Source organism: Myodes glareolus, chromosome 5, assembly GCF_982192425.1.
Source record: "Myodes glareolus chromosome 5, mMyoGla1.1, whole genome shotgun sequence".
NCBI classification, from domain to species: Eukaryota; Metazoa; Chordata; class Mammalia; order Rodentia; family Cricetidae; genus Myodes; species Myodes glareolus.
Genome location: NC_142030.1, coordinates 78,560,265 through 78,704,443, shown reverse-complemented (window position 1 = coordinate 78,704,443; position 144,179 = coordinate 78,560,265). Strand labels below are relative to the sequence as shown.

Genomic DNA, 144,179 nt, shown 5'->3' with positions numbered 1-144,179 from the left:
CGTTGGTGGTTGGTCTCTTTTTTTTATTAATTTATAAAAGTTTCCACTTCCACCCCTCTACCCAATACCCTCCCACTCCCCCCACTCCCTCTCCTCCTCCCTCTCCATCCCTAAGAGCAGTAAGGGTTTCCTGCCCTGTGGGAAGTTCAAGTTCCTATCCCCTCACTCCAGGTCTAGGAAGGTGAGCATCCAAACAGACTAAAATCCCAAAAAGTCAGTACATGCATAGGAAACAAGTCCCAGTGCCATTATCAATGGCTTCTCAGACAGTCCCTGTGCCAGCCACATTCAGAGAATCTGGTTTGATCACGTGCTCGTTCAGTCCCAGTCTAGCTGGCCTTGGTGAGCTTTAATTAGATCAGTCCCTTTGTATCAGTGGGTGAACGCACCCCTCACAGTCCTGCCTTCCTTGTTCATGTTCTCCCTCCTTCTGCTCCTCATTTGGATCTTGGGGGCTCAGTCCAGTGTTCCAATGTGGGTCTCTGTCTCAATCTCCATCCATCGTCGGATGGAGGTTCGCTCTGATCCTGCCTTCCTTGCTCATGTTCTCCCTCCTTCTGCTTCTCATTTGGACCTAGGGAGTTCAATAATCAACTTTATGGAAAAACAAAAAAAAACAGGATAGCCAAAACAATCTTATATAATAAAGGAACTTCTGGAGGTATAACCATCCCTGACTTCAAACTCTATTACAGAGCTACAGTATTGAAAACAGCTTGGTATTGGCATAAGAACAGAGTTGTCGACCTATGGAATAGAATAGAAGACCCAGATATTAACCCACAAACCTATGAGCACTTGATTTTTGACAAGGGAGCTAAAGTTATGCAATGGAAGAAGGAAAGCATCCTTAACAAATGGTGCTAGCGTAACTGGATGTCAATCTGTAGAAGAAAGTAGATCCATATCTATCACCATGCACAAAAATCAAGTCCAAATGGATTAAACCTCAACATTAATCTGACCACTTTGAACCAGATAGAAGAGAAAGTGGGAAGTAGTCTACAAGAAATAGGCACAGGAGACCACTTCTTAGGTAGAACCCCCGTAGCACAGACAATAAGAGAATCAATGAATAAATGGGACCTCCTGAAACTGAGAAGCTTCTGTAAAGCAAAGGACACTGTCAGTAAGACAAAAAGGCTACCTTCTGACTGGGAGAAGATCTTCACCAATCAAACAAAAGATCTTCCCCTCATCAGACAAAGGTCTGATCTCCAAAATATACAAAGAACTCAAGAAACTAGACACTAAAACTCTAATTAACCCAATTAAAAATGGGTACTGATCTGAACAGAGAATTGTCAATAGAAGAAGTTCGAATGTCCAAAAGACACTTAAGGTCATGCTCAATATCCTTAGCGATCAGGGAAATGCAAATCAAAACAACTATGAGATACCATTTTAAACCGGTCAGATTAGCTAAACTCAAAAGCACCAATGATAGCCTATGCTGGAGAGAATGTGGAGTGAGGGGAATACTCATCCATTGTTGGTGGGAATGCAAACTTGTGCAGCCACTGTGGAAATCAGTGTGGCAGTTTCTCAGGAAACTGGGAGTCAACCTCCCTCAGGACCCAGCAATTCTGCTCTTTGGAATATACCCAAGAGATGACCTATCATAGTACAAAAGAATTTGTTCAACTATGTTCATAGCAGCACTATTTGTAATAGCCAGAACCTGGAAACAACCTAGGTGCTCCTCAATAGAAGAATGGTTAAAGAAGGTGTGGAACATATATACATTAGAGTATTACTCGGCGGTAAAAAACAATAACATCTTGAATTTTGCATGCAAATGGATGGAAATAGAAAATGCTTTACTGAGTGAGGTAACCCAGACCCAAAAAGAGGAATATGGTATGTACTCACTCATAAGTGGATTCTATCCATAATGAAAGGTCTTTGAGCTGATTAGTCATGATCCTAGAGAAGCTAAATAAGAAGATAAACCTGAAAAAAATCATGTAGTTATCCTCCTGGATATTGGAAGTATACAAGAGTGCCAGGCAACCTTGGGTGCACCGGGGGAGGGGGCTTAGAAGGGGAGAGGGTTAGAGAGGGGAGTAGGGGAGGATTGGGGAAAGCTTGGGGATTGGGATGGGAGGGAGGGAGGAAGGATGGATATGGGAGCAGGGAAGTATATATCTCAACTAAGGGAGCCATTTTGGTGTTTACAAGAGACTTTACTCTAGAGGGGTTCCCAGGTCCAAGGAGAGATTCCCCAGATTGTTCCCTGGTGGTCGGTCTCTTAATTCACAGAAAGACTTTGGCCTTTGGACTGTGATTGAGTCCCCTTTCTCTTCTGGGATTGGAACCTTCTTCTCAGATGGTGAATACCTCAACTAGCTTGACTGTGGAGCTGAGCATGTGGACCGAGATGAGTTGTTGCCTCTCACCTCGTGCCTTCTGATAGCTTCCTTCCTTGCTGCCCCTCCTCATAGGCTCCTCTGGGACCTATCATGAATGGTTCCCCTTCACCCACCAGCGCTGCCACCAGCCCCTCCCTGAAGTTGGCAAGAGTTCTCTGAGGCCCGTGTGAAGGCTGCTCCCCTGGATCTTGCCCATCGTTTTCACCTCTACCTGGCCTCACACCCACAGTATACGGAGCCTGGGGAGAAAATTGCCGTTTCTGGCCATTTTGTTCAGCTATTCCTGCAACACTTGGTAGCTGAGATGGTCTGGGCCTTGGGCTCACTCTCTCCAATTGTCCTGGTATCCTTGAGCCTTGACCAGAAGACATGGGGTGAGCGGCAACAACTGGCTACATCTTCTGAGGACCTAGTTGGCCCCCTTCATTCCTCAGTCTCTTCCTCCTCTACAGTGTCCTCAAAGCCAGAGCTCAGGAAATGCTTTTCCCTCTGTTCTGTGGGTCTCTCATTCAAGCGATTCTGTAAGAGGCATCCTGCAGTGGTGAAAAGCCATTGACACTTCTTTCCCTGCTGGTCCTCTGAAGACCACATAAGGTCCGCCATCCCTAGGTGGAAACAGCAACCTCTAGTGGTGCTGGAACAATTGATAGGGGATTGGCTAGTGATAGAATATCCCCTAGGGAGAGATAGTCTTACCACTCTGAGAGGCTGAGACTGAGTCATGGAGGGGAAACCTTGAAAGATGGAGCAGGAATGGTAGAAAGAAGAACTGCTCAGTTTTATATGGGTGAAGAAGCTGCCCAAAAAGAGAGAGATTCATTACCAGCTGGAGTGGATCATGGAGGGGAGGCTGCTGTGTTGACCTCTGGGGGAGGAGGGCAGCCTCAGTGACAGAAATGCCACCTACTGCTCCAAAGTGAAGGAGAAGGGGGAAGTCACTTGGAGTTCTTCGTACTACTCAAGACATCCCAGATTCAACTCTGTATTCCCTGTTCTACTATCACTGATGGCTGCACAGTCAAGGTCCTAGAAGTGCCTGGTAGGGAGAACACATTTGTGGTTAAGGTAGAAGGCCCTTCAGAGTACATTCTTGAGACTACTGATGCACTTCTTGTGAAGGCCTGGATGTATGACAACCAGAACAGTCCAAGCTCAGGACAATGTACTGCTATCAGCTGCCATCCCATGACCCTTCACCTCGCCCCTGGAACCTCCTTCCTCACAAAGGATAACACAGACAGCATGGAATTTGTTAACCTGCCTGAAACACTCAGAGAGGCTGCTCAGCCAGGATCCCCTGCTGGAACACAGCAAGAGTAATGACCACCTGTCAAAAGGGGCTTATGGGAGGCTTTCCAGCTGGCCGTCAGCATCTGTCTCCCCTAGTTCTGCCTTCATTTCTCCCTCCCACTTTGACTCATTGGAACTTCTTCCTCTTCTTCCTCTGGAATTGACCCTTCATATTCCCATTAGGAAGGGACCACCAGCAGAGACAGTTCATCTGCTGTCAACCTCCTACCCTCCCCTGAATTCTCCAGAAGCAGTCACAGGGTTGTTTCTGTTCCAGGGAGAGTCAGAGAGTGCTGAGGGGTATCAGTCTCTCTCAGGATATTTTTGGTTTCATGGCATGCTCCTTCGACTTGAGGCTGCCCAGTTAGTGCTGGAAGGAGGCACTGGATCCCTTGGTGTCTTCCTGGTATGTCACAGTGAGACGAGATGTGGTCAATATATCCTCACTTTCAACTTCCAGGGCAAGACTAATCATTTGTTTTGTCACTGAATGAAGTATGTCACTGCCGGGTCCAACATCTGTGGTTACAGTTCATTTTGATATGCTTGAGCACTTCTTAGTGCATCCATCCCTGTGGAGTATGGAGGCTAAATACACCTGACACATATCCCATATCAGATCGCGTAAATGGCTGCTAGGAATGCTAGCAACTAGCAACCTACAGAGTAGACTACCTTGTAACATGAGGGGCCAGCTTGTTGGGGTTTCAGTCCCGCCCAGTACCCCACAACCGGCAACTCCCAATGAAAAATCACACACAAGACTCCATAAGGTTATAAACAGATTGGCCCATTAGGTCAGGCTACTTATTAGCTCTTATAACTTTTGTTACCCCATTATCCTTATCTATGTCAGCGACACGGTACCTTTGTCAGCTAGGCAGCTTACATCTTGCCTCTTCGGTGGTCTGCGCATCACTACCTAATTATGAGTATGTCATTGCCCTTGCCTTTGCTGGAACAGGCTAGGCTCCTCCATCAGCAATTTCATTTGTTTCCTCAAAATTTGCACAAGGTTTTACCTGGTTTACCCTTGCTCAGCTGTAAACATTTAGTCAGAACCTATGCAACTTAAATCGACATGAGTTGAGTCATTAGATTTGTCTACCACATTCTTTGGTCAAGTGTGGGATCACATAAAATCCCTGCTAGATTTATCACATGATGCCGAGGTTACCTGGGACACTTGTCTATTTCCAATCTCCAGGAGGAAAACTACCTGAATTTTCTTCAAGTTCACCCCCCTATCCAGCTTCTCTAGGATCACGAATAATAGGCTCAAAGACCTTTAATTAAGGCTAAAATCCATTTATGAGTGAATACATACCATATTCCTCTTTTTGGGTCTGGCTTACCTGACTCAGTAAAGCGTTTTCTTTTCTTTTATTTTATAATTTTTTTTTAATTTTTACTGGGAACCCCTCCAGAATCAAGTCTCTTGCAAACCCTAAAATGGCTCCCTTAGCTGAGATATAAACCTCCCTGCTCCCCCAACCATCCTTCCTCCCTCCCCCCCTCTCATTCCCCCAAGCCTTCCCCAATCCTCCCCCTCTCCCCTCTCCCTGACCATCTTCCCTTACTTCCATGCCCCCACCCCCATGCACCCGAGTTTGCCTGGCAATCTTGCCTAGTTCCACTATCCAGGAGGATAACTATATGATTTTCTTCAGGCTCACCTTATTATTTAGCTTTTCTAGGATCACAAATTATAGACTCAAAGACCTTTAACTATGACTAGAATCCACTTATGAGTGAGTACATACCATATTCCTCTTTTTGGGTCTGGGTTAAAGCAACATTTATTACTAGATGGTATTAAATACACCTTTTTCAATATTTAAGAGTAAGTGCCCAGAGGCTACCTAAAAGTCTTATGAAATATTTTGTTATTCATTTTAGAATAAGGCTAACAACTTAATATAAAGAAGGAATACTTAATAAATAAAAAATCATTACTTTACCCCCACTATAAGAACTTAATTTGATAAGAAGGATAGTTGCATTGTTTCTTCCATTCCTAAGCTTAATTTATAGTGAGTTATTTCCTTCTACCCTTTCTTCCATTATTTCTTACTTTCATTAATTTTAATCTCATTATGATTTTTAAAATTGCTTTCTATTTGATACCAAAATAATACCATTCCATAAAATGAGAGATGCATCTGCTATAATATTTCTTTGAAGACCTTTTCTTGGTGAGGAAATTGCAGAGTTAGGTTACTGTTCTATATTTAGATTAATGGATAGCTTTAGTAAAAATGGAAGCAAACATGTGCAGAGAAATAATTATTTGTGTGCTAAATATGCACAAAAGGGCAAAAGAATCCATTGAAATCATTGAAGTGAGTTTCTGACAGCTTCATTCTTATTGACTACTCTATCTTAATGGGACATGAAATCATAAAAAGAAAAAAAATCACTAACATGTCAATAAGTGCTGATCAAATAGCATGTGTTAGTAGAGAAATTAGCTACATAGCCAAGAAAGTCAATAGTATTAAATTTAGGGTTTTAATTTATGTTGTTGGTTAGTATTATTTTTCTATTATTAGAAACAAAGAGTAATCAACTGTAAGTGGGTACATACAATGCTCATCTTTCTGGGTTACTTCACTCAGGATAATTTTTTCTAATTACATCCATTTGCATGCAAATTTCAAGATATAATTTTTTTAAACTGCTGGGTAGTACTTCATTGTGTAATGCATTATTTATCCCTTTTCTTCAGTTGGAGGACATCTAGGTTGTTTCCAGGTTCTGGCTATTATGAATAATGCTGCCATGAACATAGTAGAGAAAATATCTTTGTAGTATGGTTGAACATCCTTTAGATATATGCCCAAGAATGGTCTTGTTGGGTCTTGCAGTAGGCTGATTCCCAATTTTCTCAGAAACGGCCATACTGATTTCCAAAGTGGTTGCACAAGTTTGCCTTCCCACCAGCAATGGAGGAGTGTTCCCCTTACTCCACATCCTCTCCAGAAAAAAAAAACTAATATTGGTGTTTTAAATTCAGCCATTCTTATAGTTATAAGATCATCTCAGAATCATTTTGTTTTGCATCTCCCTGATGGTGAGGGAGCTTGAAAATTTCCTTACTTGTCTTTCAGCCATTTGAAATTCTTCTGTTGAGAATTCTCTGTTTAGATATGCACCCCATTTTTAAGTTGATTATTTGATCCTTCGATGATTAATTTCTTGAGTTCTTTATATATTTTGGAGATCTGTTCTCTGTCTATTGTGGGGTTGGTGAAGATTTTTTCCCATTCAGTAGGCTGACGTTTTCGCTTATTGTCTGTGCCCTTTGTTTTACAGAAGCTTCTCAGTATCAGGAGGTCCCATTTATCTATTGCTGCTCTCAGTGTCTATGCTACTGGTGTTATATTTAGGATGTGGTCTCGTGTGCACATTCATTGAGGACTACTTCCCACTTTCTTTTCTATCATATTGAATGTGGTCAGATAGTGTAAAACAAAGGATAAGGAGTCTATAGTCCACTAAGAAACTAAGTAACAAGGAGAGAGCCCTAAGAGAAACATACAGAGAGCCCACTGGGAAGGGAAAATAAACAAAATTTTCTGAGAAAATTGAGAGTGTGGGTTTGGGAGAAGGAAAAGTGCAGGAGAAAAAGAGGAAATGGGATGATCAAGCTGACGGAAGGACAGAGATGGAGAACAAGGAAAAAGTTATCTTGATTGACGGAGCCATTATAGGGCTCACAAGAAACCTAGCACTAGAGAATTTCCAGGGAATCCACAAGGATGACACCAGCTAAGACCCTAAGCCATAGTTCAAAGGGTGCCTGAACTGGCCTTGCCATGTAGTCAGATTGATGATTATCTCAAATGTCATCATAGAACTTTCATCCAGCAACTGAGAGAAGCAGATGCAGAGAACCACAGTGGAGCACTGGGCTAAACTCCTAAAGTCCAGTTCAAGAGAGGGAGGAGTGAAAATAATAGCAAAGATGTTAGGACCATGATGGGGATACCCACTGAAAAAACATACCTGAGCTAACGAATAACTTCTACCTCTAGTCTGATAGCAAGGAAACCAACATAGGACCAAACTAGGACCTCTGAATGTGGGTGACATTTGTATGGCTGGAGCAGACTGTAAAGCCACCAGCAGTGAGACCAGGATTTATCCCTACTGCTCTTAATTTTTGGAACCTGTGCTCCTCTGTAAAGCATACCTACTGTGAATATATTATTTAGCTTTGCCCACATCGGTTGCCTTTATGAGACTTGAATTCCCCAGATATGATATCACTCAAAATATAAAATTAACTGAAAGATACTATGTCCAGATAGAGACTGTAATAGGGCATAATGCTGTGGGACAATGGCTTTACCCTGTAAAGATTTTTTTCTTGTAGTTGTTTAACAAAATGCTGATTGGTCAGTAGCCAGGCAGGAAGTAGAAGTGGGGCAATGATAACAGAAATTTCTGGGAAAAAGAAAGAGTCCTTCTGCAGTCATAACCCAGAAACAGAGGATGCAAAATATGACTGCCTCACTGAAAAATGTACCAAGGCACATGGTTAACACAGACAAAAATAGTGGATTAATATAAAGTGTAAGAATTACTTAATAAGAAGCTTGAGCTACTAGGTCAACTGGTTTGTAATTAATGTGTTTATTATTTGTGACTAAATGGCTGTGGAACCTGGTGGGACAGAAGCATCAGTCAACAAATGGGGCCCAATGTGTGGACAACTGCATCCACAGAAAACCTGCGAGAGCTTGGGAGGTAATTCTAGACACAAAATAATAGCACTAAGCATGGGTTCTCGGTAGCAGCAATTTCTTGGGTTTTCTCTGTTTACTAAAGACAGCACATCTCCTTTAAGAGAGGCTTCCTAATTCAGCTTTAGCTGCATAAACCTTGCAGCTCTTTTAAGTTACCCCACCACCAAACACTTAAGTGGTGTTGATGGATAGCATGGTTCTTGGTGTTGACAAGGACCTTGAAACTCCATAGAGTTGTGGCAAAAACAAACAAACAAACAAAAAACCTGGTACCAGACTCCAGCTGGTACCACTACCGTGAGGCTAGACTCTCAGAAAGCTAAAGAATGGGGTAGATCCAGCCATCAAAGCCATAGCTTTAATCCTAGTCATATTGCTTAGCAATATTTAAGTTTGTAACCTCTCTCATTTTCTTTCTGTAGGCCTTTGACTAAAGTTTTTTCCAGAAACTTTCTGTTGGGAAATGTGATATTTAGGGTTTCTGTTACTGTAATAAGACACCATTACCAAGTCAGCTTGAAGAGGAAAATGTTTATTTCAACCTACATTTCCCTATCACAGTTTATCATGAGGAATGTCAGGACAGGAATTAAAGGTAGGAACCTGGAGACAGGGACTGAAACAAAAGCAAAGAAGAAATGCTTAACTTCTCACTCCTCATTGTTTGTTCAGTAGAGTTTGTTGTTTTGTTTTTGTTTTTGTTTTTTTGTTTGCTTGTTGTTTTATTTATTTTTTGTCTGCTTGATTTTTTTATTTGTTTGTATTTTTTTTTGTTTTCACTTTTGGATTTTTTTTTGTGTCTGTGTATTGCATGCATTTTTTTGTGTGTGAAGATATTGTATGCCCTGATACTGGAGTTACCAGCAATTGTGAACTGCCATGAGGGTTCTGGGAATTGAATCCAGGTCTTCTGAAAGAGCAGCCAGTGCTCCTAACTGCTGAGTTATCGCTACAGCCCTTCATCCTGTTTATTTTATACACCTCAGGAATACAAGAGTTGGCAAAATACACATTAGGGTGGGCCCGGCCTTCCCATACAATCATAAATCAAGAAAGCATACAACAAAATTGCCACGGGAAAATCTGGTCAGAGCATTTTCACAACTGAATTACCCTTTTCTCAAATTGTGTGAAGTTGAGAAAAAAATATGCAGGAGAGTTACTAACTTTCATATTTAAGTTAAACAGTGGGAGAGATACCATTGCCTAACAATGCAGGAGGCAGATAGAAGAGCTGGTCCCAAGATCATAAGAGCAGAACTCTATGTCATGTCTGAGCAACACAGTAGAGCTAGTCTTGAAGTTGCTTAAGTGTGGCAAAATTGACACTGAAGACATAAAGCAAGAGAACTGGCTTAGCCTTTTGATTATGCCAGGAAGTGGTGAACTCGTCAGGGCAATGCAGGAGAGGTCATCCTGGTGGTGAGGACAAGGGAAAGTTGGCAGGTTAGCAAACCCTGCAACTACCCAGACCCAGAACTAAGATTATGTATTGCTCACTCTAACATCCATCCACCCATCTGTGATCTGCTGAAGCACATGAAGAGTCCATTCCTATAGACACAAGGCTGCACAGTCTCCACAACACAGGGCAATAGTGGGATAACCAAGAGAAGTTTCGATGAGAACCCTATATTGATTGTATAGGAAACGCCAGAAGCCTGGAACCAGACCAATGACTCTTAACAATGAAAACTTGCAAGTAAAGATATATGGATAAAAGGGTTTGCTGCATGACTCACTGTGTCACTCTACAGTTTCCAGAATGAGATTGATTTTCCCTTTCCTCTTTTTTTTATCTTAAATTTTATTTTCAGGGGAGGTAGCAAGGACAAAGGGATGATACAAGAGAATGTGCAAATATATGTGATGAAGATGAATGACGTGGAAGACATAAAGAATAGGTAAAAAGGAAGTTAAAATGGTAAAAGAAAATGTCACTAAAAATATGGAATCTTATTTGTATGTTCATCTTCTCCAGAGCATTAGATCTTTCCTGGAGGGTGGTTTATATACTCAAACTCATAACTTGTGATTCCTTTTCCTTCTCTGAATGAACCATCATGTTCTATCTTTCTTTGACTCTCAGAAGTCTTGATAAAACAAAAAGCTTGTCAATTAAGGGGATCCCAAGGAAAGTTTCATGGTAAGCTTCCTGCTAAATATTGGCTGTGAGGATGCCCAGTTACACAACATCTCTGTAAGTTCCCCAGGCTGAAAATAATTAACGTATTATGTCATTTTTGTCACCATAAGTCAAAATGAAGATGCATATACACACGTATACACATGAGTAATGTGCCTTAAAGAGAATAGACTGTGGTGACGAAATAATTTTCAGAGCAACCTATAGGGGAAAAGTGCAGAGCTTATCTCCTTCATTTGGAGAAACTATAACCTTGAACTGGGTTAACAAAGCCATGTCACAAACAGCTAAATGAGCAGATTATTTAACTGATAAAATATTACATAAGAATAAAGACTTCTATTTTTTTCAAGACATTTATGCAAATTAAAGAAGTATCCTAAAAGTGGAATATGAAATCTGATCTATTTATGCCCTATGAGGAATTATAAGGAATTATAACATTTATGAATTTCATCTTTCTTATCACAGTGTCTTTGGTTTCATAGTCTTCCAAGAAACTTCAGGATTTTTTTTCTTGACTGCTCTGATTTTCTCTAAGGCAGAGCTAATTAATGGAAAACAAGAAGTTTATCTAGTTAGTCATAACTATAAAGAAGAATGATACTCCTATCCATGTTCTAAAAATTTATCAGAGTTTGCAGGTTTAATAAATCTTTATGTCATGGTAAAATGCATATACACTAATCTGTTATGGACCATGAAAGAAAATCTCACTTTGTTGGTATTCTCAAATTTGCAAATATAAATAATCTTCTTCACTATATCTTTAATTTGTTTCTGGATATGGATGTATTGACCTTGAAATGGCAGCAACAAATAAAATGCAATCCAACTATCTTTGCTAAGATGCAATTAGCTAAATTGATTATTAATATCATCATTGCTGTGGGCACTAATTAAGATGAAAATTAATTTCATGACCTAATATTTAAAAAAATCTAATCACATAAATTGTCACTGCTATAGAAAATTGCTTGCCTTAGGAAGCCACATCTTCAAAGGGTGATAATAAAGTACCTTATAAAAATGTTACTCATAATCAACAAATTATTGACAATGAATACAAATTAAATGCTTTGTGTAAAGTTATATGTCAAATATTATAATTAATAATAAATAATATTATTTAAATATATTGTCCAAGAAAAATGAAAACTCATCTAAACTGTATTAAACCTTAAAAAAATCATACTCTTATTGACCAAACTTAAACTTTAAGAACAATCTTAAGGCAAGGCTGAATTTCCAACTGATTACACAAATTTGACCATTTTTATATAACTATAGAGCAATCCAAGGTAGAAAGAAAGCCTTAGAACCTTGACTTAAAGAAAAAAAAAGCTTCATTTATAATGTATTGAGAGCTTATTAAGTATCAGTTGCATTTTCTGTTCATCTGCACACCAGAAACGTGAAGAAGTGTACATAAAAATAGGTACTTATCCTGTTGTACATAAAAATAGGTTCTTATCCTGTACAGAAAACAAACAAATGAAATAATACAACAAACAGCAAAAAACACACAGACACAAACAGGTTGTCTTACTTTGAAGATCCTAACCCTATGTTATTAACCAATGCCAAAATCATGTGTTAATTGGCAATGTTGAGTTGTCATGAGTGATTATTATAATGTGATTAATGTTTGTTGTAGTCCCATCAAAGACATTCATCAGAAGACATCAGAAAAGCATCAGTTTATCTTAACGATTATATATTTGAGAAACAATTAACATTGGCCTTGGGTTTTTAATAGCGAAAGTGATTATAATGAATTGTGTTAATACAAATTTAGGAAATATTAGCTATAGGCAAAGAATAGTAGATAGAATTCTTTAAAGTCAAAATTAAGAATAAATGAACAGTAAAGAAAAACAGACATCAGACATTGGTAACTCAAGAAAATGAGCTGGTGGCTTTATTGTTTAATGACTTAAAATGAAGGGTATACTCATTATTTTTACAGGAAAGACTCCTCAACATACAAGTGAATTTGTTTAAGACTTACCTAATTATAAAACAATTGACAGATACTCATTTATCTGCCACAGCCAATGTACTGTGTTCATTGTCTCATTTCTTGAAAAAATTGAGGGAAGCAAACAGAAAAAAGAACAGCAGGAAGTTAACACCTTCTTTCAAAGCTATTGAAGTAAATCTGCTCTAATATACTTTTTTTGCTTGCGAGCTTTGCTAAGATCTCTCTATCTTCTCGAAACGTTACACTTTTCCCTGAGTATTCCAAGCAACACTTTTTTTGGGGGGGGGGGGGGTTAGGTAAAGTCAAAACTACCCTAGAATTTTTAGTTGTTTTTAAATAAGTGTTTACACGACTTAAGTATTGTCAGCAGAGTCAGTCAGATGTCAGTTTTGCATATATAAAATTCACAGCAGCACTTAAAGAAGTTTCTTTCACTCACTATTTCTTCCCCATTTGTTTGCCAGGGCGAGTTGGGAAAATATACTCACCAATAAGGAATTTATAGCTGCCAATTAAGTTATGAGGATTATTCCTTCAAAAAGAAAAAAAATAATAATTTTGGTTTTCTCATGCTAAGCAATTCTTGCATTACACTGAAACAAAATATTTAGTATTAAGTTATATAGTGCTAAGAGAAGGGTTGAAATTTATATTTAGAAGAAATGAATGAAACTCATGCCCCTCTGAATTCTGGATCTTTCTCTGCCTTTATTGTGTTCTCTCAAAGACTGATATGCTTGCAAACTTCTGAAAATATGCCCATGGATTTAGAATGTTTTTAATATATAATAAAATCACAAAGCAATTAGCTAAATAAATAACTGTTTCTAATGAGCCAAGTGAGGGGTTAAGATTTGATTTATTGCTTTGATACCAGACAATACAGCATCTTTGGCAACACTTTAAGTTTTTGTTGCTATTATTATTATTATTATTATTAATTTTGCATGTTTTTTGCACAAAAGACCTTTTTCTAAATAAAAGTTACAGAAAAGTATCTCTATTTTCTCATTTAAATGTTACTCTATAACTTTAACTGTCTTTTCTTAAATTTGTTGATAGGCTACTACAGACAAGACTATGGAAATTCCATTAAAATACTTCTTTTGTTTTTTCTAATAATCATGACTTAAGTAGTTTATAAAACAAATGAAAATTTTTGTTCTATATCTATCTATATCTCTTTTACAGTGATGTTAGTTAATATAAAATCCCAGTTGTTAATTTTTTGAAAATGAGAATTTGAAAAGGATAAAATTATCTGGCAAAGGAAATACAGATTTAACTGTGAGTAGGAATCAAGAATTGAACCTACTCAATAGGTAATCAGCTGCTGAACTCAAATCAAGAGGTGCAATAATGAAGGATTGGGAGATGACTGAGGAGTTAAAACCAGTTCCTGCTCTACCAAAGGACACAGGATTGATTTCTAAGGCCCCACCATTGGCTGACAACATTCTAGAACTTCTTATCTTAGGATTCTTAGACCTCTTCTTCTTCCATGCTTTCTTATCCTTCCACATTAATAAAAAAAGACAGAAAATTGAAATCAGCTAGTAGGGGTAGAATTATATGTAGCCACTTAGCAAATCTATATTTAGCTTGTTCCTTGTTTTCATTAAACTTAGTATTAGGTTCTGCAAGAACAACTATCCAAATGTTCTTCCCAGGCATATAAAAGAACCTTCCAGATAAACTCAAAACTTTAGAACTTTTTTAGTTTTAATTTCCCTCTTTAAGAAAATTGATGTTAGTAATACTGTTTTAGTATAGACATAAAGCTTTCATTTTCAATCTCTTTTAAAATCTTTTCTTCCACTAAGAATTTATTTGTAGTCAGGTTTGCTAGTTCATGCTCCTAATCACAGCACTCGGGAGGTAGAGGTGTTTGTATCTCCATGAGTTGAAGGTCAGCCGGGTCTACATAGCAAGTTCAAGCAAAACCAGGATGAAATAAAGTAACCTTGTCTTAAAAAGGGGTGGTTATTTGTAGGTGTTACTAAAGGCTCCCATTAAAGTTTCCTCTCTTAAAAAGATTTAATAAGAATATTATAAACATCTTTATTTTCAATGTTCTTGAATCTTTCAAACCTCTAATTTCATGTCCAATTCTTTCATGTGTTTCTACACAGTTTTAGTGCCATTGATTTTACAGAGATAGCTCAAACACACAGAGCCAAGATCCAGCTCATTAGTTAACTTTAATGCTTTAATCCAGTGCTATCTCAAACGTGGTATAGAGGTAATCCTTGCAGGAAGAAATTTTGTTGCATTCAAGCATTCTCCATAAGCAGACTTTAACTGTCTTCAATTTATCATCTGGCAATTAAAATTCTCTGCAATGTGGTGAACCATGATTGAGCATCTCTGAGACAAGGATGAGTTCAGGGAGAAAAGGTGGAAAGCACTTGCAGTGATTCAAATGAGAGATGATATAAAGCAGCTGTAGTAGTTATAATAGTAGTAAATCAAGAGAAAATGAAAGAAAAAAATAACATGGAAATACTCATCTAAGACCGAATAGAATTTAGGGTCTTACAAATTCACTATGCTTGTAAGACAAAGATACATGAACTTATAAAATCTGAAATATGTCTGATTGATAGCTTTTACAGTTCAAATGGAAACTTCAAATGAGGCTACAGGATTAGAACATCAACAAAATCCAGACATGGCTACAAAAAGGAGACATGGTACTCAGGAATCATTATCCAAAACACTTGAAAGGAGAATTGGAGTGAGCAAAGAAGACTAAGAAACTTGCTTTTTTACAGATATTTCAAACACAGATCAGTTGAAGGATAAGCTTTAGTTAAGCAGGCAGGTTTAGAATGGCATTTTATCACCACTTCTTCAAGTATGGGGGTAGATGGAAACCTCCACTACTTTGTAGAATAAGCATATTTTCTCTTTTTAATTTCTTTAAGGGTTTACAAAAGATCTTGTTGCATATGAATTATGGATGTTATTTTTCTGGTGCTAATTGCTGAAAGAACTTTGTGTTTAGGCTAGTCTTACCTCTTATAGATCCCTGTTGCATCTAGTCTTGTTAGTACTAAAAGTAATTGGGTTATAAGTCATAATGTTTTCACAAGAAATCCAGAAATTAGAAATGTCTGCACCAAAGCAACCATCAGCAGAAAAGCAAACAATTCTACTGTGCATATCTTTAGTTTAAATTGAAATCATCACTGAGAAGAAAATGAAAAGGGTTTATTACATAGCCTTATATGGGAGGTATTTTCATTCTTTTCTAAAAGAGCCATGATACTGAAGATAGGTATCACTGAAACAAAGAACCCATAACCTTTAGCAATTTTTGGAGCTGCATTCTCCCAGAAGAGGAAGCTTATTTTTATTATGGTCTAGAAATTTTCATAGAGAGAAATTACTCTCACACACAATGAAATGTAAGCAGTGCCTGTGAGGAGAGTCATCAGTTATTTCACATATTATGTAGATGGTAAGAGCTTCTGTATTTTCTGACCATATCAGTGTTACTGTTTTAGAATTAAATCTACCTTCAGACACCTTTTAGAGAGAATAATTAAATTTTAGGTGATCATTCTCACTGTCAAATCTATAAATGCAGTTTGTTTAACTGATATAGGAATTCCTACAGCCAGTAGCCTTTAAGTTACCCACCCACTTGGGTGTGGCCTCTTATACTATATATGCCCATGTAAAGTGCGTGTCAGCTTCTTCCAGTGGTGTGATTCACTTCCTGTTCCCCGTTGATGCAGAGGATTATGATCTGTGAGTCTACCCCTAAATAAATAGCCCATTATTATCATGCTTTCTGAGCTAGTGTGGGATTTCTTTTTAGCATCATTCTTTTTTTTTTTTGAAAGTAATTTTATTAAATTATAAAAAGTTTCCATTTACGCCCCTCCTCCCAACGCCCTCCCACTCCCCCCTCCCTCTCCTCCTCCCTCTTTGTCCCCAAGGGCAGTCAGGGTCTCCTGCCCTGTGGGAAGTCCAAGTTCCTCCCCCCTCCCTCCAGGTCCAGGAAGGTGAGCATCCAAACAGACTGGATCCCAAAAATCCAGTATATGCAGAGGAAACCAGTCCCAGTGTCATTGTCAATGGCTTCTCAGAAAGACTGCAGGCCAGCCACGTTCAGAAAATCCGGCCACATTCAGAGAATCTGGTTGGATCACATGCTCGTTCAGTCACGGTCCATCTGGCCTTGGTAAACTCTCATTAGATCCGACCCCTTGTATCAGTGGGTGATAGTATCCCTCGCAGTCCTTCGTCATTTTCTTCCTCCTTCTGCTCCTCATTTGGATCTTGGGGGGCTCAGTTCGGTGCTCCAACGCGGGCCTCCATCTGTATCGCCATCCAACGCCAGATGAAGGATCTATGGTGATAAGCAAAATATTCATCAGTATGGTCACGGGCCAAGGCCGGTTCAGGCACCCCCTCCTCTGGTATGTATTCACTCATAAGTGGATTCTAACCATAATTTAAGGTCTTTGAGCCTATTATTCGTGATCCTAGAGAAGCTAAATAAGAAGACGAACCTGATAAAGATTATTTAGCTATCCGCCAGGAGGTAGGAAATAGTCAAGAGTCCCAGGTAACCTTGGGTGCATGGGGGGGGTGGGAGGGTTGTTGGAAGGGGAGAGGGTTAGAGAGAAGGGAGTAGGGGAGGAATGGAGAAAGCTTGGTTGACCGAGATTGTCGGGAGACAACAAAATCTTTTACATCACTTGTGGCAGATCCAAGTACCTCCATGTATCTAGGTTCAGCAAGATATTCCTCCATAGGGAATGGGCTTTAAAGAGACAGTTCATGCACTAGAAATAAATACTAGCTCCCCTGATAATAGCCTCACAAACTACCCAAGCCACACAACCGCCACTCACATTCAGAGAGCCTAGTTTTGGTCTTAGCCAGGATCCTTAGCGGTCACTACCCCATGCACAAAACTAAAGTTCAAATGGCTCAAAGACGTCAACACTGGACCCCATAGAGGAAAAGAAGGAAGAAGCCTTGAACACATTAGCGTGGGAGACTACTTCCTGAAAATAACACCAATATCTTTTTTCTAAAACAACACAGTCACATTCAGCCATTGGCTAAAGTTCTAGTCTCAGTCAACATTATATGTATTGCTAGTTTTATTAGATTATTTCTGAAAGTATGTGTTAATTTATTAAAATTATATTACTCATTCTTTTTTCAAATTTCCAACAATGTAATATATATTATATATCAGTTGCTACTATATTATGACTAAGTTTAGTTTTGTATATAGTTTTTTAAATGTTATTGGTTTGTTAACAAGAATTTATTCATTATGTTTGTAAGATAGCATATTAATATAGATAGGTAGATAATCAATAATATGGCAATCTTTATCATTTGTAACTTCTATTGTTCCCAAAGGCTTGGTTGATAATCTATAATGCCACATTGTAGGACTTCATGAAGAAAATTAGGTCAGTGAAAGGATTTTGGAACATTACCTCTCTTCCTTCTTCTGTTTGCTTCCTGACTAGAACAAAATGTTCAGTTTTTGCTGTGGAATAATTCTTTTGTATACTGTGTGAATATATGTCATTACAATTGGAGTAGTAAACAAGCTGACTGGTCAATAGTTGAACAACATAAAGTTAGGTGAGAAACCCAAACTGAGAATGATAGGATGAGCTAGGGCAGAATCAGAGGAGTTCCCATCCAAATGAAGAATAAGTCATACATACAAAATGGGATAAGTAAAAGCCATAAACCTAGGGACTGCACACAGATTAATAGAAATGGGTAAAGTTGTAAGAACTAATTAGTAACAAGTCTGAGGGATTCGCTGAGCATTTATAATTAATATAAGCCTCAGTGTGTTTATTTGAGATTGACTGTGGGACAGGAAAACTCTGTCTACAAGTTTTCTCTTGGACGGACTCCCAAAAGGAAGCAGAGTCAGGTGTTCATGGGCTCATGATAATGGACAGAAACCAAAAGCAAACAACAAAACAAGGACTTAATAAGCCAATCTTCTTTCAATATACTTTATTTGAAGTGTTTTGTTACAGTGATAGAAATTTTACAGGTCAAAAGAAATGTGCAAGGGAACATGAGACAGAGTGGAATTTGAATATTGAAAAATCAAAACAGACAGTAAAGTACATTAAACCATCGCCACACTGACGCTTTCTTTCTGTGACAGTCTCTTCTCTTTTGGAGATCTATCCTGCATCATTCCTATTTTGTCTTCATTGTTTAAAATACAATAAATCAAAGAAAAAAAATAAAATACGATAAATTTTATCTTCTCTTCTGAAACCTTAATTTTGGTAACTTCTTTCTGCAAATATTGGATAGTTGTTTTCCAAACTACTTACACAATATACTGGTTTAAACTACATTTATAAACAGATGCATATATGGCTGTTAGTACTGAGCATTTTGTATTAATTCTTGCAAACCCAATACTACATATTACTGTGCTTCCTCTCAGATAGAAAGGCACAACTAAGGAAATAACATGTTTCATTTGATAAGTCATGTTAACAAGAAAGGTTAGATTTTCTAGTGGTTTCTAGTGTGGAGAATCATTGAGTACTTGTGTGCTTCTCTCTCTCTCTCTCTCTCTCTCTCTCTCTCTCTCTCTCTCTCTCTTTATGTGTGTTTGTGTGTTGTTTTACATATAATTAATGTGTCCTTAGCTGGAAAATGCAATTAAGCCTTCTATTGAACTGTGTCTGCATTGCTTCTAGCCTAGAGTTTCCGCTTAACTATTGCATCAGTCCTCTCCTCTATCCTTGCTCATAAAATTGTTTTGACATTGAATAAATGCATTTAATATTCTTAGCTAAAAATGACTATTTAGAATATGGTAGGTCTATTCAAGCCTATTTTTATGACAAAAATATTAATTTGGGGAAGGTGACACATTTAATCTATGAAATTATTTTAGCCACTGTTAAAAAGATTTTCCACTTATGCTTGGGTTTTCAGTTTATGCCTGCTGTAGCTTAACAAGTCCAATGATGATCTTTTCTTCTCCTCTGAGTTTCTTTTTCCCAAATATTTCATGCTTATTCTCATTGATCACATGTGTTTGTCAAGATAGTGTAATGGAAAGGCTGTGGGCATTTTAGGCATCTAACTTTTCTGTTACCTTCCATTGTTGAATATCTGTGAGTTCTGAGTTCCAGGAGCTTTGAAAGGACAGCCATTCACTCCTATTTAAACAATCCACCAATATTTCCATTCCTTTCTTTGATAATTATGCAAATGGAAAAATAAATCCATGACCTCAAGCCCTCTCATCCTCTATCCACATCTGTCTCTACTCCTCTTCCCTTTTCTCTTCCCCTTCCCTTCCTTTCCCACTTCCTGTCTGCTCTCCATTTTCCTTCTTCTCTCCTCTGTTCATTATATTCTAACACAAATTTGTCAAACCTTTGTGGATGAGGAGAAGCAAATCCAGGTGATTAAGTTTCTATGCTTGAAAAATGCTAATTTATTCTAAGACACTCATTCTAAAAATATTAATTCTGTGTTGTTATATTGATACACAAAGATGGCCATTATAAACATGCATATTTGAAAACTGTACCAAGGAAACATGTTTTACTTTCTAAATGTTAGAAGAAGTAGTATTTAAACCACATAGTAAATGACTACAAACTACAAAGGTTAAGTTACACTTCCTTGTTTTTATTTTGTCTCTGTTCCTTGAAATTTTCTGCATCACTATTTCTTTGATATGGTTTTTATTCAACCATTTTATTAGGCACGGTTATCATACTGATATGCCAATGCTTGACGTTATATTCAAATTTCTTATTCCCAGAGGCATATTTTCATTACATAGTCAAGTTCAATTTTTTATTGTAAATGACCAATGTACATTTTACTTACTGTGTCCAAGTTACAATGTCACAGAAGCAAACAGGACAGGCTAGCAAACAGATTGTTTAATAAAGGATGAGGAGCCATAATTATCAGTTTAATTTGCTGTTGGGGAAAGATATTACAACTCTGTGAAACTTATATTCATAGTTTGTAAGGTAAGGTTTAAATATTTTACTATTGACTTTCTATAAAACTTCCATAGAAATTTGAAGCATTAACAGTAATGAGAAATTTAAAACAGAAAAATAGTGTTATATAAATGTTTAAAAGCGGGATTTCTACCTTGAGTTGTTTTAATTGAGTAATTCCTTTTTTTAAGTGCCCTTAAGAAACCTACCATCTACTTAGATTTTAGTACAGAAGTTTAAAAGTACATCCTGTTGGCGGAGGCTGCTCGTTCATTCCTAACTGCCCAGACCCGAAGTAATCACATAGAAACTATAATATCTGCAATATTGTTTGGTCAACAGCTTAAGCTTATTGCTAGATAGCTCTTATACATTAAATTACCCCATTTCTATTATTTTACACTTTACCATGAGGCTCATGGTTTACTGTAAAGATTCTGGCTGGTGGTTTGCATCTTTCTCCTCTGGCATCTCCCTGACTCTGCCTATTTTCTCTTAGCATTCAGTTTAGTTTTCTTGCCTAGCTCTATTCTGCCCTATCACAGCCCAAAGCAGTTTATTTAGTCATTTACCAATAAAATCAACACATATACAGAAGGACTTTCCACATCAATTTCCTATAAGAATGATTGAGAAATTTAAATGAATTTCTTTCATATGCTTTCATAGGTATATAATTGTTGAATTTATCTTCTCAAGAACTATGTATTCCACATGCTTTTAGATCAGACCTTGATTAAATTCTTGATATTAATTTATAAGGATGCCAAAAAGTCTCTTTTATATACTCAATACTATACCCAGAATTATTTACTTTATTAATTTGGTCTTCAAAACATAGACTTCATTATTTACTTCATCTTTGAAATAGTGTATTTCATATGCATTTTCTCTTTTATAAAATTATGTGTATAAAACAGTGGTGCTTGGAGGAAAAGCAAAAATATTTCAAATGAAGGGTTCTCATTATTCAGTCCATGATGAGGTGATAGAAACAAGAAATTCATAGGTTCAAAAACTATCTGATGAGTTTTCATGGAAACACTATTATCTAGGAAATATTCTAGCATGTAACTCAGGCACCATAATAGCAAATACTCATCATCTAAACAGAATGTATCTTATTAATAAGAAGAAACACTGTGTTATAAAACTTTAAGGCTTTATTATATGTCTACTACATAATTTGTTATTCAGGCATGAACACAACTTCAAGGACACAAGATTTTAAATTCAGTAGTATTGTTATACTTACGAATGTATTAGACTCATATTTTAGCAAATGTAATAATATTTGCTGCTACATATCACTTGCATGATAATTACAATCTAGGCAGTAGTCCAGGAAAGTCCAAACATTTCCTAGAATCCAAAGTAGTAGCTAAATACTGTGTAAGTGTTTTAGGTCGTAGATGATTCCACATCTCTTAACAGTGTTATGACATGATTTCCATAAAATCAGCTGGCTAAACTGAACTATTTAAGGCTCAGAATGGTTTTATTCCTCAGATAAATAACAAATGATGAGGCATTTTACTCTGTGTGCTGTGAATATGTTTTGTTACCACTGGGTAATAAAGAATCTGAGTCATCCTATGGTATGTAAAATAAAACCACGTGAGAAATCAGAGCAAAAATATATAGAGAGAATATGCACAGTTGAAAAGATGCCATGTACAGAAGGCAACCGATGCTGGATCCTTATCAGTTAGCCACAGCATTATAGTGACACATAGATTAATAAAAATGCATTAATTTAAGATATAAGAATTAGTTAAGAAGAAGCCTCATCTAATAGACCTAACATGTTGTAATTAATATAGTTTCTGTGTGATATTTTAGGTCTGGGCAGCCGGAAAAACACAAGCAGTCTCAGCTTACAAACAAATGCATGTTTTCTATTGTTGAGCAGTAAGAAAAGAGTTCCATACATAGCAGACTAATGATCTACCAACAAATCACATCCAAATTCCTCACAATTTTTATGAGTATCTAAAACTTATTTGACTTATAAAGATATTAATAAGTCAGGTGTGCTGACATATGCTCTTAATCCTAACACTTGGGTATCTGTGGGAGATATTTCTCTGTGTATTCCATGCCTGCCAGGTATATATGGAAAATTCCAGTCATATGAGAATACACAGAGAGATAATGTCTCAAAAAACAAACAAATAAAATAAATATAATAAAATTCTCTAAGACTTATCACTTCTACACTTAACCTGTAATAGGTTTAAAACATCTTTCTAAAATCCTTTATTTTTATACTCTCAGGCACTATTATACATATTCCAAGAATGAGTTAATTCAGAATTGCAGTATAAGATAGTGTAGAGTGAATTAGTATGTTCTGCCTTGTTATTATCCCTGTCTTCATTGCCTCATGAATCCAAAGTTGACTAGGTTCACTATTAGTTCATTTCATACAATACTTTAGCATCCTCTTTCTTCTGGGGTTTTCAGTTCAATAAAAAGAAAAAAAAACCTACTTTGAGGTTTTATATAGTTTTAAATCTGTTTCATTAGGTTTTTAATGTTTTATTTACTTTATTGTGTTCTTGTGCTGTGGAGGGGAATTCTCACATGTCATGGAATGTGATGGAGGACAGAAGAAAATTTAAAGGTGCTATTTATTTCCTTCTTCAAAGTGATTTCTGGAAGTTGAACTCAGATCATCAGACCTTAGAGAAAACCTCTTAACATATGGTAGCATCTGGATGTCCTTGTAATTCTTAAAACTCATTACCAATTTGGCATTATTGCTTGACTCTTTCTTGCTCTTATCAAACTTCTTTTAGGTCAAAAAAAATTCCTTTCATAATAAATATGTGTGTTGGATCTAAGTTTATGCGCTTTCTTAATAGTCTGATAACTATTTTCAACACATAGTTGCTTTTTTAAACAGTTTTTTTCAAACACATAGAAGTCTAACAATTTTTGTACATATAAAATTTAGCATAAAGTGGAAAAAAGTTATGTAAATTATAACCACAACTGTATAGGAACTCTGTATCTGAAATAATTAATGCCTTAAAAGATGAGGAAATGAACTACTATATTTACAATTCTTTAGGCTGCTTTTATTCTACTTATTCCCTGTAAAATGTCTCTAGGTAAGTGACACTCATTTCACGCTTCATTTCCTTATTCATAAAAAATAAAGAACTCAAAACAACAAAAAACAACTTAACAAAACTAAGAAATGATCTGTGGATCTGAACAGAAAGTTTTCAAAAATAAGAAATAAAAGGAACATATTGACTCAGAAATATCTTAAATGTGTTCAATATCCTTATCATTTAGATAAATGAAAATTAAAACAACTTTTATATACCATCTTATGCAAATCATGATTATTTTCAAGAAAACATCTGATAACTTCTGTGGGATAATATTCTTGTACACTGTAAAGGTTTACTACTAGAACTGGTTTAACAAAATGCTGATTGGCCAGTTGCTGGGCAAAAGGTATAGGCAGGGTGACAAGACTAGAAGAATTCTGGGAAGAGGAGAGGCAGAGATACAATCATCAGACAGAAGCAGAGGAAGCAAGATGAAAATGCCTTACTGATAAACGGTACCAAGTCATGTGGCTAAATATAAATAGGAATCGTGGGTTGATTTAAGTAATAAGAGAGAGTAATAAGTCTGAAGAAATAGACCAAACAGTTTATAATTAATATAATCCTCTGTGTGTTTATTTGGACTAAACTACTGCAGGACCAGGGAGGACAGAAACTTCTGTTTCCAAATGCTGCCCAAACATTTGACAAAAAATTCCACATAAAGTCCAATAAAGCTTTAAGAAAACCTTTGCACACAGACAGGAGGAGTCAAGAGCAACTTCTTGGTAACTGTCTTGATTCTGGTAGTTCAGTAAACTCTGTTTCCTGGTGGCAAGCAGAGGTGCAGCTCCTTTTAGAGACACTTTCTTGTTCCCTGTTAGTGGCAAAAACCTTGCAGTTCTTTGATGAGGCCATAACACCAAGCACTTAAATACTTAAATGGTGTTCCTCAGTAGCCAGTGGCATGCTTCTTGGTGGTAGAATGGACATAGAAACTCCAGAGAGTTAGGGCAAAAAACATGGCTCTTGTTAGTACCTCTGCCATGGAGCTAGACCCTCAGGAAACCAAGGAATGTGGTGGAGCCAGCCAACAAAGCTTCAGCTTTATTCCTAGTCATCCCACTTAGCAGATGTTGTCATGAAAATATAAAGATATAGACTACCGACAGATTTATATGGGAAAATAGAAGCAAATCTCTAAACAGTTTACAGTCTGTTTAAAAATATACATAGACTTGGGTAGCTGGGCCCTCCGAATGCTAGCTTTAGTGTCTCCTCATGGTTCAGAAGAAGTCTTAAAGCAAGCATGGGACTTAGAAGGATCTGAGAGTAAAAATAAACTCTTCACTATATAGTTTTCTACATCAGTTTCTTTATGATTCTATCTTTGTCAATCTCTACTAAGACTGATAAGGAAGTTTGGGAGCAACTCTGAATTCATTAAAGTATAAGCTGAGATCAGGTCCTCTTACATTCAAGGTGTTGCCATAGTATCTGCATTTCAGGAATGACCAACCTCCCAACTTTTAAATACACAGGAAAGAGCAAGGCCTAATCAAGGAGGCATGGTACCTAGATGCTTTTCATGTAGGTAATTTGGACACATCAGTAAATATTGTGTCCATAAAAGACGGAGTAATATAAACCCAAACATGTCAGCTTCACTCAATACATAAATCAAAGAATGCCTCCTGCACCTTGTCCCAATTGTCAGAAAGGCTTTCTTTGGAAAAGGGATTGCAAATCCCACTTTCTTAATGATGGTACTCTCTTAAGTTATGCTAGTGACCCCACTGCTACTGATAAACCCCTGGTTAATTGGGGAAACTTTCAGATGGGCAGATCCAGCCCCACCAAATGGTCAGATATCTCAGCAATTTCAGACAAACAATCTGTTTCCCAACAGAGGCATATCTGCAATTGCAAAGATCAACACCTGGAAGTGCATAAATGGACTTGTGTATAAATGGACCTTTACAATATTAACTGCTAGTTGTCCATGTGCTTGTCTTAACACTGGAGTCTGTCACTGTCCCCCAGAGGGGACACTGGATCTAATTATAGACTGCAGCACTTGGGAAAGAAAAGAAAAAGTATAGAGAAAATCCTTTAAAAAATAGAGTAATCAGGTGTGGTTGTACATGCCTTTAATCCCAGCACTTAGGAGGCAGAGGCAGGTGGAGCTCTATGTGTTTGAGGCCAACCTGGTCTAGAGAGCAAGTTTCAGAACAGCCAAAAATATTCAGAGAAAGCCTGTCTCAGAAAACACCCCTCCAAATAAAAGAAATAGAGTTAAGAAATTAAATTAACATAAAGATAAAAAATACAAAGAGAATATGGATACTGCATACTATTGTGTTGTCTGAATTGTTTGGCTATTACTGAGTAACAGCTTCTAAAAGATATTTGATTATGAATGCTGCTGAATTAATCCAACCTATGTATTTTGAAAATGACTTGACTTGAATATTTATGTCAAAAGATATGCTACTTTGAAGAGATTTTGCTTTTATTTCCACAGGAAACAAGAGGCTGTGGAGTCATACTGAGTTAAGAAAAATAAGGTTTGGAGATCCCCCTGAAAAAATTCCAATGGGTATGGATGGCCCAGATGATCCAACTTTCAGAGCATCTCTGGGTTCTACATCCAAACAGCCTCATGAATGCTGGCTGATATGATCCAGTCTCACAGAATATACCAGTCAGTAATTGCCATAATCCTAAATTTTCTTTGAATCCCATAAGATTATTAGTGACCCCAATCAGTAAGAAGTAGCTTAGAAAACTGTCCACATTACCCCCCCCCCAAAAAAAAAATGGATCGTGGATGTTTGTGTTTGTTTAGAATGTTGGTTATGAGTCATTGTGGATAATGGTTAGAAAAAACAACAACTAAACAATGGAGATTAGATTCAGGGTTCTTGTTCTGAAAAGAACAAAGGGGAAATGATGTGGGGTAATGTTCTTGCACATTGAAAACACTCATCATTTATATTGGCTTAATAAATTGCTGATTGTTCAGTAACCAGGAAGGAAGAATGAGCAGGGTGACCAGACTAGCAAAATTCTGGGCAGAGATGCACACATCAGCCAGAAGCAGAAGCAGCAAGATGAAAATACCTTACTGAGAAAAGGTACCAAGTCACAATACTGGGTTGGTTTAAGTTGTAGGAGCTAGGTAATAATAAGCTTTAGCTAATAGGTCAAACAGTTTATAATTAATATAATCCTCTGTATGTTTATTTGATACTGAACTGCTACAGGACCAGGCAGGACAGAATTGTTTTGTTTGCAAATAACAAATGCTGATAATGATGAGAACAAAGGGGACCTTTGGTTATTATTGCCAATTAATGCAGCCATTATGGAAATCAGTGTGGAGAATTCTCAAAATGCTAAAAAGTAGATCTACCAGATGATCCACCTATTCTATTCCTTGGCATATACCCCAAAGACTTGATATTCTTCTGCAGAGTTGATTGCTCAGTCATATTCATTGCCTGCTGTATTTATAATAGGTAAAAAATAGAAATAAATTATGACTCAGCAGATAAATAGATAACCAAAATATGGTACATGTGTATAATATGTATAATAAAATTCTTTTCAGTTATAAAGAAAATTAAATGCTTAAAACATGCTGATAGATGGATGGAAATAAAAAATATACTAATCAAGATAAACCAAACCATTTTTACTATGCTGATTCTCCCAATCCAAGAGCAGGGAAGGTCTTTCCATTTTCTGGTATCCTCCTCAATTTCTTTCTTCAAAGACTTAAAGTTCTTGTCAAATATGTCTTTCACTTCCTTGGTTAGAGTTACCCCAAGATATTTTATGCTATTTGTGGCTATCATGAAAGGTGATGTTTCTCTGATTTCCCTCTCTGCTTCTTTATCCTTTGTGTAAAGGAGGGCTACTGATTTTTTGGAGTTGATCTTGTATCCTGCCACATTACTAAAGGTGTTTATCAACTGTAGGAGTTCTTTGGTAGAGTTTTTGGGGTCGCTGATGTACACTATCATATCGTCTGCAAATAACGAAAGTTTAACTTCATCTTTTCCAATTCGAATCCCCTTGATCCCCTTATGTTGTCTTATTGCTATTGCTAGAACTTCAAGCACTATATTGAAGAGGAATGGTGAGAGTGGACAGCCTTGACGTGTTCCTGATTTTAGTGGAAAGGCTTTGACAGAGATTCACAACAGATGAACTTCGAATGGCTAAAAAGCACTTAAGGTCATGCTCAACCTCCTTAGCAGTCAGGGAAATGCAAATCAAAACAACTTTGAGATATCATCTTACACCTGTCAGAATAGCCAAACTCAAAAACACCAATGATAGCCTATGCTGGAGAGGATGTGGAATGAGGGGAACACTCATCCATTGTTGGTGGGAATGCAAACTTGTGCAGCCACTGTGGAAATCAGTGTGGCGGTTTCTCAGGAAACTGGGAGTCAACCTCCCTCAGGACCCAGCAATTCCACTCTTGGGAATATACCCTAGAGATTCCCTAACATACTACAAAAGCATTTGTTCTACTATGTTCATAGCAGCACTATTTGTAATAGCCAGAACCTGGAAACAGCCTAGGTGCCCCTCAAAAGAAGAATGGTTAAAAAAGGTGTGGAACATATACACATTAGAGTTTTACTCAGCGGTAAAAAACAATGACATCTTGAATTTTGCATGCAAATGGATGGAAATAGAAAACGCTTTACTGAGTGAGGTAAGCCAGACCCAAAAAGAGGAACACGGTATATATTCACTCATAAGTGGATTCTAACCATAATTAAAGGTCTTTGAGCCTATTATTCGTGATCCTAGAGAAGCTAAATAAGAAGATGAACCTGATGAAGATTATTTAGCTATCCGCCAGGAGGTAGGAAATAGACAAGAGTCCCAGGTAACCTCGGGTGCATGGGGGGGTGGGAGGGTTGTCGGAGAGGGAGAGGGTTAGAGAGAAGGGAGTAGGGGAGGATTGGGGAAAGATCAGGGGACTGGGATGGGGGGAGGGAGGAAGGATGGATATGGGATCAGGCAAGTATATACCTCAACTAAGGGAATCATTTTAGGGTTTACAAGAGACTTGATTATAAAGGGGATCCCCGGTCCAAGGAGAGATCCCCAGATGGTTCTCTGGACAGAGGAGAGGGTGCCTGAACCGGCCTTGGCCCACAACCATACTGATGAATATTTTGCATGTCACCATAGAACCCTCATCCGGCGATGGATGGAGATGAAGGCGGAGAACCACGTTGGAACACTGGACCTAGCTCTCTAGGTCCAAATGAGAGGCAGAGGGAAGGAGATCGTGAGCAAAGAAGGCAAGGGCAGAGGAAACCTTCATCCGACGTTGGATGGCGATACGGATGGAGACCCATATTGGAATACCGAACTGAGCACTCCACAGTCCAAATGGGGAACAGAATGATGAAGAAAATAAAAAAAGTAATCAGGACTGCGAGGGATGCGAGCACCCACTGATACAGGGGGACTGATATAATGGGAGTTCACCAAGGCCTGTTGGACTGGGACTGAGCGAGGACGTGATCCAGCCAGATTCTCTAAATGTGGCTGGCCCAGAGCCTTTTTGAAGGGCCGTTGACAATGACACTGGGACTTGCTTCCTCTGCATATACTGGATTTTGGCGCTCCAGTCTGTTTGGACTCTCACCTTCCCTGGACCTGGAGGGAGGGGGGAGGAGCTTGGGCTTCCCACAGGGCAGGAAACCCTGACTGCTCTGGGGGATGGAGAGGGAGGAGGAGAGGGAGTGGGGGGGGGTGGGGGGTGGGGGGGGGTGGGGGAGGAGGGGCTGAAATGGAAACTTTTATAATTTAATGAAAAAAAAAGAAAAAAAAAGATAAACCAAACCTAGAAAGTCAAATACTGAATGTCTGCTTATTTCTAGTCTTAGCCATAAATTAATTCTTTGTTTTGAAAAAAAATAACCTGAAATATCCAGCAAAGTCAGAAAAATAGAATGCTACCACAGGAAGAGTTAGGGAGAAGGAACACTAGAGAGGAAAATAATGGTAGTGGAAAATGGGAACTGGCTTCAACTAGGCTTAGAGAAGAATAATAACAAAGGAGAGGCAAATCACAAAGGTTGCTTAAAATGCTATGAGAAGACATTACTTCATGAGTTTACTTAAACTATACATTATATATGGGTATATAATTTTCCAAAGACAGTTATGCCACATGGAATGATGATGTCCAAGTTCAAAGACCTTGTACTGTCTAACAATAACAACAAAACAATGCCAGTTATGAGAAATTTCTCTTTGAGTTGTGGATCTGAATTGTCTCCAAACAAGATACGAACTATTGATGGTGCTCCTGATTGCTTTCCAGGGTCTGTAGATAAGACCCTACTGCGAAGGACACTGTATACTCCAGAAGCATAAACAAATGGAAACTCGCATGGCAACTTCCTGAGGACTGGTATTTACTGATTATGAAGAAATTGTGAAGCTATGGAGGAGAAAGAATCAATAGTTTTACCCAGTTTCAAAGTATATAAATGAAAGCAGTTACTGAAGTAACAAGATATCAATAAGGGTGATAATAGTGGCGTTTAAACCTTGCTGGTAAAGAGCAATAATCTAGTTTTCCTGATACCTGCTCAAGAAGAGACATTTCTTAATACTGTAAATGTAGCCAACTACCCATGTTTAGAGAGATAGTTGATATGAATGCTGATCATTCTTCAACCATTTTCCTAAACCAATATAGTTTCTAAATACGTATTTTTATATCAGGGATAAATGTACTTGTCAGTCCTCACCCCAAAAAAAAAATCCTTTTAGGAACAGATAAAGACCATTTCAAAGATCTACAACAGGTCAAATTATAGATAGTAAGTTACATTGGGATGACCAGTCCCAACTGAGGCATCTGGAATACAGATCAGGTTAAGATTGGGGCAGGGGAAGAATTCAGTATATAAAGCAGAAAGACTGGAAGGGCCCAGGGTCCTACTTAGTTTGTGTCCCCTAGATATAATGGCTTACATATAATGCTGTTGCAGGAGTTTTAATTGGTTTTATCAATAAAAACCCAGAGCCAGATATTGGCTGAAACACAGAAAGGTCAGAAAGAGAAAGGAGCAAGCTACAGTCAACAATTACCTTGCTAACTCCTTAGCCAAAGAAGAACCAACTTTATATCTCCTCTCACCTTATATTTCTGACTCTACCCAACCATATCACTTCATGTTTCTCTGTACAGACCAACAGACCTCCCTGGTTAATTAGTGGCTAGCTTTCACCTCTTATCTCCAAGTAAGTTTTATTTGTTAAAGTACAAACAAGATATCACTACATTTCCCCTTTTCCTCTAAGACAAAAGATTGTAGAAACTATATATAGTAAGTACAAATACCATATACAGTATATACAGAAAATAAATGCTTCAAAAATGTTTAATAATTGACAAATTTAGAAAAACTACTCCATAACAATCCTAATGTCATGAGTCCAAAACGTTGTACCTAATTCACTTTCATTCGTATTTTACTTTTTAAAACAATCTTATTTTTATTTTACATAACAAACCCAGTTCCCCGTCCTTTACCTCCCACTACTACCCCCTCCTTCTTCCTACCCACCCTCATGCCCTCCTCAGAGAAGGTAAGGCCTTTTATGGGGAGTTAACAAATTCTGTCACATCACATTGGGCAGGACCAAGGGTCCTCTCCGCACCCCCCCCCACTTTATCTAGGCTTCAAAAAAATAAGAAACAATAAAAACCAGTTCATGCACTAGGAATAAATTCTGATCCCACTGACAGTAGCCCCACAAACTGCCAAAGTCACACAACTGCCACCCACAAAGGGCCTAGTTTGATCTATGCACGTCCCCACCTGTCAGTAAGAACAAAGGGATCTAGAACATGATGGGGAAACCCACAGGAACAGTTAATCTGAGCTAGTGGGAGCTCACTGACTCCTAATTCACCTTCCATTCTAACTGGCACTACTAACCTAAAAGTATCTTTTTATGTCTCTCAACTAATACACTTTGCACCTCTTTAGCGAGTTTCTTTTCTGAATCTGGTAAAAAGGAAAACTCTAACTATAAAGTCATCAACTCCACCAGAGAGCTGAGAAAGAAGTAATATTACAGATTAATCAGGGAGTACAAGCATGCTACTTCCAAAAAAAAAAAGTGAGATATGACAGAAACAGCAGAATACAAGGACAGTCACACATGGTTCCTCTGCAATGTTGGGGTACCTATGTTTGGCCTACAGCCTAGCATATCTGACAGACCTTTCTGTGAAGCAGGATATTCTGAAGGGTTTTTCCTACCTTGTCTTGGCAAAGTTTGACAGTACTTTCTTTTGTGTCCTGCTTGTACAATTTGGACAGCAAACTGTCAGCAGTTGAAGCAAAGGCACATTCTTGCCCAGTGGCTTAACTTTTCCACACAGAAAGTAAACTCCATGTGCAATTTCTTTGATGCCCATCATCTTTTCAGGAATAGACATGTCTCACTGTCATAAGAGAAAGAAAAAAACCTAAGTTATTAAAACATCTTAAATACCATACTCTGCAGATTTCAGAAGTATTTATAGATGACCTGTCTGTCTAAAATATGTCTCTGTTGACCTTTAAAATAGATCTAATATGACTATGTATTTACATCTTGTCATATCTATATTCTTTCCTCTTTAGAATGAGATCTAAGAATCTTTTCTCCTTTATGCTGTGCTTTTCATTACCAAAGAATAGTTGAAACCAACCCCCCAAGAGAATGACAAATATCCATAAACCAATGAAAGACAAAAAGAAACTCCTAACTCTTTTCTTGGGAATGTGGGCATCTTGTTCTTAAAGTTACTTCCTGCTGTCTGGGAGCAATGACATCTTTGGTGGATTCTGAAGAGAAAATTTTGGGTTAATTGTTAAGTTCTAGGAGAGGTAGCTGTATCATTTGTTATCCAATCTCTGCATAATGGGCAAGTGCAGAGCTTGTCTCAAATTCTGTCTCGAGAAGTCTGTGAGGCTGGATCATCTCAGTTAGCCACCTTGAAATTGACATGAGCAGTTTATATTCCAAAACCGATCTTTAAGTGGTGTTTTTCAGCTTAGTGGTGCTAGAGTCCTGGTGGAATCAACGTTGTGTGGTCTCATTATACTTTTTTGAGTCTTTTTAAGTTTCAGTTATGCATGGTCTAGGTTCACTGCAGAAAACCTCAACTTTTAAAAGTCATAGGCAGCAGATCCCAAAGAGGTTAAAGAATCAATATTTGTTATGTACATCCAGAGTACAAAACTTAATACCTAATTAACTTGTAGATACTCAAACCCAAAATCATGTACGGGAAGCAAGATGAAGTCTTTTTTCTAGAGTTAGTTAGTATTCTATATAATCATTAATATTATGAAAAAAGTTTCCTTAATATATATGTATATAAATAAATCTTATAAATTTTGTGATATTCATACTTTAAGAAAAGCCTTAAAGAATCAAAACCAAAAGATTATGAGATTAGTGGCAATAAAATAGTCCCTAAATTATTGTTTTTCTTTTTTCCTTTATCAAGTGGTTCTTTTGACATGAGATGGAGATTTGGGGTTTTACTTGAACAAACATGTTTGGGTTTAGAGAAGGCAAAAGCTACACTCCAACTCCAAAGCCAACTTTAATTTTTAATTACACTGGGACTGGAAAAGACTATGTAATATATATAGAGAGAGCAGCAGAGTTAAACATTGGGTAAATTCATCAAGTTTTATCCTATTGGAGATGTGATATATCAATAGAATAGGCTATTTACTCTTTGGGGGGATATTATATTTGGATGATTTGTCCTTTTGCTTCAGGTGTTTCATTTGTTCAATGATCTTCAGATTTTTAGCTAGGTGCCTTTATTCTCCAAAAAATACAGAAAACATTGTCCCTTCCCTAACATTGGTGTCATTCTCTTTTGGCAAGCTATATCTGATAAAATGAGAAAATCATTAGTCTTATGAATTAGTTTAGATTCAATGGCCATGATGTTTAATGAACTATCATCTATTCTAATTAGGAGATCTCTCTTATTCAAACTGAACCTTTGTCAATTTTCACTTATTGTTTCTCCTAAAAATCCTGTTCTCTCCTCTATAGCTGTTCTACCATCCAGAATAGTATGGTTTCATACAATAGGTACTCGGTTCTTAAATTGTTCTGAGAAGGAGTTTCCTCCAAGTTGAAAGAAAATGAATAAACCGAATTTGATGTGGAAGCCTGTGAGTGGTTCGCCAGGCATTTCCCAAAGACAAAGTGTTACATTGACTGTTCCTTATTGATCTACATTCACTAATCCAATGCCTGCCATTGCTGTGCCTTCTGCATAATCCAGAAGGGAGTATTGTTGTCTTTGGATTGTGCTCAGAAAAATCATTGTTTCTAGGAATGCCCTGTTTACAATTACCTTTTTCGGTGACTGTGTTTACTGTCATTGAAGCACTTGACATTTCGGTTTTTCTTTTAACCTCAAGAAATCACCTCTCCCATCCCATTCTTATTCCAGCATCATCAAGGTCATGAGATTCAATATTGATTTTATCTCAGATCCATTTCTCTAAGGGTACTGATCTTGCAATTAATGTCCTGATTATTCCTTTTCATTGTTTCTTTAACATTTTCAAAAGCCAGAGATTCAATTATTATTTGTCTAGCTTCTGAATTTGTCACTGTTCTATTTACTGCTGAAGTCAATCATTATAAAGAAAATGATTATTTGATTTGGGCCCTGTATAACTTTAGTAAATGACTCAATTTACTTTACTAATTTCCAATTCTGTCCCAAGCATGAAAAGCTGTTGTATGGCATAAATCCAAGATATAATCATCATATAGAGATTGTCTTTGTATATCAGCACAATTTCCCTATCCAAGAAAATGGTCTTGGACATTTCCATATCTCTAGCAGTGCTTTGTTATTCAATGGGCTTACCTTCATCTTTCTACTGGGTCTTTTATTGTAACTGAGGACCAGGCTCCAAAATTGCTATAACCAAGTCTTTTCAGTTTTGAGGGATAATTCTATTACAAGATGATCATGAGTTTAATATTTGCTTCACAAAGAGACTCTCATTTCCTTGATTCTCCATTTCCACCAGATTCCTTTTAACTCCTACATAACCTTAAGAATATCTACCACTTGGCAGTTGTTCTTATAGGTAACCAGATAAAATAAATTTGATTGTTTGAACACCTTAGGCTGTCCCTCTCTAATCTTATAATGTGATGCAGAAATGGGTTCTCCATTAAATTCCTCTGTCTGGATCTGAATAACACTATGACATGTTTTAATAAATATTGTAAGACCTATATCTTGGTACTCATATTAACCAACTGCTTAGAGGTAAATCAAGAATTATCAAAGAAACAATAAAGATTATCCAAATTATAATTAATATTATTTCAATCCTGGTTAAATTGATTTTCTCTTTATTTAACTATTCAAATTTTTAACATTCATAGTATAATCATACAGAGACTCAACTCTCCCCATTGTAATAATGTTTCCCCTTTTTAATGTAGGAAAAAACTCTCTTTTTAAAATTAAGTCCTTCCTTTAAGAATTCCCAATCATCTTACCCAAACTGCTGACAATTGCACTTGAGGCTGGTGCTCCATAGCACATATCAGGTCTGAGTAGAAAAAACCCGTAGTGAACAGCCTGACTGAGGAAAGCTGCGGCTGCTAGCATGTAGTGTAAGCTTGCTAACTCCTCAGCTGAAAAAGTGCCTGATTCGCCTTATATTTCTCTCTCTCCCCAGTCATATCACTTCCTATCTATTTATACAACCTACAAACCTCTATGGTTACCTATTAGCTTGTTACACCCTCTGATTTTCAGGCAAGGATTATTTGTTAGAATACAAACAAGAATCACCACATCTTGCCTTGACAACTTTTATTTATGGACAGTTTCTCTCTAGTATCATTAATGACTGCTAATTTTTAATGAAAAGGTAAATAGTTGAAACACAATTACTATGAACTGTTTTCACATTTGTTAGACTTTTTGATGAGTTGGTATGTATAAAAGATGATTGTCCTGACTCAGTAGCTGTTTAGGAAATATCATAACTTGCTATTATTTTGCTATTTATAAAAGACATATGAAATTAGTTGAGGATGCCTTCTTTTGCAAAGTAATGAATTGGATCCAGTTTGGAAAACTAGGCTATTGTATTTAACATTCACTGAAAGCATTATGTTTTTCATAGTCTAGGTATCATGTATTCATGTGTGTATTGTGGATACACATTCAGCTGTGGTTTATGTTTCTCATTATACCCTAGAAATATCTTTTTAAGTAAAAGAAAAAGTATACCACAGATGGCCTCTTTAAGTACTGAGTCTTATGCTTTATATGCAAATGTGATACGAATATTTATAAGTATAAAAAAAAGCCCACAAGAAAGAATTACAGAAAGTTCTCATGAAGGTCACTGTAATGCAACAACCTGTCTTTCTTACTTATGTTTATTGTTTCTCAAATTTATTTCATTTTTCAGATCAAATCAGCTATTAGAATGTTATCTTGGAATTGAATCATTCTTGAATTGTTAAACATTCTAATGTTTATTAGGATAATGGTAACATAATATTCTTTATGCCATTTCAGACTGTAAAACAGGAAAAAATTGTTAAGTAACAATTAAACAGTACATGTCATCAGATACTTTACTATGTATCAACTAACCTGCTCCAGGAACTAACAGACAAATCTGAGAGTCACCACCAAAATAAATAAATAAATAAATAAATAAATAAATAAATAAATAAATAAATATTAAAAAAGACCATTTACTTACTAATATTTAGTTCTTTTCCAAGCTTCAAGTGTAGATCTCCATAGTAGACACAGTAAAATCAGGTGATGTTTTTGCTCAGAGAGTACAAAGGAGAATTAAACTATTAGAATTTATATCCTTAATATCAGCATAGAGGAGGCAAAGGCAGGCAAATCTCTGTGAGTTAAAAAAAAAGATTGGTCTGGGATATATAATGGAAGTCTGTCTGGAAAAAAAGAATAAAAGAGTAAGAATAAATTGAAAGAGGAAGAGAAGGAATAGGAGGAAGAGGAAGAGGAGGGAGGAGGAGAAGGAGAAAAGGAAAAGAAGAAGAAGGAGAAGAAGAAGAAGAAGAAGAAGAAGAAGAAGAAGAAGAAGAAGAAGAAGAAGAAGAAGAAGAAGAAGAAGAAGAAGAAGAAGAAGAAGAAGAAACAGCAAACTTGCTATAATGGTGTATGCCTAATCTTGTTACATCTAGCCAAGTTCAATTGAAAACACTTGAAGGCTTCTTCTTTTCTGGAGGGAAACCAAGGGAAGATGATGGGATTGGGAGGACAGAATAGAAAGGAGACTGTTGTAAGGCTATAGTTTATGAGAGAATATATTAATAAAATAAAATAATAATAAAAATAGATTTTTTCATGTAATTCATCATTTCATAATTATAGTTTTACTTCCCCACTCCTCTCAGATCTTTTCCACTTCTCCCTTAGCTAAAACTTACACCCTTCCTTTCTCTAATTAGCTTACAAACAGGAATAAAAAACATTATTAATCATGAAATAAGGTTAATATCAATATAAACAAACCAGAATAAGACAAAGCAAACAAATAAATGGAAGAAAAAATGTAGAGGGCAAGTGGTCCGTCTGCTCACAGTTCCAGGTCCAATTTTATTTTTTAAATTTTATAACAAAAGGGATTTATTAGATTTCCTTACAGAATACTGTATGGGTATCCCAGGATGGGCTGCCTTCACCCTGGAGAGACTGTGCACTAAGTGCTTCATCCATGAGGTTGTGTACTTTGGCAGTTCCAGTCTGGTGCTAAATGACTCCTGGAGCATCTCTGGTCCTCAGTTCCCATGGGAAGACTGACACCAGCGGAGAATGGCAGAGGAAGTAAGTAGCACGGTAGATGCACTCTCCAGCAAGATAAAAATGACAAGCAGGTAAAATAACCAAAGTTTTCCCTTTGTCTTCTGCTGTCTGGCCATCGGTGGAAGTGCCACTTGCTCATCTTAGTCCTTTCACTATTGGTGTGCTTTTCAGGAAGTTTTCTCCTGTGCCAGTGAGTTCAACGTTGTTCCCCATTTTCTCTTGTTTTGTGTGCAATGTATCTGGTTTAATGTGGAGGTCTTTCCTCCACTTGGTTTCTAAAAACTAATGCAGGGTAAGAAGTATAGATATAATATAGTCCTTGTACATGCAGAAATCCAGTTTGAGAAGCACTATTTACTGAAGATGTTGTCATCCCATCTGTATTTCTGATTTTTTTAGTCAAAAATCTGATATTCATTATATGTGTGGATTAATGTCTCAGTCATCAATATGATTCCACTAATCAACGTGTATGTTTCCATGCCAACATTATGCTTATCTTGCTGTTTTTATTACTATAGCTCTGTAGAACAATTTGAGATCTTGGATGATGATACTTCTAGCAGTTCTTTTATTATTCAGGATTGTTTTAGTTATCCAGCTTTTTTGTGTTTGTGTTTAGGTATGAGTGGGTATATATGTTTGTGTGTTCATGTTTCTTCATGAATCTGAATATTGTTATTTCAAGTTCTGTGAAGAATTTGACTGGGCTGTATTAAATCTGTAGATTTCTTTTGGTAAGATGATCATTATCACCAATTAAAGTACATAAAAAGAATATTACAAGCAACAAAGTAATTATCTTACTAATTAATGAGCATTGGAGATCATTCCATCTTCTTCAGCTACTTTTCCTGATATTTATGTGTTTCATCATGCATGCTCTGTAAATATCTGTTGGGTTCATTTGGTTTACAATGTCGGTTACTTCCAACATTTTACTGTTATTTTCTATCTGGATGACCAGCCCAATTGTAAGAGTCAGATATTGAAATTTTCCACAATCAATGTATGAGAAATAACATATGAATTAAGCTGTGATGATATTTCTTATATGAACTGCGGTGCCTTTGTATTTAATAGGTGTTAAGAATTTGAATGTCGTCTTGGTAGGTTTTTCTTTTGATGAGTATGTAGTATCCTTCCCTATATGTTCTGATTAGTTTTGTTTGAAATCTATTTTGAGAAATATACAAATGGTTATACATGCTTGCTTCATATATCCATTACTTTGGAAAATCTTTTTCTACCATTTTATCATTAGTTGATGTCTATATTTAATACTAAAGTGTGTGTAGTTTTAGATTCTCCTTTCAAATCCATTCTGTTAATCTGTGTCTTTTTTTTTAATATTTTTATGGTTTATTCAACTCTATGTACATTGGTGTGAAGGTGTCAGATCCCCCAGAACTGGATTTTCAGACAGTTGTGAGCTGCCATGTGGGTGCTGGGAACTGAACCCGGGTCCTCTGGAAGAGCAGTCAGTGCTCTAAACCGCTGAGCCATCTCTCCAGCCCCTAATCTGTGTCTTTTTATTGTGGAGTTATACCATTGAGCTTGAGAGATATTAATGATCAATGATTATTGATTCCTTTTAATTTGTCATTGTTGGTGGTGGTCATGGTAGTGTGTGTGTGTGTGTATGTGTGTGTTTCCCTCTTGTGATTTGCTGGTCTAGGATTATTTACTCCTTTTGTTTACAGGTATGGGGTTAACCTTTGTAGGTTAGAGTTTTTCTTCTAACACTTTCTGGGGAAGGATTTGTAGACAAATGTTCTCCATATATTGTGATAGAAGTTTTTCTGGGTATAGAGATTTAGACTGGCATCTGTGGTCTCTTAGAGTCTATAGAATACCTCTACAGGCCCTTCTAGTTTTTCAAATCTGCATTAAAAAGTCAAGTATTATCCTTATAGGTCGGCTTTTATATGTTATTTGATCTTTTTACTTTGTCTCTTGCAATATTCATTTTATGTATATTAGGTTTCAGTGTCTTGATTTTTTGGGGCTGAGGGAAATTGACTTTCTTGTCTAGTCTATTTGGTGTTTAGTGTACTTCTCGTATCTTGGTAGGTATTTCCTTTTTCTGGTTAAAATTTTTTCTTCTTTGATTTTGTTGAATTTAATTTCTGTGACTATTACTTGAATCTCTTCTCCTCCCTTTATTTCTATTGTTCTTTCTATAGTGTCCCAAATTTCCTTGATGTTTTTAAATGTAAAAAATTCTTTCACTAAGGCATCCATTTTTTTCTCCATAATCTCTGTTCAATGCCTGACATCATATTCTCCCTTCTCTTATATCCTGCTTGTGAGACATATCTCTGAGTTTCCTGTACATTTTCTAATTTTTTTTCTTTCCAGATTTGTCTTAGATTTGGTTTTCCTGATTGATTTTATCTCTACTATTAGGTCTTGAACTGTTTTATTTATTTCCTCCCATTGTTTGCTTGTGTTTTCATAGATTACTTTAATGGAATAATTCATTTCTTTTTTAAGTACTTCTTTCAAATTTATAATAGCTATTTTAAGGTCATCATGTTGTACTTCAATGATGTTGCAATTCTCAGGGCCTGCTGTGGTAAAGTTGCTAGGCTCAAGTGCATACATATAGCCCATCCTATTATTGATTTTGTTTTTGTCCTGACATCTAGGCATTTGGGATGGAGATGAGTATAATTCCAAGTGCTGACTTTGTTGGGTGGGTCTTTTATTCCCTGGTCTCTGTTGTCTTCTCTTGTTCTCAGGAGATTTTGGTAGCTGTGTGTTTTCTGCTCGGGCATTCTGGTATCTTTCTTGGTGTGACCAGTTTCTCATTGTATACCTTTTGCCTCAAGGCTTTTTCCTTTGCTTTTCTTCTTTATAACTTATTTTCTCTGCTTTTCATTCTGACTGACTGGTAGCTGCTTGGCTTCTTGCCCTACGTGTGTTGCCTTCGTTCTTCCTTTTCTCTTCTCCTCTCCTCCTACTTATTCTGTCTGCCAGCCTTGCCTATCCATTCCTAGCCATTGGCCATTCAGATCCCTATCAGACCAATCACTTGCCTTAGGCAGGCAAGGCAAGACAAATGCAACACACCTTCTCATAATTAAACAAATCAGCATAAACAAAAGCATTACACCTTTACACAGTTAAAGTAATATTCTGCACCATCAATAAATGTAACACATCTTTGCCTATTTAAAATAATGTTCCACAATAGTGGCCACTGGACTTTCTTTTTAAGGTTTGTTTCTAGGTATTGGGGACTGACTTTTAGAAAGGGAAATGAGATAGGGGGAGTATTAAGGTGGTTTACAAGAGAAAGAAACCTAGGCTATTTTACAAGAATCTACATAGTCCCTTGGGAGTGAAGGCAGTGAGAGAGGACGGGACATAGCAAGCAGTCTGCTACAGAACTAGAGGTAGCAAACTCTACCTCTATACCTCTGGTATACTTTATAAAAAAAAATAGTTTTATACCCAGAGGTATAAAACTGGGAAATTGTATATGGAGATCAGGAGAGGAGTAAAAACCTGAAGTTTGCCAGCCTGCTTAGTTGACTTACCTGCTTTCCTAGTTGGAGTGGCCTGAGGGTCTCCAGGGATTGCCTGCTGGAGTTGGAAGCTTGTATACTGGAATGAATGGAGGGAAATCTGTATAATTCACTGGAGGTGGAGACAGAGGGGAAGAGGAAGCAGCAGATAACTGATGATAATCCTTTGTTCTGTTTTAGAAGCCTGATGACTGGTTATAATAGTACCTACAACTAACACACACTTCCAACAGTGTGTAAAGTTCCAGTTCCCCACATCCATAAAAGTATTTTTTTTTATCATTGTTGTTTCTGAAAATGGTCATTGTGACATGGGATTTGTTTAGATAGGACTTAAAGATTTTCAAGTCATTTGTAATTCTTTTGAGAAGTTTCTGTCTAGTTCCATATCCCACCCCCTACCGCTTTTAAAAAGTAATTTAGAAAATCAAAAAATAAAACTTTAATAATACTATTTTCTATGTATGGGTGCTTTGTCTGCATCTAAATCTAGCCATAGCTACATGTGCAGCCTGATGGGACTCTTATCTATGCTGTAGTTCAACATCTAATTAGAGTTAAGCATTGGCTGAAGGGGCGGGGTTTATAGTCATTTGGTTGGTAATGGATCATAGATTTTCCTGGGACTCAAGAAAGAGAGGTTCCCAAAAGTAGAAAAGGAACATGAAGGTTGGATGGTCTTGGGTCAGGGAGGCAAAGTTGGCAAGAGTCATGGCCATGTTTGTCTTATATTTGTTCCTCAAGTTTTATATTAAAATAAATGGCAAAAATTATCACTAAAAAAATTTTAAAAAATGAGAATGAGACTGGGGGATTGAATTTGAAGACGAGGGCGATATGAAGATCTGTTGTTAGTCTAGCTGTTTCCCTGGTCAGAATAGTCTTTTCATTAGTTTTGATAAATTATATTTTATTATTTTGAAGTATACATTTATAAAAATAATATGAAGTGAGAGTAGCAAAGAGTTACGTCACCATAGAAAATGTAATGAGTGATGATATCCACATTTAGTACAGTATTGGATTTTTGAGAAAATGCTGTCTTTTCCAGCCATGAAATTAACTCATTGCCAATGAAACCACACAGATAACTGGTAGAAAAATAACCTAACTACTAATTGTCATCATCTAGAGAATGCAGCAGCTGGTTAAGTGGCTGTGCTGACAGATGACGAGTTACATTTCCTATGGTAGCACATACATATCAGAAGGTTAGCAGCATGTCTTACATTCTTAGAAGAAATTTTTCAAAATGACTGCTTGAGCATTGTGAACACACTTCAGTCTCTGAACTTCTAAATGCCTTTTGTTCCAAACGCAGATTTCCATTTAATTTGGGGAGTATTTTATAGCTTTCTACTTTTTAATTAGCTTAGAATTTGATTATGTCCATTGAAACAACAGGAAACAAGCTATTAATTATAGGCTTAAGCCCAAACCGATGGGAACATCAATAATATTACTGCAATTTCCCCAATATATTCTAAATCAGAAAGCCTTACACAAGCACTCTGTAGGGAAAAAGAGTTTTATGTCTTTAAACATAGAGACAACACATTGATTGCCTATTATGACATTCTGAACATGAGCTGCAGAGAGAGTCCAGGGGAAAATGTTCAAGTGAAGTAGGTATTTCACTGTAGCAATTTATCTTTTCTAAAATTAGCATATATATTTTTAAGACTCAACACATATATTTTAAGTAATATGTAATGGCGAATCAAACCCACACCAGTTAGGTTTTAAAGGGGTATTTATTTTTTTGGGGAGTAAAACTTACGTATACACAAACCGTCAGGAAAGGAGCCTAGTCGCTGGAGCAGGAGCCGGAACCAAGCACCGGAACCAAGAGAGACCGAGCTTAGACTTGTGGTTCTTTTTAAAAGAGAAATATACCACGCCCCAGTGGGCTGGTATTTCAGTGGCTATTGGCTGAAGGAGCGGAAGTCGCTCCCGCAGCTTTGTGGGCTCGTACTTCAGTGACTATTGGCTGAAGGATCGGAAGGTACTCCCGCAGCAAATATGTTTTACTTGATAAACCTCAGTGTACAAATACATTAAAACGCAGCAATTAATATTCCATTTAATTAAAGGTAGGTTATTTCCTGCTCTTGTGTTCATTTATTCAAAATATTCACTCTGATATTAAATAAAAGCATATATAGTCCCTGAATTGAAGGAGAGCAGAACCTATGAAATTTATAATTGGACAGAAGGGATCACTGCCTAAGTGTCTGATTCTTGAGTATGAGAATGAGTGGATCTTTCATTCTTGTACCTTTTCTTTAGCTCTTTTCCTTCTGTTGGTTTCCTTGACCAACTTCAATGTTAATTTTTTGTATTATTATATTATATTTTATTTTTTATATTTTAAAAAGAATGAATGAATAAATGAATAATGAAAACCTAGTCATTTGTATAAAGATTATTGGTTAACTGTATTTACACTTTCTGGGAAAGGAAATATCAGTAAGGTTCAATGGAGTAACACTGGGTATATCTACCACATTTTAGGACAGGCACAATGCCCAGGAGTAATTAGTCAACCCAAAAGAGATTCTATCATTTTTGTGCACTTTTTGGTTTATTATTTTTTGTCATATTGTTGTTTGTTGGTTTAATCTAGACTTTTTTGGTGGTGTGAGAAATAGATGATGAATTTGAGTGATTCAGAGGATGTTGAATATTTGGGAGGTGTTAAAAGAGGCAAAGGAATATGATCAAAATATAATTTATGAAAAATTTAAATAATTCACAAAGTTATCACTAGTTTCAACAATAAAATTGAAGCCACTGAATTCAAACATTTATTAATAAAATTACAACTTTTTCACAATTAATACAGAAAATAGTATATTTCTGGTGAGATTTCCTCAAGGTATATAGCAACAAATCTATTTGTGTGTATATATGCTTTACTTTACATATTGTATGACAAATTGGACTCAGTTTTCATTTTCTGTTATATTTTCACATATTAAGACAATTTTTAAATTTAAATATACTTTTATCTTTTTCTTCCCCTCCCCCACATCCTTTAAGATTCTCTTCTCTTACCTACTCAACTTTAAGTTCCTTATAAATAAACAAATAAAAGGAAGCTATAATTACAACCTCACCCCCCCAAAAATACTAAGAAAACAAAATAGAGCAACACTCAGCAATAAGGAAATAAAGCAAAAAGAAAAATAAATAGTTCTGCTAAACTGTCTTTGTTAGGTATGGAACTTTATATCCACTTCCCTTATCAGTGTTTTGATATTATGCAGGTCTGGCTTGTCTTATCATAGCCTCTGTATTCATATCTACATCAGGATTGTCACACAAAAGTTTATTAAATGGTTGTTTCATATATTTTATATAAAGGTATTTTGAAGGCAAAATTTAGAGGTATAGCAAAATCCGGGGAAAGAAACACATTGCCCGTAGACCAAATTTATATGACTCTTCTACCACTAAAATTCTCCTTCACAGTGGAAGATATTTTACACTGATAAACCTAAACTGATACATGATAAAAATCACCCAGCAACCCCATCAATTTATGCCATTTATGTTTGGTAATTAATATATTATGGTGTTTGTCCAACTTTGTAGTTTCAGAGAGAATAGTTCCACAGAGAGTAATTTAAAATTGTGTCTCTTTTTTTCTCTCCTCTTTACAGGAACAATTTATTTTATTCATTTATTCATTTATTTACATATTCATTTGCTGTCTAACATCTTATTCTTTCAGAAGGTTATATATTTGAAGTCACATACCATATATATTTTCAGATTTCTTTTTGCCACTTAAAGATGCCATCTCCTATATTCCTCCATGACATCCCATGGTTTGGTAGACCACACCTTTGATCAGACGAGGTTTTGAGACACATCTTCTGTAGTCTGAGACTGGCCTTGAATTTACTGTCATGACTTCAAACTTGCCCTTTTCCCACTTCCAGCTTTCAGGTGTTCAAATGCAGACATACTCAAGGTGCTGGCTCATTTCAGTTGAGTAGTGACTAATACTCCATTGTCTGGACATACGATTATTTATCTGCTTGCTTACTAGAGGACAATCTGAGGTGCTCCTAAGTTTTAGAAACTGTGAAAACTAACAAAAATAGAGAACAACAGCAACAAAAAATCCTGACAAACATCCACGATGGGATATTATATAAACAACACTTTCAACTTCTTTGAGCCAGTATCCAGGAACAAAATTGTAGATACTATGGTAAAGGTGAGCTTGCTTTTGTAAAAATTGCTAGCCCTCCCAGTAGCTGTGCCATTCTCTATCCCAGCGCCCTCAACCTGTGACTCATGACCAATTTGGAGGTTATATATTATATATCAGATAGTCTGTACATAAGTTGTTTACATTATGAGCAATAGCAGTAGCAAAATCATAATTATGAAGTAACGACAAAATAATTTTATGGTTCTGGGTTACCACAAGATGAGGAACAGTATTAAAGTGTCTCAGCCTTAGGAAGGTTGAGTTATTCTTAGCAGCCAAGAATGCAGAGATCCTGTTGATATGTGTCTGTAAAAACCCTTGATCCTTCTTCTGGATGTTGCCATTCTAATAATGTTATCATGATCTCCCACCACTGTTGTAATATACATTCCCTGTATTACATATGGTGTGTCAAAGTTTTCATATATACATGCCCTATATCTGCTTTGGTAAGGTATCTATTAAGGTTTTTGGCCTATTTTTAAATTGTACTTATATACTAGTTGTTGGATATTCTTTTAGAATTTTTTTATTTCTAAGTATCTAGGAGTTTGTGTATGTATGCCTGTCATAATTATAATGAAATTTTAGAGGATCGTTTTAAAATACTGAATGAAACTTTACAAAATAAAAATGGAATGACTCAGAGAGTTTGATGGACACTGCTATTTTAGAAATGCAAAAGAACTAGACTGACATCACTTTGTTAAATTATTTCTTTTTAAGATTTCTCTCTTGTTTGCTCAATAATATTAAGCAGTATTTGTTTTATTTTTGTTTTTAAGAAAAAAATTGTCCTTAAAGTTTTCCTTCATGTTTTTCTATGCTATTTTTGATATTGCTCCATGTATCTTTTTTTCTATGGCAAGAAAATGAGATTTCATTTTTGTTATTAAATCATAGATACTTGTTAAGTGGCATCTTTCCCTTTCTTTTACTTTTAACATATTGAGTCAACAGTATGAGGTTGCTAAACTTGTTTATAGTTGAATAAAGTGTATCTTGTTTTTTTTAAAATTTGCATTATAATTACTTTTTAAATTTATCCATGAAATTTTTATCTAATACATCTTAAATATTATTTATCATTGTATAATGATTCACGAGATTATGCTTTTTGACAGATTTTATATTAAGAAATTTAATTTGCCTTATCATAGTCTAAATATGCATAAGTAATGTAATGACCAATTTTTAAATTCTAGAATAAATACACATGTGCGATTATTCTTTTACATAGTTCATAACAATAAATGGGAATTTATTGGTTTCTGTCCTCTTGATTAAAATTTTCCTTTAAATTTCTCATTTTGAATATATGTTCTGAAGCCAAGTTATTGTAGTATATACATTTTAAATATGAATTATAAGTTTGCTCCAATGAGCTGTGTTCTAAATAGCAAATTTATTTATATTACTATTTTTGCTTTATCTATCATGATAATATTTCTTCTACAACTCTATTTAGATCAAATAATTTCATGCACACTGATATATTTCTAATTTTTTTCTTTATCAAACATGATACATTTTATAAGCATGTAAAAGGATAATTTAAATAATTCTGCTCATCTTTGATATGGCCTTTGAAATTAAGGACACCCCATTTTTATTGTGCTTTTTTTTCCCTCAGAGTTCTACTGACTACAGTTTCTCATTAATTTTTATGTAATTTTTCTTAAACTTACGAACAAAGACACTTCTTACTGTTTATTTACTGCCATTCTTAATTATTTTAAGTTAAATATCGCATTGTAATATAAAATATTACTATGACATAAAGACTATTAATTAGTTGTCTGAAATATGCCTTATGAAGAATCTCCTTGCTATTAAACATGAGGGTACTCTGTACACTTAAGCCACCATGTTAACAAATTTAGGTATCTTCTCTTGTCATTTATTTGATTCAAGAAAACATATAAATGTCTCAGTTTGATAATTTCTGAAATAGGTAAAAAAGCTGAAGACTACTTTATGATTGCTCAATGAGTTATTGCAAGTAACTTGTTTAAATCTTAGTAACTGTGTCTCATGCTTTTTGCATTGAATCAGAAATGTAAGAGCAAAAATAGTATCTTTGCCTGTGGAACTTAAGAAATCGTGTCCTTTATTAACTGTGACTTCTATCATTATGTAAGTTCATATAACTAAGCCATGGCTGCTAACACAACCATCCTACCATTAACAGATCATTTCATTTCTTTCACTCTTTCTACTGCTGTCCTGTTTGTTAAGAATTGAATGGGTTGCTGACTGCGTAACTTTGTGGAGTAGCACATCATGATCTTGACCCCTTTCTGATCTGAGCTAGTGGGAGCTCACTGACTCTAAACTGACAGCTGAGGACCCTCCATAGTACCCACTCTGAATGTGGGTAACAATTGAGTGTCTTGGGCAGTGTGTTGGAATACTGGCTGTGGGATCAGAATTTGTCCCTAATGCATAAACTAGCATTTTGGAGCCCTTTCCTTATGGGCTCAATTTCCAAACGGAGGGGGAGGGGCTTGGTGCTGCTTCAACTTGATATTCCAGACTATGTGGACTCCCCATGGGAGGCCTTACACTTTCTGAGGAGTGGATGGGGGTTGGGTGATGGGTAAGTGGAAAAGAGCTGGAGGAAGGAAGGGATGGGGAACTGAATGGTGTGTAAAATGAGAAAAATAACTTAAAAAATAATTGAAATGGGTATAAGAACATCCTTTAAATATAAATAGACTCTAATATAATTTTCTTTCTATATCTTTATCATTTTATTATTAATTTCATTAGATCTGTAGTATTTTGATACTGAATTACACTTTGGGTTTGTGTAGTAGAGAACAATTCTCACTTGAGTACCAAATTTATCCTGCTATCTTAAAGAAATTTTCTGTGTTAATAACTTACTTTTACTCTTAAATACTTACTAACATTCTGAGTTCTGAGGGTTTTAAATAAAATTTCTTAATGTTTATTTATGTACTGATCTAGTCAGCCTAACCTCATTATTTTGATGATTTATTTAATATTTAACATTAGAAACTGAAACTTTCTGATTTTAATGGGAATAATACAATACGTGACTCCCATAGTGTCCACACAAGTTAAAAGATAAAAGATACAATTGAAGAAAATATCTCTAGAAGATGCATTGTTTTATTCTAATACAAACATTATGTAGAAAAAGACCCATTGAGATGAAAATTTCTATTCTCATTGTGATAATAAGTACTGAATTTCAATCATGAGCATTTCTATAATTGGGATTTGAAAACCTATTCAGATTAATTTTCATTTCTTTGAGAGCTAAGGAAGTTGAACATTTCCTTAACTATCTTTTGGACATTTGAAATTCTTCTCTTGAGAATTCTCTGTTTAGTTAAGTACCTCATTTTTTAATTGTGTTATTTGAATTTTAATGTCTAATATCTTGAGTTCTTTATATATTTTGGAGATCAGTCCTCTGTCTGATGTGGGGTTGGTGAAGATGTTTACCCATTCAGTAGGCTGCCTCTTTGTATTATTGACTATGTCCTTTGCTATACAGAAGCTTCTCAGTTTCATGATGTCCCATTTATTTATTAATGTTCTCAGTGTCTGTGCTACTGCTGCTTTATTTAGGAAGTGGTCTCCTGTGCTCATGCATTGAAGGTTACCTCCCACTTTCTCTTCTATCAGATTTAGAGTAGTCAGATTTATATTGAGGTCTTTAATCCATTTGGACTTAACTTTTGTGCATGGGGATAGAAATGGATCTATTTCCATTCTTCCACATGTCGCCATCCAGTTATGATGAAGATGCTTTCTTGTTTCATTGTATAATTTCAGCTTCTTTGTCAAAAAGCAGGTGTTCATAGGTGTTTGGATTAATATCTGGGTCTTCAATTTGATTCCATTGGTCAATGTTTCTGTTTTTATGACAATGCCAAGCCATTTTCATTACTGTAGCTTTGTAATAGAGCTTGATGTCAGGGATGGTAATGCCTATAGAAGTTCCTTTATTGTACAGGATTGTTTTTTGTTCTTAGAATTACAGGTGTTTTTTTCTTTGTTTTTATTATATGTTTAAACTGACCAATTAACCAAATCTTTGTGTCATATATCTGCATAAAGAGGATAATATTTTAACTTTAACACTATATTACATATTGAACATTTCTGGTAATTTTGAAGCAATTTTTAAACATTAAAGTTAATTGACTGACATTAAGTCATTTTTCCTCAGTGCACATGATCTAAGGGACTAGCTGGAAAGAGGGGGTGAGAAGAAGGGAAGAGACACCAGAGAATTATAGGATAATGGGTGAAACCAGGAAAAATTAAATATATGTATCAAATTGTCAAAAATAAAGAAAAGTAGTATTTTATTTCAAAATTTGCATTGCATAAATGATTTCAAGCTATATATAGTAAGCATGACAATGTTAAATAAGAAAAAAATAAGATTCTATTTGATAAAACATAAAGACTGCTAACACTTAAAGTTTAAAAAATGCATTTGGCAATACATTACCTCTATTCATATATTTTTCATTATCAGTCTATCCTTTATGGCTGACCCATCCACCTCTCCATCCCCATAAAAACCTCTCTTCTTAAAGAATTAGTATGTATTAAATCATTAAATTGATTTATGTTGTTGAAAATGATGATTTTATGCAAGTTATCAGTCAAGAGTATGTGGAATTCTCTTGTAGTAGTGGATTTTCAAAAATAAAAATGCTGAAACTCTTGGTGCATGGTAGCATACTTAACTAATTAAAGTGAATTTTATTGGAGTAGCTATGAAACTCTGGAGTGGTGGGGAATCTTTCAAGGGTGCGATAATAAAAATTAATGGAAATTTACATGAGAACGCTAGGCATGTTTTGGTAGTCATGATTAGAATGTGAAGACTTTTATATTCAATGTGTTTATATGAATGTTCCCTGTAAAATTTAATGTTCTGCTGTTCAGTGTTATTGAGTATAGAAATCATACTTAAGGGTTGTTGCCATACCTATAGTAGATGGCCAACACAAAACAGACAGTGGTATTCTTGAAGGATTTTTGTCTCACAGTGCTGTAACCAGTTTGCTTTATTTATTTATGTTTTTATATTTTGGTTTCCAATTTTGTACATTTAGAGGATTTTTCTGCATGCAAATGTGTTTGTCACTGCTTTTATGTGTGTTTCTTAGGTTTATTCTTTTTTGGTTTATTTTTCAGTTCAATTGTTGGTTTGTCTTATATTGGTTTGTTTTATTTTTAGTTTAAATAGATCTATTTATCATTTTTTGATTCATTTTTGTTTTCTAATGAAACAGAGCAAGAAAAGGTGTGCATTTGAATGGGTGGGGATATGGAGAGGATTTGTCATTGTTTGGGGAGGGGAAACAGCAATCAGATTATATTGTATAAAAATTTTATTAAAAAGGGAAAGACCCACAGTCAACCATTAGACTGAACTCAGAACATGCTGAAGAAGAAGGTGAGTGAGGAAGGATTGAAGAAGCCAAAGACAACAGGAGGACATGACCTACAGAATGAACTAACCAGAACTCACAGGGGATTACAGAGTCTGAACCAACAAAGAGTCAGCATGGGTTTGGCTTAGATAGTATGTATGTATGTTATGGTCATATAGTTTGATGCTCTTGTGTAAATCGTAAGACTGGAAGTGGGAGTTGTATCTGACACTTTTGCCTGCTTTTAGTACCCTTTTTTCTCCTACTTGGTTGCCTTGTTCAGTACTGATATGAGGGAATGTGCTTAGTTTTGTTCCAACTTGTTATGGTGTGTTCCTTGATATCCCTGGGAGGCCTGCTCCCTTCTGAAGAAAAATGGAAGAGAAGTGGATCTTGGGGAGAAGGAAGGTGTGGGTTAGGGACCTTGATGAAAGAATGGAGGAGAGACTGTGCTTGGGGTATAATATTTGAAAGAAGATCAAATAAAAACATGAACAAAAGAAGAAAAGTATGTGATTAAATGTACAATGACAAATTTTTAAATGCTATGTGGTACATGCCTTTAATCTCAACTCTTGGCAGGCAGAGTTTGGGTGTAGCTTGGTCTACAGAACAATTTACAATAAAGCCAGGGCTATAGAAAGAATCTCTATGTCAATAAAAAATTAATTTTTTTAGTGACTGTTTCACTTTATTTTTTTCATATATATATATACACACACAGAGACACAGACACACACACATACACACACAAATATATATATATACACACAAATATATATATTATATATATAATATATATTATATATATATATATACATACAGTGTGAGTGTAGGAGTGTAGGTGTTTTGTTTAAACATATGTTCCTGCACCAATATGTAAAAGCTAAAGTTTACCTGTAAATCACACTTGCCCTTAGACACTTTATTACATGAAATACTGAGGGCTGTTCATATAACATAACTAATAACATTTTTTCACTTCATTAAACAAGTTTGTTTTCCCTAATTTGCAAGTTGTATTTTATCACAGGGAGGTGGGAGGTAAATAGACAGAAAATGCATCAGGTTGTATTCTTGCCCCCAAAGGACTGGTGAGAATAATCATAGCCTTTGGGTTTTGTCTCTGTGAGCACCTCACTAATTGAATTCAGTGACAGTCTTTGGGAGTACTGGGCATGGAAATGGCCTATGTCCATTATCTTGGCCAGTATTTAATAAAGATTGCTTTAACTGGACAATCATGGAATTTAATCTTTCTCCTAAATATCCCATATCTATGTGTGATCCCACAGAGCCCAGAAAAGATTAATGGATCCCTTAGATTGGGATTCCAAGGGGCTGTGAACTACCACATGGGTGCTGTATATAAAAACTGAGTCATCTGGAAACTAGTCAATGCTACTATTTAATAATTACTCTTTCTTTAGCCTGTTTTTTTGTTTTCTTTAGTACCTATTCACATTGTTTTTACTTATAAAATAGGATTGAGTGATTTTATTCTTGGATTACTGGATTTTTTTATATATCTTAATGAAAGCTATTGTGCATTTTCAAATATTTTTAAGGATAATTAGTTAGAAAAGACATTGGATCATGACTATTTATTCTACTCAGGTTTCTTCACAGTGAAACTGACCATAGTAGATCCTGATATTTAATAGCCAGCCCTTCTTGGAACAGATACACAGTCAATTCCTTTACAGAGCACTGAGAAATAGCCTCTCTTCCTGAGACCCATGGAAAAGTCAAGGAGACCTACAGAATGACTCACATTGTTGTATGGGTCATCATTGGCACCTCAAGTAAGTCTGTTTCTCTAAGATGGATAAAGAATCAGTGCAATGCCTTCTCTAAAGAAACTTTGACACTCACACTTTAGGAGGTGGAGAGATCTTTACTGTGAAAAGAAATGCACATGTGCAAGGACCTTTATCATTTAACCCCTGGAGAGTAACATTCTGAGTTTAAGAAAAATATCCCTTCTTTGACAGTTGCCCTTTTACTTTCTCAATAAATAAACAAAAAAGATATGAAATATAAATAATTGAAAATATTTAATGAATAAGATCTTTTATATGAGTATGATATTCAATTTAGCAGAAAAATAATTGAGCAATGCTTATGCAATACACATACACCCTCACATGCAGTTTCTTAATTAATTCAGAATTGTAACTCTTTTGTTACAATTTAAACTAGAAAGTGTCAGCCCTAGACAAAGAATTATGCACAACTGAGAAAAGTTGAGAAAGTGAGAGGTAGTTTTCAGGGAAGAGGATGTCAACTAATTGTGATGTGCCAAACATTCAATCCTGAAATATAAATGTAACTAACATAGTAGGGACTGAACATGTTATACTTAGGGATATATACATGTGTATTTATGCACATATACACACACATACATATCTATGTGTATATGTATGTATTGTGTAAATATGCATTTATGCATGCAAAAACAATTAGTGTAAAAAGAGGCATGGATATAAAAGAGATGTGACTGGGAATATGGAAAGATATGTGGGAGGAGAAAGAATGGAGAAATTAAATATTTTTATTATAATTACAAAATAAAAATATTTATGTTCTGTATTTATATTTATTCTTATTTATATTTATCTTTTCATTATTTTTACTCTGTAAAAGATAAGATTCAGTATACAAGATCCACTCTCAAAGTATGTTTGCTGAGGAAAGAGAGGACCACTCAGAATTCTGTCTTTGAATGACTTTCTTATAGAAGTAAAGTACTAGGTGGAAGTATGACAAAGTGTGGTTTTAGGTTTACTGTCAACATTAAAGATTGTGTATTGACTTCACAGAAGTGTTATCTGACCTATCTTGTTTATACTTTGTTTATTTTACGTTATTTTCTAAAACCAGGCACAGTCAGTGCAAAGGCACAGGTAGAAATTTCCTCATGTCATCATAATTGTATCATATATTTATAATTTGGTGGGAAACTACACAGGGCAACCAGATGTGAGTGACCCTTGTGAAATAATGACAGCTTATCTCCTAATACGGGTGCAGTTGCATGAAACTGAATATGCAATCCTGTGTAGGAACAGAACTTAGAAGCATATGTATGCATTTCACATAGAAGGTCATGTTTTAAGTGTGTTATTTTTATGTGTATGCCCGACTTTAAATTCTGTCTTCAGAAGTAACAGATCAAACATTTATTTTTATCTATATCACAAACAAGGCATCCAAGTATAACAGAAATAGATTAACTAATAAATTTCAAGGAACTGAGAGTAAACCAACAAAGTAAGAAAGAGGCGGTAGATGTGAAAAAAAAAATAATGCATCAATCATCAAACTGGACAGATTTACTGGAAATTTGATTTGAGTTCACTAACAAAGCATTGAAATGAAATAAACCATTTGTATTTCCTTCCTTTACTTGAGCCTATGTTAGGTGGGAGACAGTGAGCATGTGCCTACTGAATAGTCGTGGTCAGAGAATAACTGTAGAGAGTAGGTTCACATGCTCCCCTGTGTGGTTTTCAAGTTGGTGCAAGCAGCTTCATTATGTGGCCCACCTAAGCAAGACAGAAACAGAACTTTCCAAGAATTCACTACTTCTGATGTTATTTACAAGACGTTCAAAGTGCTTTTTCTTTATATGTTGATAAGCAAGTATGTATAGGCAGAAAATATTGTATATCATTCTATACTCACTTCTCAGTATTTAAGTAGTTTGTCTGAACTAAGGTAATGCTCCACTCCGTGTTTAGAATGCATTGGTCAATGCGGTTTGACACTGACTATAGAACCAACCTTCACTGTACTCCTGCCAGTTAGCGGAATAAGCACAGTTTGGATATGAATTTGTCAAATCTCAGTTTACTGTTGAAAATTTACTTTGAAAATAAAAATTAAAATAACAAAACCACAAAAGAGAAACACATATTCTATTTTCTTTTAAATCAATAATATAAGAAGATGTCATGCACTTACATAAATTCTAAGGGAGTTTAATGTGAAGATAAAAGGCAAAAATATTTACAAATGTTAATAAAATGAAAACAGTTATCACAATTAATGGTAACATTTGAAAAAGTTATAGGAATTTTCAGAGGTTCCCAAGCCAGAAGATGAAAAGAGCTATCTGTCCATTTGTATTTATATTTAATATTTACCATGAATTTGTTCATTATACTTTTGGGAGACTAGACATTAATTGTCAATATTTTTAATAAGACCGAGCTACTTGTAAGGGCATTTTATTCCACGTGTATGTTTCAAATAGTCTGTATTACATAGCTTCCTGTGCATAGATAGGTCACAGTTACAATGATATAATAAGACTGGCCTTCAACATTTCAGAATAAAGAATTTTTTCTAAGATGATCTTATCCAAATATCTTCTTATCAACATTTAAAACTTTCCATTTTAAAAATATCAACAATTCAGAATTTATATTTATTGCACCTTTGCTACTAGTTAAATGAGAAAAATTCTTGACTGCTTTGGACACAGTCTTACCATTAGTCTGTGAAACACATATAACACCGTTACCTTGTGGGTAATATGCTTTAATTATATTTTTATATTTATTACTATGCTTTATTTGGGGACTTGGAAAGTGTGTGTGTGTGTGGTTGTCTCTGTGTGTTTCCATATATATAGAGTGACTATTTTATCGGTACAACTGCTTTTCTGTAAAGAGGAGGAGTTTGTACAAAGCTCAACTCTATTGTCTTAGCATTTGAATCTTTGTTAATATATTAAAATAAAATCACAATAACTATAAAACAAATATATGCCAGTTGCTATTTTATAATCAATAAAATATACATATGTATGTATATAGATACAATACATATACATGTAGTTGGCTACTTAAGTGTAAATAGATAGTGTAAAATTGGGAAAGAGAGTGAGAGACTATTTGCAACACAAAATGCATTATAAAATTTTAGACCTATCCCAGAAAAGATATACCCATTATCTCTACATGTGTTATTTAGATTTTTTTCATGTCCATTTGACACAAGCTCCTGTCATAAGAAAAAAAAAAAACGAAAACTTTAACTGAGAAAACAACACCATAAAGCTATCCTCTAGGCAAGTCTGCAGGCCATTTTCTTGATTAATGATTGATGTGGGAGGGTTCATCCCACTGTGGAAACTTCCATATCTGGGCAGGTAGTACTGATATATATATATATATACATATATATATATATATATATATATATGTGTGTGTGTGTGTGTGTGTGTGTGTGTGTGTATATATTCAGCTAAGCAAGGAAATTACTTTTGGAAGAAGAGAGTAAGCAGCATTTCTCCATGGTCTCTGCATCAGTTCCAGCAGAGTTCCCTCAGTGACAGATAGACCATGACTTGGAATACATAAGCCAAATAAATCTCAAGTCACTTTTGGTCATGATCTTTATAACAACAATAGAGCAAATCAACGCATCATGACCCATTTTGTTACAATCTTTAGGATTAATGGCAGAAAGGAAATAGAGGAGCCACTGACATTTAGTAATAATATCGGGCAGTGTTTCAGTCTTTTTCATGTGAGGAATTAGGTCTGTTCTCTACAAACACGTTCTGGACATTTTCTTTTTTCTATGGGAACTCTGATTACTGTTCTGACTCCCTGCTTGCTCTCATAATTCTGCACAAAATAGATTCTCCATTGCTTGCAGTATGGGTAGGTGTTAAAAAAATCACTTGTCCTAATTCTGCCAAATGGGTTCCATCCCAGGGACCCACATAGAAAGAAAAGAACCTATTTTTTGAAGTATGTTTTCTATCCTGTTTAAATTCTCAGGTATAGTTTTGAGAAAGTTTCATTTTTCTGCATCATATGATCATGATCATAAAGAAAATTATATAAAATATTGTGAAAACTAATATTATCTTAAGGAAAAAACACTTTCCATAATACTATACCGTAAAACTTCCTTCAATCAGTTATTTAGAAAGATCTTCTGAAATTACATTTATCTCTTATTTATTTATTCCCTTTGTGTGTGGATGCACATGCACCATGGCTTGCATGTGAAAGTTAATGACCAAATGGCAGTTGTCAGTTCTCTCGTACAGCAGTGCGAATTTGGGGCTAGAATTCAGATTATCAGCCTCAATAGCTAGTGCTTTTACCTGATGAGCCATCTCCCATCTACAGCAGCTTTTTGTGAGATCTTGCACACAATATTAAGTGCAGTATACACATGCAAATACATATGTCTACTACTTACTTAGAGAAGCAAGTCTGAACCATAAATTATTCTTTCATATAAAATTAAAGGAACATGCAAGTCAATAATAGACAAATTTCATTTCTCTAAATAATTATATTGACCATCTTTATAAAATAAAACTTGAGGAAAAAATATCCTTGTCAAAGTTTCTTTTTTTTCTTCCACTGACTTGCTAACAGCAAAACATTGTTATTTTCCTTCGTCTAATTTAATAAGGAACATTAATCATCTATTAGTTGGTTCTTTAGCTTAACAATATTTGCTCTAGTCCACAAATAGGACAGCTATGGCTTGAAGTTGTTAGCATTGGAATTCTATTAGGATATACCATTTATCTTGTCCCTTCATATTAGCTCAGTTAATTGCATTTGATTTTTTATTATTCTAGCTAATGAAAAATATACACTGTTACATGCAGGGCTGGCCCTTAGCAAAATAGTTAAGTGAATTAATGTATTTCCTCAGCTTCTCTGTTCATTGCTTTTCTCATATTTAGGAAGAATCCTATAACAGGTTATTAACAGGAAAGATTGATAGAACACTGGCCTTTCAAGCACCATTGATACTGAATGATCTGAAAGTCTGAGCAGAGGAATCTTCCATGAAGTTATTGTTATTTTGAAATAGCTGAACCATCCAGTGATTAAAATCAAAATAATCAAAATAATTTCAATGAACCAGATACATCACTGTGAACTGAAATCAAACCTGATACACACAATCAACATATAAAAAAGCAACAATAATGACGAATAGTGAATTCTATAATGAACTAGCTGGCCATGCAGATTATATGAAAATGATTTACCCCAAATGACAATATATTTAAAAATAAATCATGAACAATAGTCCTATTAGAAATTCTTAGTGCACTTTTTATTGTCATAGAATGAGTCTCGGTGTCTTAACCCATAGCAAGGCAAAAACACAGAGGAGCAATTTATCAACAAGAGTATTTGTACAGACACTTATTACCTATGTCAAATTTATCTATGTTCAAATTGTTATGACAAAACTAGCATTGATTCAGTATCTTAAACAACAGACTTTGGGTTCTTACGTTTCTTAATTTTAGAAGTTCAAGACCAAGGAGAAAGTAAGACCAATCACTTCAGTTATCCACAGCTTTGAATTTTAGAAGTTCAAGGCCAAGGAGGAAATAAGACCATCCCCACCAGATATTCACAACTTTGAATTTTGGAAGTTCAACCATGGTAAACAAGTGTCTGCTGATGCCACACTTGCTTCTTTCTGTAAGCCACTATCTTTTCACCACAGCCTCAAACGCCTCACTAAGAGATTACTTCTGTCACATCTCTTTTTCTAAGGTTATTTATCAATCCAATCTTTAGGGTCTTGACCTAAAGTATTCTTTATCTTTCAAATGCCTTGTTTTCAGACAGAAGCACCATTTGCTTGTGTATGTAAATTTTGAAAAATTAAGAATAGAATTGTTATTGTCCAAGACAGTGAAATTCTGTTTGAATAGTTCTGTGAGCTATCAAAGATAGAAGATAAAGCCAAGTATTTCATCAAATCTCTCCCCTAAGGGTTCAGAAAACACTGTTCAAAAAGATATAGAAAGAATATAAGAGCCAGAGGGCATGGGGGACAACCAAGATACAAGACTTTATAAATACAGAAGATCAAAGCTCACATGAAGTCACAAAGACTGAAGTAGCATGCCCCGGGCCTAAATGGGTCTGAATCATACAGGGATTTTAGACATGAAAGAAGAAGAAACATGACCCCAAATGTAACCCGGAAGCTATTTCCCAATCTGCATTCATATTGCCAGGGTTCTACTGCCTTCCTACCTTAAGGTCTCACTTCTTCATACCCACCATGGTCCTTTTCTAGTCACCAGTAGTCTTACCCAGCTATCAACACTCTGATCAACATATCAAGAAATAACCACGGGTGAAATACTCACAAAAATGTTATAGGGGTCATTAATAATATTCTGATTTGATTTAAAGTCTGCTTCTCAGAAAGCAAAATGGATTGCAAATCTGGCTTAAAACCTATAGATGGGGATTTACAGGTCACCAACAGAAATCTTCTGGTTTTATTTTGCCAGTAGGCATAGATATCAAGCTGTCCTCTAAATTCATATCTTTATCTGTAGATTATTGAAAGTCTACATTTCACTGGAGAAATTACTTCTTGTAGTCTTAGTAGTTAATTCAGAAGCCTGTGACTGATAGAAATGGAGAAAATAAGTGGCAGCATTTCCAGATTATGCCAACTGCAGACTTTTAGACATCATGCACATTGAAATCCATAGCTCAGTGTATTTCTGAACTGTAAACTAATTGTCACTTATATAAAAGTACAACATATACATTGACGTATTTATTTAGTACATGATAATAGTAGTACCACCTATAGTCCTAATCCACAGATTAACTCTTTTGTATTTTTAAATGTTGTTTTATAGCATACTGCCACTTAAAATGTACTATAAGTCAAAATAGCATACTTTATTGATAGAAGAATCATACATCTCATATTTTCCTGTATCACTGACAAATTCATGTCAGGTTTATGCAAGTATAGCCTTTGAAGTTTGCACAGTGATAAAATTCCTTTGCTTCTCATAATGCACAGATATCATTAAATGCTGCAAATCTGAATCTAAAATTTAATAATATAGGTAAACCCTTATTCGTTTATAATGCATCACCAGTCTTGTCTAGGCTTAATTGTTTCCTTGTCTAGTTTTGGGTAGTTTTACTCATAAATAATCTCCTGTCAGTTTAATATGCAGAAGATAACATGTTCTAGCTTGCAGAGCTCACTCTGACTAGTGACTGTGCTTTCTAAAACTGAACAGGATATGCTGGCATATTTGTTGGAATATGTATATGAAAAAGAGCAACAGAAATGGGTTAAGTCCTCATGCTCTGTTTCACTGCTGTTTAGCTGAAACAAGGCTTAAGCACAGCTCTATTTCATTTTGGAAAATGAATTATGACCATTTATAATAGGTTTTTGAAATTTCTATTACAAAGGAAATACCTAAATATTAAGGACAGATTTGTCATCATTTAGCCTTATTTTTTTAGTTATTAAATCATCTCATTGTATTTACTCAGTAGTTACATATTTCTGTTTACTTCTTTGGGTTATAAAGAACCTAACTGAAATTCAGTATTACTTACAAAATGAAGTCCACGCGGATAGTAATTGGAAAAGAAAAACTTTTTTAAATAATAGTTTTTCTTTTATTTGAAAATAGATTTTTTCTGATATAGTATATCTTGGTTATAGTAACCTCTCCATCAAAATAAAATATAAGAAGTCGAAACAAAAATTTCCATATCAAAGTTAGACATGGCAACTCAACAAGAGAAAAAGAGTATCATGAGCAGGCAAAAGCATCAGAGAGCCATGTACTCTCACAATGAGGAGTCCCAAAAATTTCTAAGGTAGTAGCTATAGTATATACACAGAAGATATAGTGTATACCCCGTGTAGGTAGACGCTGTGCTTGCTGCTTCAGTCTCAGCAAGCTGATATGCATCTTCCTTAGTTGGTTCAGATCAGGGTGTTCTTCTGGTGTCCTCTATCCCTTCTGACTCTTAAAATATTTCAGCTTCCTCTTCTGTGAATTCCCTAAGATGTGAGGAGAGGAATTTTTTGTATACCTCAAATTTAGACACATTGTCCACTTAAAATCTGGCTGTGAGTCTCTGTATCTGTTCCCATCATGAAGCCTCTCTGATGATGACTGGATAAGGGACTGATCTATGAGTAATAATTAGAAGACATTTATTTGATTTAAGAGTATTCTTTTGTTTTACCCTAGGGAATATTATTGCCAGGGGTGTGACTTTTGTTTAGGATGTATTTGTTTAATTCTGTGAAGCTGTGTTACTGTGCCTGTCTAAAACACTGACGGTCCTAATAAGGAGATGAATAACCAATAGCAAAGCAGGAGCAAGGATAGGCAGGGCTATTAGGCAGAAGGTATAAATAGAGGAAAAATCTGGGAGGAGGAAGAATGAAGAGTAATGAGAGATCAAGGAGAGGAGGATATCAGGTGCCAGCCACCCAGTTACACAGGAAAGCAAAGCAAAAGAAGTAAAGAAAGGTATAGAAAAATAGAGAAAGATAAGAGCCTAGAGCAAAAGATTGTCATGATAAAAGGTTAAGAAAAGCTTGCAAGAAAAAAGCCAAGTCATGCCCGGGCATTCGTTACTAACAATAATCCTCAATGTGTGATTTATTTGGGAGCTGGGTGGTGGGCCCCACAAAATAATTCAACATGTCTGCAATATCTAGTCTTTGGTTATTGATTACACAAGCAATGATGGCTATTTGTTTCTTCTTTGGCGTTGGAGTGAGTCCTTTTTTAAATTAATTTTTTTATTTATTAAAAATTTCCACCTTCTCCCCGCCTCCCTTTTCCATCCCTCTTCCCACCTCCCCCTCCCTCTCTAGTCCTAAGAGCAGTCAGGGTTCCTTGCCCTGTGGGAAGTCCAAGGTCCTCCCCGCTCCATCCAGGCCTATAAAGGTGAGCATCCAAACGAACCAGGCTCCCATCAAGTCAGTCCATGCAGTAGAATCAAAACCCAGTGACATTGTCCTTGGCTTCTCAGTCAGCCTTCATTGCCAGCCACATTCAGAGTGTCCAGTTTGATCACATGCTCCATCACTCCCAGTCCAACTGCTCCCATTAGATCAGTCCCACCGTCTCAGTGGGTGGACGCACCCCTCGTGGTCCTGACTTCCTTGCTCATGTTCTCCCTCCTTCTGCTCCTCATTTGGACCTTGGGAGGAGTGAGTCTTAAGTCAAATCAGACATTGGCTGACTATTGCCAAAAGTTCTGTGCCATCATTGCCCTGACATAATTTACATGCCGGACAGAATGTAGATGAAAGGTTTTGTGACTTGGGTTGGTGCCCACATTTCTCTTTTAGCAGCCTTCATAGTGTGTTCTCTAATCAAAGTAGTTAGAACTTAGAGATAAAGGCTCCATGTAGATAGCAGCATGATTTCTCCCTATTCATTGAGTTGTGCAGATGTTGTCCTCAGCAATGAAACCCCACTCTCAGTTTGCAGAGAGCAACCCTTTGTCTTAGTATCAATCTGAGTTGCTTAGAGACTATTAGAGTACCATAATGTATAACAAATCAATTGAATACAGCCCAGTCCCACTGTTAGAAACCTTGCCTGGCTAGAAGAGATGTCCAGTTAAGACTACATATCTCCCATTTCTAGGAATCCTTATTAGGGATCATCTTCATAGATTCCAGGATGGAATTACATTACATTATAATGAGCTTCTGTATTGGCTCCCAAACTACCTTTCCAAATCCAGCTGTCTCTCTTCAAACTCTTTCCCTCTATCCCATCTACACCCTATCCTATCAATCCCACACCCATTCCCACCAGCTCACAGTCCACCCACAAAATCTATTCTATTTCCCATTCCCAGAGAGAACCATGCATTCCCACTAAAGCCCTCTTCTTTTTATAACCTCTATGAGTCTAGGGATTATAGCTTAGTTATCATTTACTTAATGATTAATATCGCTGTATAAGTGAATACATACCCATATTTTTTTTTCTTTCTGAGTCTGGACTACCTCAATTAGGATGATTTTTCCCCTAGTTTCATTCATTTGCTGGTAAATTTATGATGTCATTTTAATAGCTGAGTAATGCTTCATTGTATAAATGTACCACATTTTCTTTATCCATTCTTTGTTTGAAAAGATGTTTGAAAAGACAACATGTAGGTTCTCTCCAGTTTCTGGCTATTATGAATAGAGCTGCTGTGAACATAGTTGAGCAAGTGTCCTTGTGGTATGAAGGTATATCCTTTGGGTCTATGCCCAAGAATGGTACAGCTGAGTCTTGAGATAGACTTCCAATTTTCTGATGAATGTCCATAGTGGCTAAGTGTAGCACTTGTACCAGCAATATAGGAGGGTCACCTCTGGTTCACATCCTCATCAACATAAGCTTCCCCTTGTGTTATTGATGTTAGCCATTCTTACTTGTGTAAGATGGAATCTCAAGATACTTTTTATTTGCTTTTTCCCAATGATTACGGATGTTGAACGTTTCTTTAAGTCTTTTTCGTCATTTGAGTTTCTCATTTTCATTTATGTGTTCTCTCATACAACACATTCTGACCACAGTTTTCCATCCCTCCACTCCTCCTAGTTGCCCTGCCTACCTCCTCTCTCTGCTAGATCTATACTCAGTCAGTTTCCATTTAGAAAAGAGCAGGCTCTCGGGGTTATCAGTTAAACATGGAGTAACATGTAACAGTAAGACTAGGCACAAACACTCATATTCCAGAGGTGGGCTTGGCTGGGCATCTCAGTAGTAGGTTCTAAGAGAATGAAAAGATCAGAAAAGTCCCCAGTCTCACTGTTAGGAGCCCCACAAAAACAACAAGCTAACAACTATAACATAATTGCAGAGAACCTATCCCTTCTGCACAAAGGGGAGAAGAATTGTAGGAGACAATTGGGTTGAGGACACCAGGAGAATCAACTAGTCAGAGCTCATAGGGACTCAGAGACTGAAGCAACAATCACAAAGCCTTTAAGGGCCTTTGCTAGGTCCTGTAACCCATTTGCTAATTGGATTATTATTTCTGATATATAGTCTCTTGTGTTCTTTATATATTCTGATATCAGTCCTCTATTGGATGTGGAATTGTTAAAAGTCTTTTTCCATTATTTGACTTTGACATTTTTTTTATTAAGTTATAAAAGTTTCCATTTCAGCCCCTCCTCCCAACACCCTCTCACTCCCCCCACTCCCTCTCCTCCTCCCTCTCCATCCCCTAGAGCAGTCAGGGTTTCCTGCCCTGTGGGAAGTTCAAGTTCCTCCCCCCTTCCTCCAGGTCCAGGGAAGGTGAGAGTCCAAACAGACTGGAGCGCCAAAATCCAGTATATGCAGAGGAAGCAAGTCCCAGTGTCATTGTCAATGGCTTTTCAAAAAGGCTCCGGGCCAGCCACATTCAGAGAATCTGGTTGGATCACGTCCTCGTTCAGTCCCAGTCCAACAGGCCTTGGTGAACTCTCATTATATCAGTCCCCTTATATCAGTGGGTGCTGGCATCCCTCGCAGTCCTGATTACTTTTTTTATTTTCTTCATCCCCCAGGTAACCTCGGGTGCATGGGGGGGTGGGAGGGTTGTCGGAAAGGGAGAGGGTTAGAGAGAAGGGAGTAGGGGAGGATTGGGGAAAGATCGGGGGACTGTGATGGGGGGGGAGGGAGGAAGGATGGATATGGGATCAGGCAAGTATATACCTCAACTAAGAGAATCATTTTAGGGTTTACAAGAGACTTGATTATAAAGGGGATCCCCGGTCCAAGGAGAGATCCCCAGATGGTTCTCTGGACAGAGGAGAGGGTGCCTGAACCGGCCGTGGCCCACAACCATACTGATGAATATTTTGCATGTCACCATAGAACCCTCATCTGGTGATGGATGAAGATGGAGGCGGAGAACCACGTTGGATCACTGGACCTAGCTCCCTAGGTCCAAATGAGAAGCAGAAGGAAAGAGAACGTGAGCAAAGAAGGCAAGGGCAGAGGAAACCTTCATCCGACGTTGGATGGCGATACAGATGGAGACCCATATTGGAACACCGAACTGACTTTGACATTTTGATCATATCCTTTTCTTTATAGACACTTTTCAATTTTATGAAGTCACATTTATTAATTATTGATCTTCATGTCTGTACTATAGATGTTCTGTTCAGGAAGTTTTCTTCTGTGCCAATGTGTTCAAGGTTATTCCCCATTTTCTCTGCTTTCAGGTTCAATTTACCTGGTTTCATATTGCAGCCTTTGTTCCACTTGGACTTGAGTTTTGTTCAGGGTGGTAAACATGGTTCTGTTTTAATTCTTCTACATGCCATAATCCAGTTTGGCCAGCAACATTTGTTGAAAAAGCTATCTTTTCCCACTGTATATTTCTGGCTTCTTTATCAAAATCAGGTGTCCGTATGCATTTGGATTTATGTCTGGGACTTCAGTGTGATTCTATTGATCAGAGTCTGTTTTTATGCCAATGCCATGTAGTTTTTATTACTAAAGTTTTGGAGTACAACTTGAAATCAAGGATGTTGATATCTGTAGCATTTCTTTTATTGTTCAGCACTGCATTAGCCCTCATGGACTTTTGTTTTGTTTTTCCATATGAAATTAAGAATTGTTTTTTCAAGGCCTGTAAAGAATTGTGCTGTAGTTTTGATAAGGGTTGCATTAGATTGTTTTTGATAAAATATCAATTTTTACTGTGTTAATCCTACAGATACATTAGCATGAGCGATGGGAAAAGCCTTGTTAGCCAATTATCTTTAAGAGATGGAGCCCAGGTAAGGTGTGGTTTTCTGGGTTTCTAGGAAAAAACCTGTGCACTGACCAGATGCTCTCTCTCTCTCTCTCTCTCTCTCTCTCTCTCTCTCTCTCTCTCTCTCACTCTCTCTCTCTCTCTCCGCCATTCCCCTGGGACAATGCTCTGCTTGGATTTCTCATTTTTGTGAATTTTCCCCTTATACTAAATAAAAATATAATTGTTGTATCCTTTAGCTAGCATGGTTATTGCAACCCTTGAGGGATCTTTCCATATTTTGATATCTTCTTCAACTTCTTTTTTCAAAGATTTGAAACTTTTGTAAAACAAGTCTTTCACTTGCTTGGGTGGAGTTATCCCCAAGATATTATATATTAATTGAGGCTATTCAGAAGTTGCTGTTTCCCTAATTTCTGTCTCAATTTATTAGTCATTTGTATAAGAGTGCTACTATTTTGATTTTTTAGTTAAATTTTTATCCAGCTTCATTGCTAAATACCCTGGTGGAATTTTGGGGTCATTTATGCATATTGTTTTATCATCTTTAAATAATCGTACATTGATTTGTTCCTTTACAAATTGTGTCCCTTGATCCACTTCAGTTTTTTACTGGGATAGCTAAAATTTTAAGTACTATATTGACTATAAAGGGAGGTAGTGTACTACCTTTTCATCTCCATGATTTTAGTAGAATTGTCTTGATTTTCTCTCCATTTTATATGATATTGGATATAAGATTGTTGTAAATTGCCTTTATTTTTTTCAGTATGCCTTTGTATCCCTAATGTCTTTAGGACTTTTATACTGAAGAGGTGTTGGATTTTGTCAAAGACATTTTATGAATATTGTGAAATGACCAAATTTTTTTCTCTCAGTTTGTTTATATGATGGATTATATTTAGTAATTTTCATGTGTTGAACAATTTCTGAATCTCTGGAATGAAGCCTACTTAATCATGTTAGATGATCTTTTAAATGTGTTTTTGTATTTGGTTTACAAGTATTTTACTGAGTATTTTTATATCTGTTCACAATGAAAATTGGTCTGTAATTACATTTCTTTGCTCAGTCTTTATGTGATATTTGTTATCAGGGTAACTCTAGATCTATAAAATGAATTGGACCATATTCCTTGTGTTTCTGCTTTGTAGAATAATTTGAGGAGTATTGGTGTTAACTCTTCTTTGAAAGTCAAAGAATTCTGCACTAAACCAATTTTGCCCTGGACGTTTTGTTGTTGGGAGACTTTTTATCGGTTGCTTCTATTTCACTGAGGGATGTAGGTCTATTTAAATTGGTTATTAATTTGGATATAATCCCTGAACATTTTAGCTAGTTTGGATAAAAGTTTGTCTATTTTGTTGATTTTCTCAAAGAACCAAAGCTGTGTCTCATTGATTTTTTGGTATTTTATTTGATTCTATTTTGATTATTATTTTTATTATAATATAATAATATATTTGATTATTTCTGCTGTCTACTCATCTTGGGTGTGCTTACTTCTTTCTTCTAGACTCTCAGGTGTGCTGTTAAACTGCTAGTATGAAAGTTTTCTAATTTGTATACACACTTAGTATTATGTATTTTTCTCTTAGCACCCATTCATTGCATTTCATGATTTTGGGTATGTTTTGTATTTATTTTTAATGAAATCTTGACAGTCTTTAAGTTTTTCCTCTATTTTTGTTTTTACCCATTTTTCATTCAGTGTAGAGTTATTCAGTTTCTATGAGTTTGTAAGCTTTTATGTTGTGTCTGCTGTTGTTGATTTCCAGATTGTATCAAATGCGGTCTGCTAGTATACAGGGATTTTATTTCAATATTTAAAAATCTGTTGAGAGTTGCTTTGGCTTGAGCATATGGTCAATTTTGGGGAAAGTTTCATGACTTGCTGAGAAGATTTTTGTGTGTGTTTGGGTAAAATATTCTATAAATATCTGTTAGGACTATCTGGTTTATAACAACTCTTAGTTCCAGCATTTCTCTGTTTAGTTTCTACTGGATGACCTGTCCATTGTTGAGAATAAAAATAGCTAAGCCTCTCACTATAAGGGTTGAAAGTCAGTATGTGATTAGTAGTGTTTATTTTATAAACTTGGTACCGAGGTGTTTGGGCTTTAGATGTTAAGAATTGATACATCATTTTGGTGGATTTTTTTCTTTGATGACTATTTACTATCCTTCCCTAATTCTATTGATAAGTTTTGGTTTGAAGTCTATTTTGTTTACTTCTTAGGTCCATTGCTTGGACTATCTTTTACAGCCTTTTCTCTTGCCATAACGCCTGTCTTTAGACTTGGGTTTCTTTGTTAGATGCAACAAAAAGATAGATCCTATTTCCACATCCATTTTGTTAGTCTTTGTCTTTTAATTAGGGAATGAAAGTTACCAATGACCAATGACTGTTGATTCTGGTTATTTTGGTTTTTCTGTTAGTGGAGATGATAGTGTGGTGGTGTGTGCTTGTCTGTGTGTGTGTGTGTGTGTGTGTGTGTGTGTGTGTGTGTGTGTCTTTGTGTGTGTATGTGTGTGTTTTCCTTCTTTTCATTTTGTGGGTGTGATATTATTTATTTCCTGTGTTTCATGAGTGTATTTCTCCTCCTTAGGTTGGAGTAGTCCATTTAACATCTTCTATAGGGCTTAATTTTTGTGTAGACTTAAACTTAGTTTTATCATGAAACTTTCTATTTTCTCCAATTTGTTGATTTAAAGTTTTCCTAGGCACAGCAATCTGAGCTGCCTCTATTTCTCTTAGCACCTCTATAGGTCCTTCATACTTTTAGAGTCTCCATAAGTCTATTCTTATATGATATTTACTTTTTTTACTTTGAAATTTTTAATATTCTGTTTTATTATGTTTTTATTTAGTGTTGTGACTGTTATGTGGTAAGGAAACTTTTTATTCTGGTCTAATCTATTTGATATTCTATATGCTACCTGTACCTGTATAGGCATCCCCTTTAGAAGGTTGGGACATTTTTCTTTTATGATTTTTGATATTTTATGTTAATATTTTCCGGATCTTTCAGCTGGAATTCTTCTTCTTCTTCTTCTTCTTCTTCTTCTTCTTCTTCTTCTTCTTCTTCTTCTTCTTCTTCTTCTTCTTCTTCTTCTTCTACTATACTTAATATTCTTAGGTTATGGATTTTTCATACCATTTTGTATTTTCTGAAAATTTGTGTTAGGATTTTTTTTTAGGTTTTACATGTTCTTTGAAATATCCATTTCTTCTGTCATATATTCAATGCTTGAGTCTCTCTCTTCCATATCTTGCATTCTGTTGTTGAAACTTGTGAAAAAAGACTCTTAAAAGAAATCTCACACTAGCTCATAATTGAGACTAATAGATGGTTATATTTTCAGGATTAGACTCGTAAATCAATATCTTTTGCTGGAATGGAGAACAGCAATTGAATCCCACAACTGGAAAAGAGAACATATATTGCCATAAGTAGTATAAGAGGCCATTCCCCAATGGGCTGGTAACTTACGGGCTACTGGTTGTAGGATTTCCTACAGCACCTCCATTTTTGTTCAAATGAGAGAGTTCTAAGCCTAATACAAAATTATATTTTCCTTGTGTCTTGCTTATCTATTTCTGGATACCATGTACCTTGTCAGTGGTAGGATAGTTTGACACTTGTTGAGATATATTGTCATGGCTGGTAGTTGTTTTGTTCTCATGCTAGTACCTAGGCATCTGCCTTTTAACTTATTATAAATCTGTCTTGGTTTTCTGGTTTGTCTTTGTTGGATGGATTTTTTGTTACTTGGTTCTGTTTCCCCTCTGGATTTTCAGAGTTTGTGATGCGTGTGTTTTACTTGTTTGTTTCTGATCTACTCAGCTAGAATGTTCATGTATTCATAGGTAATACTTGCTGGTGTTGGATCCTTTGATGCAGCAACACTTGAGGAGAACATGTTTAGTAAGGGTGGTTTATGAGATCCATAGGAGATGAGGGTGGGGGCAAGAGAGGCTTCTGCTGCTGTTGTATTGTAGCACTAAGGACAAGATGGAGGTATTGGGTCTGCAGGAACAGAGAGGACAGACCGTCTATGGGCTGCCTATCTGGCTTTCTGGTAGGCATCGTCTGTTTCATTGTTGACTTTTGCTTCTTACCGTGGTCTCCAGAATATGAACAACAAATTTGAGTATTAATAGCATGAGAAAAAATGCAATAATTTGAGATAATAGAAAATCTATAGTCTAAATAACAAACAAATGAACAAAAAACAAAACAGAAGGAGGTTATTAGAGCAGAGGAGAAGGAGAAGTGATAGTTGGTAGGGGATCAAAGAAAGAACACAGAGTAATATGATCAAATTCATTACATAAATGGAGTAATGGAAACCCCTTGTATTTATAATTTTATATGAATAATTATTATTCCATTATATAAATACTTTAACAGTTGTAGACTTTAATAAATAACTGAAAAACTCAATAACTACATGAAATGTATTTCCCAAACAATATGTTAGAAAACATCAAAATGAAGAATTTGTGCTATGCCTAAATTGGCATTTAAGATGGTAATAGAAGTTAAAATTTATGCTCATATATCATAAGTTAATGGATTAGAGTTTATTTTTAAATTTCCTTATAATATTTTTTTAAATTAGGGGACTCCATAAATCAGGAATAGCAGAAGTTAACTTAAAATCTGTAAGATAAAGTAAAAATTCATAAAACTCTTTTAGTTTATTAAATGGTATAAATACAATATAATGACTGAAGATAAGGAACAGAATAATCACCTACACAAAGGCACAAATTCTATTGTGTACCAGTTTGTCAGCTGCAAAAATAAAAGACAGAAAATACTGAAGTAACTTGGCTCTATGCTGAATTATGACTACCATGGAAGAGTCAAATAGAGAATCAACTTCCAGATGGTAGTTACAAATTGGTAATCCCTAAGTGAAAAGTACTATTAGATATAGTTAAGGTGAGATAAATATTATTTCTGATGAAAATTCATATAAGCTGATATAGTAAGTCAATTATTTGCAAAATGTATGTGGAAATACAAATTGGTATCATTAGCAATATGATACATATAATCTTTAGTTTGATGACAAAAGTGTAAAACAAAACAAGGGGTAGTCTTTTTTAGAAAAACTAAACTTTGTTTCCTTGGTAATGACGAATCACTTCAGCTTGGATTTACTATGTCCTAGTTCCTTGAAAAAGAGCCACTTCAGTGTTGCTTAGGTGTAAAAGAACAGGGAAATGGCTTAGCTGGCAAAAGTCATTTTTCACACACACACAAAAAATAGATTAAGTCCACACTCAAGAAATCAGAACAGAAGCCAGTATCATGGCTCAAACTTGTAATGCATGCTAGAGAGGCAGTGAAAGATTGCCCAAGCTTCCATGCCAGTCAGTCTAGATTACCTAAAGAAATTCCAAGCCAATGAGACATTCTTTCACAAACAAAATGTGTAAGATTACGTAAAAAATGATACTGAACAAAGCCATCTGACCTCTACATATACAGGCACACACATGTACCAAAACCAAAAAATGTATGTGGTGTGAGAGAATTGTCTGTAATCTGTCAATCATATTTTAAATAAATACTGATTGGCCAGGCAGGAAGTATAGGTGGGAAAACCAGACAGGAAGTAGAAATGCTGCAATGAGCACTGGAGAATTCTGGGAAGCAGGAAGCTCCCTCCATCAGTCCTGCCCAGATCACCGAAGAAGCAACATGTGAACTGACAGCTGAAAAAGGTACCAAGCCATATGGCTAACACAGACAAGAATTATGGGTTACTGTAAGATGTAAGAATTAGTTAATAAGAAGACTGACCTAATGGGTCAATCAGTTCATAACCTAATGTAGACTCTGTGAGATTTACTTTGGGGCTTGCCGGCTGTGGGGTACCAGGCAGGACAGAAAATTCAACAAGCCAGCCCCTCATGTTACATGTATGTGTACAAACATCTATGCTTCTCTCTCTCTCTTTCTCTCTCTCTCTCTCTCTCTCTCTCTCTCTCTCTCTCTCTGTGTGTGTGTGTGTGTGTGTGTGTGTGTCTTTCTCTCTCTGCCTCTCTGTCTCTGTCTCTCTCTGTCTCTCTTTCTCTCTCTCTCTCATACACACACACCAGGTAAAACTAGTGGATTCTACAATTAATTTAAAACCATGTTATTCACAACATTGAAGTAGAAAAAATTAATGAAACCTTTAACAAATTAAAGTTAGTGATAAGCAATCTGCTGTATTAATAACTATATTGTTGAAGAACTTTTGAAAAATTAAATATTTTTGGTGTATTGTTTCATTATAGAACACAGAATTATTATACTAAATATGTTGTTAAATATCACAATCATTAAAATAAAAGTGTAAAGAATTAAAATTTGAATGAAAAAATTGTGAAGTGTTCATTAAAGCTAATTAGTATGTGTAAAATACATATTTAGAATTTGACACATTAAGTTAAGAACATATACATTCTTTGCTTCATGAATTTTTTCCAGGATGGATATATGTATGGATATAGACTCACAGGATTGTATAGAATCGAGATACCATTGTTATATTAGTTTAAATAACTACAGTCTATACCATAAAGTATACTGACAATTTCTATACCATGTTTTGCTACCTTTAAGTGATGAGTAAACTTTTAACTGTATAATTCTTATTATCCAGTATGATATATGAAAATGCAATATACACTTCCTTTTATACTGTGTCTATGTATAAATACACATATTTTTATATTCTCGTTTTTTACTCAGTGTTAACTGTACACAGTATGCTTACTCTGAACGACAGTAATATCAAGTGAAATCAGTTTTAATTTTTGCCTCATGTGATTATATCCTGATGGTAAACAATAACCAAAAATAACAGCTTTTAGTATTTCATATTTTGTATGACTTCAGAAAGTCAGGAGTTGTACCCAAAGATTTGTTTTTATTCCAGACACAGTTTTTTTTTACATTGTTCTCATTTTTCTCTAAGATTCACACTTCAAGGCTAAAACATTGAATACTTACAAGTATTAGTAGGCTTCCAGCAGAAAACCAAACATCAGCACCTGTCTCTCAGTGAAGATTTTAAATATAGCATAAAGGGAGCTAGTACATCTTCACAAGAGAGAGCTCAGCTGGAGTTCAGTGAAGGAACAGAGTAGTACTAGGGGATTAGGCACCATCACAAAAAGTAAGAATGGATATAAAGGGAATTCACTGAGAGGCCTTAGAGGAATAACAAGACAGCAGAAAAAAGCAAACCACAGAGCAGAATAGAAAATGTAACTCAGCACAAAGAATTCAGAAAAACAACTGATCCAGTCCATAACCTCTTTTTTAAAGAGGTTAGAAAATGTTAAAAGGTATAGAGGTTGCTGAACTCTGAGAAACTGTACAATGGTAAGAAAAAAGAAAAGGCCAGAAGCAAAGCAGTCTTGAAATGGGGAAAAGATGTCACCATCTAATTTCTTGTTGTACCGTGTAACAAAGTATATTCTTGGAAAACAGTTCCACAGGATGATAGGATCATAACTATAGTATTTGAACCATTTGACAATATTAAATTATTTTGATCTACTTTATATATTCATAAAATAAATCATTATACTAGGTTAATATCTACTGCAAATATAACCTAGTAAATGCACACATTGTATAATATGTAGGTCAGGGTTATTTGGCTCTTTTAATTTTGGAATACTTTAGAAAATATAGAAATACAAAACTCTTTTCAGAAATATTTGAAAGAAACACAGATATTCGAGTTAATTTGTTATCATGTATTTCACTGATGAGTAATGAAAGTAAGAAATACACGTTGTGCCTCATATTTATTGGCAAGAGTCAATGAGAGCAAGTCCAGAAGAAAATATAAGATCAATATAAGTATTGAAATAAGGTTTTAAAATAATGAAAATTTTGCCAAAAGGCAAATTTCATATTGGTAATAATTAATTTCAGAGACAAAGGACATTTGTTCCTATTGAGACTAGGTCTCATCCATACTCCCTGGTTATCTGTCTAAGAATCATAAAGCCTGAACTTGATCAATTGCTATGATGCCCTCTATATATTTTACTCCTTCATCTCATCTTGATTCTGCTATTTATCTTCACATTATTTCTTTCAAAATATTTTTATAGCACGCTGCATTATACACTAACTATATAAATTCCTTTACTCTTCCTATAAATTGCATAGGTTTGGTCATCTATATTAAAGAAAGGTTCAAGATATATTTTCTTCTCAATTTTACAAATAAATATTGTGCTTAGCATATGTTATTCACTGAATTATCTTTACAAGACTTGAAAGTAAAGTGAGTGCATTTGATCCAGTTACATTTATCGAAAATCTCTGTAGGTAATAAACTTTTGCTTAAGACATCTTCAAATGTGGGTGTTTAGTTTACTGATTAAACCCTAAAGTACAGACTAATAATCTGAAGCTATGAAAAACTTTCATCTTCTGTTTGTTATTATCTAGAGCATACTTCTGACATTTTAAGATGTTTGAGTTAAGCCATCCTTAATATCACTCAAATTTCTTTTCAGATTTAAAGTATGTTTTTCGGATTCTCTTATTCCAAAACTTACTGATGTGCAATTGTGATTTATCACAAGATCTTCAGAGTTACTCACGTAAGTACTTATTGTCTTGAACTTCGAGAAAGGAACTGTCATGTTCTTGGGCATAGGAGATATAAAGCCTAGTTTCTTGATAGGCACATTAGACTTAGATGTTTCCATTTACAAAGCAGGATTTCCTATACAAATTCCTTAAAAAATATGCCAATTCCCCATAACCATATCATATTGGATTCAAATAAAGGAAAAGAAGGAAAATAAAATAATTTCAAGTTTCCTGCTCTTTTATTCATTATTAGCATATGAGTTTTTCTGTCAGCCCCATATGAAGTCTAATAGAGGTATGAATGAGTCAAAGTGTTTCCTAAGGAGCATTATTCTGTGAGCAAGAAAGCAGGTTGCTTGTTAGTTCCAGCCTGCTTAGCCTCAAAATAATCACACAGAAACTGTATTAATTAAATTACTGCTTGGCCCATTAGCTCTAGTTTCTTATTGGCTAACATTTACATATTATCTTAACACATTTCTATTACTTTGTTTATTGCCACTGGCTTACTGGCTAAAGTTCCAGTATCTGTCTCTGGCAGGACTACATGGCTTCTCCTGACTCTTTCTTCCCTCTTCCAGAATTCTGTTTAGTTTTCCCCATCTATCTCTTTCTACTTTGCTCTGCTATAGTTTCAAAGCAGTTTCTTTATTAACCAATGGTATTCACACCATACAGAGGGGAATCCCACATCACCTCTAACTGAACTGGCCAACCAGGTGCCTACATAGAACTAACCAAGGCCCTGTGCTTATATGTTACAGTTGTGCGTCCTTTTGTGGGACTCCTAACAGTGAGAACATGGACTGTCTCTGACTCTGATGCCTGCCTTTGGAATGCTTTCCTCCTACCTGGTTGCCTTGTCTAGCCTTAATAGCAGAGGAAGTGTGCCTGGTTTCACTGCAACTTGATTTACCATGGCTGGATTATATCCATAGGAACCTTGCTCTTTTCTGAAGTGAAAATGAGGAGGTGATGTCCATAGTGAGAGGGGAGAGAGAGGAAGTGTGGAGAAGAGATTGAGAAGAGAGGAGGGAGGGGAAACTACAGTCTGGATGTAAAAACAAAATAAATAAAAAAATCATTCTCTGATCTATAGCTCTTTGCAAGTACTCAATATAGTGCCCAGAAGGAGAACATCAACCCTTTGGTTTATATGTCACATACCTACTTAGCTAATCATCCACCTACTTGTCTCTTTTGGTGCTTATGTTCATTGTTGTTATTCACTGATAATGAAGTATTAGACTGATTGTAGAAAATGTTATTGTTGTTTTCCTAGGAAAATTAAGCAGAGAAAACATACATTTGCAAAACAATGTCCTAACAAAAATATCTTCTTTTGTAATCTTCATCTGAAGAAACATTTTCTTAGAGACAAAACCAAGCAAATCAGAGTAAAAAATAAAAACCTACATCCTAGAAAACATAGTTTACAATATTTTTTAAACAAGATATAATAATTTTACAGATAATGATCTTGACAATAATATGCTTTATTTTGAATGTAGCAGTGTCCTTTGAGATTTGTATATTGAAAATTCTTTTCCCAGAGGAGTAGTATTGAAAGCTTTTACAGGAAGTGATCAGTAGTTGCACTGCATTTGTCCTCTCTCTGGGCTTGTTGATAATAAGGTCATCACTTGCTTACTCCCTTTAACCTCTGAATGTTGATTTCAAATCTTAAGGTAAAGGAGCTCAGTGGTTGTTCCAACCCATAGAGCCTGTGCTATGCCATTAAGACTTTGAAAAGCCAGAGTAGGAATCTAAATAACATCTTTTTCTTAAGTTGTCCATAGCATACATTTTATAATAGTGAAAATTAATGCATGATTAATAAAAATGTTAAAGTCATCAAACTAAATTTTAAACAATGAGAATTTGAAGTACAAAATTTTGTTACTTAAGTTAATCATACTACTAAAAAATTGCTTTGGTAAGTTTTATGAATAAAGGAATTAATTACCTGTTTTTATTTTTCATAGACTTTATTTTTAGAGCAATTTTGGATTTACAGGAAAATAGAACAGATGGTATAGAGACTTGCCAACTCACAGTATTTTCTCCATTTTTGTTAACATCTTTCTTTAATGTAATATATTTGTTGCAATTAATGAACCAACAATGAAACATCATTATTAGCCCCAAGCTATAGTTTAAGCAGATTCCCTTAGCTATTCCTTATTCTTGTTTTTGTGGTTTTTATCCTGTAGTACATACTCTTCAAACGTCCTATCTTTAAAGACTTTTCCTATTTGGGACAATTGTTTTGATTCTGCTTGTTCTCCATCTTCTTTGTAGTTCTAAAGAACTACAAAGCATTGGTCAGATACCTTATGAAGTTAATCTGCTGGATTTTGTTCAATTTAGAGACTGGAGCATTGGGTTTTTAACACAGGGAATACAAAAGTATATCAAGTGCTCAGTTGAGTGACAGCCAAGATGCCAGATGCCAAAGAAATAGATTAAAACAAGTGGTGTGAGTGAAAGAAACAGTTACAACTTCAATCAGTTGTTACTCTAGTATAAGATAGGGGATGAAAAGAAAAAAACTCAAAATCTCAGTGTTTCTTTCTCATAATGGATCTGTATGCAGTTCCAGTGATGGTAGATCAGAACTAATTTGTGGATCAACTTCATGCTGAGGAGCTTAAATCTTTAATGGACCTAGTATAAGAAGAGAAGAAGACCTGAAACCAGAAAAGGATCAGTTCAGAGCTGAATACAAATAATTTTCTGCCTTCTTTCTCCTAGGTAGAAAGCTTCAACAGAGCAGCCTGTGGATGGCCTCTGGTTAAGGCCAAGGGTGAGACACTACCATTTTTTCCTTTCATGGATTGCTATGCACTGACTTTGCCCCGAGCTAGTCTTAGGAAAGATGCTTCTTTCCTATGAGATAATTCAAGCAAAGCCCTTTATTACTAGCTGTCAGACCTAAGAAAGCCCATGCAAGGAAGAGGTTTTCTTCCATCTCCTGTATCTCATTGTATCACACTCACTCTCTTGGGATACATGGATGTAGGTGTTGGCCATTGTAGCTCTACTTAAGTGTTTTTCTTTGTTTTGCGCCACACAGTTGCTGTCCTTATAATGTTTTTGGAAGGAAAGTGTTTGTGATGCCCATTCTTAAAGTATTGGAGCTTCAATTCTGCTTGCTAGAGAGCAAAGCATGCTTGAATTTGGGGAGTGGATCTTTGGCATAGGAGATATTTTTGATTCTCATTTATTAATTTGACCCATCACTTATTTTCTTCTGTATATATTTTATGCATATTTTTGTGTAACAGTTCAATACTATTTAATGTAGTTTTTTTCTTTAGATTGTCTCAACTTCAGACAATGAGCAGGAGATTTTGTTTTAGCTTTTGCTTTTTAAGGATAGATTTGAAATGATTTATGCAGGTGTTAGGATTGCCAAGTCAGACTTGTGAGACTATTCTGTAAATAACCAGCTATGGGAGTACATAGCACAGGGATGTGGTGGTTTCAAAGAAACTAGCCTCCAAAGGGAGTGACACTAATTAGGAAAAGTGACCTTGATGGAGGAAATGTCTCACTTTTGCAGGGAGCTAGGCTTTGAGATCTCTTTTGCTCAAGCTCCCCTCAGTGTGACTATCAGTCAACTTCCTGTTATCATACAAGATGTAGTATTTTCAGCTCTAGCACCATGGCTTGCCTGCCTGCTGCCATGTTTCTACCATGATGATAATCAACTGAACCTCTGAACTGTAAGCAAGCTAGCCCAATTAAATGCTTTCTTTATAAGAGTTCCTGTGGTCATGCTCTCTTAACAGCAATAAAAACCAAACTAAGACAGGTGCAAAACTCTGAATAAAATTAGGAGAATTGTAATCTTTTCAAAAGAGACCCTCTGCAATTCACCTTGAAAAGCATGAAAAGCCAAAGTTAGCATCCACATGTATTGTAGGGTCATAAAATAATTTAGGTATTTGGACTTCATTATTGCTTCTAATTTACACATTTTATCATCATCACACCAAAATATGTATTTTCTTCAAACAAATGGCCATTAGGATTATTCTTTTTGCTTTATATAATATATAAGTGTTTTGTACTTTCAAATTTACTGCTTTAGAATCAACTAGCTTAGCAACAACTGTTAAATTCACCTCTAGTCCTGAGACATACTCAGAAAATTGAGGAAAGTACTGAATAAAGCTAGATTATAAGCCATATTAATATTTTTCAAACCTCAAATTATTAAACACTTTTATTGGTAAATACATTAACACAGATATCTCAAAAAATCATCCATTGTGATGTAGAGGCAGAGTATTCTCTTCTGTTAGTAACCTCTTAGTGTCCCTATACATCACAATCAAGATTTTAAACAGAAAATTACCTTTAACTAAAGATAGCAATGGAGAAAGACTCCCCACTTAACTCTTCTAATGCAGAATCAGGATCAGAAAAAGCTCAGTTTAAGTTACTGGCCTGTACTTTCCATTAAGTAACACTTAAAGATTAATATTTTAATGTAGAGTAGAGCTGTCACTTTGGTCCACAAATCTATAATTTCACTAAGTTATCTAAAAACGCAGTATGTACAATGTTTTGAGAAACACATTTAATGAATTTTCTTTGTCGTATTACCTGTTTCTGGTTTTGAAGTAATTATCTTTATTATCTAAAAGTTGCTAATTATCTTCAATTTTCATTTGAGCAAATGCAGTTGAATTTTATGATGAAATAAAGATACATTACAGAATATCAAATAATAAGATAACTAACATATTCGTGAACATATTGAATTTTTACCATGAAAATTATAGTATAATTATATACTCAGTTATTTAAAAAATGTAACCCTAATGTATAGTAATTTTAGTAAAGAGAGTAATTGAATGTATATTTAACTTAAATTCTTTGTCCTTTCATCAACATTCCTGAATGTATCTCTCATATAGCAATGGCTAGCTGTCCTTCTATGTTCTCCTCTCTTAATTCAGCATTTCTAACTTAACAGCATGACTGAAACTGCGGGATGTTATATTAAGTGAAATGATAAAGACACAATGCATAAATATGCTGATTGTTTGCAAAAGTCATTTACCAAACATTTTCTCTTTTAAAAAAATTAAAAATGCCTCTTTGTGGCACTGGACAACATGGGAAAACATATTTAAATTCCTTTTAATGTTGCATTTTCTTGTTTTGTGGCTACCCATTCTTGAATCTGCTTTGGACCACAATGATTTTAGAATCTTTCAATGTGGAATATGTGGCACATGGTTATGTTTCCCAATAGAGCAGTTTGTTTATTTGTTCAGCTGTTTGCAGTAAAGGAACTATCCTCTCAAAGAAACATGAGTATTATACCAGGTATTCTTATAGTCCCGTCTGAAAAATAGAGCAAAAGTCTTCCCTTTCCATTATTTACTATGCCTTAATGTGATTATTCTATCATAAAATACAAGTTTTATCTTTAGTCTAAACTACAAGTATAATTTTAATGATTATTAATGTTATAAAGAAAGAAATAAGAGCCAGGTGGTGGTAGCTAATCCAAGCACTAATCCAAGCACACAGGAGGTAGAGGCAGGTAAATTTCTGTGAGTTTGAGGCCATCTTTGTCTATAAAAGTGAATTTTGGGACTACCAGGACTGTAAAACTGTTGCACAGAGAAACCTTGCTTTGTAAAACAAAACAAAACAAAAACAAAAACAAAAACAAAGGAAGAAAGAATTGAGAGATACAGTTAAATGACTTCTGAGAAAGGGTGAATCTGTCTTCTCCAGGAATGAGCCCACTAATAGTTTATCCACCAACAAGTAGTCAGACCTAAGAACATATGCTTACAAGCAACATTAAATTGACTCATCAGGTTCTAAGTACATATTTATTCAAATGTATTTATTATAATATTCATATATGTGAATAAATATAATGTTGTGCATTTATATTTATATATTCATATATATGAATAGATGTTACGTGTGTGTGTGTGTGTGTGTAACCATAGTAATTAAAATAAAGAGATCTTGTGTATGGATTGAACTCATTAAAGATTCTTTATATATTCCTCATGTTTCTCAGAAAAGGCAACAAAATGTGGTTGCTTGAATGTATTAATAATAAACCCTGAGTCACAAATAATGTATAGATGTATCATTAAGAAAATTCTTAAAGCAATAGTCTTGGTGTTATCTAACTAAGAGCGACCCCACATTTTAATTATCTACTCGTGCTCACTGTGTCTTGCATTCTTCTGTATGTTTGTTATTTTATGAGTCTGAATATGTACCTGTCAGGTAGATGCCTTATGAATATGTCCCTGCAACTATCCCTGTTTCTTAACATTTAGGACTTAGCTCTGTATTTATTGAACAACAAGGAAAGTAGTGAATGTAGAAAGAAAATGATACTTCAGAGAAATATTTTGCAAAATTTTACAAACAAATGAATCACATACTAAAACTAACCAAATGAGTAAACTGTTCTTTAAACGGCATTGCTTATTCTACAGAATCCAAATATTATGCTCAACATTTAGGATGGCTATTTACTAAGATTGTTTCCAACCTCTATTTTTAGCCCTTTCAGCAAATAATTCACAAGCTTTCCTCTAAAACTAAAGGTTTGGAAGAGTAAATAATTTAAGATTACAGCTATGGATAGCTTTAGGTTTGTAAAAGTTAATTACATGAGAAATCCAAGGCAAGTAAAGTTGATTGTTACAATGTTTTCAAGGCAAGTAAAATACACAGGAGTACACATAATGCAGCAGTCTTATTTGGCCTCCAGGTGCATCATTAACTGAGTCTCTGAGGGTCAACAAAAGTTTTAGTCTTTTAGAATATAAAAGGTAATTGTCATATTATATCTCTCAGCCATGAAGTTGAGAGGAAGTAGGGAGAGAAGACATGTAAGAATTTGGAAGAAGGAAAGCAGGAGTGTTGTAAAAATAACATGTATATATAACATTTTTAAAAATTTTAAAATAAATTTGTTTAAAATAAAACCAGAAATTTTAAAAAGGAACATATTTTAGTGAGTCATTTTTTATTTTAAAGAAATCTAAACAGATGATAAATGGGCTGATAGAAATCAGAGAAACATAACCCTTCACAATAGCTACAAATAACATAATATATCTCAGAGTAACTTTAACCAAACAAGTGGAAGAAGACCTGTATGACAAGAATGTTAAATCTTTGAAGAAAGAAATTGAAAAAGACACCAGAAAGTGGAAAGATCTCCCATTCTCTTGAGTTGAAAAAATTAACATACTAAAAAGGGCAATCTTACCAAAAGCAATCGACAGATTCAGTGCAATGCTCATCAAAATCTCAGCAAAATTCTTCACTGACCTCGAAAGAGCAATACTCAACTTCATATGGAAAACCAAAAAAAGAAAAAATCCCAGAATAGTCAAAACAATCCTGTATAATAAAAGAACTTATGGAGGCATCACAATCCCTGACTTCAAACTCTACTACAGAGCTACAGTAATGAGAATAGACTGATATTGGCATAAAAACAGAAAGGAAGATCAAAGGAACCAAATCGAAGAAATGGATATTAATCTACACACCTTTGAACACCTGATTTTTGACAAAGAAGCAAAAAATATCAAATAGGAAAAAGAAAACATATTTAACAAATGTTGCTGGCATAACTGGATATCAACATGTAGAATAATGAAAATAGACCAATATCTAATACCATGCAAAACAAGTCCAAATGGATCAAAGACCTCAACATAAAGCCAGTCACACTGAATCTTATAGATGAGTAAGTGGGAAGTACACTTGAATGCATTGGCACAGGAGACCACTTCCTAAATATAACCCCAGCAGCACAGAGAGAAACAATTAATAATTAGGACCCCCTGAAACTGAAAAGCTTCTGTAAAACAAAGACAAAATCAACAAGTCAAAACGATAGCCTACAAAATGGAAAAAGGTCTTCACTAACCCCACATCAGACAGAGGTCTGATCTCCAAAATATACAAAGATCTCAAGAAATTGGTTATCAGAAGAACAAATAATCCAATAAAAAAATGAGTACAAACCCAAACAAAGAACTCTCAGCAGAGGAATCTAAAATGGCTGAAAGACACTTAAGGAAATGTTCAACATTCTTAGTTGTCAGAAGAGTGCAAATCAAAACACCTCTGAATGGTGAATCAAAACACCTGTAAGAATGGTCAAGATCAAAATCACTGATGACAACTTATGCTGAAGAGTTTGCAGGGTAAAGGGAACACTTCTGCATTGCTGGTGTGAATGCAAGCTAGTATAGTCCCTTTGGATGCCAGTGTGGAGATTTCTCAGAAAATTAGAAAACAACCTTTCTCGAGACCCTATAATGCCAATTTTGGGTATATAGCCAAAGGATGCTCAATCATGAAACAAGGACATGTGCTCAACTATGTTCATAGCAGCATTGTTTGTCATAGCCAGAACCTGGAAACAACCTAAATGCCCATTAACCACAGAATGGATAAAGAAAATGTGGTATATTTACACAATGGAGTACAACATAGCAGGAAAAAAATGACATTTTGAATTTTTCAGGCAAATGGATGGAGCTAGAAAACATCATTTTGAGTGAGGTAACCCAGACACAGAAAAATAATTATCACATGTACTATGTACTCACTCATAGGTGGTTTTTAAACATAAAGCAAAGAAAACCAGCCCACAAATCACAATCCCAGAGAACCCAGAAAACAATGAGGACCCTAAGAGAGACTTACATAGATCTAATCTATATGGGAAGTAGAAAAAGACAAGATCTCCTGTGTAAATTGGGAGCATGGGGACCTTGGGAGAGGGTTGAAGGGGAGAGAAGAGGCAGGGAGGGGAGCAGAGAAAAATGTAGAGCTCAATAAAAATCAATAAAAATCTAAATATCACATTTTTGCATTGATTCTTTAGTAGGAAGAACACAGAAAATGTGTGTTATAATTACAAAACTATTTGAGATTTCAGAATAATAATTGTCTTCTTATATTCAGTCCTAAGCTTGATAAAAGGGCTAAAATAACTCTTGCTCTAGCATTTAGTCCAAAGTGAACTTCTTTACCTATTTATTGTCAGACCTAGACTGCTTTTTACCATTGTTGACTATTTACTCATTGGGTTCCCCAGTACATTCTGAACTTTTCTACTCAGTGTTTCTCATAATACTTCTCTATAAACATCTTTCAGTTTTGGAACACTGTGTTGCACAATTAAACAATCATAGAGCATTATTTTTTCAACAGTTTACTCTAGGCACCATTGCCAAGCATGACGTAATTTGACATACAAATGTGGAAGAAATTTTATTTCTCAGACTCATGAGAATGGCAATATTTTATACTATCTTTTCTAATAAATTGATAAAGTAAATAAATTCATGAAAAGATAGTGAAAATTTTGAAAGTATGGGCCATTTCTTAATTTTTATTAATTATCTTTTTTTCTATTTCTGCTGAATATTCAATAAGTTTTTGAATGACTGAAGTATTTTATCCCTTTTATGAGTGAAGTGTAAAATATTTTCCTTCACTAGGGAAGTGTTCTGCTAATTTGAAATATACAATCATAACTGAAATAAATAATGTGAAAATCAGCAAACTACAATAGATTATCTACAAAGAATAAAATGGTGGCCAGCCATGGTATGTCAGGTGGAAGCCACTGAATGTCAAAGATGGAGACAATTACCTCATGCTGTCTATTTGGTTTTTTGTAACCTGTCAACAGATCCAGCACATTTGCATTTAATTATCTGTAAGATGGTAATTACAGATACTTGTTTACACTGAAAGAAATATCAAAAATATAAAAAATCAGTTTTTTCACAAGTTTTTACAAGTTACATCATGATCAAGGGAATGTTATATTGCTAAAACTTGTATACTAGTTCAACTAAATAAATAAAAACATATTCTTTAATGAAAAAGTGAACTTTTCTTTTGTTATTTTTGCATTCCTCTGCACTGTTTTATTCATCACTAGAATTCATTTATATCCTTTAGGGCTTTTATTCTTGTATATGCCTTTTTCTCATGTATTTTCTTTTCTTGGAGTAGGGAACTATGTTTGTTCTAATATTTCAACATTATTTATTATTTATTATCCACACCTCACACAGCTCATGGAACCTGTCAGACTTTCAACAGAAACATAGGAAACAGGTCAAAAATGTTATTTATTTACAACTAAACTGAAATCAACAGTGCTGCTAAGAGATCAGCTCCACACAGACTTGTGTACATACCAGGGCCACAATGGGTCTTATGCTTGCAACACATAAAATTTTGTTATGTATAGTTTAAGAATTTCCTCACTTACAGTCTTGAATTCAAGCCTAGCCTTCAAACGTGTAATAAATGCATGTTATTTGTTATACAATAATACCACCCAGATAAACAGAGATAACAACAACTAATATTTTTAATAGTTTTTAATGACAGAAAACATAATCAAATAAAAGTACTCCTTGAAATGAGCCAATAAAATAGGGAGGTTAGAAAAAAGTGCAACTTTCCTGATGAAAAGGATGTAGGTTCCAATTCATATTAAAATATTATTAAATTACAAGAAATGTTACACAGATACACTATGGAAGAATTATCTCCCTCTCTTTCTTTCTGTCACACACACATACACACACACATGCACACATGCATGCACACACATCATTCAAGCAGCATACATGTGCACATTTATTTCATCAATAACAGAAGCCAAAGGATTCCACTAGAGATACAGCAAAATGGTACACAAATCAGGTCTTCAAAGCTGAGCAGCTGGGAAGACCCTGGGGAAAGTATTAATCTTTATATTCAGCCTTTGGTTAAATTGCGGTCTGCAACAGATTTATTTGGAGTGTCTTAAACTCCGAAGTTGAGCAGCCTTTGTTAAACTCAGGAGAGGACAATATTTTATTTTGAGCCTAAAAAATTAAAGATCAACCTGGGCCATCTGGATCTGTAATAAGAACAAATAGCAAAATCATGGTTAGCAAATATCATAGCACGGTTAAAGGGATGTTACAAACATAGCTGTCCATAGATGCTGTAATTTACAGACATTTTCCATTTCCTCTGGTAATAAATTTAATTTATTCTTTTGGCTCTTTATTTTGGCTAATTTTCTAGGCTTTTACCAATATATTATGAAGGACTATAGAATAAGGCCGAATAGAACTCTAAAATCTGATGCATCATAAGTAACACATTCACTGTTCCTGTTAATTTTTATTATTTTTCAGAGCTATATCTATAATTTAACAAATATAATCTTATTTGTAAATTTAATATTTATATTTATAAATTACTAATTGTATATTTGATTATCTTGAATTATTTTCTGAGTGATCCCAGGCACTTATATGAGATACCACTAACCATATGAAATATTATGAGGGCAGTCCATTTAAAATTGCAGCATACAATATATTTTCTTTACTATTCCTTAAGTTAGTGAATTTTATTTTTCTATCTTAGGTGAAACATTTTATTCTCATTTGTCTTAAACTCATCAGAAAGTATGAAAATAAAAATCTGCAAATTGAGAAACACCTCAGGAAAATGATTCCATTCTTAATGGCCTCAAAAATTGTCTTAAAACAAATCTAACCAAAGGAGTAAAAGACCTGATACAATGAAAATTCTGAGATTGGAGAAAAAGTCAGTATCTCCAAGAAATAGAGAATCTCAAGCATTGAAGATATGATACGGCAAAAAAGGAGAGCAGTCAAAAAAATGCAAAATACAAAAATAATTCCTGAAAGAAAACATCCAGAAAATCTGTGACACTACGAAAAGACCAAGCCTAAGAATAATAGGAACAAAGGAAAAAGACCTGATCAATGGTCCAGAAAAAATGTCTTTAATATTTTCATAGAATTTAAAAGAAGAACCTAAAGAAGGAGATAGCTATAAGGGTACAAAAAGCATACAGAACACAAAATATATTGGACCAGAAAAAGAGATCCTCCTTTTCATATAAGAATCAAAATGCTGGAGAGATGAGCACTGGATGTTCTTCCAGAGGATCCAGGTTCAATTCCCAGCATCCACACGGGAGCTCACAATTGCCTATAGCTTCAGCTCCCTGGGAGCTAAAACCTTTACACCAATGCATATAAAATAAAGTTACAATAGATTATAAAAAGAATCAAAATGTTAAACATATGGAAAAAAGAAATAATATTGTGAATCACAGGGGCAAAAGACCAAGTAACATATAAAGGCAGGCATAGTCATATTGCACTTGACTTCTCAGTGGAGACTCTAAAAGCTAGAAGGACATGGACATATGTGCTGTACTCTTAGACCACAGATGCCAGCACAGACTGCTATACCCCAGAAAACTGTTAATGGCCATGCATAAGGAAAAAAAATCCATGTTGAAAATCAAATTTAAACCATATCTTTTCACAAATTCAGCCCTAGAGAAGGTACTAGAAGGAAAACTGTGACCTAAGGAGATCATCTTTACCCAAAAGACAGGGAATAAATAATCTCACATCAACAAATAGAAAGAGAAACGCACACACACACACACACACTCACTCACTCATAGAGACCTAACTGGAATATCAGGGCATGGAATTGAAGAATAATTTTTCAAAAGTATGAAATATAAGTAATTCATATATAGTTTTCAAAAACATTAAAAATTCCCAGCCATTGGAAAATTGCAAGTGAAAATTCATTTGAGAGTTAAACATTTCAGATTCAGTAGAAATAGAATGATGAAAAAAAATAATGAGTGGTGGTATGTGAATAAAGGAGAACTCTTAATCAAGGCTTTTTGGAGTAAAAAGTGGTGCAGCCACTGTGGAAATCAATGTGTGTTTTCAAAAGAAGAAGAAAGAGAAAGAGGAGGAAGAAGGAAGAGGGGGAAGAGGGGGAGGAAAAGGAGAAGAGGAAGAAGAAGAGGAAGAAGAAGAAGAAGAAGAAGAAGAAGAAGAAGAAGAAGAAGAAGAAGAAGAAAGAGAAAAGAAATTAAACTAGAAAAGATTCTACTATATAATCCAGATGTATCACTCTCGAACATATACCTAAAACACTCTACTTCCTATTATAAAAATATTTTGTCATCATTGTTTATTGCTGTATTTTCCACAATAGTCAGCAAATGAAAAGAACCCAGATGCACATCAGCCTAGATAAATAAAGTGTGCTATTTTATTCAACTATATCATTCAACTATAAAAATACCAAGAAATTTTTAGGTACCTGCATGAAGCCTGAAACAATTATCTTAAATAAGGTAATCCAGACCTGAAAACACAAATATCTTATGGATATTAGCTTTGAATATTAGTTTTAAATCTTCACATATGTATGTTTCGTTATACCAGGAAATTAGTAATGGACCATAGATGATTGAAAAAGAGTTGGGATAGGAGAAAATGGTATAATGAATTAAAGTATAGCACTAAAAGATAAAGAGTTAAATGATAGTGGCATAAGTAGAAGCAGATAGAGAACTGAACATGGTGAGAAATTACTAACCTTAAGTCCATTTCAAAATGCCATAAGGAAGCCTAGTACTAAAGAAGTTTATTAAAACATATGCATATACTTTTATAGAAGTGTTTAAACCAGTGGGTAATCAAACTCCTTGATGCTGCAATCCTTTAATATTGTTCCTCATGTTGTAGTTACCTTCAATCTTGAAATTATTCTGTTGATACTTCATAACTGTAGTTCTGCTACTCTTGATAATTGTCATGTAAATATCTGATATGCAGAATAACTGATATATGCAACCCACAACTTAAGAATTGCTGGCTTAAAGAGAGTGTATTAGTTAGAGCAACAGAACTTAAAGAATAGACATCTCTCCTCTCTTTTCCGTTCTCTCTCTGTATACATATGTGTATATGTATGTATGTATGTATGTATGTATATAAGAGATAGTATATTCCAGACTGAAGGTGGATCTTCCTACCTCAAGATCCAGATTACAAGTGGATCTTCTACCTTCAAATTATTTTATTTAAAAACCCCCCACAAATGTGTCCTATCTCTTTGGTTTTAGTTAACGCTAGATGTAGTTAAATTGAAAACCAAGTATAGCTTATATTGGGGCCACAATGCTCTTGCTAGACACCAAAAGATAACAAATAACTCAGAGCCTCAGCTGTGGTTACTTTTTTGGATTGTTAGCAATTGAGGTTATGTAGATTCTCAAACATTTGAAGATAAAATGAATACTTATGGTCAACCTCTAGAACTTTACAGTAAGTATTGCTGAAAACATATTCTTGAGCCATTGGAAATGAAGCTATCAAGCTGGGACTGATCTAATACTTTCACCCATATCAGTTAATTGCTAAGATGTGCTATCTTCACTACTGGGTGAGGAAAGGAATCACTAATACCATCCAGCTATAAACCCTATAATTTGCAACAATGGTTGGCCTAAAAAGACATAACTACTGATGTCATAGAGGCACAGATATTGTGGAAGTAATAAAGCATTTTTTGATTGGATTTAAAGTTAATACTGTAAGTTGAAATTCATATCTGACACTGTGACCGGACAGGTCATAGGCCCTCAAAGAGAATTTACAAGTAGGGCTTTGACAAATGAACACAGAATTAAATTGATCCTAATGATTTACTATTATAATTATGTAAAATAATTTGTCTACCCTACTCAGATAAGTTTATTTTTTCAATAGAATCCAATTAATTCTAGACTCCCAACTAGCCACGATGAATAAATTGGGAGCATGCAGACCTTAGGGGAGGGTTGAATGGAGGGTAGAAGCAGGGCAGGGAGCAGAGAAAGATGTAGAGCTCAATAAAAATTAATAAAAAAAAGAACACACACAAAAAAGAAACTGCAGAATTCTCATCCCAATATGGGCTATCTGTTGTAATCAGCTTTACTGGACTGTCACCTGGGTACTCTGTCCCTTTAAGAGATAAGCCCCACTCACTTCCAACCTCCTCTCTCTCTCTCTCTCTCTCTCTCTCTCTCTCTCTCTCTCTCTCTCTTTCTCTCTCTCTCTCTCTTCTCTTGTTCTGGAGAGGCAGCTTTTGCCTCTCTCTTTTTATCCCTTCTCTCTTCGCTTCCCACTGCATAACCCACTAAATAAACTCTATACCCAAACACTTTCTGCATGGCATATCTGTCTGTCTCCCACTGAGGCCTCAGACCACATACCAGAGGACCCGCCAAAACCTTGGTGACTGCTGCTGCCCCACGTGGGACTGGTCCTCCACAACTTTATAAATAATAGCATTGGTTCTGTAACTAAGTGTATAACATATCTCCTCTTCAAAGCATCTCAGACATTGTTCTGCAAGTACAGCAGAAAGAAGAATGTAAGAACTAGAGGTAGTGGAGGATTACAGAGAAGTAGTGTTTTCCCAGACACAATAATCTGTTTCACACATTTTTTTCACAAATTCACTAATGTTTGAAAAATATCTCCTCAAGCACAAGCCAAACAAAATTGTATGATGGAAAGGAAAGATGAGCTCAGTGCCCCAATCCTAAGCAGCTATTGGCCAATGACTTTATGCACGAGAAGGAAAACTAAAAATAAATAACTTTTTAAAGGTACTTCACCTAGTGGGTTGACCACACTCTGGTAAAGCCTACATATACAAAATTAGCACAAAATTGGCTCAGTAGCAAAAGGCATATGAATCTGCTAAGAGTTCGAAAAGGAGTGAAAAGAATCAAAACAAATTTAAAGAAACTCTTAAAAATCAAAAATAAAAATACAATTTGACAACAGTAATTAATAAGTAACTCCAACTTTATGGAAATCTTTTATCACCAGGAATTTCATCTGGAACCAGTATCATCACTTTTAGTACTATTTGATAAGGGTTTTAACGTTTTGTCATCACAAGCTTAGTGCAATCATTGGCACATAGAGATTTGAATCGGTAGAGGTTTTTGCAGAGGCACTGATGTATGGAGAAGGAGGATATTTCCTAAAACCAGGACTATGCTTGGAGGCCAGTGAAGCTTTTTAGGCAGCTTTTAGTGGCTGTTCTTTCAAGCCTACCTAGAATGACGAAATGCCTCTCCAATAAAATCAATAATGTTTAATGTAATAGAGAATAATATCATTCTGGAACAGCAGAGGTCAAATGGTAGTACTGGCATGTCAGAAATGCCCTACACAATATACCACTCATGTACAGGAATAGGCGATGACAGCACAGGCAAAGACTGGGAAATCAGACTCAGAAGACCTAGCAAAGCCACAAACATATTAATTTAGGAATTCAGGATAATGACAATGATTTCTGCCACTTTTCTAAAAGTAAAGCACTTTGATATCTTAAAGTTTAGTGTTCAAACAAGAATTCACATCCTCTAGAGCAGTGATTCTCGACCAATTGTTTACAAACACCTTGGACCCATTCTCCAAAATGTTTGCATTATGATTCATAAGAATAGAAAATTTTCAGTTATTAAATAGTAATAAAAATAATTTTATGGTTGGGCCACCACAAGATGAACAACTGTATTTAAAAGTTCACAGTATTAGGAAGTTTGAGAACTACTTCCCTTAAGGAAGGGTGAAGAGGTAAGAATACCTTCCTGCTTGTCCAGAAATACATTCTCAGATTTGGAGGTTCAACTTCTACTGCTAATCCCATCTTCCTATGTGGTCTTTACATAAGCCATCACCTCAAGTAAAGGAATCTATACGCCCACTTCCAAATTTACTCACACCCCAACATCTCTGCCCCATTTCACACTAAAAAGAATTTATTAAAGAAACAGTACCAATTATACTAGTCTCAGAAATATCTTTCAATGAATATAAGTAAGGAAGAAAAAGTCTTGTACAATGAAAACTTTAAGACATGAAGGAAGATATTTAAAAAGATACCATAAGAAGGAAAGACCTATGAGGTGGGAATTTCCTCTGTATGCTATGAATATCTTTTATTACCATTGGTTAATAAACCAGCAGCTTTAGCCAATGGTTTAGCAGATTAAAACCAGACAGGCAATTTGAACAGAGAGATTAGGTGGATTTAAGCTGGTCACAGAGGGAATAAGATATGTAGAAAATGACATAATGCCATGGCCACATGGCATAGAAACGGATTAATTAAAGATGTAAGAGTGACCTGGAACTATGCCTGAACCATTGGCCACACAGTGTTGCAATTAATATAGTTTCTGTGTGATTATGCAAGTATGGGAAAACTGTAAATGAAGGCACAGTCACTGTTTACAGACCAGACATGTTTATGGATCAGTAGAGTTGATATAATAAATATGGCCATCCTATGTAAAACAATATGCAGATTCATAGCAATTTCCATAAAAATACAAAGACAGTACTTCATAGAAATTTAAAAAAATTCAAGTTTCTTTTGGAAAATCAATGCATTCAGGATAGGCAAAATGATTTTCAACCATGTCCAACAATGTCAGATATCAAATTATACTACAGAGCTTGGGTGATATTGTAAAATTGAAATCATGACTGTGGTAACACAATAGGACAAAAACTGTTTCATATTCTAGAAGACCTCACTGACAAAGTTAATAGATACACCTTGAGGTCAGGTAAGAGTTAAGACCATTGTGTAATCAACATGTTTGTTTAACCTGCTTTAAAGAGAATAATGCATCAATCAGTCTTACTTACCTTGAATTTTCCACATAATCATTTTTAACAAACCTAAGCTAATGCAAAGCTGTAGTCTTAAATGACTTACTTCCATGCTTCTGACCCAGAACAATGAATGTTCATCCTTGACTGAAAACAGAAAGTACAGACCTTCAAAGTAATCTTCTAGAATGAATATCCACCATAAATGTTAAAAACAACATTTGGATATCAGATGATAAATATTGATGTTTACAATACTGGTTACTATATAAGTAACTCTTCTGAAGACTTTTTTTAAAGTACCTCTTTCCTTCCCCATGTGATGTTTTTATACTGCTTTTATTCAGTATAAAAACAGCAAAACATCTTTTTAGGCACAGACACAGTCTTATAAGGGGACAGACACATAGACACAGATGCATTCACTGAAACAAATACAAAAGACAGCCTCCAGGAAGGTACATATTCAGACACATAAAACAAACAAAAAGAGAACATGTAACAAGCAGCGGAGGATTCAAATTTGGAACTCTCTTGGATAAATGCCTCCAGGGGGAGCTCCATGGCTTCTCCTGATTCTGCCTCCTTGCTTCAGTTTAGTTTATCCTGTCTAGCTCTACTCTCTCTTGTCATAGGTCAAAACCAGCTTCTTTAATAGTATTCACAGCATACAGAGAGGAATCCCACATCACCTCCCCATTCTGTTTAAATAAGAAGGAAGGTTTTAACTTTCACATAGAGAAATTACATATAACAAAACATATCAATAAACAATTACAGTTATAATATTTATATGCATTTTATTTTCTAGCATAGCTAAGGAAAACTATATATATATAGTTTTATATAAGGAAAATATATATATATATATATATATATATATATATATATATATATATATATATATATATATATTCCCTTCTGTATGCTATAAATACCATTGGTTAAAAAGAAACTGTCTTGGGCCTGCACAAGGAATAGAGGTAGGTAGGGAAAGCTAAATTGAATGCTGGGAGAAAGAAGAAGGAGTCAGAAAAAAGCCATGAAGCCCCACTGAGGACAAATGGAACTTTACTGGGTAAGCCACAGTCATGTAGCAATACACAGTTTACTAGAAATGGTTTAAATTAAAATGTAAGAGCTAGCCAATAAGAAGTTAGAGTTAACAGGTCAATCAGTGATTTAATTAATACAGTTGTATTTTGGGGCTGAGCAGCTTAGAACTAACAAGAAACCCTTCCTTACAACAAATTGGCATGCCAATGTGGTGGACTAAATCTACATAAAACCAGAGAGGGCTTGGAAAGGAATTCTAGACACACACACACACACACACACACACACACACACACACACACAAAGTTTAGCCTCATTTATTTTCACAAATGGGCTTTGCTTGCTGGTGGCATGCTGTGGCTCCTTTTAGAAAGGTTTTCCTGATTCAGCAGTAGCAGAAAAGAAAATCCATGATTTTGAAATGCTGGCTGTTTGAGCCATGCTGCCAGCACAAACTGACTCTTTCAGGAGATCTAGCACTTAAACAATATTTTCGATTTTGAGTGTAGTTCTCTGCTTCCTGTAGTTTATTGGATAAAGTAATTTTTAAGGGGTGTACAAGGCAACCTTTTAGGAGTTCTTGATCCATTGTTAGTCCAAACCACATTAGTCTGGAAGGATTCCACAGGTTCTCATACTCTGTGGAAACAAAACAAGAACCTGTTTTCCAAAGCAACATATCCTTAGACCCAAATTTTGAAATTAATATACCTTTATGTTGGTTTATCTTAGCAGCCCATACAATGAAATGTTTCTTGTTTTGTAGCTCTTGAACAGTCAAAAAATTAAAATAATGTAATAATGTACTACTGCTGAATCAGGAAATTCTCTCTTAAAAGAGTCACAGCATTAAGTCATGCTTAACTCTGTTCTTTTGTGTCCAGAATTTATTTTTAAGCTCTCTCAGATTTTAAGTTTTAGTTGGCTACATTGGCACCAATTTCTTGTATGAGGCCACTTGTTAGTTTCTGGCTGCTCAGTACCAAAGTTACCACACAGAAACTGTATTAATTAAATTGCTACTTGGCCCATTAGCTCTAATTTCTCTTTAGCTAACTCTTACATCTTAATTTAACCCATTTCTAGCTTACTAGGTAAAGTTCCAGTGTCTGTCTCCAGTTGGGCTACATGACTTCCATCTTCTTTCTGCCAGAATTCAGTTTAGTTTTCTCCACCTAGCTCTGCCATACTCTACCACAGGCCCAAAATAGCATATTTGTTAACCAATGGTATTGACACCATACAGAGAGGAGTCCCACATCACACAGAGAGTTTATGTAAAGAGGAGGGCTCCAGGATGGATATGCAGATCTCTCTGGAAATGGGAACTAGAATAGATTTTGTAGATGGATTGGACCAGATGGGGACATGAGTAGGAAAGATCATGTGAGGTGTAGATGATTTAGGGAGAGAGTACAAGGAAAGACTACTTGAATTCGGGGCACTTGGGGTTAGAATGGCAACCTATTGAAGTGGAAACTTCTTGGAAATTATGACGGTGACCCTAGTTAGAACTACTAGTAATGGAGGATATGGAGTTGCAACTGCTCATGTTCTGTAGCCATGGAAATCTTCCAGCGGTGGAACTGCAATACATTTTCTTGAGCTGTTAGCTAAGAGAGTCTTGTGGAGATTCTCAAACAACCCAGGCAGGTGCTAAGATAGAGGGCTGCTCTCTCAAAACTGACAGTAGTTTGCTGAGGACAACATCTACACTGCTCATTGATCTAAAGAAGGTAAGCTGGTGTCAACATTGAACCTTAACCCCTATGTTCTAGTCTGTTTAGTGCAGAAAGGTTCTCTGCATGGCACCAAAAAAGATTCATGGAAACCGACCCAGCCACAAAATTTTCAACCTACAATCTGTACAGCTTGCAATGCAAGATGTGCTGGATTAATGTTGGCAGAGAACTGTAGGAGTGGACAACTAATACTTGCTTTACTTTGAGGCCCATGCCCTGTACATCCTAGGTGGTCAGAAACTGGAGACTGGATTTTCCATATTCCTAGAATAGGAACAAGCACCACAGCCAGAAAAAAAATCAATGAAATGATTCCTAACAATATATACTATACTCAATAGACTGATTCCTTGCAATTCATGATCAGAGAGACAGATAGGAGTAAGTGCAGAGACCCACAGACAGATCTTATGCTGACAGAGTTTAAATTGGAGGTCTTTATTATGACCCTTCCCATGAAACTCAAGAAACCCCATGGAAGAAGATAAAGAAATATTGGAGGTACCAAAAAAGAAGAAGGACATCAGGAGAACATGGTTTACTGCACCAACTAAGCAGGGTTCACATGGGCTCATGGAAATTGAAACAGAAAGCTCAGAACATGCATGGCCTACATTTGATAGTCTGCATGTATGTTATGGCTCTTGTTTGGTCTTCTTTTTGAGACTATTAACAGTGGGAGTGGGGGTGTATTTTTGACTCTTTTGCCCACTATTGAGACTCTTTTTGTTTGCTTTGTCCAGCCCTTGGTATCATGTTTTCTTGTGTTTGTTTGTTGTCTGTTGGAGGCCGACTCTTTTCTAAAGGGAAGTGCAGAGTGAGTGGATCTGGGGTTAGATGGGAGGACAAGAGGAAGGGGAAACTATGGTCCGGATGCATTACATAAGAGAAGAATCTACTTTTAGTTAAAAATGTTAAAAAAGAAAATTAATTTTATATGCAAATTAATAATATATATGTATATATAAAGAGAGTATATTATATATATATATAATATTTTCTACAAATTTAAATTCTGAAGAAACTTTTCCTTTTTTATTTTTGCCATTCAATTTTTACTGAGCCAAATATTTATAGGAAAATCATACCATCCAAGATGAACAATTTAAAGGAATCTTTATTGTCAAAGTAATTTTCCCATCAATCCTTTGTTTGTTCTGTATCAGCAAATAATTTACTCCCTTTTGATGCCAAGATCAGAAGTACTCATTCATAAGTGGTTTTTAATCATAAAGCAAAGAAAACCAGCCTACAAATCACAGTCCCAGAGAACCTAGAGAACAATGAGGATACTAAGGGAGTCGTACATAAATCTAATATACATGGATAGTAGAAAAAGACAAGACCACTGAGTAAATTGGGAGCATGGGGACCTTGGAAGAGGGTTCAAGGAGCAGTGAAAATGCAGAGCTCAACAAAATCAATTAAAAATATAATTTCTATAAAAAAGAGTTTTTCCATAGAGAATATAACTTCAAAATTTATGAATATTAATAAAAATTATGAAGTCATGAACTTAAGCAAATACTTTATACTAACAATGATAATTATGAAAGGGTCTGTGGGCCTTATTAGATGGTTTTGCTACCAGTGTCATTTCTGGTAGAACTCTGAGTCATGGGTAATCCTGGGAGATGCTTGAGGCTGATTATGGGTGACAAGGGAAATCTATCATGTTTATAAAATTGAAACACCCCCAAATACCCACGACTATGAATGTGTGTCTGAGTTTTCCAAGTCAGAAATTTTTCATCAGGCAGCCATTCGTCAATGCCAGATAATTGTTATCTCTATTATCCTATCCATAGAAGACAACTGGAAGTAAGGGCCTGATCTCTTGTGGAATCCAGCCCATGTGACTTTTGACAGATTATAAGAATAATGAGTGTTTTGACATTTGTAACTCTTCCTAGCAAATACATAAAATCCTTTTGGAATTCAAAACCATATTTCTCTCTCCCCTTTTAACTTCCCTTCTAAACCAAACCCCACTTTTAATCTTTCCTACCACTGAGAAATATACAGCATTTTGCCATGTGATCATGCCATATTTTTAAATATGCAATCAATACTTCCAAAGCTAACAAGCATTTGGTAAAGGCTGCACATTAAAGAGCACAAGGAGTAGCCCTGAAAGAGGACCACAGAGGCAGCTGCAGTGGAATGCCTCCTCTGCAGTGAATGTAAGATGTTAGCAATCATCATCTGTAAGATTGATGCATGTGGCTTTCCACTGATGAGGAAATCCCTTGCTTTTCTTCACTGATAGCTATTTAAGGTTTTCCCATATATGGTATATACTTGTGATTTTGAGTCATGAAGTTTCTGGTATAATGCGCCTTATATCACATTTTTAACTTGATTTTTATTGGTTCCTTTAGTAGCAGCTGCATAAAATTGCACAACAGATTTTCAAAACTTTTCTATTAAATCAGTTGTGGATAATTATTTTCAAGGTAAACAACTGGAACTAAAGAGGTCATTATTAACATTTACCTAGCATGTAAAAATAACTTTCATTTAATTTTACTTGAACATACGGATTACAACTTTGATAAATTATTCAGATGAAAGTAAAGCTCAAATCTTTGATCTGAATGATATTAAACTGTTTGAAATCAAAGGAACACATGAAATTCCAAAAAACTTACAAATTAATATATCACAATTATTCTATTAAGAAGTAATGTATCAAAACCTATAACTAAAAATACAAACTATACTTTTATCTATGTTGTGCCAAGTTTTCCACAGTTTAAGATGAAATGTTAGTAGCTGAGTTCTATGATTACACATATTAATGATTTATTTTACGTAAGCTTGGCCAGGCTACAGCCCTTTAGATATTTGATCAAACACCCTTGTGTGTTTTCAGTAAGGCAGATGTGATTTTCGTCCAAGTATCAGACTCTGAGGTCAAAACATTGGCATACATGATGAGAATAAACCTCATCTAAACAGCATGAAATAAACAAACCACCAACTTCCCCAAGCAAATGGGAGTTCTGCAGTAGACAGTGGTTCTCAACCTTCCTAATGCTGTCAGCAGTTAACAAAGCTCCTCGTATTGTGTTGACTGAGGGCTACTTATGCAGCTACTTCATAATCGTAATTTTGCTGCTGTTGTGAATCATAATGTAAATATATCCGTGTTTTGTGATTGTCTAGGCAACCACTGTGAGAGGGCCATTTGACAGAGGTTGCAATTCATAGGCTGAGAACCACTGCTTTAAACTTTTTAAAAAGGACTTATTATTATTATTATTATTATTATTATTATTATTATTATTATTATTATTACTTTGTAAATAATAGGAATCAAAATTTCCACTTCCTCCCTTCCCCATGCTTCCCTCCCACTCTTCCACTGGACCCCTCTCCCTCCAGTCCTAAGAGAGAGCAAGATACCCTGCCCTGTGGGAAGTCCAAGGCCCTCCCCCCTGCATTCAGGCTTAGGAAGGTATGCATCCAAATAGACTAGGGTCCCAAAAAGCCACTACATGCAGTAGAGACAAATGTCAGTGCCATTATCTTTGGCTGCTAAGTCTGCCCCAATTGTCAGCCACATTCAGAGGGTCCAGGTTGATCCCATGCTTGTCCAGTCCCACCAATGGACACATCAACCAGACAGAAACTTAACAGAGAAATAAGAGAACTAACAGATGTAATGAATAAAATGGACTTAACAGACATGTATAGAACATTCCACCCAAACAGGAAAGAATATACCTTCTTTTCAGCACCTCATGAAACCTTCTCAAAAATTGATCATATACTCGGTAACAACGCAAATATCCACAGATACAAAAGAAATTGAAATAACCTCCTGTGTCTTCCTGGATCACCATGAGTAAAGTTAGAATTTAACAATTCCACCACCAGAAAACCTACAAATTCATGGAAACTGAACAGTCAACTACTGAACCACCCCTGCATCAAGGAAGAAATAGAGAAAAAAAATTAAAGCCTTCCTTGAATTCAGTGAAAATGAAGACACAGCATACCCAAACCTATGGGACACTATGAAAGCAGTGCTAAGAGGAAAGTCCATAGCACTAAGTGCCCACAAAAAGAAGACGGAGAAAGCTCACTTTAGAGACTTAACAGCACAGCTGAAAGCTCTATAAAAAAGAAGCACACTCACCCAGGAGGACTAGAAGGCTGGAAATAATCAAACTGAGGGCTGAAATAAAAAAAAAAATAGAAACTTTGAGAGAATCAACAAGAAATATCCAAACTAACGAAAAGGCAGAGAGAGAACACTCAAATTAACAAGATCAGAAATGAAAACGGGGACATAACAACAGACACTAAGGAAATTCAAAGAATTATTAGGTCTTACTACAAAAGCCTGTACTCCACAAAATTGGAAAATGTAAAAGAAATGGACATTATTTTAGATAAATACCATATACCAAAATTAAATCAAGACCAGGTGAACAATTTAAATAGACCTATAAGTCACAATGAAATAGAAACTGTCATCAAAAACCTTCCAACCAACCAACCAACCAACCAAACAAACAAACAAACAAAAAACAATGGGGGATGCTAGAGTTTAGCCTTAACTCTTTTCATAGTGGCATAAATAAATTATTTTAAATAATATGTCCTTGCATGTAACTAAAATGTTTATTTTATATTTAATTATATATTTTATATTATGTTTGAACAAATGAATAGTATTTGCTCTTGTTAAACATAATTATCAACTTGACATAGCCCAGAGTCATCTGAGAGGTCAAACTTCAAATGAGGAATTGCCAAGGTCAGATTGGTTTGTAGGTTTGTCTGTGTAGGTTGTCCTGACTGTTAATTAATGGAAGAGGGACATTCTATAGCAACAGGCATCATGCCTCAGGCAGATGGGCCTGGGCTCTGTGTAAAATGAACAGTGGCTTATGACTATTAATGGAGTAAGCCAGAGAACAAGACAGGAAGTAGCTTCCTACATTATTTTTGCTTTGTGCTACTACCTCGATTCCTGCCCTGTTTTCTCTCAATAATGGATATTAACATGAAGGTATAGGCGAAATTATCCTTTTCTTCTCAAGTTGTTTTTCCCTATTTTTATTTAAAATATAATTAAATAATTTCCTCTTTCCCTCTTCTTCATCTAATCCCTCTAATGTCCTCTCACCCCATCTACTCTCACTTAACAATAAGGAAAACATTCCTGGTACTGGAAACCTAGTCAACTACTTAGATAGAGTGAGGTCATGGTGCCGAACTAGGATCACTTACTAAACCAGCATAATTCCAAACTGCATGCTAAGTATTTTCCTTTGTAGCCAATTACTTTTGATCAGTGTTTTATCACAGCAGTGGAATGAAACTAGAGAAGTATTGATTCTACTTCTCTGAAAAATTAAAACCACATTCTTTACTGTTCTATTTATATATTTTGCCTACTCTGCCAGGACTTGGATGGCATTGATTTGAATTCTAATGACTTAACTGTCTGTCAGAATCTAACATGAAAGTTAATGTTTGCTAAATCAAAACAGCTTTTATTAGTTTATTTTTATAAAAAAAACACAAATACTCTGCAATTAAGCAATGCATTATTTTCTCGTATATTTCTAATGTCCAGAAGACTGATATTTGTCTAACTGGACTTCAGTAAAGATTTCAATAAATTCTTTTTCTTACATATCTGTTGCAGGATTCTTTTCATTTCTTCTGATGCTAGAGCCCTCTAGCACTTCTAGGTTTATATCAATAACCCCATTCTCTGCCTTTATCTTTTCAGCTTATTTTTCTTTATGTCACTTTCTTAACAGAACACACATAACTACATTTATGACATATTTTAAAATTAATATCTCCAATTTCTATAAATTTCTTTTTTAAGTTTTAACATATATATTAAAATTAAATTGTATGTATCACTTTGAATGCAGTTTGTCCTCACACCCTCTCTTATTCCCTTTTCCCACTTTTGTTGAAAAAGAATATTTTTATAAGCTAAAGCCCCTCCTACTTTGATGTTTGCAAAATATACTTGTGGAACTGACAGCAGAATCCCATTGCTGAAGACAATATTTAAACATCTATTTGAGCACGGTAAAGCTGAACTGATGACTGCCTAGAAACATCACTCTTACAGGATAGTGGTCCTGTTCCCAGAAGGTACTCTGGATGATACCAAATGATAAACAGAAATATCAAACCAGCTAAATCTCTTTGATCTATGATGATATCTGACTTGCAAGAGACTTGCTAAGATGGTACATAGCATGGAGTAACCAACCAATATCTAATTTGACAGAAGGCCCATTGCATGAAATGAAACCTAAGATTCTCAGACTAGATAGTACATGGACCTAGGATGTATGCTCATAGCAGCATTGTTAGTCATAGCCAAAAACAACAATATTCTTCTACTAAAGAAACTGCAAAAAAATGACTTCTAATGACTTTTTGATATATTCACAGACCAATGCCTTTCTCCACCATTATCAGAAAGGCTTTCTTTTGCAGATGGAAACAAATACAGAGAACTGAAGTCAGACAATGTGCTGGGAATGAGAGACTTCATGATATCTCCATGAAATCCCGGCTCTCTGGGCTCAGGGAACCTTCTGAAGGAGGTCTTCAAAATGTAAAAGTACCAACACACATATGAATTCTGAGAAACTGAGGCCCTATGCACCATTCCTATATGAGTGCATGAGATGGAGTCCTAGATCTGAAATGAAAAATGCCCCCAAATCTAAGCCAAATATTATCTCCCAGTGATAATCACTTGAAAATGAAAATTTAGTTTTCTTAAAGGGAGTGTAACAGGGAAAACAAATTACTCTTAAGAATATATCCCATATCCAATGATAAAGTAAAGGAGAAATAGAAAGCACAAATTATTAGTAAGTATATATTTACTGTTTTTGGAAGATGGCTTGGTGAGTAAAATGTGTACTGCACAATAGTAAGCGCAGGAGTTTGAACCCCCAGTATCCAAACAATTACTGATAACTGGTGATTTGTTGCCAGGACAGTGGAGGTAAGAACAGAGAATACTTGAAGCAACTCTGATATTTGTACTAGCAAAATCAGGAATGTTGGATTCAAGTGACAGACCTTGCCTCAATATAATCATGATGATGTGTGATTAGGAAAAACACTTGGTATTAAATTCTATTTTCAGAAAAAAATGGAAAAATTCACGTGAACATGCCCAAACACAAGAGAATGTTCATATACACACTGGCCTATCATATCTACAAACAAATGTAAATATACAAATAAATACAATAAGCTAAAGCATTACATTTCTAATCAAGTATTGACTAAACTTAAAGTGGCCTCATATTTTCTATATATGCTTTAAGGTACAGGAGTTATTCTACCAAATTTCATTTTACTGAAATGGTAGACTGCGAGCTCAGATTTTTAAGTAAACATGTAAATAATGAAGTGGTGGTTAATAAGGGACCTTGTTACTTTGGAACTGACTTGTTCTATAAAGTGAGTTCAGGTCAGCAAGGGCTGCAGAGTGAGACATTGTAAATCAAAGGAAAAAAAAGAATATATAATTTTTATCTATTTGATTAGAAATTGTGTTTATATGAATTGTTGGTCTTTGAAAAATGACTGCATGAAGGAAAACCATTCATATAATTTTTTTTCAATCTTTGAAAGATTTTTCCTTTTTTCCATTTCAGGTACCTATTTTGCGTCCTATTAATATATAGTTTCCTCAATCACATTCATTCAGCATTCAAGAATTCTATAATGCTTCAATCAGGTGACATATGAAGATTTTTTAATAGAATGAATTGGAGAATGTTAAAATTGGCAAGACATCAGAAGAACTAATTAGTGTGTTTGAAAAAAAAGGTATAAATTGCAAATTAGTTTGAAAACTGCTGCTTTGTACTGAGAAGATGAAAAAACACAAGCCTTTTTTTCAAAACTGAGATTTTAAGGTAACAGCATCAAAGATAAGCGTGTACTTATTTTAGTTGTTCCCATTACTAATGAGAGAGAATGGAGATAAGTCACTGAGAATTGTGACCTCTAATCAACACACTCAATCTTTGGTACATATCAAACTGAAATATTTTATGCATATGACAAAGGATACATATAGATGTAGATGTAGATATAGAAAAGGAGATGGAGATGGAATAGGGATATATCCTTGGATACAGAGACAGCGATAGAGATATATTCTTGGCCATACCAGGTTTTGTAAATAAAAACATGGAAAACACTTAACAATACAGAAGAACAAAAATATATTTATTCACATGGAAGAATGCAATATATTCATGGAAACAAATGAGCCATGTCAATGAAATATAAATGAAATAATTGCTGTACTGCTCACTGCTCTAATTTATGGACATCATAACTGGGTAGGGCTACTGTTTTCTTCCCTGCTGCAGAAGATTGCATGGCCCATTTGATACCATGGAAGTTAGTTCTAGATGAAAAAGATTTCAGGATAGTAACTAACAGCTTTCTAATTAGACTTAAGGCCCACTAAATAAAATGGAAATCAAGTGTGGTATTGGAAACCTTGTCAACTACCTGAGGCTTGTGAGGTCATGAATCATGGAGAAAATCTGCAGCACTAATTTACTAAATCATCATCATCATCATCATCATCATCAACATCATCATCATCTCCACTTGCAATCTTTATCCTTATGTCCACATTAAAAGTAGTTCTTATCCCTCATCAAACATAAGTTTTGAATCAGATGTAAATCATTATAGAAAAACACAACCCATTAAAACATAAAAAGCAAGTGATCAGGGAGTCAATAGTCCTAAATAATGCATCTACAATACAAGCCATACATCTTAGGTTCAAGGAGAGTTTAGGTAGAAAGCAAGAAACAAAGAACCAAGAAATCTGCTGTGAGTTTTTGCCTCCCACAAATGTGAGAGAAGCCACACTTGTGAATTCTCAACAGCATATCTGCTTAAGCAAGACCTGAACAAAGAACTATGGGGAACCAAAAGATGCTGAAATCAGAAAAAATAGTACCAAGAAAGGGGACATGTGTGTGGGCATGTGTGTAGACATATATATTTGTGTATCAATATATAGATAATAATACATAGCTCTGAATAGTTTAGAACTCACATAAAGCTGCATTCATGGTTATGCATCTCGAATGGTGGGATTAAAAATTTAAGCAACCCTGCCAGACTCACAAAGCTGAATTCATAATTAAGTATAGATATATGACTAACTCTAAAATCATAAATTAAAATGCTATTAAATTTAATAAGAAAGGAATTTTACCAGATAAAAGCACTGGGAAATTTAAGTGTTGGTAATAGATTATCTTAATTTCAATGAGGTTCTGAGTCTCCATATTATAAAATATGAAGGTAGACAATTACTTTGCATGCTTTCCATATGTATGTTATGGTTTACCACAAAAAGCAAATGATTTACTTAGGATAAACTTTTTCTTGCACTTAAAATTCATCTATTGGAGTATATTTTCTAGTTCATAGTTTTTATTACTACCCATGACTTTGGAGGGATACTACCATGTGACAGAGACATTCATAATGTGACCTAGTCAGTGTTCGATTGCTGTGAAGAGACTTTATGACCATGGCAACTTCTAAAATAGAAAATATTTAATTGGGGGCTGTCTTATATATACAGGGATTTAGTCCATTATTCTCAAAGCAGGGAAAATGGAGGCACATAGGTAACCACGATACCTCATAGTTCTACATATGGGCTCAAAGTCAGCAGGAAGAAAGAAATGCTGAGAGTTCTACATCCAGATCCATAGTTAGCAGTAGGATGTGGAGGTGGGGGAGAGGAAGGATTCTGGGCTTGCCATGGGCTTCTGAAACATCAAACCAAACCTCCACTGAAAAACTTCTTCCAAAAAAGGCACACGTCCTAATCCTTTCTGGTGTGGGAAGTCCTTCTGTATATGTGTTGCTTTTATTGGTTAATGAATAAAGAAGCTGACTTAGCCTGTGAGAGAGCACAGCAGAGCTAGATAGAAAAACTATACTGAATGCTGGGAGAAAGTAGGTGGAGTCGTTGTGAACCCATGTAGCTGCCAGAGGGGAAAGACTCAAGCTGCCAGCTGAAAACTTTCCAGTAGGCGACGAGCATTACAGTAAAATATAAAATAATAGAAATGAGTTAACCAAAGATATAAGAGCTAGCAGCAATACATTTAAATGATTTGTTAAGCAGTGATTTAAATAATATAGTTTTTGTGTGATTATTTTAGGAGTCTGAACTGCCAGGAAACAAACAAGCAGCCTCCTACAACACCTTTCAAATAGCACCACTCCCAGATTACCAAGCATCCAAAATTTATGTGCTTTTTTATAGGAGTCATTTTTATTCAAAGCACCACATTCCACACCTTGTCCTCATAGATTAGTAATCATATATAGTGCAAAAATGCATCCTGTCCAACTTCAAAAGTTCTCATATTCTATAATAGTTTCAACACTATTTAAATATTCTAAGTTCAAGTCTTTTCTGAGAGTCAAGGAAACCTCTTAACTGCACTCCCTACAAAATTAAAATTGAAAAGTAGATTGCACATTTTTAACATGATAGTCATCCATTCATATTTTTAACTCCTCAAAAATTTACCCGTTGAATATGTCATACATGTTTGCAATGTATTTCGATTGCATGTATGATTCCCAATATCCAGCTGACCACAGGCCATACGTACTGTGTGCCTCAATCCTAAATTCATGTACTTCTTTTATATTTTTTAGTTGATTTGAACCACTGTGTGCAGTTAATGTCTGCATATGTGAGTGTGGAACTATTCACTGGAGCAGGAGAACCTACCAGTGGCCATACACCTAAAGAACAGTGACACTTCCTCTCACAGAACATATAAACTACCAATATGTCCTGAGCAAGAGTGAGGACTCCGGAGCCCTTTACTTTCAAAGCAGGAATGTTTAGTGGGCTTGATCTTCTGCAGTAGTTATCGTATATAGATATCTTGTGTAGATAACCACTATGTCTGTGAGATCTTGGGTGTAACTTTAATATCACATTTATACTTTTTAAAATATATATTTACTAGTGTTTTAATGGAACAGGAACTACTATAGGCACAAAGAAAATAAAATATTATTCATATTTTCTGGGACATGAAACTCCAATATTAAGAAATTTAATATTGTCATTTGAAATCAAATATTTAAGACTAGATGACGATGGAGATATGATAATATCCTTCATTCTAGAACATCAATTTTATTTACTTATGTCAGGCCAAATTTACTGACTTTCGAAGGACCCAGTTTTAATTCAGTTCTGGAAAAAGAAAGTGGAAAAGTCCAATTGTGAAATTTAAGCATAAATAACCAAAGGGTGTAAAGATACATGAAATATTCTGATGAGAAGTGTGAGATCTAAAGTTCACTGAAACACAAATGGGAAGTGCTGAAGCTTTTCTCGCGACTCACTAGAAATGAGAGTTTCAGAAAATTGCTTAATATCGTGATGATTGCACTTCACATAAAATATTTTAGTAAGCTGAACAAAGTATGTAAGAATTCAGAATGAGGAATCTATTTTTAAAAATATAGAATTATGTAATAGGTATCATTAAGGAAACTACCAGATGATCAAGAGAAACCATTTGACTTAGAGATAATTATGAATGACTATATGGGAAAAATGTTAAATACATTCAGATATGAAGATGAAATTTCAAGCCTCATTAAAATCACTTATATTCTGTAAGGAAAAAGTCACATCTCTGCTACTATTTTTTTACCTCTAAGTTTCTTTGTACTCCAATTACGTTTTCAGACAGGATCCTCATTGAAGCTAAGATCCTGCTGAACACATGGTATATATATCCATTGATCCATGAAACAAGGCATGTGAAATATATTCAAATTATCCTACTTGTCAAGTAAATAAGCTCATTTACACATCTCCAATATATATTTCCTTTTCTTTCTGGGTTTCCTTTTCATGTACAGAGATCTAGTATATTAAAATAGCAACAATAATAAAAATGTACTGATTGAGATCAGTAACTGAATTAGTGGGTGATACAGGATATGCAGTAGTAGAATCATGAGGTAGAAACCAGGAAGGAAGCTGAGGTCAATTAAAGAACCATCACCAAAGATGAGTGAGAATCAAGACTCACAACCCAGGCATAAGCAAGAATATCTAGCAACTAAGCAACTTAGTCTAGATCATTTTTACAGTGAATTTCTTCAGGATTGATGTTAATTTTAAAAGTTCTAGAGTATATTTGTATCTCTAGAGATCATATATTCCTACAGTTTTCTAAGTGCATAAATCTCCCGAGGTTCAATTCATAATGCCATAAGCTCCATCAGTATTTTCATAGTGATATTACTTTTCCTGTAATAATTCCTTCAGCTGTCTTTGTTCATAGAATATAAAAATGGTGAATATCTCAGATATATTAGACTATGTTTTGAAATTAAAAAAATTTCCCTGTACCTTCCAATTTAAGGCACATACCCATAATCCAATCACACATGATTGAGCACCTTGATGTATCAAAATATTTCAGATTTTACCAAAAAGATAAAAATATATTATTTGGAGCTGAGTAGAAGAAAAAAATAATAGTATCGAAGAGAAGTTCAACTTTATTCTTAGGAAAATATTGAAAGACTTATAACCAATGGAGTACAACAATTTCATAAAGAAACTAAAAGCATGTTTTAAATCAAGGCTACCTTGATGAGAGTGATTATAAATACACAATAAAAAGATGCCTAGCCATGTAATGTGACATGGTGATAAAATGACCAGATTCAGAACTGAAGGCTGCTGAGTGAAGCCATAAACTTACCGGAATATTGACAGTCATCTCCGGTGTCACGCAAAATACATGCTTAACGAGAATTAATTCTGTCAAGGTTTATCTAATGATATTTTTAACCTTTGTTTTAGTTGTTAGTCTTAAGTGATTTAGTGATGATAAGGCATAAGAGAAGTAAGAAGCTTGAAGATACTATGATCTAAAATTGTCAGGATTTTCTGTAAGTTCTTGATATAATATTCATAGTAGCTTTAATCTGCATGGATTCAAAGTGTTGACTAGGCTCTCTGTACACAGGTTTTCATTTCCTCTCGTTTACTCTAATGAGTATCTAGGGTATCTTTGGGTTATTAGTTTCCCCAGCTATTAAAGACTTGATGACTTCTTTTCTGTTTATTTTATTTTCTTCTTGAGTCCTCTTGGAATACAGTCTTTAAGCAATTTCCCATTCACAAGATGCTTCTTCCCACTGGATTTGATTATATTTCGGGTGGTAGAAATGTGATTGGCAAATTATGACTTACCTGATTCATTAAGTACCTTTATGGGTTTTAACATTCTTATTTGTTTCTTCACAAAGAGGTGTCAATTGCAGAATCTCAGACACTTAAGCTTAAAATAATTTTCTGAATTCGTTCATGGGGATATAGTTAATGTTGCCATTCTGACAGCTTAAAATAAGTTCCATATTATTTCTAGTCCCTTATTTTTCATTACAATTATCTATTTGCATTTCTCGTATCCTAAATTCCCATTTTGTAGTTTTCTTTTCAGTTTTCAATTATTCCTCTCCTTTAGTTAAATTACACATTTCTTGGGATAACATTGTCATTTTAAGAAATCATTTCTATGTATAATACTTTCCTTTTTCATAATAATTATCTATTCCTATAAGTGAAGGGGCACATGCGATATTTAATTATTTAAAATATGAAATCTTTTTATATTAGGTTACATTAAAAGTATTATATTTCCAAATGAAATTCTCCACCTTCAAACCATGTGTATCTCTCCTTTAAATAATAAGCTATTTATTGCTAAAATCAATTCTCTAAAGCCAATATCTGATATATCATTTGCTCCTTAGAAAAATATAAAATATGAAATATTAATAAACCATTTTTACACTGAGGAGGTTAGTATATTTAGATAAACTATTATCTAATTACTATACTCTTATGTAATCAATATATTTTAGATATATGTATGTATGTAATGACACCTGAAGGGTGGCATTTCATACGTGGTGAGAAAGTGTCTAGTTCTTTTAAAAGAATATGGTTGGGGGAAAAATATTATGTTCAAAGGAAGAAGCCATTTGTTTTGGGGCAACTTAAATTTGACTACTTAGGCTTCTATAATAAATAAAAAGGGTGTAGGGTGATTGAAGAGAGAGCAGAAAAGATGAATATGATTAAAATTCATTGATGAATGTCTCAAAGAACTAGAAAAGCATTTTAAAAAGAAAGGAAATGAAAATAGCACAACAAAAATCCATTGACCATCATTTATTGTGGAAATTATAGCAAACATTATTTCCTTTTCTCATTTATTTATTTATTTTCTTTTTTACCATATACTTTCTAAATAGGTCTTTTTTTTCTTTCCATTTCTTTTATTGGATAGAACACAAGAGTCAGAATTACACTGTTCAATTCTAAATAAGCCAAGCTATTTTAAATCTTTTCATGTCTTTCTTTTAGAATAATGTCAGTCATTTGGGGTTTATCTCAATAAAACTAAGTTTTAAATACATATTCATTTATGGACTTGTTCCATAGTACATGTAAGAATTTTGAGATGTTGGATTTTAAGCCAGACTAGAGACCATACCTAAATATAAACTGAACAAATATTTACGTGTAGATAGGGATGTGCCTAACATAGGATAAGCAAAATTGAATTCATAATGTTTTTACCCTAAATTCAAACCTAGAAAGCATGTATGTTTTTACATAAAAATTATTCTTCAAAATTATATATATATATATATATAATGTATACTTGGATAAAACAGTTAAATAAGTATAAATAGGATAAAGGTGATATTATTTGAGTTGTTTTAGCATTGAACACATTATTATTATCTAATTCGGTATAAACTTGCTATAATTTGACACTATTTAGCATCTTTAGAACATGCAAATTAGATTGATAGATAGTAATGACAGTGTTTCTCTACTTCTAGACAAGTTCAGAAACAGAATTATTTTGACCTTCATCAAACTGCAGAGATAAGGAATATATTTTTATTGTAACTTAAAAACAGGCTTTAAGGAGATGAGGAAATTGCATTAATCATATTCACTGATTTTTTAAAGAAATCTTGCAAGTTATGTAGGAATAATTTTATTTTACATGAGGCATATGCCCTTTCTTAACTAGCCCGTATTTGCCCTGAAGCAGTAACAGCACAACTTCAATTGAATATCATTTCTCAACATTGTAAATTAATATTTTGATACTATCTGATGTTCTTTATATTTTACGAGTTTAAGAGCTCTCTGTTTATAATCTTTCTACTTTAAAATAAATCAAACCACATCACATTTTAACCTTAAACACATTTTATGTCATGTATGGTTGAAATTAAAGCTGAAGCAGAAAATACAAAAACCTGCTCAATGTGACTTTTGGTGTACCAAAATCTAATGAACCCTTTCTTGATTGCAGATGCAGAGTGTATGTATCCAAGAAAATAATATAAAATTATTTACATAAAAACAAACCATAGCATTTTCTGGAACAAAATACCACAGTCATATCACTATTAAGACCACCAAGTGCTCTCTTTTCTGATGAGCCATCTCTCAAGTCCCATTGTTTTATTTTTGGTTATTTATGTGCATGTCTGTCTCTAAGTGCAGGGTTTGTATATATGAGATCAGTTGTCTAAAGACCAGAAGAAAAAAGTTGGATTCTTTGGAACTGAATAGAAGGTGGTGATCAGTTAGTACACTTGGGTATTGGAGCCTGAACTCTCAGAACTTCTACCAGAGCAGAACATTGTCATAACCACTGAATAATCTCTCCAGTCCCACAGTTCTAGCTTATTTTTCACTTCCTAAAATTAAAACACAGATGTTCTGCTATTTCTAGTCTAGCTGTTACTTTTAATATATGGCTAAATTGATTACTCTATTAGCATTGGTGAGCTGAATAAGGGAATAAAACATGGCAGTGAGTATGTTCTTAGTGGTAGGATGTACCGCAGGTGGAATTGATTTCACTTCTTTCTACTCACATCCCATTTGTGAGCATTCACACATTTGGATACACCTAACTGGTAAAGAGGTTCTAAAATGAGTCTTCTTGCATACAATTAAGAGGAAATAATCTTGGTGAATATCTAACACCTATCACCATAAGAAAATTAGCATTAAAAAGCAATCATAATCTGAGCATCTATAATGTGTCGTTGTAAATTAATAGCAAGTGACAACAATATAGCTGATAATATTTTTCTGCATTTGGCAACTTGCAAAATACTGTGAAGTACTATTCAGAAAACTGACTCAGAGTTGCATCAATTTCAACTAGTGCAAAATTATACAATTTAAAACATATTAGAACAAAATTATCTCAGTGAATATTATTTTCAAAATTATTTTTTGCTCCTTAATATAACTTTCTAATATTCTGTGTTCTGATTTGGTGTCACGGATTATACAATACTGGGCTGAATTATAAAGGCATAATTTCCAGTCTGTTAGATAAAAATGAACATTTGTGTAATGACAACAATCCATTAGCATATTTCTATTTTTAATTAGCCAGTATTGCTGCTTTAGCTCAAAGAACTGTGACCAATTAAGCTGATTATACACAAGGTCCTCAAGTCTTCACTTAGAAATCAAAATAAAATCTGAAGAGTTTTTCTTAACTTAGGGTTGCAACCTCAGGCGGTTTAAGACAACATGAAAGAAAAAAGACTGGCAAACAACGCAGAGGCAACTGCTAGTTTTCAATAAAAAAATATTAGTTTTGATAGATGACAAGTTGGGGAGGAAGGATGTAGTTTTAGAAATATGAACCACACTGCTTTATTGTTGGATTCTGTACTGGAGGTGTTCTGAGACCAACCAAAAGGTTGATTCTCCCAGTCTTCTATGAGTTTCAATAATATCAGTAAGTGTAGGTTTTATCTATTGTAATTGAGGAGACACAAAAGTGATATCATGTCTCCATGCAATCTAATAAGCATGTGAAGTCCTGTCTACATTCCACTCAAAATTTCTAACAACTTTTGCTGATATGAACATTGATTTTACTGGGAAAATGCTTCCTTGACACCAAAGAAAAGATACACTTTATATGCAATTTGATGCCATATTTTTCCCATATTATATATGGAAGATTAAGAAGAAGGAGGCAATCAAAAGAATTAAAATATAAGTGTGTGCAAATTCTTATTTCTCAGACTTATAAGATATGTGATTAATAAATATTTGATGATTTCTTCATTGATCTGTAAACAACATGAGTCCTGCCTAAGCCTCTGCTCTCAAAGCTTATATGTAATTGAAGGGAGTTGGTAGAAAGTACACAACGCTCAGAATCATAAAATGTTTCAAAGCAAAAACAGGAACAACATCATCATCTACTTAAACAGGTGTGTTATATGAAGGGAACAGATAGTTACAAGTTGGAAGTCAGCATTAGCTTTACTTGTTGTCTAGAATGGAAAGAATGGTAGGGCTTACTCTTGCCTCGGAGGTGGGATGTTAGTAACTATCTGTTCTCGTGTGTTCACTACAGTCATGATTTCTATATACTCCAGAAATATAGAAAACAAGAAGATGCAAACACAACCATCTGAAGCACTACAACAGTGAAATAGAGTAATTGAAAATAGGGAGATGTGAATTTATTGGCTTTGTGATCCAATCCTACTCTCTTCAGAACAGCCAATTGAATAGAACTTTCAGTTTGAGAGGCATGGTTCACATTCAGCAGTAGGGAATGGATCTGAGATGCCTTGGCAGACTCAAAATGAGAGAAAATGTGGCCACAGAAAAGAAGAGGAAGGGATGAAAGTTTGCTCAATCTTTTTGGAGTTAGGAGGAGAACGCGGTGGCAGTTTTGTTGTGGCTGTGGTTACTGTCTTAGGTTACAATATTTGTCCCTGAGGTTTATAGCATAATAAACAGTAAAAGAAATCAGGTCTGTCTTTCTTGTATCCATTTGTACACATGATATATCATGGGGAGTGTTGATATATTCTGCAATCTTATAACCAATATTTGTCCTATAACAAGGTCAAATAAATTTTGACAGTCTAAGAAGTTATCATTATATAGTTATTTTGAAGAAAGAGTATCAAGTTAGAATGAGAAAGCTGAGGGAGTAAAATGTAGTCTTTGATTTATGGACTTTAAATATGAATAAGCTTAAATTAGTTCATTTATGCTTTCTAATTTTCCATATATTTCTTGAGATATATGGAAAATTGCCACACATTAACTACCTTTTAATTACTTTTTCTGTTTTAATGAAGCATGGTGTTTTAATAATATTTGCTTTATCTGTTTCTTGACTAAAATCATTAAATAATGTGTCATAGCTTTTCACTATTATCCTTTTCACTTCTTTTTATATCACATTAAGCTATTTTCTTAATGAGCAACTAAAAATCTCAAAGATGCCCATCCCTTATTCTGGAACTAATGAGAAAAGAATATGCTGGAATATCAGTGGAAGACCCCAATATAAAATGGAATTTCAAAATATCTGTTTCTGCTTAAAACCTGAGAATTGAGTACCATATGGCTGTCTCTCATGCAGAATAATTGCCTGTAAAAGAACTCTGTTTAGGTCATAGATGCGTCTTTTCTCCAATTAATGAACTTAAAGCATACACAATAGTTCTGATGTTCATGTTATTTTCCCTTGTTTTGCTTCTGCTTTCTCAGGATTTTAGAATAAAATCATCATATTTTCTTCTGAATAGAAGGCTTTAGAGACAGAAAAAAATCTTGGATAAAATCTCAGGTTGTAGGAGACAATCAAAATTTCATGCAGACATATCTGAGTAATCAAGTAAGCATTATGGATTTTTAACCAATCTTGGACTTTTGATATACATAAACCAGTTTAGAATATGGTTCAACTAGTACTTCAACTTATGTCAAAAACATATGAAGAGAAGAGAGCTCTTGAACTTCATACAAGCATAAGTAATGAGAAATTAACAGACTAGCCAGAAATTTATGTATTGATAAGGTAATTGGTACATCATTTGTACAATGAAAAAAATCAGAACTTCATGACAAATATTTCTTTTATTTATTTATTGGTGTAAATATTAGATACCTGAAGAAAATTGTTAGTGGTAATTTTAGCAAGTGAGATATGAAAATTTAGGATCAAACTACAATTGTGGATATATCTATCTTAATTTATGATTTGTCGGTTTTTATTTCACACAATTTTTAGGTCACATATTGAGTTAACTGGAAAATAATTATCATTCTTTGGTATTTTTCATTGAGAAGCACGTTTTTTCTGTATATCCTTGCACTTGTGTGATTTCCATGTGCTATTTATTGTATTATATCATCAAAGTTTTTCAATGTATGTAATTTGAATGTGTGTGAAACTACATACTGTAACCATAGACTTAGAATATATACACAGACAAAATTACACTTGTATATACATAGATAAATATCTATACAAATACATATTTGTCTAAAGCATAGACAATTAATTATATATCATTATGCCAGATTTTGTATGTATTTGTATATAATTCTTTGCAGATTTGTTTTTATATTCAATGCATTCTTACATCTTCTAAATTCCTCTTACATTCTGAGAAATCTTACCCTGAAGTTCATGTTTTAAGAAAATTTCTAGCCTAGAAATTTATCTATTGCTATATAAGAGAGAAAACATTCTTTTATTGTATTTAAACTTAATTCAAAATTTAAAATTTGTATTGTGATGTGGGAATTCCCTTTGTGTGCTGTGATTGCCATTAATGAATAAAGAATATGCCTTGGCCTGTTGATAGGGCAGAACTTACATAAGCAGGAAGGACTGGACTGCATGCTGGGAGAAAGAAGGACCGAGTCTTGGGACACCATGGATTCCCCACATGATATAGAGGTGCAGAAACTTTGTTGGTAGGCCACGACCTCATGATTATATACAGATTAATAGAAGCGGGTTAACTTAAGATGTAAGAGTTAGCTAGAAGCTAGAGCTTATGGCCAACTGGTGATTTAATTAATACAGTTTCTGTGTGATTATTTAAGTTCTAGGTGGCTGGGACGAACAAACAGTTCCTTGCAAAAGTATTGTTTAGATATGCAACTGGGTATATATATACAATTGAAACTGAACATTTCTGTGAGTACTTTCTTGATGCTCACTTATATTCTCTAGATATCATCATTATTCTGGATTTTAGATCTATCATTTTGGTTTAGAGAACACAAAAGGTATCTCTCTGCTCTGTTATATAATATTAGCGTGTGCTTCTGATGTAGCTGCTTTGCTTGGGTGGGTCTCACTGAAGAATTAATGCCTAAAAGCCCCCGGTAGGCTGAGAACTCCAGACAGAAAAGGTCACTTGGCTGTCAAAATCTGAGACACTTCTTGTAAAGTTAAGACACCAACTTCTGGTATCTATAACTTTGAGAGTATAAGGAAACTGCAGATAGAATCTTTTATCCCTAAGTCATCTGCTTTATAAAAGTCCCAGGACACTAATTTCACATGTGCCTAATCTTCATTCCCACAAAAAGACTCCTGTCTTTCAGTTGACCTGGTTAAGGAACAATTCTGCTCTTGTATGTGTTGGCTTTGGCTTCCTTTTGTCTCCAAGTAACCTCCATTAATCCCAATTTGGCACATACAAGTTTGGATCTTTTTCTATGTCTTTCTCCTTTTCTAGAAACTAAAAACAAATAAAGGCAAATTTGCAAAATTTTGCAAGTGTCAACATAACCAGCTATGTTTCTCTGATTTCCCATTTCATTTAGTAGGGATTGAATCAGACCGTCTAGGCCTGGAGATTTCCAGCTATTAGCAAGCTTCCAACCTAGATCCTGTTAATAAAATCAGTCAGGTGAATTACCTGACCAAGGAACCATACTCCATCAAGCAATACTATCCCTAGTTGGGTGGGTTCATCTTAATACAAGTTAAAGGTATAAGTGGAATAACAATACCTTTAATGAGATAGCATATTATTCCTTTCCAAATTTATATCACCTCATGAAGTCTCTATGTGCTGTCTTGAGGCTAGATTTGCATTGATCCAGACAGAAATAAATGTTTTCTTTATCTTTTCTTGTATTTTTTCTCTCACTTGCTGTCCGGAATATAAGAGTGGCTTTTCTAGTAAGGCACCGTATGTTTTCTTGCTTTTTTTTTCTGTAATGTTTCTCTCCCCATCATGTCACTTCCTGACACTGTGTACCTGACCTCCATGTTGACTTAACTCAGATGGCATAGCTCTCACCTCCACCCCCCAACATTCTCTTCTTTTGGACAGATGCTTTTTACACCTAACCTGCTATGGGGAATTTTCCTTTTAAATTCCAATAAAAAAATCATCTTTAAGCTTTCATTTAAGAATATTAAAACAACACCTGTTATGAGATTAAGTTAAACAAGGAGATTGTCTGATTTCTTAGGTCACTAGAACATCAGGTAAGAAATGCTAAGTCCCAGAGCAGAGGTTTTTGGACAGCCCTCTTTTTCTCTTTCCTCATTGACTCTGAGATTCCTTACTTCTGTACAGATGTATGAACAGACACAGGATCCCTCTCATTGAGCAAAGCCTGAGGACTGTGTTCTAGCCAAGATAGAAAATAAAAAATCCTATTTATGCTGCTGTTCTCTACTGCCATAAGATGGCCAAACAGTTTGTCCCTCAGTAAACTGTGTTTTTTATTGAAGGAGTGGATTTGTTTAGTGATTTCTCTCTACTCTCTTACAGTGAACTCAAGGATCAATCTACCTTAGTTTCTTTTACTAAAATCTGACCTTAGAAAGATAAATAATTCCTTAATGTTTTTAGAGCTTTCATGCTTTTAAATATAACTTCATTATTAGTATTCATGATCAGCTTCTAAATATCCAAATTATGTTTATTAGGATATTTCATTTGATGACATTTTCTCATAATTTCTGTGTTATTATATCTTGGCACATCTTATGATAATATTATTTGCCCTACAAATTATTGTGCCTTATAGTTCCTTTTATTTGATTCTTAAATATTTTCAGTAAGTTAGTTCATTTTGTATTGACTTTCTTAGAAAGTACACAAATGAAGTAACAGAATTATTGAATTCACATCTTTTTCAATTGGATTTTATTCTTAAATATAGAAAGTGGTAAAAATACCTGCATAAAATTCTAGATACGGATAAGGTTAATGCAACATTTAGAACCAAGACTATAGAAGCAAAAATTATAAAAGAGACCTCAAAAGTCATACCTGAATATATGAGGTCTTGTTTTTTAGAGCTCACAGTGAAGGATTGTGCCTCTCCTGAGGCAATGAAGGGATTATAGGAGGTAAGGGACTATTTAGTGTTTATATAGAGGATTGGGAATGAGAAATTAATGCTGGTTTAAAGACTTGTACGCTGGCCTGTGGTCTCTACCTCTGGAACAGTTTTTTTTTCAAGCAAAACAGACTATCTTGAGAACAAACTAAGTCAATCAGCTGTCCTTTATGGGTTGTGTATAACTGATAATGGTTGAGAAAACCCAGTAGTAATCTCACAGGACTCCTGTGTTGTTATTTTTATTTTACAACTGAGTCATATTATTAATTAAAATAATATAAATACGTGAATATCCAACTCAGTTCCTCTTATCAGAGTTTAATGTCAAGGTCTTGTGTACTGTTGTTACTCTCTGCTACACGCAGGAAAATGTTTTGTTCATTTCAAATTTTTATTTCTTTTGCTCTCTGTAGGATTCATTTGTGAGTTTGTGAAGGGAGTTATTCATTCTCCATTTAAATCTATAAAATAAAAATTTCAATCCCTGCATCAATCAAGCAGCAATATTATATTAAGACATTATGGCCTCAATTTCATGCTATCTCTCAATTCTTTATTATCTTACCTCATTGTTGAATTATCTCAGATTGAGTAATGACCAGCCTGGTGAATAGATAAAACAATTATATTATTATTCACTATAAGGGACAAACTCATGAAACAGGAATGAAAAGTACAAGTTCAGCTGTCCTGCAAAAGAACCACAGAGAAAGCATGCCTGGGCCACATGGCGTTTTTTTCCAAGTCTCAGAAAACCATACCCCAACTTGGCCCCAACTCTTAAAGATAATTGGTTGACAAAGATTCCCCATCACCTCTCTAATTTGTCTACATAAGAGTGATCCAAACCCAATACAAAGTAATATGCAATAGGAACATATAAGTATAAAATTGCAATCAACATAAACAATATAAAGAAAGAAACATATGATAAATATTTTAATAAACATTCTGCTCTAAAGAGTCTAAGACTTGCATCAGAAATTGGCTTGGCTAAATCATAAGAGGAAAGTAACTAAGACTATCAAATCTTAAACCCAATCAAAGGACTAAAAAGAGAGATAATATTACTTGAGTAGGCAGAAAGTGCAATCAAGCAGGTTCTAAGACAAGCAGTATATGGTGGAGACAATTGTCTACCTGAGCAATTACCCTAAGTCTCATTTGTAATGTTGAAGCAACCAACTTTGGCTAAGCCCTAGTATAACTGACAGATCATTTTCAGAAGAAGGAAATTTTTCAGAAACATCTTACCCTGTCTTGGCAAGGTTTTGCAGTCCTTTTCCTTGTCCAGTCCAGATACCATGTAGTTTGTCAGTGGTTGAATCATGGGCAGTTCCTTGTCCAAAGGCCAGTTGTGCCAAGGAGAAAACAAACTTCAAGAGGAGTGTCTTTGGTGCTCTATATTCTCTCAGAAATATATTGGTGCTATCAAGAGCAATTGGGTCTCACGTCAACAGAACCCTAAGTTATTTAAAGTCCATGTTCTACAGATCCTTGAAGTGGTTGAATATTACCTATCTAGGGAGAAAACAATCTCTATGTTTCTAAAGGACCTAATTAATCTGACTATATATATAAATAGCATGAATAACTAATGGCTTATACTACATAAACCTACATAACTTAAAGGCTAAAACTTTATATCAGAATATTAAATAATCTATAAACAAATGTGCAACAATTGAGAACAATGACCTCAAAATGCAAATAATGTATAAGTGTCTTGATCAGAGGTAAGTATAATATTTAATGCAATATGAAAATATATTCTAAAAGTTATATCAATATATAAAATATCTTAATCAGAGGTAGAAACATGCATGTATAGAATATGACAGAATAAATTTGCATAGGTGTGCAAATATTGCATACAGAAATAAAAATATTATTTGAACTTGTATCAATATAGAAAACTATACCAATGTAAATTATTCATAAATAATAGCTCACAAATATCCAGTCCATTACCAACTATTGTTATTAGTGTGAATAAGTGCACACTAAATTATCTATTATCCAATTAGATATTTCCTCTATTTTTTAATTTCTGGGCAGAGATTGCACCTGGGCTGTGCAGTGTTTTTCTCTGGGTCCCAGAAAGCCACACCCTAACTTGGTCCCACCTCTTAAAGATAATTGGTTGACCAAGATTCCCTACTACCTCATAATTACGAAGCTTCATTTCACTTTTTCAATGTGCATATCTCTTTTCAATCATCTGTCTATTTTTCTATCTAACCTATTTCAATATCTGATAGATATATGATGCTTAAAATTATGTATGTACATATATATTACTTATATATAAGTTGTATATATGTAGTATGTGTGTTCATGTGTGTGTGCATGTGTGTGTGGCTATTCTCAAACCCAAGTCATGCGGTAGGATATATAAATCATATTTAAATGCAAATATATGAAATAATATATTTTTTTCATATTCACCTTAGATAGGAATTCTATTGCTACCTCTGGAATGCTGGGATGAAAGGAGTGTCCTTTCACAATTTCTTGACTCTAAGGTTTTCTTCAATTACTTTTTCATAAGTTGGAAACTTACCTGTGCGGAATCTACAATTAAGAAGTATAGGTTAATAGATAGTCATCTATAATAGTCAAGATTGTAGTCATTTTAGTTAGGTTTTCCCTATATAGAGAGATATATTTCAGTTACTTAGATATTCTTGAAAACTCTCAGAGACCTTCAGAATATGGCAGTTGAATTTTTTGAAAATTTAGGACTTTTCAGGACAGTGAGACACATCTCTGATCCTGGCAACAGCAATCTATTGCAAGAGGAAGATGGGCATCAAAGAGGCTCCTAATGAAGATTTTTAGATAAACTGGACATGTAGGATCCACAGAGACATGACTGTTGAATTTGCCTAAAGGTTAGATGATCCTTCAGGGTACCTGCTTCATGAAAGTGTCTGTGAGACATTCTGCAGGATACAGAAGAAAGTACTGGCAAACTGCCAATGTAGGCAGAACTGTCTTTGAAATTTCCTGCTTTGTGAAAAGTCTGCTGGATACTATGGGCCTGTAGGATGAAGATGAATGCCCCAATGGTACATAAAAACTTTGGGTGACTGTCCAGGTAGCAAGATGTCTCTGTCATTTCCTAGAATTTTGGAAGTTGTTTGCAATGCCCTTCCTGTTTACTCAAGTAGTATAATACCCTTCTGGAGTCTTTGATGGAGTTGAAGAATAGATATAGTTTTTCTCCAGTATTATAAAAGATAAAATAGACATTCTTCTTGTTAGAAACTCATTTTTTGTCGTCCATGATTCTCTTAGCTTGTGTTCATCACTTCTTAGTAACTTCTTTTTCTTTTGAACTTCACTGTCAAGACATCCCTTGTGTTTATTGCACAAGAATGGTTATTAAGCCATTTTATCTCACCTTAAAGTCTAACTGCTACCAAATACAGTTACTTTATAACATTTCTATTATTTTTCCATTGAATACAACAGATTTACCTAATAACCAAATGAAAATTTTACACATTTAAAAGGAAATTTAAGCAAAGCATAACAAAATTTAATCATTCTTTTTCCTCATTTACTTATCTGTAACATTTTTTGTATTTTATTAATTTCAGTAAATGACCTGATTCAGTATTGTTTTGTTTTCAAAGCTAGGAAAGCAGCTAGAAAAGTATGACCCCTTTATGATCTCTTTCACCCGCAATAACTAACTTATCACTAAATGTCTCTATTTTATCCCCTGCATTTCTTAGATCCAAATTACTTTTTCTTCTCTCTGTCATATAGTTCAAACCAGCACCCCACTGAGGTGTGTGCAGTTTCATTCCAAGTGTTTCTGCTGTATTTAACCTGCCATCTGCTTGCCACACTACAAAAGTGACACTTTCTTTTCTACTCTAAAATAAATGTTATTATTTTAAGTTCTCCAATTTAAAGGATTTTAATGTTTCTTAAGGCAAATGCATATCTCTATAACACAGAAAAAGATATATCTAAAGATTAGCCTCATGTAATTTATATTTAATCTTCATTTTCTTTTAATTGTTTGCAAATTGTTTCTGTCTTTTATTGTGGCAGATTGTTCCTTATTTTGAACCTCAGTTACCTATTTGTTAATTTGAAATAATCATAGTTCCATTCAAATTAATCTGAGAAGGCATCCAAGTTCTTCCTAAGGGTGGATACTCACCTCTTCATCTTTTGTAAAATATTGTATTTACTCATTATTGCTTACTTTAATTATAATTTTATGTATTTGTTTTAAAATCATATGCCAAAATGTATTTCTTCTACCTGAATATACATTATTTATAAAGTATGACAATTTTTAGTTTATAAAATGCTTGTCACATATGCATAATTCTTACTATTAAATGTCTGATCCCAAATATAAATCACATACTTCTGAATTTTAGTTTAAAATGTTTTTTTTTAGTTTACTGTGTGTGTATGTTTGTGAACATTAGTGCAGTGCCTCCAAAAACCAGAACAGAGAATCACATCTCCACTAAAGTTACAAATAACTGTGAGCTGCCCAATGTTGCCGCTGTGAGCCCAACATAGGTTCTCCAGAATACAAAGCCTTGGGAAATAGTGAATCATCTCCCCAGCTCCCTCATGCATTCCTTACAAAACATTTACTTTTTGGTGTAAACACTTTTGGGGATTGTAGATGAGTACAAATATAATTTTGAAAAGATGTTTGCTAAATGCCAGTTTTCAAACAGAATATACAAACAAAAATTCTTTTGATTCCTTAAAAGTTTATTTCAGTGAGATAAAGAAAAGCTATCACAGAAACGTTAAGCACCATTTCTAGAAAAAAGAAGTGAAAACCCAGTATGTAATTGAATAAGATTTTAAGGAAGGTAGCTACATAGAAAATAGCCTCTTGTAAACTTTAACAATTGAAAAGTGGTCTGAAATAAGTGTGACACTAAGTCTAAGAGCACCCAAGGAAGGCAGTACATGGTTACAATAAACAACAATTGCAAAAATTTTAGTATCAGTGTTATTAAATGACATTCAGAACATTTGAATTTTATTTTTTATTTTAAAAAAGAAAAGAAACTATCTTTTATTTATTATACCTCAATTCAAGTTCCCATTCCCTCCCCTCCTATATTTCTTCCACATACCCCTCCACCCCACACCCATCCACTCCTCAGAGAGAGTAAGGCAACTGATTTAGGGAAGGTCCAAGACCCTCCCTACTATATCTAAAATGAGCAAGGTATCCATCCTAAGAGAATAGGTTCCCAAAAGGCCAGTACAAGCATTATGGAAAGATAATGGTACCACTGACAGTGGCCCCTCAATCTTCACCAGCCATGCAACTGTCAGCTACATTCAGAGGGACTATTTTGACCTTATGCTTGTTAATTCCCAGTCTAGCTGTTGTTGGTGATCTCCCATTAGCTCAGACAGACTTTTTCAGTGAGTGTACCCCTCATGGTCTTGACTTCTTTGCTCATATTCTCCTTCCTCCTACTCTTCAACTGGGCTGTGAAAACTGTCCTGTGCTCCGATGTGGGTCTCTGCCCATTTCCATCTGTTGCTGAATGAAGGTTCTATGGTGATATTTAAGATATTCGTCAGTCTTACTATAGTTCAGGCCCCTATCTTTCATTGCATAGGGTCTTACCTGGTGTCATCCTTGTGGATTCTTGGGAATTTCTCCAGAGTCAGGTTTCTTGTTAACCCCATAACGTCTCCCTCAATCAAGATATCTCTTCCTTACTCTCATCTCTGTCCTTCCTCCATATTGATTACCCCATTCCTTCAAGTTCTCCTTACCATTCCCCATCTCCCCTTCCCTTCCCCTTCTATCCTCTTTCTTCCCCTACCTCTATGCCCCCAATTTTTACAGGTGAACTTGTCTCCTGGATCTATATGTTTTATTTCAGGTTCACCATATTACTTAGCTTCTCTAAGATCATGAACTATAGGCACACTATCCTTTGTTTATAGTTAATATCCACTTATGAGTGAGCACATACCATATTCATCTTTTTGGATCTGGGTTACCTCACTCAGGATAGTTTTCTAGTTCATCCATTTGAATGTAAAATTCAAGATGCCATTGTATTTTTTTCCACTGAGTAGTACTCTAATGTGTAAATGTGTCACATTTTCTTTATTTATTCTTCAGTTGAAGGGCATCTAGGTTGTTTCCAAGTTCAGGATATTACAAATAATCCTTCTATGAACATAACTGAACAAATGTCATTATAATATGATTGAGTATCTTTGGGGTATATGCCTAGGAGTGGTATTGCTGGATCCTAAGGTAGGTTGATTACCAATTTTCTGAAAAACCGGCGTACTGATTTTCAAAGTGGTTGTACAATTTGCATTCCTACAAGCAATATATGATGTTTTCCATACTCCACATTTTCTCTAGCATAAACTATCATTGGTGTTTTTGGTCTTAGCCATAAACATAACAAAAGCAATATACACAAGCTGTCAGCCAACATCAAATTAAATGGAGAGAAACTCAAAGCAATTCTACTAAAATCAGGAACAAGATAAGGCTGTCCACTCTCTCCATATCTCTTTAATGTAATTCTTGAAGGTTTGGCTATAGCAATAAGCAAACAAAAGAAGATCAAGGAAATTCAAACTGGAAAGGAAGAAGTCAAACTTTCCTTATTTGCAAATGATATGATAGAATATAAAAGTGACCCAAAACTCTACCAGGTAACTACTAGAGCTGATAAATGCCTTTAGTATGTGGCAGGATACAAGATAAACTCAAAAAATCAGTAGCCTTCCTATATACATATAATAAGGAAGCTGAGAAAGAAATCAGAGAAACATTACCTTTAACAATAGTCACAAATAACAGAAAATATCTTTGGAATAACACTAACCAAAGAAGTGAAAGACCTATTCAGTAAGAACATTATGTTTATGAAAAAAGAAATAGGAGATGTTACCAGAAAATGGAAACATCTCTTATGCTCTTGGATAGATAGGACCAACATAATAAAAGTGGCAACCCTACCAAAAACAATCTATAGATTCAATGCAGTCCCCATCAAAATCACAACACAATTCTTGACAGATCTTAAAAAAACAATAATCAACTTCATATGGAAAAACAAAACAAAACAATACCAGGATAGTCAAAACCATTCTGTACAATAAAGGAACTTCTGGAGGCATAATCATCCCTGACATCAAGCTCTATAACAGAGCTACAATAATGAAAACAGCTTGGTATTGGCATAAAAACTGGGAGGTTTACCAATGAAATCCAGTTGAAGACCCAGATATTAATCCACACACCTCTGAATACCTGATTTTTGAGAAAGAAACTAAAATTATACAATGAAAAAAAAGAAAGCATCTTCAACAAATGGTGCTGGTATAACTGGATGTTAACATGTAGAAAAATGAACATAAATCCTTATCTATCCCCATGCACAAAAAGTCCAAATAGATTAAAGACCTCAATATAAATCTGACCACACTGAACCTGATAGAAGAGAAAGTGGGAAGTAGCTTGCAATTTTTTGGCACAGCTGACCACTTCTTAAATATAACCCCAGCAGCATAGAAACAATAAATAAATGAGGTCTCCCGAAACTAAGAAGCTTCTGTAAAGCATGAAAATAGTCAATAAAACAAAAAGGCAGCCGACAGAATGTAAAAAGCTCTTCACCAACCCCACATCAAACAAAGGACTGATTTCCAAAATATATAAAGAACTCAATAAATTAGACATCAAAATTCTAAATAACCCAATTTAAAAATGGGGTACAGAATTAAACGCAAAATTCACAGCAGAAGAATATCAAATGGCTGAAAGGCACTTAAGGAAATGTTAAACATCCGTGGCTATCAGGAAAATGCAAAAGTATTCTATCTTACTTTTTTCTCTTTTACTTTAAGTTCTGTTTAACCCATCATATCTGATTGGTGTTAACCAGCTACTTTTAGGTGTTGTGCTTACCCTAAAGGATCATCAAACCAATAGTGATGATGATGATGATGATGACGATGATGATAATAATAATAATAACAATAATAATAAAAACAATACAACTGATTCTGCCTTTCCCATCAGCTATCAAATGTCAAATGTTTCTCAAATAACAGTGAGACTACATGTTAGTCATCCCTGCTCCCACTGATATGTATATGACTTTAACAGGTCTTGTGCATACTGTCAGAATGACTGTGAGTTAAAAAATATGCAGAAAAGAATATTTATGTGATGTCACACACAAATTTTGGCTTTTGCAATATTAATTCTTCCATGAATATCCCTAAGTTTTGACAGGAGGGGTGTGAATGGATGTTTTTTCTGTTTCCCCCCCAAGAGATCATATGTTGAAAGTTTGATACCAATGTAGTAATGTTGTTAAGTGCTATGTTGTCTCTTTAAGAAATGGGACCTAGTGCAGATTTTTGCTTCATTAGGGCTACTGCCCTGAAAAGAAATCAATACATCTCTGTGGGTCTCTAAATTACTTCTCACCAAGAGTTCACACAGAGAGAAATCTGATCTCAAAATGGATTTCTCGCTGCCTGAGAAAATACAAATGAACAAATTAAAGCATCATGGAAATATGCAGAATCTACTTAGATAGAGTTGGGAAAAGGAAGTTGTTTGGCAGGACTGAATGGGGGCATAATAGGATATCAGGGAAGATTGCGTATGTTCAAAATATATTATATTCATATAGGAATATGTCAAATGAGAACCATTATTATATATAATTAATGTATGTTAATTCATTTTTTTAAAAAATTAATCCATTATGCCACAGAAAACACAGAAGAATGTTAACTATGTATTATTAAATGAAAGAAGAGAATTCCTGAACTGACATGCCACTGATCCCATGTACATCATTTCTTTGAAAAGCAGAAAGTATGGGGACGTGATAAAAGTTCTGTGTTTGCTATAGATTCATGGGATAAGGGTGAGAATTAGTAGTTGGCAAGCTGTTTCTTCCATAATGACTTTCAGTTTTTTGTCACTGCTGATTACATCATGACTCGAGAATGCCAACTTAAGTTAAAACACAGAGCTCAGAACAAGGGAACACACTGCACTGTGTTTAATTATATAAAAAAAAATGATTCAAAGAACATTAGGAAGAAATGAAAAATAAAAGAAAAAACACTGATTATATTTTCAATGAAAATTTTCACTAAAAGGGCCATGATCTGAGTTACTTTGAAAATGGAAGCTGACTAATTGAATATGATCACTCTACATTATTAAAGTATACCAGTCAGATTTGTGATTAATAACACATATTGCTATGCATAGATAGTGGAACTTGAAAAGAAGAAAAGAAATAAAAACAGACAAGTTGATTTAGTTACTTTAAATATTAAAAACAGCAAATAAATGATGAGGAATTCCCCTCTATATGCTATGAATAGGTTTTGTTGCCATTGATTAATAAATAAACTCTTTTGGTCAATGGCTTAGCAGAGTAAAATCAACTGGAAAATCCAAATGAAGATATGTATAGAGAGTAGGCAGATTCAAAGAGATACCATGTACTGCTGAAGAAGAAGCTCATTCTGTAACCTTAGGAACCTAAACAATTGGACATGACCTCATGGTGATACACAGATTATTAGAAATGGGCTAATTTAACTTAATGCATGAGCCAGCTATGTTATGCTAGAGTCATTGACCAAAAAATGTTGTAATTAATATAGTTTCTGTGTAATTATTCAGGTCTGCGTGGGCAGGAAATAAATGAGTAGTCTCTGACCACAAAATGGCACTTACTGTATGGGCATAAATTCACATAAGACCTATAAAAGATTTAGAAAAAAAATCTAGACACACAAAACAAAAGTCAAGGGGAGCTTCTTGGTAGTCACTTTTTTTTTTCTCAAAGTTTATTAAAATACAAAAGTCTCCATTTCCGCCCCTCCTCCCAACACCCTCCCACTCCCCCCACTCCCACCCCTCCTCCCTCTCCATCCCCAAGAGCAGTCAGGGTCTCCTGCCCTGTGGGTAGTTCAAGCTCCTCCCCCCTCCCTCCAGGTCCAGGAAGGTGAGCATCCAAACAGACTGGATCCCAAAAATCCAGTATATGCAGAGGAAACAAGTCCCAGTGCTATTGTCAATGGCTTTTCAGAAAGACTCCGGGTCAGCCACATTCAGAGAATCCGGCCTCATTCAGAGAATCTGGCTGGATCACGTGCTCACTCAATACCAGACAACTGGCCTTGGTGAACTCTCATTAGATCAGAAAAAAATTAAAAAAAAATTTAAAAAAATAATAAAAAAAAGAAAACGCTTTACTGAGTCAGGTAAGCCAGACCCAAAAAGAGGAATATGGGATGTATTCACTCATAAGTGGATTCTAGCCATAATTAAAGGTCTTTGAGCCTATTATTCGTGATCCTAGAGAAGCTGGATAGGAGGGTGAACCTAGTAGCCACTTTTTAAATTTTCTTTTCAGATAGTCTCTTTTCGCTAGACACAGGTAGAGGCACAGCTCCTTTAAGAAATGTCTTCCTGGCTTGTATGGGCAGCAGGAACAGCTATGGCTCTTTCAGAATGTCCAGCTATTGAGCACTTAAATAGGGATTGTGAGCGGAGTGCTATGATTTTCTAAATGGCAAAATAGACCCACTGTGTCTCTGGAACTGGACATCTAGCTTGGCTAGCAGTTATAGTGAGCTACTTCTGCCCTGTTAAAAGGCCAGTGGAGGCAGGTCCAGCATCCAGGGTTGCCACAACCACACTGTTTACGATTTTGAAATGCTCTTTGTTAGAACAGGGTTTCAGATACACATTAGGACAAATTCAGACATAAAAGACCACTCAACGAGACAGTGTGTATAAAAACATACATAGTCTTGGAAGAGAGATGAAAAAAGAGTATAGACAGTTATAAAACGAAGTAAAGTCTTTAAAGAGACATTAAAATAATATAAAAGACTACAAATATTCATAGATTAAATAATTAAAGAATAATAAACCATGTAAAGATAGAAAATACAGAGTTTGGATTATGTATACTATTATGTTTTCTTTGAATCTTTTGCCTATGATTGAGCTAACTACAAGTAAACATTTCATTATACTGTCTGCTAAGCTAAATACACATACTTTTAAAAGGTACCTTGACTTTAAAATTTGAGTCTAAGGATATATTACTTTGAAAAAGAGCTTCTGCTTTTGTTTACAAAGAGGATGAGGTCCTGTGGATCAGGCCAATGTGGTTTGAGGAAACATGACTCCAAAAGGTCTTCATAAACCCTAAAAATACTTGCCCAACAAACAGCAGGAAGCAGTTTGAAGAAAACAATGCCCAAATTCCCAAAATGATTATTTATAAACGTTTGTATCCATGTAAAGGGGGATATGATATAGAAGCGAATAATAGATTGGTATGGACTTAGGTTTATTGACACGAATTTAAGGTCAATTTTTACATGCATATTTGCACCCATACTCATGGTATGATGTTTACATAGCTCATTTAAAAATGCAATGTACAATTAAAAATTATAGTTTAATAGACAGTCATTTATAATAGTCAAACTTATAATTATGTGAGTTTTTCTAGATGTACAGAGGTCTATTTCAGTTAGCTAGATAATCTTCAACACTTCAATGACCTACAGAATATGGAATTTAAAATGTTTGACAAACTTAGCCTTTTCTAAACAGTGAGATATCACTGCTTCTGTCAGCATCAATTACTTCAGAGAGGTTGACGGCATTGAATAAACTCATTATGAAGTTTGCCTTCAATGTAACAAGGCTATCCATTGGGCAAGAAACTGCTCTTGCCTGTACTGTTTGATGTTATGCTGTATAAGTAGAACATGCAGGACCCACTGACAAATGACTGTTGAACTTGACTAAAGAAGGTGAGACAGTCCCCAGGGTTCCTGCTTTATGAAAGACTCTGCCAGACAGAACACAGAAGAAAGTGACTGACAAACTACCAATATAAGCTAACCATTCTTTCAAATTTCCTGCTTCAAGTAATAGTCTTCATAATACTATGGGTCTGTAGACTGAAGATGGATACTCCAATTCTACAGAAGAGCCTTGGGTGACTATCCAGCAGCAAGATGTTATGTCAATTCTAAAGTTTACGAAAGTACTTACAATGCACTTCTTGTTTTCTTAGGTAAAAGTTTATTCTTCTGAGGTCTTTGAAGAGTTGAAGGCAGATAGTTATATTTATAGTTTTCCATAATTATGGTAAAGGATAAATTACATATAAAATTTAGACCCACAATGATAGGATAGATGATAGAGTATTTTCCTTAATTTGCCAAATATTAATGACTAAATATTGTAGCTATAATTATTGCTTAATAAATGCTTTATATATGTAATTTTACTATGTTAAAATTAAAAACCTTTATATTTAGGAAGAAAACGGGAGATGATGTGGTATTCCCCTCTGCATGCTATGAATATGTTTTATTACCATTTGTTAATAAAGAAGCTTTTGGGGCCAATGACTTAGTAGAGTAAATCCAAGCAAGAAATCTGAAGAGAGACAGATAGAAAGAGTAGGTGGAGTCAAAGTGAAGTCATGTAGCTGCCAAAAAAGAAGCAAATGCTGGAACCTTTGTGTAACATGAGGGCCTGCTTGTTGAGGTTCTGTCCTGCCCCATTCCCACAGCCACGTAGGCCCAAAGAAAATCAATCACACAGAAATCTCCGTAAGTTATAAAACTGACTGGCCCATTAGCTCAGGTTTCATATTAGCTCTTATAATTTATATAGCCCATTATTCTTGTCTATGTTAGCCACATGGCTCAGTACCTTTTTGAGCGGGGCAGGTCACATCCTGCTTCTTTGGTGATCTGGGCAGGACAGTGGAAAGAGCTTCCTTCTTTCCAGAGAACTCCCGTTCTCATTGCCCACCTCTATTTCCTATCTTGTTTTTCTGCCTATACTTTTTGCCTGGCTATCAGCCAATCACCGTTTATTTAAAATATAACTGACAAACTATAGAAGTGTCCTGCACCATCTTAGCAACCTTATTTGTAGGCCATGACCTGTGACAATATCCAGATTGATAGTAATGTGTTAATTTAAGATGTAAGAGCTAGCTAGGAACATGTTAGAGTCATTAACCAAACAGTGTTATAAGCAATATGGTTTCTATGTACTTATTCAGGTTTGGGTATGCTGCAGAAGTACCTTCCGCTCCTTCGGCCAATAGTTGCTGAAGTATGAGCCCATGATGCTGCGGGAGCGCCTCAGGCTCCTTCAGCAAATAGCCGCTGAGATACCAGCCCACTGGGGCATGGTATATTTCTCTTTAAAAAAGAGCAGCAAGCCTCGGCTCCCTCTCTTGATTCCGGTGCTTGGTTCTGGCTCCTGCTCCAGCGTCTAGGCTCCTTTCCTGACAGTTTGTGTGTATATAAGTTTTACCCCCCAAAATAAATACCCCTTTAAAACCTAACTGGTGTGGGATTGATTCGCCATTATTGGTGGCTGGGAAAAGAATGAGCAGACTCCGACTACAAATAAATATATAAATTAATAGATAGTAAAATTAATTAAATTGATTTAACCTTTTTTTTCCATTGACAGCCATATTTCTTTCATTTTAATGGCAATTTATTTACCCTAAGGAAGTAAGAAGTAATTATATATATATATATATATATATATATAGAGAGAGAGAGAGAGAGAGAGAGAGAGAGAGAGAGAGACAGAGACAGAGAGAAAGAGACAGAGACAGAGACAGAGAGATTAGATCTGACTAGGGCCCTTGAAACCTCAAAGCCTACCCTCAATGACTCATTTCCTTCAACAAAGCCATACCTACTCAGACGATGTCATACCTCATACTCTCTCTCAAGTAGTACCCATGCCATTCCCTAATGACTAAGCAGCCCAATGTAAGATCTTATGGGGAAAATCCTATTCAATCCACTATACATCGTAACAAATTTGCCCATTATAACTTTTGCCAAGCTTTACCATAAAAACAAAAGTGAAAGAAGGCAATAGTCTTACTCAGATTCACTTGTTTCTCAGAGGATAGACATGCAAAGAGTAGTCTGCCTCACTGTAGCATCAAGTTTCTTATTATTTTCCAGACATGTGGGAATGATATATAGTCAATTAAGCTAATGGTCTTTTCAGTGATACCCAATTGACCTTAGGTTTCCACTCTGGAACCAAAATAAAAAGATTCACTTTCATGGGAAAAGTATTATTGAATAGAAAAATAATCCTTTTCTTCCCCTTTTCTATCTTATCCAAACAAGGAAGATGTGGTGATAACTAGTTCCTCGTCTGTCACCATGTGAGAATGCTTGGCAGATTCCTTTACCATATTCATTCCAAGGCTCTTAGAATAGAATCTAAAGTTTAGTGATTCTAGATAGCAGTGAAAAAAACTCAAAATAGGCCTTGAAATAGGAAAAGAAGAAATTCATCTACTGATAAGTGTTACTTGTTATGAGGGAGAAATAAAATAAAAAGTATATTTCAATAATATAAAAAAGGTTGATTACTAAATATGGTGAAAATGTGGTTTGTAAACTTTCAGCTAAAAGCAATTATGTAAAAGGAAAATTACCATTTTAAAAACACTGTGTTTAAAATATTCTTTTCATGTAACAGTGTTGTATTTTCTATATTCTCACAATGAAAGTTACCTTTTATTCTCCCTGGATCTCCACAATACTTTATTTACAGATACAAATGGAATTGTAACACTGACAGCTTAAGTACGAAATAAGATTACTGTCATTCACCAGATTTTAAGACTGACAAAGTTACTTCCTTACTTCATTCAATTTCCTAGTTTTATGTTGAAAGTATCAAAACAACACGATCCTGAAGAAGTAATAATTGGATCAATGGGAAATTTTTGGAGAATGCGTTTAAAATTTTAAAATTGTAGATGGAACTACAGAAATATACTAAGCCAAATTGTAGTCTAGGACTTTATTCTTAGAATAAAAATTAGAGTCAATTATAAAACTTTCTGGTATTTGAATGTTTGTGCATGTTTGTATGTGTGTTTGAATGTATATATAAGTATATTTTAGTGTTAAATTAACAGTTCACTCCAAACTGACATGCTAACGTCCTACCTCCTAATAACTTTGAAGAAGGGATGTTGGAGATGTATTTACTTCAGATGAGACCTTACTGAAGCAGGATAGGTAATTTTGTAGCATTATCAGCATAAAATAGGATCTTTTAGATATACACACATGTGCACACACACAAATGCTCACACATGCATAGGTCATGCACACACATATGGTATCACGGGGTGGCTGGATATATCACAGTATATACTCTATACACGAAGAAATGCCAAAGAAGTCCAAAAGTGTTGTATACCAGACATTATATTTTAAGAAAAAGCATCTTGATTGTTTCATGATTTGGTACTTGTAAATAAACCCATCATTAATATTTGTTAATGTGTGTATATGTATGAAATAATTAAATAGTAAAAATATTCAATTAAAATGATTTAAAAATAAAAAAAACAAAAAATATAGTAAACTGGGCTAGTTTCAGGAAAAAAAAAGCATTTATTCAAGCAAAAAAAAATCCAATTAGGCTTCTGTTTGCTTACATCTATTACACTATCTATATTATGGTCTTGTATTATTTGACTTTCTCCAAAAAAGGCTAATTGGTAACACATGCAATATTTGTATATCTCATAAGTGTATGTATATGGGTATGTGGAAGAGAGAATGAAAGCTACGTAGCTAAAATTGAATTTCACAATAATGAAATACACTTTTGACACACAAAATACATTGTATGATTTGGATGTTAACTGCCTTCTACTTTTTATCAATCAGCCATACAAATTTGTACAATTTTCTTTACAACATTCTCTGTTTATGTTTCCTCTATATCTCTGGGTTCTTCTTGTACTTTATGATCTCAATGGTAAGCTGTATATTTATTCAGAACCAATTAAAGAGGACTCTTTGTGTGGGTTTTACATTAATTATTTGTTGTCTCATATGTCAGCATTTATTATGCATTTGCAATTTGCTATTTTTTAAATGTCATAAGTCATAAATGGTGTGTTTCTTGATGAAAACATGATGAAGTACTTAATCATAGTTTCTCAAAATATTATCTTATAAATAAAGAAGTTAATGAAATCAGTTGATTTCATAAAAAATAATATGTTGAACCTTTATGGAGATAATAACTTAAGTGATTCTATAATATAATACATATTAATTTTATTATTATTTATGGATCATATAGACATACATGTTTCTAAATATAAAATAAAACAATAATGCTTGATTTTTTTAATTGACTAAAATTGTATTTATAATAACAATTTCCTTGCAACATTTGACTGAAGGAATACTACAATACCAAGTCCTGTAATCAGAGTCCACCATGCTTTGCCATCAGAGACTCTATTAAACTCCAATTGTTTTTAAAATGAATTGCGTTGAATTGCAGGATGGTGCTAATGGAAAGCTACATGGTGTCTGCTAATTGGATTTCTGATAATGTGGAACTTTTTCACTGTCTACTTGCAATGTTAGCTATGTAGAAAGTTTCTTTCTTTGAGATCTATAAAATAAATCAGATTACAAAACGCCCATTATCAGAGTAACCAAAATGTCTAATTTTTCTCTTCCCTTCTTCTTGTCTTTCTTGAGATGGGAGATGAAAAGTTCAGTGATCTCTTTAGGGTTCTTAAACGTAATTGTCACGTTAAAAAAATTCAGTCTAAATGATGATACGGAGCCATTTATGATTTTTGTGTTACTCTTACTAATTTTACTTTAAATTTTAAGTAAGAATAAGGTTGAAAAAGTAAATGAAAAATGTTTCATGAAAGTAACTTAAGAGTTCTACCCGGAGAGGTGAGTGGGTGCTAGCCTGGGCGGCCAGCCCTGGAAGAGAGCACAGTCCCTCCCCCCTCAGATTCTGAGGCACGGTCTTCCATGTTTCACCGGAGCCCTCCCTGCCCCCACTGCCCTGCACTCTTGTCTCCTGGGCCCTGGGAAGACCAGCTATCCCTGTAGCAGTGCCAAGGAGTTCTACCCGGAGAGGTGAGTGGGAGCTAGCCTGGGCGGCCAGCCAGGGAAGAGAGCACAGCCCCTCCCACCTCAGCTTCTGAGGCAGGGTCTTCCCTGTTTCACTGGACCCCTCCCTGCCCCCACTGCCGCTGCACTCTTGTCTCCTGAGCCCTGGGAAGGACAGCTATCCCAGCTGCAGTGCTGAGGAGCTCTATCCAAAGAGTGCTGAGGAGTTCTATCCAGAGAGTGCGGAGGAGCTTCATCCAGAGAGGTGGAGCTGGGCAGGCGCCAATGCAAGAATTCCTCCAACAACCTGAAAGGCAACATGACATCTCCAGAATACAGGGAGCACGAAATGAGAAGAATTGAACACCCTACTCCAGAAGAAATAGAAAAAATCGACTCTAAGCGGATCTATATGAAAATAATAGAGGAACTTAAACAGGAGGTGAAAACCTGCCATAAAGAAATGGAAGATAAGTATAACAAAAAGATTGAGGAAATGAGTAAAGAAATGGAAGAGAAATATACCAAAAAGTATGAAGAAATGAGTAAATCCGTGAAGGAAATTCGGGGAAACAAAGAAAAAACAATCAAACAGGTAATGGAAACAGTTCAAGATTTGAAAACTGAAATGGAGTCAATAAAGAAATCACAAACCGAGGGCCGGCTGGCTATGGAAAATCTAGATAAACGAACAGAGACTTCAAGAAACAAGCATAACCAACAGAATACAAGAGATAGAAGAAAGAATCTCAGACTCTGAGGACACCATAGAGAAATTAAACGCTCTGACCAAAGAAAACAGCAAATCCAACAAATTCTCATCACAAAACATTCAGGAATTGTGGGACACAATAAAAAAAAAAACCAAATCTAAGAATAATAGGGATTGAAGAAGGAGAACAACGGCAGATCAAAGGCCCAGAAAATATATTCAACAAAATTATAGAAGAAAACTTTCCCAATCTAAAGAACGATATTCCTATGAAGGTGCAAGAAGCATACAGAACACCGAATAGACAGGATCAGAAAAAACATCCCCTCGCCATATAATAATCAAAAAACAAAACATACAGATTAAAGAAAGAATATTAAGAGCTGCAAAGGAAAAAGGTCAAGTAACTTATAAAGGTAAACCTATCAGGCTTACACCTGACTTCTCTATGGAAACCATAAAATCCAGAAGATCCTGGATAGAGGTACTGCAGAAACTAAGAGACCATGGATGCAAGCCCAGACTACTATACCCAGCCAAGCTATCATTCACTATCAATGGAGAAAACAAAATATTCCAGGATAAAAATAAATTTAAACAATTCGTAGCCACAAATCCAGCCTTACAGAAAGTAACAGAAGGAAAATCGCAACCCAAGGAATCCAACATTGCCATCACTACCTACAATAACCCAGACATCTAGCGACCCTTCACAACCACAACTCAAAGAAGAGAAGCACACAAACTCTACTACACACACACACACACACACACACACACTAACACACACACAAAAGTAATAACCGGAATCAAAAACCACTGGTCATTAATATCACTTAATATTAATGGACTCAACTCACCTATAAAAAGGCACAGACTAAGAGACTGGATACGAAAACAGGATCCAACATTCTGCTGTTTACAAGAAACACACCTCAAACACAAAGATAGACATCCACTCAGAGTAAAGGGTTGGGAAAAGGTTTTCCAAGCAAACGGACCTAAGAAACAAGCTGGTGTGGCCATTCAAATATCTAACAAAATTGACTTCAAACTAAAATCAATCAGAAGAGATGGAGATGGACATTTCATTCTCATAACAGGAACAATTCATCAGGAGGAAGTCTCAATCCTGAATATCTATGCCCCTAATATAAAAGCACCCACATATGTAAAAGAAAAACTTTTAGAACTCAAGGCAGTCATCAAACCACACACACTAATAGTAGGAGACTTCAACACACCTCTCTCACCAAAGGACAGGTCAATCAAACAGAAACTCAACAGAGAAATAAGAGAATTACTAGAGGTAATGAATCAAATGGACTTAACAGATATCTATAGAACATTCCACCCAAATAGGAAAGAATATACCTTTTTCTCTGCAGCTCATAGAACCTTCTCGAAAATTGACCAAATACTCGGTAACAAAGCAAACTTCCACAGATACAAAAAAATTTTAGTAACCACCTGTGTCTTGTCGGATCACCATGGTATAATGTTAGAATTAAATAACAATTCGAACACCAGAAAGCCTACAAACACGTGGAAGTTGAACAATCAACTACTGAATCATCCCTGGGTCAAGGAAGAAATAAAGAAAGAAATTAAAGTCTCCTTGAATTTAATGAAAATAAAGACACAACATACTCAAACCTATGGGACACAATGAAAGCAGTGCTAAGAGGAAAGTTCATAGCACTAAGTGCCCATTTAAAGAAAACGGAGAATCACATATTGGAGTCTTAACAGCACACCTGAAAACTCTGGAAAAAAGAGAAGCAGACTCTCCCAGGAGGAGTAGAAGACTGGAAATAATCAAACTGAGGGCTGAAATCAACAAAATAGAAATACAGAAAACAATCCAAAACATCAACGAAACAAAAAGTTGGTTCTTGGAGAAAATAAACAAGATTGACAAACCCCTAGCCAAACTAATAAAAAGGCAGAGAGAGAACACTCAAATTAATAAGATCAGAAATAAAAAGGGGGACATAACAACAGACACAGAGGAAATTCAGAGAATCATTAGATCTTACTACGAAAGTTTATATGCCACAAAGTTGGAAAATGTACAAGAAATGGATTGGTTTTTAGATAAATACCATTTACCAAAGTTAAATCAAGACCAGGTGAACAATCTAAATAGACCTGTTAGTCACAAAGAATTAGAAGCTGTTATCAAAAACCTCCCGACCAAAAAAAGCCCAGGGCCAGATGGTTTCAATGCAGAATTCTACCAGAACTTCCAAGAAGAGCTGATACCTATACTCCTTAAGGTATTTCACAATATAGAAACAGAAGAGTCATTGCCAAACTCTTTTTATGAAGCTACAGTTACCCTGATACCAAAACCACATAAAGACACAACCAAGAAAGAGAATTACAGGCCAATCTCACTCATGAACATTGATGCAAAAATTCTCAACAAAATCCTGGCAAACCGATTCCAAGAACACATTAGAAAAAGTATCCATTATGATCAAGTAGGCTTCATTCCAGAGATGCAGGGCTGGTTCAACATACGCAAATCTATCAATGTAATCCATCATATAAATAAATAGCCAAAACAATCTTATATAATAAAGGAACTTCTGGAGGTATAACCATCCCTGACTTCAAACTCTATTACACAGCTACAGTATGGAAAACAGTTTGGTACTGGCATAAGAAGAGAGAAGTCAAACTATGGAATCGAATAGAAGACCCAGATATTAACCCACAAACCTATGAACACTTGATTTTCGACAAGGGGGCTAAAGGTATGCAATGGAAGAAGGAAAGCATCTTTAAGAAATGGTGCTGGCATAACTGGATGTCAACCTGTAGAAGAATGAAAGTAGATCCATATCTATCACCATGCACAAAAATCAAGTCCAAATGGATTAAAGACCTCAACATTAATCTGACCACTTTGAACCAGATAGAAGAGAAAGTGGGAAGTAGTCTACAAAGACATAGGCACAGGAGACCACTTCCTAGGTAGAACCCCAGTAGCACAGACAATAAGAGAAACCATGAATAAATGGGACCTCCTGAAACTGAGAAGCTTCTGTAAAGCAAAGGACACTGTCAGTAAGACAAAATGGCTACCTTCTGACTGGGAGAAGATCTTCACCAACCCCTTATCAGATAAAGGCCTGATCTCCAAAATATACAAAGAACTCAAGAAACTAGACAATAAAACTCTAATTAACACAATTAAAAAATGGGGTGCTGATCTGAACAGAGAATTCTCAACAGAAGAACTCCGAATGGCCAAAAGACACTTAAGGTCATGCTCAACATCCTTAGCGATCAGGGAAATGCAAATCAAAACAGCTATGAGATACCATTTTACACCGGTCAAATTAGCTAAAGTCAAAAACACCAATGATAGCCTATGCTGGAGAGGATGTGGAAAGAGGGGAACTCTCATCCATTGTTGGTGGGAATGCAAACTTGTGCAGCCACTGTGGAAATCAGTGTGGTGGTTTCTCAGGAAACTGGGAGTCAACCTCCCCCAGGACCCAGCAATTCCACTCTTGGGAATATACCCTAGAGATTCCCTAACATAGTGCAAAAGCATTTGTTCAACTATGTTCATAGCAGCACTATTTGTAATAGCCAGAACCTGGAAACAGCCTAGGTGCCCCTCAATAGAAGAATGGTTAAAAAAGGTGTGGAACATATACACATTAGAGTTTTACTCAGCGGTAAAAAACAATGACATCTTGAATTTTGCATGCAAATGAATGGAAAAAAAAAACACTTTACTGAGTGAGGTAAGCCAGACCCAAAAAGAGGAACATGGTATGTATTCACTCATAAGTGGATTCTAACCATAATTAAAGGTCTTTGAGCCTATTATTCATGATCCTAGAAAAGCTAAATAAGAAGATGAACCTGATGAAGATTATTTAGCTATCTGCCAGGAGTTAGGAAATAGACAAGAGTCCCAGGTAACCTCGGGTGCATGGGGGGGGGGGTGGGAGGGTTGTTGGAAGGGGAGAGTGTTAGAGAGAAGGGAGTAGGGGAGGAATGGGGAAAACTCGGGGGACTGAGATGGGGGGAGGGAGGAAGGATGGATATGGGATCAGGGAAGAATGTATCTCAACTAAGGGAGTCATTTTAGGGTTTGCAAGAGACTTGATTATAAATGGGATCCCAGGTCTAAGGAGAGATCCCCAGATTGTTCTCTGGACAGAGGAGAGGGTGCCTGAACCGGCCTTGGACTATAACCATCCTGATGAAGATTTTGCTTATCATCCGACGATGGATGGCGATACAGACGGAGACCCATATTGGAGCACTGGACTGAGCCCCCCATCGTCCAGATGAGGAGCAGAAGGAGGAAGATCATGAAGAAAAAAACTCAGGACCGCGAGGGGTGCGATCACCCACTGATACAAGGGGAGTGGTCTGATGAGAGTTCGCCAAGGCCAGTTGGACTGGGACTGAACGAGCATGTGATCCAACCAGATTCTTTGAATGTGGCCGTATTCTCTGAATGTGGCTGGCCTGGAGCCTCTCTGAAAAGCCATTGACAATGACACTGGGACTTGTTTCCTCTGCATATACTGGATTTTTGGGATCCATTCTGTTTGGATACTCACCTTCCTGGGCCTGGAGGGAGGGGGGAGGAACTTGGACTTCCCATGGGGCTGGAAGCCCTGACTGCTCTTAGGGATGGAGAGGGAGGAGAAGGGGACAGGGGGCGGGGGAATGGGAAGGTGTTGGGAGGAGGGGCGGAAATGGAAACTTTCATAATTTAATAAACAAAAACAAAAACAAAAAAAGAAAGTAACTTAAAACATTCTAAAATAATAGCACAGTTGAAGCAATAACTTCTCTGCTTGCCCTCTTCTGAATGCGTTACAAAGGGTTCGGATATTCTCATAACCTACAGTAGAGGCACAGCAGTTACGTTTTATTTATTTCTTTGTCATTTAGAAGTCTCATTTTCAACAATAATTTGCAGAATGTAAGCTACAGCTTTTACTCAAAAGCACAAAGAGACAGTATATTCTTATTCTTATGTGAGTGAGCACGACTTGGGCATGTAGACCCACGTTAGTTCAAGAACCTTGTTTCTGTGGTGACCTGGCTACATAAAATTTTGTAGTCACTGACTGAAGATGATTATGAATCAGTGCATTTACCAGACACATTGCTGGAGACTGCTGGTAGATAGATTATAGGAAAATGTTTGGTAGAGATTTTAAAAATTAACTGATGGCATTCTTTGCTTCTGGGTTGACAGAAGTCTTTGCTCCGCTGAGGATGCATTACAATGGTTGTAGTTTACATTCAACTGCTTTAGGTTAGATACAGAGGTAAATAAAAACGATCATTAAGGAAACATGAGGCAGGTCAGTATTTAATCAGGAACGTCTATGTTTTCCATGATTAGAAACATGAAGTTCTAAACAAGTCATGGTATGAGAAAACTACAGTATAGATATGAAATGGTTAAGGAATTTCACAGTTCTTAAGCCTGGTCTGATTTCTTTTGCTGACTCTGTCTGTTGTAGTGTTTTTGCAGATATGTAATAGAAGTATATATCTGAATTTAAAATCATCAAGTAAACAGGGTGGGTTAATGGAACAAAGGTTTCACATAAAGAAAACCCAAATTTTAACTGTACGGAAAATCCTTGGTATGTTTTCTCATGCTTTGAATAAAGTACATATTATACATGAGTATTCAAAAATTAATATTCTATTAAATATTTCAGTAGATGGCCAAAGCATTTGAAATAACTTATTATCTTTGTAAATGGTCTAGTTGTTTGTTTGTTTCTCTATCTGGGTAGTTTGATTTTATTGTAATATCTTATGAAGAGAGGTCTCTTCTAATTAAATAAACCATCAATCTTTAAAGTCCACATTATTATACATCTTACTTTAGAATTATAATTTAACTCTGTATTATTTGTGATATTGCAAGAGATTTTTCTTTTGGATAATTAATGCAGATGCATATTATGGAGAAAAAAGATAACAGTATGATATATATATATATATATATATATATATATATATATATGAAAATATTGCCAAGTCTGTTTTGTTATAATTGTTATATGGTTTTAGAGTTGATAACATTACACAGGGAAACAAATTAGGGGTATACCCATAAAGACAAATGTCACATATTCTCTCTCAGTGGTGTCACTAAATTGAAATTTCCACCTGAAACTATGGAGGAAATGCAGAAACCAAGAAATATTAAGAGATCATGGAAAGAAGGAATGAGAGGAGAAAGCAGGAAAGGAGATATACTTGGAACAGGAGAAGGATGTAAATGAAAGGGGATATGGAGAAACAAATAATACCAAGGTTGTTGGAAAAAGCTTCAATAAATTATGTTATTTTATATTTACTAAATTTCTGTTTATATATATCTTAAACCAAAATTATGTTTCCTATGGTGAACACTCCCCCAACAATAACAGTATAGAATTTCCAGAACCAAACATCAGTAACCTCTTTTCAAATGGATTGGTGAAATAATTCAGATGAGACCCTAAAATAATATATGCTATTTCTGCTGCCATTCATTACGTCTCAGAGGTTTAACTTAAGTCCCTACTGCTGAAGACACATTTCTAATCTAAAAATCCCCTTGCTAACTTCTACAGTACCAGAAAGTACTATGTGATTTCCCAAAGGAGGTATGCAGTTAATTGGTGTACCCAGTCTTGACATCTATGACCCACAACAATGGCTGACATAGCAAGATATTTATAAAGATATTACAAGTAAGGTTTGTGTAATAGTAGCCAATGGTTCAATAATTGAATTTAAGGCCCACGTAATGGGAAGGAAATCATGTCTTGTTCGTGAAATCTGCCCGATATCCCAGGGTTAGTATAGTCAGTAGTTTTCAGAGAAAATCTACTACTACCATTTTAAAAGACCAACATAATGCCTAACTACATTCTAAATTTTTTCTATTCTTTCTTTCTTTGTTTCTTTCATTCTTTTTCACCTTCTTTCCTCCTCCCATTTCCCTTCCACTCCCCCTACTCCTCTTTACCCACCCTCTCCAGTCCTAAGAGAAATCAGGGTACCCTGCCCTGTTGGAAGTCCAAGGCCCTCTCTCCACCATCCAGGTGGAGGAAGGTGTGCATCCAAACAGACTAGGCTCCCATAAAGCTAGTACATGCAGTAGAATCAAAACCCAGCGCCGTTGTCCTTAACTTCTCAGTCAGCCCTCATTGACAGCCCCATTCAGAGAGTCCGCTTTGATCACATGCTTGTTCAGTCCTAGTCCAGCTGGCCTTGGTGAGGTCCCATTAGATCAGTCAACCATCTCAGTGGGTGGACGCACCCCTCGCGGTCCTGACTTCCTTGCTCATCTTCTCCCTCTTTCTGCTCTTCATCTTTGGGAGCTCAGTCCAGTGCTCCAATGTGGGTCTCTGACTCTATCTCCATCCATCACTGGATGTAGGATGAAGGTCCTACAGTGATATTTATATACAAGATATTAATCAGTGTGGCTGTGGGAAAAGACCAGTTCAGGCACCCTCTCCTCAGCTGCTCAAGGAACAAGCTAGGGCCATCTCCTTGGACACCTGGGATCCCGTCAAGAGTCAAGTCTCTTGCCAATCCTAAAATGGCTCCCTTAATTAAGATATATACTTCCCTGCTCCCATAACTACCCTTCCTCCATCCCAACCTTCCCATTCCCCCAAGCTCTCCCCATCCTCCCCTTCTCACTTCTCTCTACCCATCTCCCCTTACCACCACCCCAACCCTACCTCCAAGCTCCCAAGTTTTGCCTGGCAATCTTGTCTACTTCCAATATCCAGGAGGATAACTACATGTTTTTCTTTGGGTTCACCATCCTATTTAGCTTCTCTAGGATCACTGAGAGGATGGGCTGATCTAATAGGAGCTCACCAAGACCAGCTGAACTGGGACTGATGGAACATGTGGTCAAACCAGACTCTCTGAACGTGGCTGACAAGGAGGGATGACTGAGAAGCCAAGGACAATGACACTGGGTTTTGATTCTACTGCTTGGACTGGCTTTGTGGAAGCCTAGTCTGTTTGGATGCTCACCTTACTAGACCTGGATGGAGTGGGGAGAACCTTGGACATCCCATAGGGTAGGGAACCCTGACTGCTCTTTGGACTTGAGAGGGAGCATGAGGGGGAGGGGGGAGAGAGAGGGAAATGGGAGGAGAGCAGGAGGTGGAAATTTTTAATAAATAAAAAAAAAGAAATTTTGTGTCAATATTCATGAATAAAATTGGTCTATAATTCTCTTTCTTTTTTGAGTCTTTCTGTGGTTTTGTTATCAGGGTAACTGTAGCTTCGTAAAAGGAGTTAGGCAATGACTCTTCTGTTTCTATTTTGTGAAACACATTAAGGAGTATAGGTATTTGCTCTTCTTGTAAGTTCTGGTAGAATTTTGCATTAAAACCATCTGGTCCTGGGCTTTTTTTTCTCTCTTTTTGGTAGGGAGGTTTTAGATGACAGCTTCTATTTCCTTGTAACTTATAGGTCTATTTAAATTGTTCACCTGGTCTTTATTTAATTTTGGTATATGGTACTTATCTAAAAAATGTCCATTTATTTTACATTTTCCAATTTTGTGACATACAGGCTTTTGTAGTAAGATTTAATGATTCTCTGAATTTTCTCTGTGTCTGTGGTTATGTCCCCCTTTTCATTTCAGATCTTGTTAATTTGTGTGTTCTCTCTCTGCCTTTTGATTAGTTTGGATAGGGGTTGGACAATATTGTTAATTTTCTCCAAGAACCAGCTTTTTCATTGATTCTCTGAAATGTTTTCTGTGTTTCTATTTTGTTGTTTTCATCTCTCAGATTGATTATTTCCAGTCTTCTACTCCTCCTGGGTGAGTCCGCTTCTTTTTTTTTTTGCTAGAGCTTTGAGGTGTGCTGTCAAGTCTCTAATGTGAGATTTTTCTGTTTTTTTAATGTGTGTACTTAGTGCTATGAACTTTCCTCGTAGCACTGCTTTCATAGTGCCCCATAGGTTTGGGTATGTGGTGTCTTTATTTTTGCTGAATTCAAGGAAGACTTTAATTTCTTTCTTTATTACTTCCTTGACCCAAGGGTGGCTCAGTAGTTGATTGTTCAGTTTTCATGATCTTGTAGACTTTCTGGAGGTAGAATTGTTGTTGAATTATACCTTTATTCCATGGTTATCCAATAGTACAAAGGTGGTTACTACATTTTTTTGTATCTGTGGATGTTTGCTTTGTTACCAAATATGTGATCAATTTTTGATAAGATTCTATGTGATACTGAGAAGAAGGTATATTTTTTTCTGTTTGAGTGGAATGTTCTATATATGTCTGTCAAGTCCATTTGGTTCATTATATCTGCTAGTTCTCTTATTTCACTGCTAGGTTTCTGTCTGTTTAACCTGTTCATTGGTGAGAGAGGAGTATTGAAATCTCCTACTATTTGAGTGTGGGGTTTAATGTGTGCTTTAAGTTATAGTAATATTTCTTTTACATATGTGTGTGATCTTATATTAGGGGCATAGATATTCAGGATTGAGACTTCCTCCTGATGAATTGTTCCTGTTATGAGTATAAAGTGTCCTTCTCCATCTCTTCTGATTGATTTTATTTTGAAATCAATTTTGTTAGATATTAGTATAGACATACCTGTTTGTTTCTTAGGTCCATTGGATTGGAAAATCTTTTCCCAACCCTTTACTCTGAGGTAGTTTCTGTCTTTGAGGTTGAGGTGTGTTTCTTGTAAACAGCAGAATGTTGGATCCTGTTTTCATATCCATTCTCTTAACTTGTGCCTTTTTATAGGTGAATTGAGTCCATTGATATTAAGTGATAACAATGACCAGTGTTAACTCCAGTTTTGTTATGTTTTGTTTTGTTTTTGGGTTTTTTTTGGTAGTGTTTGTGTGTTTCTTTTCTTTGAGTTGTGCTGG

The 144,179-nt window shown here is 35.2% G+C and overlaps 1 pseudogene; it reads left to right on the top strand.

The window, feature by feature from the left end:
* Positions 1 to 2,466: 2,466 nt before the first annotated feature.
* Positions 2,467 to 4,264, top strand: LOC125398371 (SH2B adapter protein 1 pseudogene; annotated as a pseudogene).
* Positions 4,265 to 144,179: the final 139,915 nt, after the last annotated feature.